The following is a 144,179-nucleotide window of genomic DNA, read 5'->3' as shown; positions in this document are numbered from 1 at the left end:
TTTCCTTTTTCAGATACAAGAGGTAGAAAAAAGAACAAATGTTTCTGAAAGTCACAGTTCAAGATTCAGGGCCAGTAACAAAATGAGCTCTAATCACAAGATTGAACAAGTGCAGATCTCTGGAATCCTTGCTTTTGTTATCTCCAGACTTTCATAAAGCCTTCTTTTAGTACCTAGAATATTCTCCACTCTCCTTTAACATGAATAACCCCCATTTCTCACTTATAACTTGGCTTAGACTGTCATTTCCTCAAAAAGGCCTTACTTGACCCTTTAGTTTGAAACAGATGCTCTTTTTTCCTGCTCCTTTAGCAGTCTCTGCATATCTGTAGCATGGCTCTTAAACTTACTTGTTTATTTATCATCTGTCTATCTCTCCAATAACACTGAAACCTTTGAGAGCAGAGATTTATTCATCTTTCTCTCCTTGAAGTCTGACACATGAAGTCTTACACATAGTAGATGAACAAGAAATGTTTTATGAATAAATGCTTAACTGAATGAATACATTTTCTTTTTCTTCAATCTAATCTCCAAATTTCTACATTCCCTTTCACTCATTTCTTCCCTTTCTTATAGGTCAGACATTTCTCTTTTATGATTTAATGTGTTTTAAAGACTTCTATTTTGAAGTTTCCACTGGCAGAAAACTTTGTGTATGTGTGTGTGTGTATACATATACATATATATTTGATTAACTTTTATGTTATTATTACTGATTTAGAATACTAAAAAAATTGGAAGTAATACACTTTTGGAGTTAATGGCGACATCCTCCAAGAGGGTTTATGCCACATGCTGCGTGACCCGGGTCTCCTGCACCCAGAGCTCCTGCCCATGCAGCAGGCCGCTGCTGATCCTTGCCTCCACAGGAGATACTCAAACACTCAAAGGCAGGTCTGGCTCAGTCTCTGTGGGATCTCTGGGTCCCGGTGCACACAAGGTTTTGTTTGAACCTTCTGAGCATCTATGGTGGGTATAGGGTTTGATTCTAAATGTGATTTTGCCCCTCCCACCATCTTGCTGGGGCTTCCCCTTTGCTGTTGGATGTGGGGTAACTTTCATTTGGTGGGATCTAACATTTTCCTGTCGATAGCTGTTCAGCCGCAAGTTGTAATTTTGGAGTTCTCTCAGGAGAAACTGAGTACACGTCCTTCTACTCCACCATCTTGTGTTTTGTTCTTTACCAACTGAGCTATCAGGGAAGCTTGAAAGCTGTGCTGATGGGCACTTAATATTCAGAAGGCCCATGGGGTTGTGAGTAAACGACACCTGCCTTCAAGGAATGTCCTAGGAGTGTTCATCAAAGCACAGGGCAAACGTTCAACAGTCAATTGCAAGATGTTTCACTCATACCCCTACAAAATCAGGGAGTTGTTGATGGATAGGGAAGCCTGACATGCCGCACGGGATTGCAAAGAGTCAGACAAAACTGATTGACTGAACTGAACTGACCCTACAAATGAAATTGTGCCCTTTGGCTCCAGAAGTTTGTTGTTTCCTTGTCTCAACTGCCAAGCTGCCAAGCGCTGGGGGCAGCCGGTTACACTTCAAGAAATCTTGAAGGAAAGAACCTCAAGACAGTAAATTTTTTGAGCTATTTCAAATCCAAAAAGATGATGCTATGAAAGCGCTGCACTCAATATGCCAGCAAATTTGGAAAACTCGGCAGTGGCCACAGGACTGAAAAAAGTCAGCTTTCATTTCAGTCCCAAAGAAGGGTAATGCTGGATGATAGGAAAGATTGAAAGCAGGAGGAGAAGGGGACAACAGAGGATGAGATGGTTGGATGGTATCACCTACTCGATGTACATGAATTTGAGCAAGCTCCAGAGTTCATGACATACAGGGAAGCCTGACATGCTGCAGTACAATTCAGTTCAGTCGCTCAGTCGTGTCTGACTCTTTGCAACCCCATGGACTGCAGCACACTAGGTTTCCCTGTCCATCACCAACTCCCGAAGCTGGTTCAAACCCATGTCCATTGAGTCACTGATGCCATCCAACCATTTCAACTTCCGTCATCCCCTTCTCCTGCTTTCAATCTTTTCTAGCATCTGGGTATTTTCCAACGGGTCAGTTCTTCACATCAGATGGCAAAAGTATTGGAGCTTCAGCTTCAGCATCAGTCCTTCCAATGAATATTCAGGACTGATTTCCTTTAGGATTGACTGGTTGGATCTCCTGGCAGTCCAAGGGACTCTCAAGAGTCTTCTCCAACACCACAATTCAAAATCATCAATTCTTCTGCACTCAGCTTTCTTTATAGTCCAACTGTACATCCATACATGACTATTGGAAAAACCATAGCTTTGGCTAGACAGAACTTTGTTGGCAAAGTAATGTTTCTGGCTTTTAATATGCTGTCCAGGTTAGCATAGCATTTCTTCCAAGAAGCAAACATCTTTTAATTTCATAGCTTCAGCCACCATCTGCAGTGATTTTGGAGCCCAAGAAAAAATCTCTCACTGTTTCCATTGTTTCTGCAACTATTTGTCATGGAGTGATGGAACCGCATGATCTTAGGTTTTTTTTTTTTATTTTTTTGAATGTTGAGTTTTCAGCCAACATTTTTACTCTCCTCTTTCACTTTCATCAGAAACTCTTCAGTTCCTCTTCACTTTCTGCCATAAGGGTGGTGTCATCTGCATATCTGAGGTTATTGATATTTCTCCCAGCAATCATGATTCCAATCTGTGCTTCATCCAGCTTGGCATTTTGCATGATGTATTCTGCATATAAGCTAAATAAACAAGGTAACAATATACAGCCTTGAGGTACTCCTTTCCCAATTTGAAACCTGTCTGTTTTTCCATGTTTGGTTCTAACTGTTGTTTCTTGACCTGCATACAGATTCCTCAGGTGGTAGGTAAAGTGGTCTAGTATTCCCATCTCTTGAAGAATTTTCCACAGTTTGTTATGGTCTACACAGTCAAAGGCTTTGGCATAATCAATTAAGCAGAAGTAGATGTTTTTCTGGGACTCTCTTGCCTTTTTGATGATCCAAAGGATGTTGACAATTTGATCTCTGGTTCCTCTGCCTTTTCTAAATCAAGCTTGAACATCTGGAAGTTTGTGGTTCATGTACTGTTGAAGCCTGACTTGGAGAATTTTGAGCATCACTTTGCTAGTGTGTGAAATGAGTGCAATAGTGCATTATTTTGAACATTCTTTTGCATTGCCCTTCTTTGGGATAGAATGAAAATTGACCTTTTCCAGTCCTGTGGCCACAGCTGAGTTTTCCAGATTTGCTGGCATATTGAGTGCAGCACTTTCACAGCATCATCTTTTAGGATTTGAAATAGCTCAAGTGGAAATTCATCACCCCCACTAGCTTTGTTCATTGTGATCCTTCCTAAAGCCTATTTGACTTTGCTTTCCAGGATGTCTGGCTCTAGGTGAGTGATCACACCATTGTGGTTATCTGGGTCATGAAGATCTTTTCTGTATAGTTCTTCTTCCCCCTTTTAATATCTTTAATATCTTTTTAATATCTTAATATCTTTTTAATATCTGTTAGGTTCATGCCATTTCTATCCTTTATTTTGGCCATCTTTTCATGAAATGTACCCTTGGTATCTCTGATTTTCTTGAAGAGATCTCTAGTCTTTCCCATTTTATTGTTTTCCTCTGTTTCTTTGCAATGATCACTAAGGAAGGCTCTATCTCTCCTTGCTTTTCTTTGGAACTCTGCATTCAAATGTGTATATCTTTCCTTTACTGCAGTCCATGGGGTTGCAAAGAGTTGGACACAACTGAGCAACTGACCTGACTGACTGACACTTTTGGAGTTTTAATTCTGAGTACAGAAGAAATATTTGGTCCTGATACAAACATTTTATTTACTTTAAGACTTCCCTAAAATATGTATTTCTTTCAGTTTATTTTTGAGTAATGCAAAGAGTAATTTACTGTTTTCCATATAAGGTAATACACATAGAACACTTGCTTTATTATCATTTATAATTATAGAAAACAGGAATAATGAAATAATGTATTCATGCAAAAGAGCTATGTTATTGCTAAATGGCAATACAAAGCAATGATATAAGGTAACTTACATTATGGCATTGGAGAAGGAAAAGGCAACCCACTCCAGTACTCTTGTCTAGAAAATCCCATGGACGGAAGAGCCTGGTGTCCATGGGGTCTCAAAGAGTCGGACACGACTGAGCGACTTCACTTTCACTTTCACATTATAGCATGGGCTGAAAAAATTCAGTGACAATTCAGTTTTTTTTTAAGTATCAGTTTTTCTGATATTTGCCAACAGAATATGGAGGAAATTAAGATAATTAGATCACACAACGTTAAAGCTATAAGATGCTTTGTTTACAAATGGTGAAAATGAGTTTTCAGATAAGTTAATGCCTTCACTCAAATCACATAGTTTAGATTGGGGTTATTGCTTCTCGGCCTTTTGGCTAAGATCAAGTGTAGATTGGGGTTAATGAGAAATAATATTTCTTTGTTTTCATACCTGATAGTATGAATAATAATAATAAATACATTTGCATAGTGCTGCAAAGTTTAAAAAATACTTTCAGATGCACTTCTTTGATCCTCAAAACCATCTTTAAGGTAAGGCAAATATTATCCTCAATTTATAGATGAAAAAGCAGGTGGTGGTGGAGGGAGGGCTCAAAGAGATTATCTAACCTCTAAATTTACATAATCAGTAAAGATGTAGAACTGAGACTAGTCTTTTGGCTCTAAATCACACAATAAATCAATAAAATGTATAGGAATCTGAATCAGCAAGTTAGTAACAAAAATTCACTCACTTTTAGATTTATTATTTTCCTCTCAAATATCTCACTAAAGAATTATAAATGGTAGACTTTGAGGAAGTTCAGTTGATAAAATACTCTGAGGTAGTTCAGTTTATAAAATACTCTGAGTCAGTTTTCCAATGTTTCAAAGTAATTTTGAACTTTAACTACAATGAATAAGTTTCATATAATGGTATATATCAGCTTAACAAAAACAGCAGAGTGAAATCTGTAATAAGCTGGATAAAGGGTCATTGGATATTTATCCATCATTAGATATTTCAACTTCTGAAGGTTTGCTCAAGTCTTGGGCAACTTATGAGGTACCTAGCCCTGTATTAGGCGTTCTAAGGGCTACAGAACTCAAATGGTTGCTGATCCTTGAGAATTCAATATCCTGATTGAGCTGTCCAAATCAGTAAGTATAAGACAATTATATGAAAAGCAAGTACAAGAGTGGTGCAGTTTATAAATGCTAAAGGAATTCACAGAAAAGATCAGAAGACCAGAGTAGCAGAAAGATGTCTCATTATGCTGAGAGTAGTAATATTGAATAGAGGTTATAAGCATACATTTTGGGAATAAGTTACCTAAATTTAAATCCCAGTTTTACCATTACTAACTGGGTGTCCTTGGGCAAGTTACTTAACCTCTCCGGTGCTTCAGAGTCTTCACTTGTAAAACAGGGATAAAGATATTACCTATGTCATAGGATTATTGGGAATATCAAATGACTTATTTTTTGTAACGTTCAGAACAATTCCAGATACCAAATATATGTGAATAAGACATAAAATAATGAGTGACCTGAATACATGGTAGGGTATACTAGAGGGTAAAGCTTGAAGCTAAGGAAACGAGATGAGAAGCTCCTTCATTAATCCAGGCTGAAATGATGTGGGATGGGAAGGATGTGACAGAAAATTCAGAGGGATGATGGGCACATTTGGTGATGGATTGGAGATAATGAAGGGGAAGGAGAGCCTGAAATATAAAATGGTCATGAATTGATCCTTATGTTAATGCTTGGGAAGCCAGGTTAATACTGGGACCTTTGAAATCATTTATAGCTTTCTGGATCTCTCTCTCTCTCTCTCTCTCTCTCTCTCTCTCTCTCTCTCTGTGTGTGTGTGTGTGTGTGTGTGTGTGTATGCGTTCGCTCATGCTAAGTCATTTTAGTTGTGTGTTTTGTGAACCCATGAACTGTAGCCCGCCAGGCTCCTCTATCCGTGGGATTCTCCAGGCAAGAATATTGAAGTGGATTGTCCTGCCCTCCTCCAGGGGATCATCCCATCCTAGGGGTCAAACCCAGGTCTCTTACATCTCCTGCATTGGCAGGAGGGCTCTTTACCACTAGCACCACCTGGGAAGCCATATATATATATATATATATATATATATATATATATATATATGCCCTGAAGAGATTTTTTTAGACCAGGAGCGACATGGGATTACAATGAGTGAAGTATACTTAAACCTCCTGAACTACATCATGGGTCAAGCAATTCTTTCTCTTCAGAGTTCACTAAGAACCTTGAATAGGCAGTTCACAATTTTTGAAAAATTCACACATTTAGATTTAAGGCATTGCTTAGCAATGGCGAGGTCTTCAATGAAATGATTCAAGAATGAATTGACTGGACTGTGGAAGGACAGTTTTATTATTGTAAGCTTCATGACATGGACATTGAAAAGAAAACTTACAGTTGGCCATTAGAAAGATTTTAAAAGTACTTGAACATACAAACAAGGTTTTTTTTTTTTTTTTTCCTACAAGATATATTCACACACTTACGATTTTTCATCTGAAATCTGTACATGGCATGTTCAGTTCAGTTCAGTTCAGTTACTCAGCCATGTCCGACTCTTTGCGACCCCATGAATTGCAGCATGCCAGGCCTCACTGTCCATCACCAACTCCCGGAGTTCACTCAAACTCACGTCCATTGAGTCAGTGATGCCATCCAGCCATCTCATCCTCTGTTGTCCCCTTTTCCTCCTGCCCCCAATCCGTCCCAGCATCAGAGTCTTTTCCAATGAGTCAACTCTTCGCATGAGGTGGCCAAAGTACTGGAGTTTCAGCTTTAGCATCATTCCTTCCAAAAAACACCCAGGACTGATCTCCTTTAGAATGGAGTGGTTAGATCTCCTTGCAGTCCATGGGACTCAAGAGTCTTCTCCAACACCACAGTTCAAAAGCATCAATTCTTTGGCGCTCAACTTTCTTCAGAGTCCAACTCTCACATCCATACATGACTACTGGAAAAACCATAGCCTTGCATGTTACATTCCTATAAATGTTTGGTTAAGCAAATTCATCTGGCTCATTACAAATTGACTTTGAGATAAGTTCTCAGATGTGCAGAGTTCAGAAGTGTTCATTTACCATTTATATAAATCAGTGAGCACTTCTCCATTCTTTTTTTTTTTTTTTCCTCTCCCCTACATGCACACACACAAACTTTTCTGTTTTTCTACCTTCAAACGGAAGGGAGAAAATTCATGCTTCAGATTAAAGCAATGCAGGGTTCTTTTGGCTTTTGCCTTTGCATTTTTGTCTGAACACTTACTCAGTTTCTTTCCAAGGAAGACACCTACTTTTCTACATTAAAGGAAAACCCAACAAATTATTTGGTTACCCTGTTCTGCTCTCTCATAGTACCCTTTGCTTCTTCTTCACAGCATGTATCACACTTTTCCCTCTAGACAGATAGATATAATTTAATGTTTGTCTCCCCCAATGACAATGTTGTCTTTGCGCACCAGTGTATTCCCAGTACATAAAGTGATGTCTGGCAGACAGGTGCTCAGTACCTATTGGTTTAATGAACAAAGTGGAGAAGAAAGCTGGCATTTATTTAACACTTAGCCTCATGCTAGACACATTCACATAAATTCACATTTATACTTTATAAAAGTTTTGTGAGGAAGGAATTATTAGCACATTTTTAAGAGGATGAAAGTCGGAGAGATTGTATAACTCTCCTAATATCACAGCATTATTAGCTAGCAGTGCCAGGATTCAAACTGAGGAGGCTTTGAATTCAAAGCTAGTGCTCTCACTCTACCACGTTGCTTCTTCTTTTATTGTAAATTGAGATATAATTGATATACAACATTGTGTTATACACACACACACACACACACACACACACATATATATATATATATATATATATATATATATATATATATATATATATGATTACTACAGGAGCATTAGCTGACACCTCTCTCATGTCACATAATTATTTCTTCTTTGTGTTGAGAACAGTTAAGATCTAGTCTCAGTGGGAGAGGGCAAGGGTGGGATGGTTTGGTTTGGGAGAATGGCATTGAAACATGTATATTATCATATGTGAAATGGATTGCCAGTCCAGGTTTGATGCATGATACAGGGTGCTCAGAGCTGGTGCACTGGGATGACCCAGAGGGATGGGATGGGGAGGAAGGTGGGAGGGGGGTTCAGGATGGGGAACACATGTACACCCGTGGTGGATTCATGTCAATGTACGGCAAAACCATTGCAATATTGTAAAGTAATTAGCCTCTGAAAAATAAATAAATTAATTAATTTTTTAAAAAAGATCTAGTTTCTTAGCAACTTTAAATTGTATAACACAGTTTTGTTGTCTATAATCACTATGTTGTGCCTTAGATTTCCAGAATTTATTTACTTACTAGTTGCAAATTTTTACCCTTAAACAACATCTCCCCAGGTCCTCCATTCCCCAGCCCTTTACTACATTACTTCAATCTATGTTTACTGTGACTTCTCTATTGACTCAATGATGTAAAGGATGTACCAAGGAGCGATATTTAAAAGAAACAGAAGGAAGGAATAAGACAAATATTAGAAGCTAAATATTTTCACTTCAATTCCAAATATCTAAATATCACAGAGAAAGTTGGATTACAAACAACTATACAAATTCATTTTTGTAAAGTAATATATTGATAAATTGGGATATCAACAGCACACCCCTGAAGTTTTTAAAACATATTTTATTTGGGGTATTTTAAAATTTAATAGGTAATATGTATACAAATAATAAATGCTGAACATGGTATAGAAAAAAAATGGAACCTTCCTACAACATTGGTGGGAATGCAAACTGTTGCAGCCACTATGGAGAACAGTATGGAGGTTCCTTAAAAAAAAATGAGAAAAAAAGAACTACCATATGACTCAGCAATGCCACTCCTGGGCTTATATTCAGAGAAAACCATAATTCAAAAAGATACATGCACCCCAATGTTCATAGCAGTGCTATTCATAATAGCCAAGATATGGAAGCAACTTAAGGTTCTATCAAGAGATGAATGGGTAAAGAAGATGTGGTACATATATACAATGGAATATTACTTAGCCATAAAAAGAATGAAATAATTCCATTTGCAACATCATGGATGGACCTAAAGATCATACTAAGTGAAGTATACCAGACAAAGAAATACAAGTACATGATATTGCTAAATATGTGGAATCTATAAATACAAATGAACTTATTTAAAAAACAGAAACAGACTCACATAGACATAGAAACAAACTTATAGTTACCAAAGGGAAGGAGAGATGAATTAGGAGTAGGGATTAATAGATATGTACTACTATATATAAACCAGATAAACAACAAGGATTTACTGTATAGTAAATCTATACAGTGAACTCTATTCAGTATATTTTAATAACCTTTAATGGAAAAGAATGTGAGAAAGAATATGTATATATATTTATAACTGAATCACTTTGCTGTATACCTGAAACTAACACAATATTGTAAGTCAACAATGTGCTATGCTCAGATCACTCAGTCGTGTCTGATTCTTTGTGACCTTTTGGACTGTAGCCCGCCAGGCTCCTCTATCCATGGGATTTTTCAGGTAAGAATACTGGAGTAGGTTGTTATTTCCTCCTCCATGGGATCTTCCTGATCCAGGGATCAAACCCATGTCTCCTGTGTCTCCTGCATTGCAGGCAGATTCTTTATCACTGAGCCATCAATAAAAAGGTAATATGTACTCCTATTTGAAAAAATAAAACAATACAGAAGTATATAAAGTAAAGCCCCAAATCACCTTAACCTCCCTCCCAATCCCACTTTCCGGCTGTAACCAGATTTAATAATTTGATGTGTTGTGAACATGCCTTTTGGTTTCTGAAAAATTATCTACAATTTCCATTAAAAGGCTGTTATGAAACTCACAATTGGCAGTTATTATGACAGTGAACCAGGTGTTGGTAAATGTTTTGCGTTTAGTGTGTTTTTTCTCAGAGCATGTCTTTGTAATAATTTACATGCAGGGTTCAAAGGGCCATGCAGATTTCATATGGTTCTTCCTACTTAAGGAAGCCTTTTCTTTTCCTTTTTCTTCCCTTCATATAGTCACTCACATATTTATTTGTTCCAATATGTATTGAGTGTCTACAATATGTCTGGCACTAGGAATATAATCATGAACAAGACAGACACAGTCCCTGGTCTCCTTACAGGTTAAAGGGAAGAACCCCAAATGGAAGAGACAAATACACAATTTTAACTCAAGGTGATGAGTAGTGTGACAGAATGTGCCTCTTAAACTTTAGCGCATGGCAAAGTCATTCGGGATTCTGGCCAAATTGCAGTCTGGTCCTACACCAGACCCACTAAATCTGGAGAGTGAATACTAGGAATTTGTATTTTAATAAGCTCCCAGGTGGCTCCAACTGGAGTATTTTATTTTGGCGACATATAGAGGCAGAAGGAGAGCAATGGGGAGTATGCATATGGGAGTAAGTTTATTTAAAGGGAGTTAAGACTTCTGCAAACAGTATGTCTAAACTGAGACCTGAACAATGAGTCAGGACTAACTAGGCAATTGCAATTGGGGGGTGGGGAGGTGGAGAGAGACTTGCCTGAATGTGAGAGGGAGAGGGCCTACACTCAGGAAATGAAAGAAGCTCAATATGGCTAAAGAGTACAGTTTGAGGTGGGTAGGTAAATGGCAGGTGCATAAGAAAGCCTTTGGAAAGAGTAGTTTGAGGTGGCAACCAAGGCTAGTATCGCAGGAATTGTTAACATTTAGGGGAAGTGAGGAGGAGGTGAAGAAGACTAACAGGCCATTCAATTAGTTTCTGTCATGTCTTTGTCATATACTTTTCCCCACTTATACATATATCATTTTCTCTCTAAACATAAAAATAATCCATTACATTTTTACTCTCATACATTTTTTCTTTCAAATGGACTGTCACAACAAATCTATGAGATACGTTGGGCAGATATTATTATTTCCATTTTACTCATGAGAAAACTATGGCTCATAGAAGTTAAATTTCTTAAGGCCTCAAAGTTACTAAGAAGCACAAAACTGATCCATGATTTAGATTTTTTAATGTTTGTTGTGATCTGTTTTGGGGTATGTTGTTTGATGTTCTTACACTCTCTATTCCCCTATTTGAGGGTTTTTTGAATTCTGACTTTATCCTCCAAAATTCTATATGTTCCAGCCAACTCAAAGCCATTACACTGCTAGTGATGATGGCACAGGTTCCAACAACTTAAGTAAGATCTACTCTTTTTCACCCCTCTCTATATGGATAACTTTTATTTATTTATTTATTTATTTTTGTAACAAGCTTGTAGAAGAAAAGGAATATGTTGACATTATAGTACATGTTGCAAAATCAGCAGCACCTTGTGAGTACTTATTAAGTAAGTACAATATTCATAGTAATAGCCTTTTCTATAACAGTTCAAGATACTATAGAAGAGTTTATTGCTATGATTTTCAGTTTCAAAGTTCAAATAAAGCAGAATGCTTTCATAAAACACCATTGACATAAACTCAGTTTCTGGAAATGTGCTTCCTTTAACTTTCAAAGTGTTGGTTGCTTAGTCATGTCCGACTCTTTGAGACCCCATGGACTGTAGTCTGCCAGGCTCCTCTGTCCATGGAATTCTCCAGGCAAGAATACTGTAGCAGGTAGCCATTTCCTTCTCCAGGGGATCTTTCTGACCCAGGGATCAAACCCAGGTCTCCCGCATTGCAGGTGGATTCTTTACCACTTGAGCCACCAAAGTAGTCCTATAACTTTGCTTCCTTCTATTTGCATATTTCTTACTAACTCCAAAGAAAACTGAATTCTCAGGTTCATCAATTTTGTTATTTTCTTTGGTCTACTTTCATTTCAAAGTTATGTTCTTAAGACCTTCCAACTTTACTTTTCACTTTCTCCAAGAATACTACTTCTTCATTAGAGCTGGAGAAAGATTGTTGTTATTTCTCTTTTGGAGTTGGGATTCCTCTTAAACTGGGGACATTTCAGAAAGACAATAACTAAGTGGCTAAAGGTTAATAAGATTAGTGTTCCCTATAATTAATGGGGAAATAATTTAAAATTTCTCTGGGGCCACATCTGTAGTATCAGTCACTTGCCTCTACCACACTCTGGAGGGAGAAACTTTCCCAGAGAGCTAGTGCAGGAATAGGAATAAGACTAGAAAAGACTAGAAAAGTAAGATTATAATAATATTTAGTTGGGTTATAAAGTAGTGTAAAAGGAGGACTCTCTGAAGTGAAAAAAGCAAGATTTAAATTACATTAAATTTCTTAATTTTAATTAGTTACATTAAATTAATGTGGGGAAGGGGGGCGGTCCTAAGATGGTGGAGGAATAGGAGAGACCATTTTATCTCCCACAAATTCATCGAAAGATCATTTGAATGCTGAGAAAATTCCACAAAACAACTTCTGAATGCTGGCAGAGGACACCAGGCACCCAGAAAGGCAGCCCATTGTCTTTGAAAGGAGGTAGGACAAAATATAAAAGATAAAAATAAAGACAAAAGAGTTAGGGATGGAGACCCATCCAGGGGAGGGAGTCATAAAAAAGGTTTCCAAACACGAGGAAACAGGCAGGTTTGTGGGGAGTTTTGGAATCTCAGAGGGCAACATAACTGGGAGGAAAAATAAATAAATAAAACCCAGAGATTGCATGGCTAATAGCAACTCCCAGAGGAGAAGTAGCCCAGACTCTTGCATTCACCACCAGCAAGTGGGAGCTGAACATAGAGGCCCGGGCTGCATTGCTTAGGGGAGGGACCTGGCCTGAGTACCCTGAGGACAATCTGAGGGAGCTAACATGAGACAGCAACCCAAACTGGGATAGCCAGAGAGAGAGAGAGAGAGGAGAGAGAGAGAAAACTTTTCCATGAAAAGCTCTAACCTAAGGCACTGCCAGGCCCACTCACAGAACAAAGGATTGAGCAAATATCAAAGGAGAGCTAGCTGGCTGAGGACCGGCCCATTCCCTGCCAGAAGCAAGGAGGCAGGCAGGCGACAGCCAGAGCTGGAAAGGGGCATCATCTACCACACTGCAAGCAGGCTTCTGGTTTCTAAACAAGTCTTTCTTGGATTCTGGATGGTTGACATCCACCAGGAGGGTCACAGCCAGTGATCAGCTCCCCAGAGGAGACACACCGGACACCCAATGCGCACCCAGGAAACCAAGCGGCTAGGACAGGGGAGGTGATAAGATGCACTGCCCCACTTGAGATTGTGCTCGCCAAGCACCTGGTCACTTGAGCAGCTAGGACCTGGGAAGGACACAAAATGCAGGCCCAACCAAGTCTGCACATTCATGGAATACCCGAGAACCTGAACCTGAGCAGCTTAGACCTGGAAAGTGCAACCCAGGGCCTGCTTTAGACAGTTCCCCTGCAGAGCAACCTGGAGCCTGAGCAATGTAGACTGGGAAAGCATATACGCCTTCAGCAGGGGCAAACCCAGTGTGGCCGAGACACTGCAAGCACTCCCCACACATGCCAGTGATATTGGTTTTCAGTGTTCCTCCCTCCCCACAGCACAACTAAACAAGTGAGGCAAATAAGTGACCACATTTGTCCCTTTGTGTCAGGGCAGAAATTAGACACTGATGAGACTTGCAAACAGAAGAAGCCAAAATAAATAGAGAGAACTGCTTTGGAAGTGACAGGTGCAACAGATTAAAACCTGGTAGTCAGCACCAACTACATTGGAAGGGGCCAATAGACCTTGAGAAATATAAGCTGGATCAAGGAACTATCTGAAACTGTACTGACTCCACACTGCCCTCAAGAGCTCCGAGAAATTCCTAGATATATCTTTACTATTATCATTTTTTTAATTAAAAATTTTTTTTGAAAATTTTAAGTCCTTTATCATTCCTTTAATTTTCATTTTTATAACCTACGATTACCTTGCAAAAAAAAGACCCTGTTTTTAAAGAAAATTCCATAAATATTTTTTTTAGTTTTTTAAAAATATTGTTTTTTTTTTTTTTTCTTTTTGAGAGTCTAACCTCTAGATTTTTAATCTTTCCTTTTGGGTATTTGTTATCAATTCTGTACCTTTGAGAATCTAACCTTCAGTACCCATTTTTACTTGGGAGTGTGATTATTGGCTTGATTGCCCTGTCCCCATTTTGATACTCCTTTTTATCCCCTAGGTCACCTCTATTGCCTCCATCCCCCTTCTCATCTCTACCCAACTCTGTGAATCTCTTTGTGCATTCCGGGCTGTGGAGAAAACTTACGGAACTAATTACTGGCTAGACCTGTCTCTCTCCTTTTGACCCCACCTCTTCTCCTCCTGGTCACCTCTATCTCCTTCCTCCCTTTTCTCTTCTCTGTGTAACTCCATAAAACTCTCTGGGGGTTCCAGGCTGTGGAGAGAACATAGGGATTTGATTACTGGCTAGATTGCTCTCTCCCCTTTTGACTCTCCCTCTTCTCCACCTGGTAATCTCTATCTCCCTCATCCCTCTTCTCTTCTCCATGTAACTCAGCGAATCTTTCTGGGTGTCCCTCACTGTGGAGAAACTTTTCTCCATTAACCTAGATATTTTATCAGAGGTGCTGTATGGATGGAGAAATCTTATACTATAAGAATAAGACTGAAAACTAGAGGCAAGAGGCTTAAATCCAAAACCTGAGAACACCAGAGAACTCCTGACTAGAGGGAACATTAATTGATAAGAGCTCATTCAAAAGCCTCCATGCCTACACTGAAACCAAGCACACCCAACAGCCAACAGTTCTGGAGGAAGATATACCATGCAAATTCTCCAGCAACACAGGAACATAGCCCTGAGCTTTAATATACAGGCTGCCCAAAGTCACTCCAAACCCACTGACATCTCAAAACACACTACTGGACACTTCATTGCACCCCAGAGAGAAGAAATCCAGCTCCACTTACCAGAACACGACGCAAACTTCCCTAACCAGGAAACCTTGACAAGCCACTTGTCCAACCCCACCCACAGGGAGGAACCTCCACAATAAAGAAGAACCACAAACTGCCAGAATACAGAAAGACCATCCCAAACACAGCAATATAAACAAGGTGAAAAGGCAAAGAAATATTCAGCAGGTAAAGGAACATGATAAATGCCCACCAAACCAAACAAAAGAGGAGGAGATAGGGAGTTTACCTGAAAAATAATTCAGAATAATGATAGTAAAAATGATCCGAAATCTTGAAAATAATATGGAGTTACAGATAAATAGCCTGGAGACAAGGATTGAGAAGATGCACGAAATGTTTAACAAGGACCTAGAAGAAATAAAAAAGAGTCAATATATAATGAATAATGCAGCAAATGAGATAAAAAAACACTCCGGAGGGAACTAACAGTAGAATAATGGAGGCAGAAGATAAGATAAGTGAGGTAGAAGATAGAATGGTGGAAATAAATGAAGCAAAGAGGAAAAAAGAAAGAATTAAAAGAAATGAGGACAACCTCAGAGGCCTCTGGGACAATGTCAAATGCCCCAACATTTCAATAATAGGAGTCCCAGAAGAAGAAGACAAAAAGGAAGGCCATGAGAAAATACTTGAGGAGATAATAGTTGAAAACTTCCCTAAATAGCCTCCCAAGTCCAAGAAACCCAGAGAGTCCCAAACAGGATAAACCCAAGGGAAAACACCCCAAGACACATATTAATTACATTAATAAAAATCAAACACAAAGAACAAATATTAAAAGCAGCAAAGGAAAAACAACAAATAACAAACAAGGGGGTTCCCATAAGGATAACAGCTGATCTTTCAATAGAAACTCTTCAGGCCAGAGGGAATGGCAGGATATACTTAAAGTGATGAAAGAAAATAACCTACAGCCCAGATTACTGTACCAAGCAAAGATCTCATTCAAATATGAAGGAGAAATCAAAAGCTTTACAGACAAGCAAAAGGTGAGAGAATTCAGCACCCCTATACCAGCTCTCCAACAAATGCTCAAGGATCTTCTCTAGACAGGAAACACAGAAAAGGTTCATAAACTCGAACCCAAAACAACAAAGTAAATGGTAATTGGATCATAGTTATCAATAATTACCTTAAATGTAAACAGGTTGAGTGCCCCAACCAAAAGACAAAGACTGGCTGAATGGATAGCAAGACACCTATATATGCTGTCTACAAGAGACCCACCTCAAACCTAGGGACACATACAGACTGAAAGTGAAGGTCTGGAAAAGGAAATTTCATGCAAATGAAGACCAAAAGAAAGCAGGAGCAGCAATACTCATATCAGATAAAAAATACTTTGAAATAAAGGCTGTGAAAAGAGACAAAGAAGGACACTACATTATGATCAAAGGATCAATCCAAGAAGAAGATATAGCAATTATAAACATATATGCACCCAACATAGGAGCACTGCAATATGTAAGGCAAATGGTAACAAGTATGAAAAGGGAAATTAATAGTAACACAATAAGAATGGGAGACTTCTTAGTGTAACCCCACTCACACCTATGGATAGATCAACTAAACAGAAAATTAACAAGGAAAAGCAAACGTTAAGTGATACAATGGACCAGTTAAACTAATTGATATCTATAGGACGTTTCACCCCAAAACAAGGAATTTCACCTTTTTCTCAAGTGCACAAGGAACCTTCTCCAGGCTAGATCACATCCTGGGCCATAAATCTAGCCTTGGTAAATTTAAAAAATTGATATCATTCCAAGCATCTTTTCTGACCACAATGCAGTAAGATTAGATGTCAACTACAGGAAAAAAAAGCTATTAAAAATTCCAACATATGGAGGCTAAACAATACGCTTCTGAATAACCAACAAATCATGGAAGAAATCAACCCTGTATGCAAGACAGCAAAAGAGATGCAGATGTACAGAACAGACTTTTTGACTCTGTGGGAGAGGGAGAGGGTGGGATGATTTGGGAGAATGGCATTGAAACATGTATAATATCATATAAGAAATTAATTGCCAGTCTAGGTTCGATGCAGGACACAGGATGCTTGGGGTTGGTGCACTGGGATAACCCAGAGGGATGGTATGGGGAGGGAGGTGGGAGGGGGGTTCAGGAGTGGGAACTTATGTACACCTGTGGTGGATTCATGTTGATATATGGCAAAACCAATACAGTATTGTAAAGTAAAAAAAAGAAAAAAGAAAAAAAGAAAGAAAGAAAGAAATCAAAATATGCACAGAAATGAATGAAAATGAAAACAAAACAACCCAAAACCTATGGGACTCAGTAAAAGCAGTGCTAAGGAGAAGGTTCATAGCAATACAAGCTTATCTCAAGAAACAAACAGAAAATTCAAATAAATAACAACTCTACACATAAAGCAACTAGAAAAGGAAGAAATGAAGAACCCAAGGGTTAGTAGAAGGAAAGAAATAAAAAAAATTAGAGCAGAAATAAATGCAAAAGATACAAAAGAGACCATAGCAAAAATCAACAAAGCTAAAAGCTGCTTTTTTAGAAGATTAACAAAGCATTAGCCAGACTCATCAAGAAACAAAGGAAGAAGAAACAAATCAACAAAATTAGAAATGAAAACTGAGAAATCACAACAGACAACAGAGAAATACAAAGATCATAAGAGACTACTATCAGCATCTATATGCCAATAAAATGGACAACTTGGAAGAAATGGACAAATTCTTAGAAAAGTATAACTAACATCAATTGGAGGAACTGCAGCAAATGTCAAAAGCTAGGAAAAATTCAAGAATATGTACATATTTCTGCATCTGTTTGTGTCATCTTTGATTTCTTTCATCAGTGTTTTACAGTTTTCTATATATAGGTCTTTTTTTTTTGGTACATTTATTCCTAAGTATTTTATTCTTTTGTTGATGTTATTATATACAGGTTACACAGTACCGAATTCTGAAAGATGTGATTGATATAAGCTTAACAAATCTGAGCTACTTATCTGAGTTACAGAATGGAGACTTGAAGTGCTAATGAGACCATTCAAAGATTCTAGCCAAAGAATTCAACTATAAGAAAATTGTATTTATTTACAGTTTACTGTTTTTGAAGACTAGTGAGATTTCTTTAATAATTTTTAACTCTTTAAAAAGTGAAAGCTCATTGTGTAGATATTTCCTTTTTTATAATAGAGCAAATATCAAGAGAAAAATGTATTTCTTTTGTGGGCAGTTGGTAGTTTCTTTCTTTTTTTTTTTTTTTTTGCTTTAGATTCTATAGTGTTTAGTAATTTGTAAGCTTAAAGTACAGTAAACTAAATTACAGCTCTTTGGCCTCAGAATTTTCAGTAGCAGAATTGCTTTGATTAGCTATGATGAAACTTTTATTAGAAACTTTAAATTGGTGATATTAGAGTATATGGTGGTGGTTTAGTCTCTAAGTCATGTCTGACTCTTATGGCCCCATGGACTATAACCTGCAAGGTTCTTCTGTCCATGGGATTCTCAAGGCAAAAGTACTGGAGTGGGTTGCCATTGCTTTCTCCAGGGGATCTTCCCAACAGAGGAATCAAACCCTGGTCTCCTGCATTGCAGGCAGATACTTTACCACTGAGCTATGATCACAATAAACTGTGGAAAATTCTGAAAGAGATGGGAATACCAGACCACTTGACCTGCCTCTTGAGAAATCTGTATGCAGGTCAGGAAGCAACAGTTAGAACTGGGCATGGAACAACAGACTGGTTCCAAGTAGGAAAAGGAATACGTCAAGGCTGTATATTGTCACCCTGCTTATTTAACTTATATGCAGAGTACATCATGAGAAATGCTGGACTGGAAGCAACACAAGGTGGAATCAAGATTGCTGGGAGAAATATCAATCATCTCAGATATGCAGATGACACCACCCTTATGGCAGAAAGTGAAGAGGAACTAAAAAGCCTCTTGATGAAAGTGAAAGAGGAGAGTGAAAAAGTTGGCTTAAAGCTCAACATTCAGAAAATGAAGATCATGGAATCTGGTCCCATCACTTCACGGGAAATAGATGAGGAAACAGTGGGAACAGTGTCAGACTTTCTTTTTTTGGGCTCCAAAATCACTGCAGCTGGTGACTGCAGCCATGAAATTAAAAGATGCTTACCCCTTGGAAGAAAAGTTATGACCAACCTAGATAGCATATTGAAAAGCAGAGACATTACTTTGCCGACTAAGGTCTGTCTAGTCAAGGCTATGGTTTTTTCAGTAGTCATGTATGGATGTGAGAATTGGGCTGTGAGGAAGGCTGAGCACCAAAGAACTGATGCTTTTGAACTGTGGTGTTGGAGAAGACTCTTGAGAGTCCCTTGGACTGCAAGGAGATCCAACCAGTCCATTCTGAAGGAGATCAGTCCTGGGATTTCTTTGGAAGGAATGATGCTAAAGCTGAAACTCCAGTACTTTGGCCACCTCATGCGAAGAGTTGACTCATTGGAAAAGACTGTGATGCTGGGAGGGATTGGAGGCAGGAGGAGAAGGGGACGACCAAGGATGAGATGGCTGGATGGCATCACTGACTCGATGGACGTGAATCTGAGTGAACTCCGGGAGTTGGTGATGGACAGGGAGGCCTGGCGTGCTGCCATTCATGGGGTAGCAAAGAGTCGGACACGACTGAGCGACTGAACTGAACTGATAAAAAGGCTTATGTCATCAGAAAATAAGGGCTTCCCAGGTGGTGTTAGTGATAAAGAACTTGCCTGTCAATGCAGGAAACATGAGATGATCCTTTGGAAAAAGACATGGCAAACCACTCCAGTATTCTTGTGTGGATAGAGATCATTTTACCTCTTCATTTCTAATTAGGATGGTTTTTATTTCTTTTTCTTGTATAATATCTCTAGCTATAACTTCCAGTACAATGTTGAACAGCAATGTTGAGAGTGGGCATCCTGTCTGTTGCCTTTTCTGTAACAATTGAAATGGTCCTATGCTCTTTTCCCCCCTTTGTTCTGTTAACATGATTGATTTCCTTATATTGAACCATCCTTTCATTCCTAAGATGAATCACACTTGGTCATAGTGAATGATTCTATTAATATGCTGTTGGGTTCAATTTGCTGTTAATATTTTGTTGAGTAGTTTTGCATCTGTATTAACAAGGGATATTGGTCTTTACTTTTCTTGTGATGTCTTTCTCTGTATTTGGTATCAGAATTATGGTGACTTCATAAAATGAGTTAGAAAAAGTTCCCTCCTCTTCAATTTTTGGGGAAGTTTGAGAAGGTTTGGTGTTAATTCTTTAAATGTTTGGTAGAATTCCCCAGTGAAACCATCTGGTGGTCCCTGACTCTTCTTTGTTGGGAGATTTTTTATTATCATTATTGATTCAAATTCTTGTTATAGGGCTGTTTAGATTTTATTTCTTCTTGAATTCATAAGTTTCATGGAATCTGTTCATTTCTTTTTGGCTATCTAATTTGTTGGTATACAATTCACAGTACTTATAATCCTTTTTATCTCTGTAATGTCAGTGGATTTTAATTACTTGCCATCTTTTTTTTTTTTTTCTCTTTGTCAGTCTACCTATAAATTTGTTCACCTTTTCAAATAACCAATTTTTGGTTCCATTGATTTTCTTATTGTATTTCTATCTTCTATTTTGCTTAATCTCCTTTCTAATCTTTATTGCCTTCTTTCTGCTAGTTCTGGTTCCTAAGGTGTTAGATTAAGTTATTGCTTGAGGTCTTTCTTTTCTTTTCTTTTCTTTTTTTAATGTTGGCATTTCTAACTATAAGTTCCCCTCTATCACTTCTTTCACTGAATCTCATAAGTTTTATATTTTGTGTTTTCCTTCTCATTCATCTCTTTTTTCTAATTTTTCTTTTTGCTTGTACTTTGAGCCATTAGTTGTTTGAGTGCATTATTTAATTTCCACATAGTTGTGAATTTCCTAGTTTCCCTCTGTTGATTTCTAGTTTCAATCTATTGTGATTGAAAAAGATACTCTGTATGGTTTTGATCTTCCAAAATGTATTAACACTTGCTTTTTGGCCTAACATGTGGTCTATCCTAGAGAAAGTTCAAGAAAAATGTGTGTATGTTTTTGGGTGGGGTGTACTACTTCTGTTAGGGGTCCAGTTGTTCTATAGTTTTGTTCATGTAATCTATAAATATTAATGCATTTATCATTGTTCAGGTTGTTCAGTACATTATTGAAATTGATGTCATGAAGTTCCCTACTATTATTTTAGAGCAGTCTCTATCTTCAATTCTGTCAATATTTGCTTCATATATTTGGGAGCTCTGATGTTTGGTGCATAAATGTTTATAAATGTTATATCTTCTTGCTGAATTGAACTTTCTATCACTATTTAATATTCTTCTCTCCTGTAACGTTTTTCTACTTAAAGTCTATTTTGTGTTATATTAGTACAGCCATTCCAACTTTGTTTTGGTTACTATTTGCATGAAATGTCTTTTTCCATCATTTCACTATCAACCTTCTTGTGTTTATTAAAATTGTTTTTCTTTAAAAAATATTTTAATTGGTGGATAATTACTTTACAATATTGTGATGGCTTATGCCATATATCAACATGAATCAGCCATAGGCATATATACGACCCCTCCCTCTTGAATCTCTCTCCCTCCTCCCTCCCCACCCCATCCCTCCAGGGTATCACAAAGCACCAGCTTTGGGTTCCCTGCATAGAGCTTATTATACAGAGTGAAGTTAGTCAGAAAGGCAAATGTTGCATATTAATGCATATATATGGAATCTAGAAATTTATTTTTAATTGGACGATAATTGTTTTACAATGTTGTGTTGATTTCTGCCATAAAAAAACAGCAATCAATACTATATATTCTTGTTTTTTTAAATCTAGAGTCTCTTATAAGGGTTTCCCTGGCGGCCCAGTTGGTAAAGAGTCTGCCTGCATTATGGGAGAGTTGGGTTCGATCACTGAGTCGGGAACATCCCCTGGAGAAGGAAATGGCAACCCACTCCAGTATTCTTGTCTGGAGAATTCCATGGACAGAGGAGCCTGGTGGGCTACAGTCCATGGGGTCACAAAGAGTTGGACTTCACCTTTTTAATAGTTAGTCTCTTTTAGCTAGCATTTAGTTGGATCATGCTTTTTTTAAACCCGTTTGCTAATCTGTCTTTTGATTAAGGCATTTAATCCACTTATATTTAAAGTAATTACTGACAAGGAGGGGCTTCTGACATTTTCCCAATTGTTTTCTATATAGTTTTTGGTCCTTCATATCCACATTTCTACCTTCTTTTTATTTTTTCAGTAAAACGTTTTGATTCTTTTCTCATTTCCTTAGGTGTATATTCTATAGATATTTTCTTTGATGTTATCACAGGGATTATATTTATTAGGTTGACCAAAAATATTTGTTCAGGTTTTATGGAAAAACCCAAATGATCTTTTGGCCAACTCAATAACATCTAAAAGTTGTAATAGTAAAACTGGTATTTATATTAGCTTAATGTCAATAGTATGCAAAAACTCTTCCCTTATATATATCCATTCTCCCTTTTTAAGTTATTGATGTCACAGATTACATCTTCATACATTGTGTGCCCAAGAACAAACATTAATGACCAATTTTATGCACTTGTCTTTTAAATAATGTAGAAAATAAAAACTAGAACTATAAATAAATTTGAGGTAACACTAGTTTTTTATAATTGCCCATATATTTACCTTTAACTAGGCACCATTATCTTTATTTCTTAATAGGGCTTTGAGTTATTACCTATTTTCCTTCCATTTCAACCTGAAGGACTCCTGAAAGACTCTATTTCATGCAGGGTAAGCCTACTGATAATGAATTTCCTCAGCTTCTTCTTCGTCTTTTTTTTTTTTTTTTTGAGTTTGGGGGGCAACTGGGGATATCTTAATTTCTCCCTCATTTTTGAAGGACTTTTTGGTGGATATAGAATTCTTGGTTAAGTTTCTGCACTCTTCCTCTCCTCCCCTGTCCTCTGTACTGGTTGCCAAGGTTTCTGATGAGAAATCAGATGATAATCCTATTGAGGATCCATTGTATGTGACAAGTTATTTCTGCCTTGCTGCTTTCAAGATTTTCTCTTTAATTATGTGTTTTGGTATTGATCTTTTGGGGCTTATACTACTTGGAGTTTGTTGAACTTGGATTTGTGAAATGATGTATTGCATCCAATTTGGGACGTTTTCAGTCATTATTCAAATATTCTTTTTTCCTTACCTTCTCTCTTCTTCTGAGAGTCCCATAATACATATGTTGGTCTGCTTGATGGTGTTCCACAGATACCTTAGGCTTTTTACTTTTCTTCATCTATTTTTGTTCCTCAGACTTGATAATTTTAATTATCCTATTTTTAAGTTCACTGATTCTTTCTTCATCTTGCTTAGAAATTTGGATTTTGAACCCCTGCAGGGCACTTTTATTATACTTTTCAGCTTCAGAATTTTTTGGTGGGGATTATTTTTCATAATTTATATTTCTTTATTTCTACTTTGTTTTTACATCTTTTTCCTTTGTGCATGTCTCCTTTTAGCTCTTTGAGTACATTTAAGACAGTTGTTTAAAAGTGTTTGTTGATGATCGAGTGGGTGGGGGTAGTTGGAAGACACTAATAGTCTGATGGCTGAATTTCACCAAAATTTACTGCAATTTATCAGTCAAGCTGTCCTTTGTAAGCTGCAAGTACAGGTATTAAAATAAACTCTAGTTCCAAAATATTCACTTCAGGCAGTTTATGCCTGTACAATTGTTGTACAGGTGAAGAAAGGAATTCTGGCATTGCCAACTCCACTATCTTCCTTCTCTTTACTCTAAACTTTCTAATATATTTTATGTGAATTGATATTTCAGATTTACTCAGGGACGGCTTTGGGGACAAGCCCCTTTTCTACTGTCTGATTGCAGAAGTACACAATCATCAAAAACCATCAGGTAAAATAAACCTCCATTTTTCAGTTTAATCAAGAGTATATTTTCTCTACCCTGAAAACAAAGTACAGTTTGATAGCATACAGTTACTCTTAAGCCAAGGAGATAAGTTTAAGTACATAAACTAAGTCTTGCTTTCTGAAAGAGAAAACGTGTGGTATGCATTTATGTTGGACTTCCCAGGTGGCACTAGTGGTAAAGAACCAGGCTGCCAATGCATGAGACATGAGAAATGGGTTCAATTCCTGGGTTAGGAAGATCCCCTGGAGAAGGATATGGCAACCCACTCCAGTATTCTTGCCTGGAGAATCCCATGGACAGAGGAGCCTGGTGGGCTACAGTCCACGGGGTCACAAAGAGTCGGACAAAACTGAAGTGACTTAGCAGACAGCACACATGCATTTATATTTGTATATGCATAGAAAAAAATTAGGAAGAATATACTTCACACTGTTAAAAGATGGGTTAGCTCTTAAATGTTGTATTATAAGCACTTAAACCTTTCTTATTATACATTTCTGTATTATTTAAAATTTTGTCCAGCAAGCTTTTATTACTTATTAGATAAAAATAAACACAAAGATATTCCATTTTGGAGGAAAGAACATTGTAAGATTCAATGTATTAACTTCTTTATACCCTCTCTTTCCTCTTCCTAGGTAAAGTGACTGTTGGATTTGCCATGTACTACTTTACATACGACCCCTGGATTGGCAAGTTACTTTACCTAGAGGACTTCTATGTCATACAAGCTTACCAAAGTCAGGTAACACATAGTATTACTTATATTTTAAAAATTAAAATGGTATATTTTAAGGAGTTTTAGTATAAATATTGTATTTAAATTAGTTTATGTAACTAATTTCTATTTCATGAGACTGATCACTATCCTAGTTACCCTTGCATATGATGTGGTGAAGACTCAATTACAGATTAGAAAAGATTTATTAGTTCCCATCAAGGCTGGAATAAGCCAAGTTATCAAAGCTATACTTTTATCTTTTTTTTGTTTGTTTGTTTTCTTTTTTTAAAGCTATTTTGTTTAATCTCTAAAACATGAATTTACATTTTGTGTTGATTTGTCTAAAATGAATAAGAAATATATTCCGTGATAAGACGATAGTGACAAGGACTCATTTCCTCTTCACTGATCTTTAAAATAAATCCAAAGTCTTTTCCATTACCTTTGGAACCACATTCCAATTCGGAAAAAGAAATATGAAAAGCATTCATGAGCTGAATTTCAACAAAAGCTATTATAAATATGTAACAACCAGATAACAGTGTTTAAATTAAAGCAAACACATTATTAAGTGGAATTTTTCAACTTATGTTTTTTTCATTTTGTATTATCTACTTAAAAGGTCTAGGTATTGGAGCTGAAATGCTGAAGAGGCTAAGTCAGGCATACATTACAGTTAGTATTGTTATTCTATATGTTATCCTTTTCTTCATCAAATGTTATTATTTAACATTGCATAAATTAGATACTTTAACATTGGAACATAATCTCAAAATATACTTAATTTTTTATTCCAATTAAACTGGTTTTCGAATTAGATATTCATATAGGTCTTATTTGACTTATGTTTAAAAGCTGATATAATCCACAACCACGTTATATATCTTTTTGCTACAAAGCAGAAGCAAGCAAAAGGGAGATTAGAAGGCAATTTACCCATAAAACGTGTCCACAGTATGAATATGCTGCTGCTCCTGCTAAGTCGCTTCAGTTGTGTCCGACTCTGTGTGACCCCATAGAGGGCAGCCCAGCAGGCTCCCCTGTCCCTGGGATTCTCCAGGCAAGAACACTGGAGTGGGCTGCCATTTCCTTCTCCAATGCATGAAAGTGAAAAGTGAAAGTGAAGTCACTCAGTCATGTCCGACTCTTAGCGATTCAATGGACTGCAGCTTACCAGGCTCCTCGATCCATGGAATTTTCCAGGCAAGAGTACTGGAGTGGGTTGCCATATCCTTGCCACAGTATAAAAAGATTCTTTTTCATTTTGGAAATACATATAGGTAAACTTTTGCTGTGGAATAAAGAAAAAAGCTGAATTTGTTTTGAACTTCTAAAGAAAGGGTTTTAAAACTCAACAGTACTTTTTTTTCTTTTTAAAGTTTTAGAGAACTCCAAGTGATAACTATTGCATTATTATTTGGCAGTATTTTACACACACACAGTGCCTTGCATATAGTAGATCTTCCATAAAATAAATGTGATAATGAAGATTATGTTTTCAAATAAAAGTAATGGCTGTTTTTAAACAGATAGCCATCAGAAGCCAGTGTAACTGCATGCACTTTCTTGCCGTCATTTGGAACCAGGCTTCTATCGACTACTACACTCGTCGAGGGGCTTTAGACCTTTATTCTGAGGAGGGCTGGCATCTGTTCAGGTTTAACAGAGAAGAACTCATGGACATGGCAGGGGAAGAGTGAAGGGTGACTTATCACTTGTCCCAATATAGGCTCCAACATCTGAATGTCGTCTGAATCCAACAGCAGTTTGACTGTCGTATAATACAGCAAGAGAACAAACTCTGGCTTCAGCAGATCTTTGAAACAGATTTTGTAGATATAACATGCCATTATCTGAATTAACATACTAATGTTTAGTAGCAGAGCTGATAACCCAAAAGATAAGCTAATTCAAAAATAACTTATACTAGGCTTTAGGATATTTATTTTTTTACTTACTATATCCTATGAAATTTCAAATATTTATATTTTCATATTGTAACACATCTGAAATTTGGATAAGTATTATGATCAACTGGCAGCACTTTTCCCTTAGAGGTCTTGGATTTGATGAAATATTGTACATTTGGTCACAAACAGATCTGAGGCAAAGAAAAAAAAGTATAAAATACTAAAGCTAAATTATGAAAAGCTTACCTATGAATAACTAGTAAATGAACTGCTTTATCACCTTGAGCAGATCAAGGACCACTGCCCTGACTTCATCTCAGAAATACATTCCATCTCTGTCTTTATCTTGGAACTAAATTCCATCTCTGAGAAACCAACTTTTGTTGTAACTATCTTAAGGAAGATATTACATAGTACACTGTATCTGTGTGTGTTTCTATCCTTTCTAGTAGGATATAAGCTTTTTGATAGAATTATAATTATTTTTTTCACCCTATAATTACAACCAGCATGTGAGTTCCTACTACGTACCAGGTATTATGGGTATAAAAGCTATGAAGTGAAAGTGAAAGTCGCTCAGTTGTGTCCACCTCTTTGTGACCTTATGGACTATAGCCTGTCAGGCTCGTCTGTCTGTGGAATTCTCCAGGCAAGAATACCAGAGTGGGCAAGTTGCCATGCCGTTCTCCAGGGGATCTTCCCTACCCAGGGATCGAACCCAGGTCTCCTGCACTGCAGGCCAATCTTTTACCATTTAAGCTACCTGGGAAGCCCATTAAAAAAGGTATACAAAAATGATTCAGTTATACCAAAAGGAGCCTTGTAAATAAAAAAAAAATACTAATCTAGTTTTAGTTTTATAATAAATTATGTGGGCTATCACAGCCATGAATACCAAATGTAAAGGAATGTACAGGAGAATATCTAAATCCTACCTTGGGGAACTGAGAAAGAATGGGTTTGAAGAATAAGTAGGAAGTTGGAATGAAGCGTGACGAGACAAAAACTACTCTGACACACTAGCATAGGCAGAGAAAGAGGTAATAAAAGAGCAAGCATGTTTATGAAGCAAGTAGTGTTACAGATAACATACTGGGAGGGCCAAAAAGTTTGTTCAAGTTTTTCTGTACAGTGTTATGGAAAAACCCAAATGAACTTTTTGCCCAACCCAATATAATATACTTGATAGTAGGGTGGGTGGGGAGAGGGAAGGAAGGATTAAAGTTTATCTGGGATCATATATGAAGGCCTTGTATGTCACACTAATGGGTCTTGATTTGATTCTGTAGATAATGTTGAGTCATTGAAGATCTCAGGAAGACAACTATGTCACAATAATCTGATAGACGGGTTATAAGAATAGTGTAGCAGACACTATATATTAACTTAAACTCAACACCATTCCAAATCCCTTACCACTTGCCTTTCTCTTCATAGACAAAAATGTAATTTGCCAATCTTAAATTTGACTTACAAGGCAAATTCTGGTTAAGATATAGACAGAAGTCTTTTGAGAGGGATCCTAAGGAATCATTTAATTCCCTGATAAGAGGGAGTCAGAAGCATCTGGTACAGTTTTTTGTAACCCCTTTTCCTACTTTGAATGTGTGTGTGTTCCCCAGAGGTATAGGAACCATTCTGTGACCATGAGGTGACAAATCAAAGTGCTAAAGAGTCGACTAGAAAGATAAATATGTCTAGATCCTTGATGACACCAATGAGTCACTATACCAACTCTGTACTGACCAATTCCAGACTTTAAACAGACTCATTTATTTAAGCAGCTACAGTTAACTGGTTTACTGTTACTTATAAGCAGAATGTAATGTTAAGTGACAGAAAGCAAGACTGATGGCAAGCAGATTGACCAGAAGCATATATAATAATCCAGGAAGTGATGATGAAGATCTGAATGAGAGTAAGGATTAGAGAAAGTAGAACTGATTTGAGAAACATAGAAGTGAGAGAGATGTAGAGACAATTTAGTTTTAGGTCTTTTGATATTGGGGCTTTCCAGGTGGCTCAGTGGTAAAGAATTTGCCTGCCAATGTAGAAGATGCAGGTAGACCTGGGTTTGATCCACTGGAGGAGGAAATGGCAACTCACTCCAGTATTCATGCCTGAAGAATCCCATGGACAGAAGAGCCTGACCACCTGCAGGTGAAGAAGCAACAGTTAGAACCAGACATGGAACAACAGACTGGTTCCAAATTGGGAAAAGAGTACGTCAAGGCTGTATATTGTCACCCTGCTTATTTAACTTATATGCAGAGTACATCATGCAAAATGCCGGGCTAGATGAAGCATAAACTAGAATCAAGATTGCAGGGAGAAATATCAATAACCTCAGATATTCAGATGACACCACCCTAATGGCAAAAAGCCAAGAGGAACTAAACAGCATCTTGATGAAGGTGAAAGAGGAGAGTAAAAGAGCTGGCTTAAAACCCAACATTCAGGAAACTAAGATCATGACATCTGGTCCCATCAGTTCATGGCAAATAGATGGGGGAACAATGGAAACAGTGACAGACTTTGTTTTCTTGGGCTCCAAAATCACTGCAGCCATGAAATTAACATAGCTCTCTGGAAGAAAAGCTGTGACAAACCTATGCTGTTCTGTAATTAGTTGCTCAGTCATGTCTAACTATTTGTCACCTCAGGGACTGTAGCCTTCCAGCCTCCTCTGTCCATCTGGATTCTCCAGGCAAGAATACTGAGTGGGTTGCCATGCCCTCCTCCATGGGATCTTCCCAACCTAGGGATCAAACCCAGGTTTGATCTTTGCTGACAAAGGTCCACCTAGTCAAAACTATGGTTTTTCCAGTAGTCATGTATGGATGTGAGAGTTGGACTAGATCTTCCCAACCTAGGGATCAAACCCAGGTTTCTCATATTAGAGATGGATCTTGTCTATTAAAAAGCAGAAACACCACTTTGCTGACAAAGGTCCACCTAGTCAAAACTATGGTTTTTCCAGTAGTCATGTATGGATGTGAGAGTTGGACTATAAAGAAGATTGAGTGCCAAAGAATTGATGCTTTTGAACTGTGGTGTTGGAGAAGACTTTTGAGAGTCCCTTGGACTGCAAGAAGATCCAACCAGTCAATTCTAAAGGAAATCGATCCTGAATGTTCATTGGAGGGATTAATTCTGAAGCTCCAATACTTTGGCCACCTGATGCGAATAGCCAACTCATTAGAAAAGATGCTGATGCTGGAAAAGATTGAAGGCAGGAAGAGAAAGGGATGACAGAGTATAAGATGGCTGGATGGCATCACTGACTCTATGGACACGAGTTTGAACAGGCTCTGGGAGATAGTGAAGGACAAGAAGGCCTGGAGTGTTTCAGTCCATGGGGTCACAAAGAGTCAGACACGACTAAGTGACTGAACAACTATTGATATTGAGAATCTCTATGGGATATACAGGGCTTTCCAGTTGGTGGTAGTGGTAAGAGAACCTGCCTGCAATGCAGGAGAAGTAAGAGACGTGGGTTCGATCCCTGGCTTGGGAAGAACCCCTGGAGGAGAGCCTGGCAACTCGCTCCAGTGTTCTTGCCAGGAGAACCCCAGGGTTTCTGGAGAATCCCTGTGGGCTACAGTCCATAGGGTCGCAAAGAGTTGGATATGACTGAAGCAACTTAGCACACATGCACATATTGGATATAAGATAGACATGACTAATAAGTAGAAAGATAGCTACACACTTGGGGAGAAATATGGAAGATGGAAATATAAATAATACGGACATATAAATGATGCTTGAAGTCAGTGAAGTAGGTTGAATGGAAATGAGAGAGCATAGAATGAGAAAAGACAAGAAATGCAGACTGAGGAGCCTTAGCATGTAAGGGGTTCAAAGCAAGAGAAGAATGAGTAACAAGAGGAGCAGGGATAACACTAAAAGGAGGACTGAATTTTAGGAGGGAGTGGTTACGAGTCAATCATTACATAAAATTCAAGTAGGTACAGAGGATGAGATTATTAGATAACATCACTAACTCAATGAACATGAATGTGAGCAAACTCCGGGACATAGTGAAGGACAGGGAGACCTGTCTATGGGGTCACAAAGAATCAGACATCATAGAGGCCAAGGTGTAGCAAGTTATAGAGGAATTGAAATTGAGGACTTAAGAAAGTGGTATTAATTACAGTTTTATGAAGTCTGAAAATCATAGGAAGGAGAAAGAAAAGATAGCTCAAGAGGAAGAGGGAGTTAGGGAAAGGTTTTTGCTACTATTGTTTTTGGATAAAGAGGATTTGAAGCTGTTAGAGACTGAGGAAAAGAAAACAGTTAAAAGAGAAACAAAAGACTGAAAATTAAACAGGATGGAATATGGTCCTAGAAAAGACGGGAAGGAGATCAGGAACACAAATAGAAGTATCAGCTTTAGAAAAGGGGGATGCATGGCTGAAAAGAAGAAAGTCTTGAAGATATATGGGAAGAAGTTGGGAAAGACTATGTCTAATAACTTATTTTTTCCTCTCTGTAATAGGAGACATAGTCATCTTTGGCAGGTATAGGAGACTTCAGAATAAGAAAAAAAGCAAGATAGTTCCAGAAAAAACATCTATTTCTGCTTTATTGACTATGCCAAAGCCTTTGACTGTGTGGATCACAATAAACTGTGGAAAATTCTGAAAGAGATGGGAATACCAGACCACCTGACCTGCCTCCTGAGAAACCTATATGCAGGTCAAGAAGCAACAGTTAGAATTGGACATGGACCAACAGACTGGTTCCAAATAGGAAAAGGAATATGTCAAGGCTGTATATTGTCACCCTGCTCATTTAACTTCTATGCAGAGTACATCATGAGAAACCCTGGGCTGGAAGAAACACAAGCTGGAATCAAGATTGCTGGGAGAAATATCAATAACCTCAGATATGCAGATGACACCACCCTTATGGCAGAAAGTGAAGAGGAACTAAAAAGCCTCTGACAAAAGTGAAAGAGGAGAGTGAAAAAGTTGGCTTAAAGCTCAACATTCAGAAAATGAAGATCATGGCATCTGGTCCCATTACTTCATGGGAAATAGATGGGGAAACAGTCTCAGACTATATTTTGGGGGGCTCCAAAATCACTGAAGATGATGACTGCAGCCATGAAATTAAAAGACGCTTACTCCTTGGAAGGAAAGTTATGACAAACCTAGATAGCATATTCAAAAGCAGAGACATTACTTTGTCAACAAAGGTCCGTCTAGTCAAGGCTATGGTTTTTCCAGTAGTCATGTATGTATGTGAGAGGTGAACTGTGAAGAAAGCTGAGTGCTGAAGAAATGATGTTTTTGAACTGTGGTGTTGGAGAAGACTGTTTAGAGTCCCTTGGACTGCAAGGAGATCCAACCAGTCCATTCTAAAGGAGATCAGTCCTGGGCGTTCATTGGAAGGACTGATGGTAAAGCTGAATCTCCAATACTTTGGCTACCTCATGCGAAAAGTTGACTCACTGGAAAAGACCCTGATACTGGGAGGGATTGCGGGCAGGAGGAGAAGGGGACGACAGAGGATGAGATGGCTGGATGGCATCACTGACGCGATGGACATGAGTTTGAGTAAACTCTGGAAGCTGGTGATGGACAAGGAGGCCTGGTGTACTGCGATTCATGGGGTTGCAAAGAGTCGGACACAACTGAGCGACTGAACTGAACTGAAAACCTCTCCTGGAGACCAGAATAAGAAACTACACAGGAATCAGTAGAAGGAATGCTAAGCAGCACTAAGGGGTCCCATGTAGCACATGGTCCTCTCAAACAGATTTATTTTTGGACATCTAAGAGAAGTTAGCATTAATTAAACAAAGAGACAAAGCCAAGCCCATGTCATAAAATATGTATATTTTATTACATCTCTGGGAAATGCAAAACAAGGAGAGGGGAGGGAACACATCCTTCCACACACCATTCTAATTTAGCTGATATTAATTAAGAAAAGCTACAGCAAATATATATGTGTATATATATTTATATACACACACATTTTTTTTATAAACACCCTTAAAGTCACAAAATCCATCCTAATACTTCTATCTCTGCCTCCTCTTTGAATATTTAATGTTGTTTGGATTGTATTCAGTTTGTGTTTTAGTCACTTATGTGATTTGTCAAACTGTACATTAGAAGATGTAAGGGGAAAACTTGGTTTAATTTATACCCTATTCATCAGTTACCCATTACATGATTTTTTTCACCATTATTTGAACTTCACACATCTTGTAGTTCTCTATGCAGACTACTTCAGCTTCTAGTGCTGTACATATCTATATCTTCTGGATGAGACTGCCCGTGATCCATGAACTTGGGGTCAGGCATAAACTGTGTAGCACCTGATAAAGTGTTAAAATGAAGAAAAAAATTAGTCATCCATTTAACAAACTTCGTGTTGATATGGGGGACACATCAATTAGCAAAACAGATAAAAATCTCCACCAACATGGACCTAACATTCAAGTTGGGTGAAAGAGACAATAAGTTAAGTAAACGGTATGTCAGATGGTGGTATGCAGAAAAATAAAACAGGGTGGAGAGGCATAAGGAAAGATTGGGTGATCTGCAATTTTAAACAGGGTGGCCAGGGAAAGAAAGCCTTATATATTTGAGCAAAGAACTGAAGGAGGTGCAGGTATGAGCCCTGTAGCTATTTGAGGGAAATGCCTTACTGGAGGAGCAGGTGGCAAGTGTAACAGACCTTAGGCATGTCTGAGGAGCCATAAAATAGCCAATACGGCTGGAACAGAGTTAGCAAGATATGCTGATGGTGGATGCAATGAGAGTGATAGAAGTCATGATCAGGAAATAGTGGAATACTAGGCCACACAGGTCATGGGAAAGTTTTTCTCTTGTATTCTAAGAGATGGGAAGTCACTGGACAGTTTTGAGCAGAAGTATAACATGATATTATGTCTTTAAAAAGATTACTCTTGGCTATGGGTAGAAGAGAGTGTAGGGAAACAAGCACAGAAGTAGGGAGACCAGTTAGGAAACTATTATAGCATAGAAGACTGCAGTACCCCAGGATGGAAATGCTAATGGCTGTAATTAGGGCAGTGGAGGTGATGAAAAGATATTGAATTCTGGATAACTTAAGGACAGGATTTCCAAAATGGATTCAGTATGTTGTGTGAGTGCTACTCTTCAATTTGAGAAACTAAAAGAATGGAGTTGATATTTACTGAGATGGGGGAAATGTAGAAACATGTTTTGTTGTCATTCAGTCGCTCAGTCGTGTCTGACTCTGCAATTTCTTGGACTGTAGCCCACCAGGTCCCTCTGTCCATGGAATTTCTCAGGCAAGAATAATGGAGTAGGTTACCATTTCTTTCTCCAGGGCATCTCTCAAAATCAGGAATTGAACTTGCATCGTTTGCATTGGCAGGCAGATTCCTGACCACTGAGCCGCCAGGGAAGACCCAGGAACATGTTTGGGAGAAGGTAAATGAAGTGTTAAGTTTTGGGTGCGCTATATTTGAATTATTAACTAGATGTCACTTCATGGCAAATAGATGGGGAAACAATGGAAACAAAGACAGACTTTGTTTTCTTGGGCTCCAAAATCACTGCAGCCATGAAATTAAAAGACGCTTGCTCCTTGGAAGAAAAGCAATGACTAACCCAGAAAGCATATTAAAAGCAGATACATTACTTAACCAACAAAGTTCCATCTAGTCAAAGCTATGGTTTTTGAAGTAGTCATGTATGGATGTGAGTTCAGTTCAGTTCAGTTCAGTTCAGTTGCTCAGTCCTGTCCGACTCTTTCTGACCCCATGAACTGCAGCACTCCAGACCTCCCTGTCCATCACCAACTCTCAGAATCCACCCAAACCCTTGTCCATTGAGTCGGTGACCCCATTCAAATATCTCATCCTCTATCATCCCCTTCTCCTCCTGCCCTCAATCTTTCCCTGCATCAGGGTCTCTTTTAATAAGTCAGCTCTTTGTATCAGGTGGCCAAAGTATGGGATTTCAGCTTCAACATCAGTCCTTCCAACGTACACCCAAGACTGATCTCCTTTAGGATGGACTGGCTGGATCTCCTTGCAGTACAAGGGACTCTCAAGAGTCTTCTCCAACACCACAGTTCAAAAACATCAGTTCTTTGGTGCTCAGCTTTCTTCACAGTCCAACTCTCACATCCATACATGACCACTGGAAAAAACATAGCTTTGTCTAGATGGGCCTTTGTTGGCAAAGTAATGTCTCTGCTTTTGAACATGCTATCTAGGTTGGTCATAACTTTTCTTCCAAGGAGCAAGCATCTTTTAATTTCATGGCTGCAATGACCATCAGCAGTGATTTCGGAGCCCAGAAAAATAAAGTCAACCACTGTTTCCACTGTTTCCCCATCTATTTGCCATGAAGTGATGGGAACAGATACCATGATCTTACTTTTCTGAATGTTGAGCTTTAAGCCAACTTTTTCACTCTCCTCTTTCACTTTGGTCACGAGGCTCTTTAGCTCTTCTTCACTTTCTGCCATAAGGGTGGTGTCATCTGCATATGTGAGGTTACTGATATTTCTCCCGGCAATCTTGATTCCACCTTGTGATTGCTCCAGCCCAGCGTTTCTCATGATGTACTCTGCATATAAGTTAAATAAGCAGGGTGACAATATACAGCCTTGATGTACTCCTTTTCCTACTTGGAACCAGTCTGTTGTTCCATGTCCAATTCTAACTGTTGCTTCCTGACCTGCATACAGATTTCTCAGGAGGCAGGTCAGGTGGTCTGGTATTCCCATCTCTTTCAGAATTTTCCAGTTTATTGTGATCCACACAGTCAAAGGCTTTGGCATAGTCAAGAAAGCAGAAATAGATGTTTTTCTGGAACTCTCTTGCTTTTTCCATGACCCAGCGGATGTTGGCAATTTGATTTCTGATTCCTCTGTTTTTTCTAAAACCAGCTTGAACATCTGAAAGTTCACGGTTCACATATTGCTGAAGTCTGGCTTGGAGAATTTTAATTGTTACTTTACTAGTGTGCGAAACAGCTCAACTGGAATTCCATCACCTCCACTAGCTTTGTTCCTAGTGATGCTTTCTAAGGCCCACTTGACTTCACATTCCAAGATGTCTGGCTCTAGATTAGTGATCACATTATCATGATTTATCTGGGTCGTGAAGATCTTTTTTGTACAGTTCTTCCATGTATTCTTGCCACCTTTTCTTAATATCTTCTGCTTCTGTTAGGTACATACCATCTCCATCCTTTATCGAGCCCATCTTTACATGAAATGTTCCCTTGGTATCTCTAATTTTCTTGAAGAGATCTCTAGTCTTTCCCATTCTGTTGTTTTCCTATATTTCTTTGCATTGATCGCTGAAGAAGGCTTTCTTATCTCTTCTTGCTATTCTTTGGAAGTCTGCATTCAGATGCTTATCTTTCCTTTTCTCCTTTGCTTTTCACCTCTCTCCTTTTCACAGCTATTTGTAAGGCCTCCCCAGACAGCCATTTTGCTTTTTTGCATTTCTTTTCCAGGGGAATGGTCTTGATTCCTGTCTCCCGTACAATGTCACGAACCTCATTCCATAGTTCATCAGGCACTCTATCTATCAGATCTAGACCCTTAAATCTATTTCTCACCTCCACTGTATAATCATAAGGGATTTGATTTAGGTCATACCTGAACAGTCTAGCAGTTTTCCCTACTTTATTCAATATGACTCGGAATTTGGCAATAAGGAGTTCATGATCTGAGTCACAGTCAGGTCCTGGTCTTGTTTTTGTTGACTGTATAGAACTTCTCCATCTTTGGCTGCAAAGAATATAATCAGTCTGATTTTGGTGTTGACCATCTGGTGATGTCCATGTGTAGAGTCTTCTCTTGTGTTGTTGGAAGAAGGTGTTTGCTATGACCAGTGCATTTTCTTGGCAAAACTCTATTAGTCTTTGCCCTGCTTCATTCTGCATTCCAAGGCCAAATTTGCCTGTTACTCCAGGTGTTTCTTGACTTCCTACTTTTGCCAGCCAGCAAGTTTGGAAAACTCAGCAGTGGCCACAGGACTGGAAAAGGTCAGTTTTCATTCCAATTCCAAAGAAAGGCAATGCCAAAGAATGCTCAAACTACCGCACAATTACACTCATCTCACATGCTAGTAAAGTAATGCTGAAAATTCTCCAAGCCAGACTTTAGCAATACTTGAACTGTGAACTCCCTGATGTTCAAGCTGGTTTTAGAAAAGGCAGAGGAAGCAGAGATCAAATTGCCAACATCCGCTGGATCATGGAGAAAGCAAGAGAGTTCCAGAAAAACATCTATTTCTGCTTTCTTGACTATGCCAAAGCCTTTGACTGTGTGGATTACAATAATCTGTGGAAAATTCTCAAAGAGATGGGAATACCAGACCACCTGACCTGCCTCTTGAGAAATCTGTATGCAAGTCAGGAAGCAACAGTTAGAACTGGACATGGAACAACAGACTGGTTCCAAATAGGAAAAGGAGTACGTCAAGGCTGTATATTGTCACCCTGCTCATTTAACTTCTATGCAGAGTACATCATGTGAAACGCTGGACTGGAAGCGACACAAGGTGGAATCAAGATTGCTGGGAGAAATATCAATAGCCTCAGACATGCAGATGACACCACCCTTATGGCAGAAAGTGAAGAGGAGCCAAAAAGCCTCTTGATGAAAGTGAAAGACGAGAGTGAAAAAGTTGCCTTAAAGCTCAACATTCAGAAAACGAAGATCATGGCATCTGGCCCATCACTTCATGGGAAATAGATGGGGAAACAGTAGAAACAGTAGAAACAGTGTCAGACTTTATTTTTGGGGGCTCCAAAATCACGCAGATGGTCACTGTAGCCATGAAATTAAAAGAGGCTTACTCCTTGGAAGAAAAGTTATGACCAACCTAGACATCATATTCAAAAGCAGAGACATTACTTTGCCAACTAAGGTCTGTCTAGTCAAGGCTATGGTTTTTCCTGTGGTCATGTATGGATGTGAGAGTTGGACTGTAAAGAAGGCTGAGCACTGAAGAATTGATGCGTTTGAACTGTGGTGTTGGAGGAGACTCTTGAGGGTCCCTTGGACTGCAAGGAGATCCAACCAGTCCATTCTGAAGGAGATCAACCGTGGGATTTCTTTGGAAGGAATGATGCTAAAGCTGAAGCTCCAGTGCTTTGGCCACCTCATGCGAAGAGTTGACTCATTGGAAAAGACTCTGATGCTGGGAGAGATTGGGGGCAGGAGGAGAAAGGGACGACCCAGGATGAGATGGCTGGATGGCATCACAGACTCAATGGATGTGAGTTTGAGTGAATTCCGGGAGACGGTGATGGACAGGGAGGCCTGGCGTGCTGCGATTCATGGGGTCACAAAGAGTTGGACACGACTGAGCGACTCAACTGAACTGAACTGAACTGAACTGAACTTACTAGTGTGTGAGATGAATGCAATTGTGTGGTAGTTTGAGCATTGTTTGGCATTGCCTTTCTTTGCAATTGGAATGAAAACTGAACTTTTCCAGTCCTGTGGCCACTGCTGAGTTTTCCAAATTTGCTGGCTTATTGAGTGCAGCACTTTCACAGCATCATCTTTCAGGATTTGAAATAGCTCAACTGGAATTCCATCACCTCCACTAGCTTTGTTCTTAGTGATGCTTCCTAAGGCCCACTTGACTTCACATTCCAGGACATCCGGCTCTAGGTGAGTGATCACACCATCGTGATTATCTGTGTCATGAAAATCTTTTTTGTACAGTTCTTCTGTGTATTCTTGCCACCTCTTCTTAATATCTTCTGCTTCTGTTAGGTCCAGACCATTTCTGCCCTTTATCGAGTCTATCTTTGCATAAAATATTCTCTTGGTATGAGAGTTGGACTATAAAGAATGCTGAGGACCCAAGAATTGATGCTTTTGAACTGTGGTGTTGGAGAAGACTCTTGAGAGTCCCTTGGACTGCAAGGAGATCAAATCAGTCCATCCTACAGCAAATGAGTCCTGAACATTCATTGGAAGGACTGATGCTGAAGCTGAAACTCCAATACTTTGGCCAACTGATGTGAAGAACTGACTCACTGGAAAAGACTCTCATGCTGGGAAAGATTGAAGGTGAGAGGAGAAGGGGAGGACAGAGGATGAGATATTTGGATGGCATCACTGATGTGATGGACACGAATTTGAGTAGGCTCTGGGAGTTGGTGATGGACAGGGAGGTCTGGCGTGCTACAGTTCATGGGGTTGCAATGAGTCGGACACAACTGAGTTACTGAACTGATCTTACTGAAGATCTGAATACAAATACTGAGTAAGCAGTTAGAAAAGTGAATCTAAAGTTCAGGAGTCTGCTGGGCTGGTTTATAAATTTTATGTTCCTAGACTATAAATAGCATCTAAAACTATGGGACCATATGAGGTCATCCTAACATCATAAAAGAAGTCCAAGGAATGAGCCCTTTGGATACTCCAACTTTTTGAGGTTAAGAATATTAGGAGAATAGGGCAGAGAAGACTGTGAAGAAACAGCCAGTCAGTGAAGTAAGAGAACCAAGAGTAAGTGATATCCCACAGGCCAAGTAAAGCCACTGTTTCAAGGAGGAAGGAGTAATCATTTCTGTTAGAAGTTACTGATGGATTACATAAGATAGAGATTGGGAATGGAACCTGGATTTGGCAGTGTTGATCAATGGTGATCTTGATAAGCTGACTATATACCAGGCAAGATGCCACATTATTTTCATGCATTATCTCTGAATAACACCGTGAGACAGATGACATTTTTATATTATCCATGTTTTACAGATAAGGACATTTTATTGTAGAGAGGTTAAGAAACTTGACTAGTGTCATCCAGGTGATAAGTAGTGGAACCAGGACTGAATCCAGTTTTGTCTGACTCCCAATACAACAACCCTGGATCTTCTGTAAAATGGGGGTTAGAGTAGGCAGAAATGTCACAAAATGTCACAAACCCCTGGCTCTTTTATAAAATAGGGGTTAGAGTAGTCACAAAATTATTGTTAGTATTCAACATAATAATATATACAAAGTAGTACATATAATACCCTGTGCACATTAAGTAGGTAAGAAGAATTTTTATTTTTGTGACATACACTAAAAATATTTTTTACAATTTTTAAATTTTAAATATTTTTCAAATTCTGATTCATTTTGAAATAATTTTTTTTTTTTTTACATTTGAGAGACAAACCTTTTTGCCAGAGAGGAATTTAATTTCTAGTTAAAAGTGAGAAATAGATTTACATACAATTATTTATTTTATGTCTACCTTTTCAGAAAGTTTCTGTTTTACAAACTAGGATAGATCTATATGTAACTGCACCACTAAGTATATTTTAAAAATAGCCAGATCTTAAATAATCACTACCCATGACAAGAATACAGTTCTCCACAGACTTTTAACCTGGAATCCCTATTTTACAGAAGAGCCATGGGTTTGTGACATTTTGTGACATTTCTGCCTTTAACCTGGAATCCCTTATTCATAGCTTCTGTCAGTCATTATTAACTAGAGGAATGTGCATACAGAATTTCCTGTGGAGCTTTTGCTATAATCCACCTGCTTGGAAGCCTCAAGACTTTTAACCTGAAATCCCTTTGGAGGAGGGGAGTCTGTTTATAGAATTCACATGATCTATGAACTTGGATAGGGAAAATTTGTCTTTGTTTTCATTAACCTCTGAATGAAAATGAATGTGTTCTTCAATAATGAATGCAGGCAACAAACCATAATACTATACTCTTAACAATACCTTAGACTCTGTCACTGATAGAAACCATAGATATTTTCATATCACACTGCAGTTGCTGATATCTTTAAATATTTATACTTACTACTACTTCAAAATTATACCTTTTATCATATATGTTGTTAAATATTGTTGATTAATATAACTAGGGAAGCTCATACATTACTGTGTATTTTGTTTATGCATTTAAAAATATTCTGAGATGGGGTCTATAGTACAAGTAGGTTAAGAAACAGTGTTTCTGACTGTTCCTTTTCCAAATGTATCTTCCTGGTGGAAGCTTTTGGTCAGCACAAGTGAACAATGTACTAAGAAATAGTTTTATCAAATAGACATACTATAGTTCAGTTCAGTTGCTCAGTCATATCCAGCTCTTCGCAACCCCATGAACCGCAGCACACCAGGCCTCCCTGTCCATCACCAACTCCCAGAGTCCACCCAAACCCATGTCCATCGAGTCGGTGATGCCATCCAACCATCTCATCCTCTGTCATCCCCTCCTCCTCCTGCCCTCAATCTTTCCCAGCATCAGGGTCTTTTCAAATGAGTCAGCTCTTTGCATCAGATGGCCAAAGTATGGGAGTTTCAGCTTCAACATAAGTCCTTCCAATGAACATCCAGGACTGATCTCCTTCAGGATGGACTGGTTGGATCTCCCTGCAGTCCAAGGGGCTCTCAAGAGTCTTCTCCAACAACGCAGTTCAAAAGCATCAATTCTTCGGTGCTCAGCTTTCTTTATAGTCCAACTCTTACTATAGACATACTATAGTAAGCATTGAGAAATACTTATTTTATGTAAGTCTGAATGTGTCTGATTTGCTTAACAATGTCCATCAACTGACTAAGGTTTCTAACACTTCTACTAACTTTCTTAATTTATATTCTTGTCCAAAATCTGGTCAAATAGTCAGCTCACCTAAATTTGAAAGGCTCTGTTGCCTTTAGATCCCCATCTCTCAAAATTTGTTGAAAGGCTTCAGATTTTTTGTTTATTCATAGCTTCTGTCAGTCATTATTAACTAGAGAAATGTGCATACAGAATTTCCTTTGGAGCTTTTCCTATAATCCACTTGCTTGGAAGTCTCACCTCTGGAAATTCTAATTTATAATTTTTATGTAGAGTGAATTAAAAAAAAAAAAAAGAAACTCAAGAAATTGTGATGTGGATACCTCTGGCTTAGAACCACTTAGCCTAGGTCATTTGATTGCTGCCTTTTTAAAAAGGGTTTGTCTCATGCTTTTCTGAGTAATTAAAGATTATATCTTTCCTCAGAAATTTCTTCATCCCTTTCGATAAAAGGCTCTCTGTCCTCCCAAAGAATTAGCAGTCATAAAACTCTTCTTGAATCTCATTCCCTTAATCATCATAATGCTTTTCTTTGTACTTTATCATATTTTAAATCTCTAATGAAAAACTATTTATGCTTAGCTTTTTTAGTCGACTTTAAAAGTAGCTGCTGTTATAGCAAACAGGTAAAGAATAAAGATGTTTATTAAATGGCAATGAATTATTGTCTCAAATAGCCATCTGTTCACTGATAATTTAGTTCACGCCTTATCTCATTTATATTTTAAGCAAGTTAGGTATCAAAAATAGGACAGATCACTAATAAATCACTGAGTAAAGTTATGAATATTAGAGATTCCATTTTTGTTTCTTCTGTATAAAATCGGGATGATATTCAGTATTCAGCTGTCTCAGTAACTGAAACACTTAAACATATTAATCATTGCAAAGTGCGCTCTCACACTGATCTATTCTTTCCATTCTTTTTTCTCTCTCGCTTCAGTTTGTCTTTTTTATCCTATATTGGAGTTCATTATTTCTGTCCTCTTTTTATATACAATCTGCTATCAAACCCATCCAATAAATTGATAATTTCAGGTACTGTATTTTTCACATCTAGAATATCCACTTGATTTTTTCACAGATTCCAACTGGTTGTGAAATTTTCCATCCTTTCATCTATTTTGTTCATCATATTTTCAACTTGATATATTAGTCATAGTCATTTTAAACTGTTTTTCTTCTAACTTTAATATTTAGATCACCTGTGGGTCTGCTGTAATTTTTTTCTCTTTTCTTAGTCACATCTTCCTGTCTTTTTGCATGACTAATATTTTATTTGTAGGACTTCCCTGTAGCTCAAATGTTAAAGAATCTGCCTGCAATTCAGGAGACCAGGGTTCAATCCCTGGGTGTGGAAGACCCTCTGGAGAAGGGAACAGCAATCCACTCCAGTATTCTTGCCTGGAGAATCCCATGGACAGAAAAGCCTGGCAGGGTACAGTCCATGGGGTCGCAAAGAGTCGGACACGACTAAGCGACTTCACTTCATTTCACTTCTAGAAGGTGGACATGACTGAGTGACTAAAACACAATTTTATTTGTATGGTGGGCACCGTGTAATGAAGAACTGTAGAAGCTCCAGATGATATCATCTGCCAGGGTGGGGACTCCTTTCCTTTTTGGGGGAGGGGTAAAGTATTGATACTTACCATCTCACTACAATCAGGCATCGAGCTGTGTTGCAGTTATGTACCTCAGGTATGGTACTCTCTAGCTTCCGATTGACAGCTTGAGTTTCTGTCTCCCTAACACTAAAAGACTGTATGAAATTTTGTTTTGCCTTACAGGATTTTGATTTTGGATATTTAGTGTCATGACCCATATAATAATCTGGGAAATATCATGAGGGGACATGAGTCATGTATGTATGATACACCCCATCCCTCTAAAATAAGAATCAGCAAATTTATTTGCAAAGGACCAAAGTAAACATTTAAACTTTGTAAATCATAAGGTCTCCATCACAACCACCCATTTTAGGGTGAAGGCAGCCACAGACAATACATAAATGAGTGTGGCTGTGTTCCAATAAAACTATTTATTTATGGATACTAAAATTTGAATTTCATACAATTTTCACTTGTCATGAAACATTTTCTTCGGATTTTTTAAAAACTATTTAAATTACATAGGAACTACTCTTGGCTTGTGGAATGTGCAAAAATAGTTAGTGAGCCAGATTTATTTAGCACAAGGTCCATAGTTTGCCAACCTCTATTTGAGAGGGACATTAATCTTGTGAGACTGTGAAAGATTTCATTCTACTTTCATCAGATTTTGAAGAGGTCCATGTCACCAAATTTCCAAATTTGTGATTCCCAAAATAAAAGTTGGCTAGGGATGGTCTGGTCCCATTGATATGCTGTAACATCTCCACAAAGATCTCTGGAGCTGACAGACATTTAGAGAAATGACCAGTTATATTACATACTTGAGGGAATATGATCAACTGTGGATTATTCAGAGAGCCTAAAACCTGTATAACTTATCTTGATTAGAAAAGAGAAGTGACAGGAAGATATTAAAACTCAAATCAGGTTTGTTAATCAGTGAGAGCTTTTATAAAGATTAAGTGATAGGGGAGAAGACTAAAATCTCCTCAGAGGAAATTAGAGACTAAAATCTTGTTTTAAATTAGATAATCTATATGCAACGGAGGAACTTGGACTTCGGTGTTAAGAATATCTAGACTATAAACATATCTCTATTTGTAAACTATAACTTTGGGCAAGTTATTAAGCTCCTTGAATCTCAGTCTATTCATCATAAAACAATTATAATTACATACACACCAGAGGTTTTTTTTTTAATTTTGCTTTTTGGGAGAGGATTGAATTACACATTTATAGCTCTTTGCCCCACAGCAGTTGCTCAGTAAAGGGCAGATATTTTCATTATTCTCTAATTCTCTACCTCTGAGTTGGTCCTATTTCCTTTGTAATAAGATGACTTGATGCATAGTATCATTTACTTAGTACAGATAAACCTACATAAGCCAATGACTGGTGAGTTTATGTGAATATACTATTGAAATGATATCTGTTTCTTTTTGTCACAGTAAAACCATGGTAGTATTTGTTTAGAAAGTATAACTGTCACATTTTGATCTCTCATAGTTGCCTGTAGCAACTAGCAAAGATATTAGTATTATAATTTGTGCTATTTTTACTATTTTATGCTGAAAGTTTTCCTAGTATCTAAACTAAATAAAACTGACTGTGGAAGCAAAGATGAATGGGGATAGAACAAAAAATGGAAACCTGGTATTTCTTCTATGTAGATGTGACATAGTGTTATAGCCTATAAACTAGAAGAATCTAGAAAGACACATTTTCCTTTATCTGATAGAGAACCTCATAACCTAAAAAGATACACAGACTACCGATATGAGAAGGACAAAACATTTATGAAAACACATGAATAAATTCAAACTACTAATTATAATACTATAAAGTTATTTAAGAAAATAATTTTAAAAATGAATTATTCCAAACAAACCTGATGTAGATTTGGTCTTTGTTTCAGAGCTGAGTTCTGTTGGCAAAGGCACTGAATGTTTCAGGTTGTGAGTTGTTTTTGCAGGTGTTTCTATTTCATCAGCACTTCCTAGCTGTTTACCAAAAAAATTTTTCTTTCATAAGTAAATCATTTTAATAAAATAATAAAATATTCTAAAAAATTATAGCATGCAAGGTAGTATATTCCTTCATCTCTTTCCATTCCATTCTTGACCTCTGTCTAGGACATCCACCTAAACAAAACAGTCTACATTTTTAGTACATTTAAACTCTACCTTAGTTTTTTCTTTATGTTCAGGAAGTTTTTTGTTGTTTTTTGTCCACAGTGATTTAACTGCTTCATACATTTGCTGGCTTGTAGCATATGCCTTTTTCCCAGCTACCTAATTAAAACAAAAAGTGAGTCAAATAATATAAATTTTTAAAAGCTAAAATAACAAATATTAAAAAAAAATTATGTCTTGTATTTTATACGAAAAACCAGGTCAGAATCAACAGTAAAGCTATAAGTCTCTAGATCATGATAACACAAAACCTCATTTTCTATATCTTATACAAAAAATTATTTGCCTCATGATATATATTATTTTCAGGTGTGATTTTTTAAAAAGCTTAACAACATGTCACAGAGATATTTCCATATCAGTTGATATACCAGAAGATCTGCTTCTAATAGCTGCGCAGTCTGTACTCTGTAATGAACACATAATTCATTTAACAAATCCCCTATTGATGGGCATATGAGCATTATGATTTGTTGAACAAATCCCTTGATGATAGGCATCCTTTTTTTTCTTTGGGCAATTATAACCATGCTGTAATTAGCACCCTTCCACAAATAACTGGGACCATATACCCTTGTGGTAATTCCTTGGGTATATCATTAAAGATGATATACGTTTGGGAATGCATGTAAGAATTAAAGATTTTAAAATTTAAAAAATAAAAAACTAAAAAAAAAAGATGATATACATTTTAATTTTTGATACTATTGCCACATTGCCTTCAGAAATTCAGCACTGTACTGTAGCAATTTACACTCCCATCAAGAGTATATAACTATTTTCCAACCCAGTTTCTCAGCAGCAATGTTATGAATCTTTTAAATCTTTGTCAAATGGAAAGGCTAAAAACCATTATCTAAATGATCTTTTAAATTTGCATTTATTTGGTTGCTAATGCATCTTTAATATATTAGGCCATTTACGTTTCTTATTTTGTGGATTGTTTGTTCATATACTTTCTTCATTTTCTTAGAGGGCATTCATTGTTTTCCTATTGATTTATAGAAGCTTTTAATATATTGAAGGATATTATTTAGTCCTGTGTTATATATGTGAAATAACTTTCCCAGTTTTTCATTTATCTTTTAACTTTGTATATGGTATACTGTGATCAACAGAAATTATGACTTTGATGTAGCAAAATAATTAATTTTTTTGATGGCTTCTGGCTGTGTTTTAAGAAGGCCTTTCCTATCTCAAGATTATACAAAAACACCTTTCTGCTCTTCTAATATTTTATAGCATTATATTTTCTCATTATATCTTCATCCCACCTGCAATATTTTTGCATGATATTTGGTAAAGGTCGAAGTATTTTTCTGAAATGTCAATTATTCCAACACATTTCTTGAATAGCCCACCTTTTCTTTACACACTGATCTGAAATGCCACTTGTACATTAATCCTCAAACCAGCATTTATATTATTTTTTTAATATAAATTTATTTTAATTGGAGGTTAATTACTTTACAATATTGTATTGGTTTTGCCATACATCAACATGAATCCGTCACAGGTATACACGTGTTCCCCATCCTGAACCCCCTCTCTCCTCCCTCCCCATACCATTCCTCTGGGTCGTCTCAGTGCACCAGCCCCAAGCATCCAGTATCATGCATTGAACCTGGGCTGGCGATTCGTTTCATATATGATATTATACATGTTTCAATGCCATTCTCCCAAATCATCCCACCCTCTCCCTCTCCCACAGAGTCCAAAAGACTGTTCTATACATCTGTGTCTCTTTTGCTGTCTCACATACAGGGTTATCATTACCATCTTTCTAAATTACATATATATGTGTTAGTATACTGTATTGGTGTTTTTCTTTCTGGCTTACTTCACTCTGTATAATAGGCTCCAGTTTCATCCACCTTATTTGAATTGTATTTTAACAAATTAATCCTATTTATTTGTGATAATCATGTAATTAACAATGGCATTAACAAGCTGAGATGCTAATGTGATTTTGCCACCAGAGTTGCCACCAGAGTTAATACCAACTATATTTCCCTGAAAATTAAATGTTACAGGTACTGTGTGACATTTAAATATTGTCACACTGAGAATTTAAACAAATACTGAAATGAAGCTATCACTTAAAAAGAGCTTACCTTTGCAATTATTACTGATTGAACGGGGTAGCAAACAGTTGCTCCCAAAGTGGCCAATCCCAATGGATAAGCAATTCTCTTAAACCGAGAACCTGTAACATTAAAACACACTATTAAACTCCAAACAGATGCTGCCAGACACTCGATGCTTTTATAATTTTAATGTTTTCTTTGTTCCCCTTTAAGCCATCATCTATGCTAAGTTATTTTTTTAGGTAAAAATACCAATCAAGATGAGAGGTAAAATGTCCGTAAGTATCACAGTTCAATTAATATCTCTTAGTTGTCACATTCAATTTAAGAAAAGTAGTCTCAAAAAAAAAAAAGTGAAAGTATTCTCAATCTAACATTAATAATTACCTACACAATGGGGGTTGATGATTTTATTCTTTTTAAAAGCTAGGTATTTTTTCATGTCCTAAGAAACCCAGAGTTGTAGCCACAGTTTTTTCAAGTTTGTAACACCATGTTAAACTGAAATGGACTCTTTTTAGATATCTTTTTTTTTTTTTTTACTAAGTCTCTGGAAAGCTGAAATGATCCAACTAACTAATAAAGTTAAAGATTTTAAAAGGTACATAGCTCCTTCATGTCATTGCTTTAGAATACTGAAGTAATAATTTAATAATTGCAAGTAACTTATAATCATTCATTCATTTTACTAGTGCATTAATTAAGCATCTAGGAGTCATTTTGAAACTGTTTAAAGTAGCAAAATTCTTCAAAAAAAATCTTCCAAATAGAACCTCACTAGGAACTTCATATATAAAATCTATAGACTTGAAGTTATTCCAGTTAGCCTGAAGAAGTGCAGCTCATTATCAAGCCCTACCTACATGGCTTTTCCACTATTCCCATACCATCACTGAACACGTTCATGGAACCCTAGATTCTACAGAATAGTTTGAAACCCACTGCTCTAAGCTGTAGCTTAGTTCAAACATACTGTTAATTCAAAACAGTATGTATCTTAAATGCTTGTGTGGGTACCCTTGACTCTAAATATGATCTGGGAAATTATTATATGTGATTTCTAATTATGGTAAGTACTTTTATTCTCTAGAACAGAATTTACAACTCAATTTAAAAATTAGACAGTTTATCTGGTATATCAGTAAAATATACCAGCTTATCTGGTATATCAGAAAAATATACCAGGCAACTTCACAGTTTAGGGAAGGTAAAACAAGATATATTTCTCTATCTGGTTTTGACTATCAGTAATGAGGCCTTCTACAGTCATGTCTACAATAGACTGAACATTGAGGGAGGTGGGTAGGTAGGCTGCTTCAACCCTTAGTTTTACTTTCCTTTAGATATAGACTGGTTTTGATGATATTGGGAAAGAAGGTCTAATTATATTAAAATATGTCTTGCTCACTATTTTCCTAGTATCTTTAGTTTGGTTCTTGATTTTATTGACCTAATATTTCTTAATGTAGGTTTCTTTGACTCAGCCAAATTCGAATTCTGCTGCTCCTAAACTTGGAAGGTGACAGTTTTTCCTTTATGTGTCATCTTATTTTATTCTTTATTTACTTTTTTTGTAGTTCCTATACTTTTAAAAATCATTTTAAAATTGAAGTATAACCATTCCTTTATTGATTGACATTGAATAGTATACCATTCTCTAATCAGCTATCCAAATATCTAGTATATGATGCATACATATGCTTGGATTTATTCTGTTTTTTCATATGAATATATATCTATGGGAAAAATGGAAGTGTGGTTAATTTACAATGTTGTGTTAGTTTCAGGTATATAGCAAAGTGATCTAGTTATATATATTCTTTCAGATTCTTTTCCATTATTGGTTATTACAAGATATTGAATATAGTTCCCTGTGTTATATCATTGTTGTTTATCTAGTTTACATATAGTAGTGTATATATGTGAATCCCAAACTCCTAATTTCCCTCCCTCTCTCATCCCCACTATCCCTTTTGATAACTATAAGTTTGTTTTCTATGTCTATGATTCTATTTCTGTTTTTTAAATAAGTTCATTTATATAGTTTAGATTCCATATATAAGTGATATCCTATGATACCTGTCTTTCTCTTACTTCACTTACTATGATAATTTCTAGGTCCATCCATGTTGCTGTAAATGGCATTATTTCATTCTTTTTTTATGGCTGAGTAATAATATTCCATTCTCTGTGTGTGTATATATACACTCATCATGTATTCTTTATTATTTTAAATATTAAACAGATTTGCATTCATCCTCTCTTTACTTGATATAAAAGGCCAGGTTACAAGAAAATAAATTGCATTTGTGTTCAACTGCCCTACTCCTAAAAGTAGGAAATGACTCTAGACATAGTCACTAACTAGCTATATAATATGTACTATGCAATCATTGAATGATTTTCTTTCTCTAGAGCTCTATCTGTAGCATTAGAGGATAACACTAAACCAACATCTTTCATACTTTTTTGACCATGACTCACACTGAAGAACAAATTTTGACCTATCTCTCTTTGTCTGTTTCTATTTCTCTTTCACACACACAAACACATACACACACACTACTGAAACAAAAGTTTCACAATATTTATCCATACTGAGTACAAAACACTCTTATATTTGCTATCCTCCTCTATTTTATTTTTGAATAAAATGCTTCCTGAGAATCACCATATTTATTTCACTACTTACTTATAAACTGAGCTCTGTAATTTAAAAAATATTGGGTTACATTATTCTCTACTTCTGACACTTTAGAGTCATTGTGGATGACCTAAGGAATAGTTTCTCTTACAAGTGGATTATGAGAACTGAGTAATACACTTTGGCCAGTTTCCTTTAAAATTGAATTCTCTGTCTTACTGTTACATATGGTGATCTTGGTTTTCAATGTCTTTCCTAACAAATAATTTATAATATGTATGCAATTAGAGGTTGCATATAGTGTTAGAACAAAAACTATGATACAAGGAGCCATTAATACTATCTATAAGGAAAGTGTTAGATCTATTGTGATAGATACATGGGCTATAGTAGAATGCTGGAATGTTCTTATAACTTACAGAGGTTTTATATGTGATTAGGTATACTTGGGTTGAGGCTACTTTAAATACTAAAGCTGGGTAAACCAACCATAATGTATCTGATGTCAAACTCCAGGCTGGTTCAGAACTGTGGTTCAGTTGGTTCTAACCACATGTAATTTAGTTTGGAGATAATGACTGGCATTGGGAGACAGAAGATAAATGGAAGGTGCTCAAAATGGCTACTGACCAGAAGTAAGGGCTTAAGTGAGGAGGGGAGGCAGCAATTCTTACTGAGAGAAAATTCCATACCAGAGATGGAAGATGGGCAAATACAAAATTAACCATGTGCTTATGAGAGTTATTTAATGATGTGCAGAAAAGAGTTAACATATGCCCAAGACTGCTACCGTTACTAAGGTATGCTTGCAAGACTGGCAATTAGCTGGCACCTGGAAACCTGACTGGTAAGTAGTTCACTACAGTAACAGAAACTGTTTCCTGAATCACAAGAATGGTTCAGTTCAGTTGAGTTGCTCAGTTGTGTCTGACTCTTCACGACACCATGGACCACAGTACACCAGGCTTCCCTGTCCATCACCAACTCCTGGAGTTTACTCAAACTCATGCCCGAGTCGGTGATGCCACCCAACCATCTCATCCTCTGTTGTCCCCTTCTCCTCCCTCCTTCAATCTTTCCCAGCATCAGGGTCTTTTCAAATGAGTCAGTTCATCAAATCAGGTGGCCAAAGTACTGGAGTTTCAGCTTTAGCATCAGTCCTTCCAATGAATATTCGGGACTGACTTCCTTTAGGATTGACTGGTTGGGTCTCCTTGCAGCAGTCCAAGGGACTCTCAAGAGTCTTCACCAACACCACGGTTCAAAAGCACCAATTCTTCAGCGCTCAGCTTTCTTTATAGTCCAACTCTCACAAATAACATGGTTTATGCTGAACCACTATTGATACTTTCCTTCTGGGAGTCTGGAATATTGGTACACGCCAGTGTACCAGACAGTGTTTATATGACTAGTCTCCAATAATAGCTTCGGTCACTCAGTCTCTAATGAACTTCTCTGACTGACAACATCTCATAAGTATTGTCACAATTCATTAGAGGAGGAATTAGTTGCATCTTATATGTGAACCGTGAACTTCCAGATGTTCAAGCTGGTTTTAGAAAAGGCAGAGGAACCAGAGATCAAATTGCCAACATCTGCTGGATCATGGAAAAAGCAAGAGAGTTCCAGAAAAACATCTATTTCTGCTTTATTGACTATGCCAAAGCCTTTGACTGTGTGGATCACAATAAACTGTGGAAAATTCTGACCTGACCTGCCTCTTAAGAAACCTATATGCAGGTCAGGAAGCAACAGTTAGAACTGGACATGGAACAACAGACTGGTTCCAAATAGGAAAAGGAATACGTCAAGGCTGTATATTGTCACCCTGCTTATTTAACTTATATGCAGAATACATTATGAGAAACGCTGGGCTGGAAGAAGCACAAGCTGCAATCAAGATTGCTGGGAGAAATATCAATAACCTCAGATATGCAGATGACACCATCTTTATTGCAGAAAGTGAAGAGGAACTAAAAAGCCTCTTGATGAAAGTGAAAGAGGAGAGTGACATTCAGAAAACTAAGATCATGGTATCTGGTCCCATCACTTCATGGCACGTAGATGGGGAAATAGTGGAAACAGTGGGTGACTTTATTTTTCTGGGCTCCAAAATCACTGCAGATGGAGATTGCAGCCATGAAATTAAAAGATGCTTACTCCTTGGAAGGAAAGTTATGACCAACCTAGATAGCATATTCAAAAGCAGAGACATTACTTTGCCAACAAAGGTCCATCTAGTCAAGGCTATGGTTTTTCCTGTGGTCATGTATGGATGTGAGAGTTGGACTGTGAAGAAAGCTGAGTGCTGAAGAATTGATGCTTTTGAACTGTCGTGTTGGAGAAGACTCTTGAGAGTCCCTTGGGCTGCAAGGAGATCCAACCAGTCCATTCTGAAGGAAATCAGCCCTGGGATTTCTTTGGAAGGAATGATGCTAAAGCTGAAACTCCAGTACTTTGGCCGCCTCATGCGAAGAGTTGACTCTGGAAAAGACTGATGCTGGGAGGGATTGGCAGCAGGAAAAGGGGACGACAGAGGATGAGATGGCTGGATAGCATCACCGATTCGATGGATGTGAGTTTGAGTGAACTCCGGCAGTTGGTGATGGACAGGGAGGCCTGGCGTGTTGCAATTCATGAGGTCGCAAAGAGTCGGACATGACTGAGCGACTGAATTGAACTGAACTGAACTGAACTATGACTTATACAAGGAGCCTGGTGGGCTACAGTCGTTAGAGTCACAAAGAGTTGAACATGACTGAAGTGACTGAGCATGCATACATGACTTATACAACTCTACTGGGAGTAAACTCCTGTAAGCTTGTAATTTGTTTCCTCTAAGCTTTGCCTGATGCATCTTTTCCCTTTGTTGAGTTTACTTTGCATCCTTTCAATGGAATAAATCTTAGCCATAAATATGACTATAGGTTGAATCTTCTAAGTCTTCTGAGCTAACCATCTAACCTGGGAATGGCTGTGGGGACTCTCTCTGTACAAGTGGTATAGTGACAAGGAAGGACAAAGTTGGTAGAGATACAGAGTGCAAAGATGAAAAGAAATGAAACATATTAACCCTCATGTGCTGAATAAGAGTAGTGACTGAGTTGTCTACCTCAGAATCTCCATTCCCAGCTAGCTGATGTCAGTTCCAATAACCTTGATCAGGATGAAACCAAGAGGGAATAAATCTTTTTCTGAGATGTATCAGTATCTCTGTCTCAATTTCTTAATATAGTCCCCCAAATATGGGTGTTCACAACTAAGCAGAGAAAAGCAGTTTGAGTGGTAAGTATACATTATTATATAAATGTAAATTTTTCAAGATCCTTTTTTTAATAGTGAGATATTATTAAGATCTTATCAAAAATAATGCTATCTAAAAGATGAAAAACAAAATGATAAATTACAATTTTAATAGGAACAGCTATATATTTTTCAAATTTTATTTTTAAATGACCATTCAGGAAATTCAACTTTTGGGGGGTTCAGTTCTATCCATTTTAATATATGTAGAGAGTCATGAAACCACCACTAAAATCAGGATATGTTCTATCACTCCCAAAAGTTACCTCATGCTATCCCTTTGTAGTCACACCTTTTCCCCACTTCTGTGAACCACGGACATTCTTTGTCACTAAAGTTTTGCCTTTTTGAGAATAATATGAATGGAATCATACATTGTGTAACTTTTTAAGACTGGCTTCTTTAACTCAGATTCATCAAGATTGTTGTATGTGTCAATAGTTCATTCCTTTTGTTCCTAAATAGTATTCCTTTGTATGAATGTGCCACAGATTAGTTCACTGTTGAAAGACATTTAGGTTGTTCACAGCTTTCAGTGGCTATGAACGGAGTTACTATAAATACACCAGGGAAGCCTGGCATGCTGCAGCTCATGGGGTAGCAAAGAGTCAGACATGACTGGGTGAAAGAACAACAACGACAACTATAAACATTAGTGTACAGGTTATCCAGGGTAAATACCCAAGAGTAGGAATACTGGATCTCATAGTAATTACATGTTTAAGTTTATGAGAAACTGTCGGGTTATTTTCCAGAATGGCTATCTCATTTTGTATTCCTACCAAAAGTGTACAAGAGTGTCAGTTGCTCTACAATCTCAACTACATTTTGTATGAGTATTCTTCTTAATTTGAGATATTCTAATAGGTATGTATTGTTATCTCACTGTATCTTTTTTGAGAAATTGTTTTTTAATTGAAGGATAATTTCTTTACAGAATTTTGTTGTTTTCTGTCAGACATCAACAGGAATCAGCCATAGGTGCACCCATATCCCCTCCCTCCTGAGCCTCCCTCCAATCTCCCTCCCCATTGAACCCTTCTAGATTGCTATATAGTTCCCTGAATCATACAGCAAATTCTCATTGGCTATCTATTTTACATATGGTATTGTAAGTTTCCAGGTTACTCTCATCATACATCTCACTCACAGTAGTTTTAATGTGCATTTCCCTAATAACTAATGATATTGGACTTCTTTTGGAATCACTGTATTTCTAAAAACACAAAAAAGTCTTTACGAAAGTAAAGTAAACACATGGTACTATGGAATCTAAAAATTTTTTACATTAGCCTATCCTACTAACATTCAATAAGGGACATGTGGTTTTCCTGTAGCAGTAAAATTCAGAAATTAGTATAATAGCATTGAAAGAGGGAATATATATATTTTAACCTTACCTTTTCTTGCTGAAATGAAGCCTGCCAATCCTGAAACTGTAATCACTCCAACTTTTGGAAGAAAATCTCGAGGTGGATTCTTCAGATATACATATGCATCTCAAGAAACCAGTTAAAAATTAATATGAATAACTCACAATTGGGCATTCATATCAGTATGATGAAAAGTTAAGAGATTTGCTAAGATAATAGCAGATGATTTAAACATTCGTGAGTGCCAACTCATTGGAAAAGACCCTGATGCTGGAAAAGATCAAAGACAAAAGGAAAAGGGGATGAGATGGTTGAATGGCATAACTGGCTCAATGGACATGAGTTTGAGCAAACTCCAGGAGACAGTGGAGGACAGAGGAGGCTGGCAGGCTACAGTCCATGGAGTTGCAAACAGCTGGACAAGGCTTAGCAACTGAACAACAACAAAAAGAACTACACAAAATAATGATTTAAGCAGCAACTTAAAAGGCCAGTTATAATAGTTACCTGCTACAGAATAAAAATCTTCCTTCCACAGCTTATTTAATAGCATTTATTTTCTTAATAGAGGTGATTATTACACTTTAATGAAATATAATGCTAAAGTGCAGACCTTAAGATGGATTACTATAAAGTAAATTCCTGATTGTGTATGCACAATAATGGAAATGCCTTATCTATTTAAACAATGGTAAGACACAGAATGGAGAAAGCAATGGCAACCCACTCCAGTACTCTTGCCTGGAAAATCTCATGGACGGAGGAGCCTGGTAGGCTGCAGTTCATGGGGTCACTAAGAGTCAGGCATGACTGAATGACTTAACGTTCACTTTTCACTTTCATGCACTGGAGAAGGAAATGGCAACCCACTCTAGTATTCTTGCCTGGAGAATCCCAGGGACAGAGGAGCCTAGTGGGCTGCTGTCTATGGGGTCGCACAGAGTCAGACACAACTGAAGCGACTTAGCAGCAGCAGCAGCAGCAGCAGCAGGATACAAAAAATAATTGAAATAGATACTTTATTAAGGAACTTTGAATAAGGGTCTAATAAAACATGTAGCTACTACACTCTGCTTGTCACACTGTTCCCCAGTAACCTCAGAGTAGTTGTTGCTCTCAGTTAAAACCAATGGTCAGAGTACAGATAAAAAGTAGACAGAGAGTGGGTAGAGGTCCAGATTTCTTGACTTTTTTACATGTTTATATGGTTTCTGGTTTCATGCAACCCCAAAAAACACTCTTCTATCATAATTATTTAATGAATTTCATTTATTTAATATTCCTCAAGGCTGATGAGGCATATAACTTGGAATTAATGGGAATTAACCTCTACACACATTATATGATGATACATATACAGGTTATCAATATCAGCAACATTTAAAAATTTTAGCTAATCTTTCTGTCCCTACCCCCACACACATTTATTTTGACAACTGACTCAGTTTAAGAAGGGAGCTATATCTGCTGCCAAACTCCATTATCAAATTAACAAGTCAAATACAACTGTTTTCCAACATTAGCTCAAATATTCTAGGGTGACTAATTGAAGTACTGTTTCTGAGCAATTGGTAGCAAACTACTATGCATTTTAACAGCAAACAGTACTTATTTAAACTAACTAATAATAATGGAGATATATTTCTAGTTTATGGTTTATGAATATGTAATATGGGTTTTGTAGCCAAAACAGTTTTAGTCCAGGTGTTGCCACTTACTAGCTATGTGACCTTGGTAATCCACTTAACCCTTCTAAACCATAAGTTCCTCATCTATAAAATGGGAGTAAGTATAATACCAACATCCACAGGTTTGCTACAAAATTAAATTAGATAAATTATGTAAAATGCTTATTATAGTGCCTCAACATATAATAATTGCTAAATAAATAATGGATACCATTTCTTTATTATTGTCATAAACTGCTATATGGAGTAAAACATGATAATGGATAACATTCCAGGTATGTTTTCTCACATGTAAACTCTGCAAGTTAAAAAGACAATAGAACATTTCCAAATATAGATGGTTCACTCACCTACCTTTTCCAAATTGCACTGTATCCATTATACCATTTTTCACAAAGACATAAACACCCTAGTAAAAAGGAGGGGAAAAAGGACATCTGTATTTTTGAAGATGTTAATAATTAGGTCAAATAGCCCACATCTCTGAGAGTTTATGAAATTTCACCAAAATATATCTAGCTTCTCTATTATCTATCAGGACACTTCTTGAACTTAGCTTCTCTTCTTGCTTTTCATCTATTTAACATGGATAATACATGTTATTATTTTCCTCATATAAATGGGTAAATTAATGCCTAGAAAATAATCATTGCAGCTCACAGAAAAGTTATTACAGAAATACAAAGATTTATCATCTTAGTTTATGACAGTGTAGAAAAATGAATGGAATTTTTAAAAAGTATGAAGAGAGGTACCTTTCAGCTTAGAAGCAACATCTGCTTAATAAAGATGTAAGAGCAACAACATTAATGATTTGTGGAGAAAACAACAAAAAGCCTAAACAAAGTGCTTCATCTCCCTTTTTCTTAGTGTGCATTCAGTTCAGTTCAGTCGCTCAGCTGTGTCCAACTTTAGCCATATCATGGACTGGAGCATGCCAGGCTTCCCTGTCCATCACCAACTCCCAGAACTTGCTCAAACTCATGTCTCAGTTCAGTTCAGTCGCTCAGTTGTGTCCGACTCTGTGACCCCATGAATTGCAGCACGCCAGGCCTCCCTGACCATCACCATCTCCCGGAGTTCACTCAGACTCACATCCATCGAGTCCGTGATGCCATCCAGCCATCTCACCCTCGGTAGTCCCCTTCTTCTCCTGCCCCCAATGCCTCCCAGCATCACAGTCTTTTCCAATGAGTCAGCTCTTCGCAAGAGGTGGCCAAAGTACTGGAGTTTCAGCTTTAGCATCATTTCTTCCAAAGAAATCCCAGGGTTGATCTCTTTCAGAATGGACTGGTTGGATCTCCTTGCAGTCCATGGGACTCTCAAGCGTCTTCTCCAACACCACAGTTCAAACGCATCAATTCTTTGGTGCTCAGCCTTCTTCACAGTCCAACTCTCACATCCATACATGACCACAGGAAAAATCATAGCCTTGACTAGACGGACCTTAGTCGGCAAAGTAATGTCTCTGCTTTTGAGTATACTATCTAGGTTGGTCATAACTTTTCTTCCAAGGAGTAAACCTCTTTTAATTTCATGGCTGCAGTCACAGTCAGCAGTGATTTTGGAGCCCCCAAAAATAAAGTGGCAAGAATACACGGAAGAACTGTACAAAAAAAGATCTTCACGACCCAGATAATCATGATCAGGTGATCACTCATCTAGAGCCAGACATCTTGGAATGTGAAGTCAAGTGGGCCTTAGCAAGCATCACTATGAACAAAGTTAGTGGAGGTGATGGAATTCCAGTTGAGCTGTTTCAAATCCTGAAAGATGATGCTGTGAAAGTGCTGCACTCAATATGCCAGCAAATTTGGAAAACTCAGCAATGGCCACAGGACTGGAAAAGGTCAGTTTTCATTCCAATTCCAAAGAAAGGCAATGCAAAAGAATGCTCAAACTACCACACAATTGCACTCATCTCACACGCTAGTAAAGTAATGCTCAAAATTCTCCAAGCCAGGCTTCAGCAATACTTGAACCGTCAAATCCCTGATGTTCAAGCTGGTTTTAGAAAAGACAGAGGAACCAGAGATCAAATTGCCAACATCCTCTGGATCATCAAAAAAGCAAGAGAGTTCCAGAAAAACATCTATTTCTGCTTTATTGACTATGCCAAAGCCTTTGACTGTGTGGATCACAATAAACTGTGGACAATTCTGAAAGAGATGGGAATACCAGACCATCTGACCTGCCTCTTGAGAAATCTGTATGCAGGTCAGGAAGCAACAGTTAGAACTGGACATGGAACAATAGACTGGTTCCAAATAGGAAAAGGATTATGTCAAGGCTGTATATTGTCACCCTGCTTATTTAACTTCTATGCAGAGTATATCATGAGAAACACTGGACTGGAAGAAACACAAGCTGGAATCAAGATTGCCAGTAGAAATATCAGTCACCTCAGATATGCAGATGACACCACCCTTATGGCAGAAAGTGAAGAGGAGCTAAAAAGCCTCTTGATAAAAGTGAAAGAGGAGAGTGAAAAAGTTGACTTAAAGCTCAACATTCAAAAAATGAAGATCATGGCATCTGGTCCCACCACTTCCTGGGAAATAAATGGGGTAACAGTAGAAACTCATGTCTATAGAGTCAGAAATGCCATCCAACTATCTCATCCTCTGTTGTCCCCTTCTCCTCCCGCCTTCAATCTTTTCCAGCATCAGGGTCTTTTCAAATGTGTCAGTTCTTCACATCAGGTAGCCAAAGTACTGGAGTTTCAGCTTTAGCATCAGTCCTTCCAATGAATATTCAGGACTGACTTCCTTTAGGATTGACTGGTTGGATCTCCTTGTAGTCCAAGGGACTCTTAAGAGTCTTCTCCAACACCACAGTTTAAAAGCATCAATTCTTCAGCACTCAGCTTTCTTTATAGTCCAACTCTCACATCCATACATGACTACTGGAAAAATCGTATCTTTGACTATATGGACCTTGTCAGCAAAGTAATGTCTCTGCTTTTAGTATGCTGTCTGAGTTTGTCATAGCTTTTCTTCCAAGGAGCAAGTGTCTTAATTTCATGGCTGCAGTCACCATCTGCAGTGATTTTGGAGCCCAAGAAAATAAAGTTTGTCACTGTTTCCACTCTTTCCCCACCTACTTCCCATGAAGTGATGGAACTGAATGTCGTGATCTTAGTTTTTTGAATGTTGAGTTTTATAGTGTGCATTAGAAAAATAAATAAGACATTCATCTTAGGATAGAAATCATCCTACACAGTTTTTCAATAGGAACATATATTCTCTGCAAATCAACATCATATTAACCCATTGGAGGGATTAAAGCTTTAAATCAAATTACTCCTTTTACCTGTTTCTATTTTAATACAGGAAATATTGTTACACACATTTTTTTTCAATAGGTATTATCTCAATTACATCAGAAGAAAAATGAAGGTATGGAATAATTTACCAGTACCAATTGCCCATTGTCATGCTGTACTCTATCAATGCAACTACAAAACACAGTGTAAATATATAGTCTCCTTCTATGAACTATATGCTATGAAATCATGGAATAAAAACAACAAAAGAAAATGACAACAATAAAATATTTTCAAAAAAAAGAAAATAGAAATAATTGCATTAAATAAGAAAGAAATAAGTTATTGCTATTGACAAAGTATTAGTAACTTTGTCTCAGATATTTTCATGATGATCAGATGCAGAACCTGTTCATTGTGTTTTAAAGCTGTACAAACCAACAGGTATCCTAATTGCCACTGAGCTATTTCTCCTTAGGGATTGTCTCTTGAGAAAATGTTACCTTCGAAGTTATAATACTTACAGACCAGTTGATTGGGAATCATGTAACTGTTGAGGAAGAAAACTAGTCACTTCTTTTGGGAAATTTTCCTTATCTGTGTTTAGGAATTCACTTTTACCACTGGAGGTCACTGCTACCTAAATTTCAGAACACTAAGGAATAGGAATAGAAAATGAATTTGCCCTCCATGATTATAAGTTTAATGCGGAATGTAATTTGAGTCAGAGGTAATTTTTAGAGAATAGATTATCTTTAAGAAAAAATTAGAGAGGAAATGTTTACATTGAAGATGGAATGCATTTAAAGCACCCTCCTTCAACTTATTCAGTTCAACATATTAACAGAATAAAAAGTTCTTTTGGTCTTAAATTGGGTGATGGAAACAATAGCAATTTAAAGATCTCTCAGGAACAATTTCCCTCACTATGGAAAATGAGCTCTTAAGAGACTTCAGTCTGAATCATCCAGATGTTGACATATAGACTCAGGGGCATGATTCAGACCCTATTAGTTAAGCTATTTCTTGCTAAGACTAAACTATAGTACAACTAGTAAAACTATTAAGAGAGTATTAAAAGTCTATCAGAATTGTTTGACAGGCATACAATAAAACACCATATATTCATCAGATGTTTGAAATGCCAGCTGAAATGACCATAGTTCAAAGATTTGCTATTTAAGGACATTAGAATTTTCTTTCTAAAAAGAATGGATTAGAAACAAAAAAGGCACAAGGGTTCACAATTGGATAGGTTAGATTTGAGGAAAAGTTGTGTGGTTATTAGGTCACAATGATTAAAATAATAGTACCAACATTATCACTATGACATTGATATGGGAAATGTTGATGTTAGCATACATCTATGTGGATGTGATAATGAAACAGCAGTAATGTACTAGCTTATTCCACCATTCTACTGCTGGATAGTGTCGATTCAAAGCTAAGTATTAAAATAAGGTGAATTCTATTTTGCCCAATAGATGACTATAGTCAGAAACGGCTTATGAACCAAACCCAATATGTGAACATTTTACTTAGTCAAATAAGGAACAATGCAGAAGTAACCTCAGAACTTCATGTAAAAGCTCAAACAATGTTTTGTACATGCCGTGTGACATAAATGCTTGTTGAACTTCTTTAATCTATGCAGTAGTGGTAGAGTACATTATATATGGCCACAAATTTTTTGCTACTATTCATACTGAGAGATGGCATCTAATTCCTCTCCCATAAAAACTTAGTGACTTTATTTAACAACAAAATGTTGTACAAGTAACCTTCCTGGATATCTTAAGATAGGTAGGAAGCTTGGTGAATTGTGACTAGGGCTTCTTGTAACATTTTCTCTAGAAGCCCTGAACTGTCCATGTTAAGTTATCTGACTACCTGAGGCTGAGTGTAGATGCTTCAGTCAACATTCCCAGCTGAGCCCAGCCTTATAACCATCTGTGACAAGGTACCAGCGATGAGAATGAAGCTGTCTTGGACCCTCTAGATAGTGACCTTTGTCAATAACATATGTGAAGAATCAGCTATCTGAAGTATGATTAAATTTCTGACTCACAAAATCATGAGTTAGAATAGTTACCATTTTAAGCCATTAAGTTTTGGGGCAGTTTGTTACATATCAGTGGATAACTGGAACAACTGTTATGTAAGACAAATGAGAACCCTCTGATATTAAACCACTATCAGAATTCACTTACCTTGCACCAGCCAATATAATGACCAGTTGTAGTGCGAATGGATGCAAAGCCCATTTGTAAATGACCAGGCTGCTCTTCAACATATTTAGACTGGAGAGGTGGTGCAGTATATATGGGGAGCTAAAAGGGGAAAAGTTCATGTCAAAAATACAAAATAGCTGGACTTCTTTTTTCTAGCATATGGGAGGATAAGAATCCTTACCAACCTTGCTACTGAAAACAACTGAAAAATGCTGATAAAATATATTTTGCATGTGTGCTAGGTCACTTCAGTCACATCTGACTCTTTGAAACCCTATGGACTATGTAGCCCGCCAGGCTTCTCCAGGGAAGAATACTGGAGTTGGTTGCCATGCCCTCCTCCAGGGGATCTTCCTGACCCAGGGATCGAATCTGCATCTCTTATGTCTCCTGCATTGGCAGGAAAGTTCTTTACCACTAATGCCACCTGGGAAGACCAAATTATATTGTAAACCATTTTAAATGTAGGAATAACCTGGTAACCTGTTTATAAAGACTATTCAAAAGAGACATTAAGTGAAGGCAAAAATGCAGAGATGAACAACAAAACCAGCTTTTATCTTGATGTCATTTGCTGTGAAACAGATGGTTAATGGAGTATGGATTCAGAAAACAAAACCCAGAATGAGCTTGAAATGGGCAATTTTACTGGAAACCATTTAAAAACTGGCATCTCAAGGTGCTGCATCCCAAATTAAGGTTGAGCTAGAAATAAATATTTCACTGTAAGGGACTGTTAAGATAACTGATTGTCTCAAAGATTGGTCACTGAGTAGAGAAGAAAGAACATTCCCTAAGAATTTTCAGTCATAAGTGAGCACAAAACTATCTCAATAATCTAAGAAATCTCAAATCAAGTGTACATGTAGTGTGGTCCCAAGCTGGTATCCCCCACAGATATGTAGCAGATGCAAATGAACAGATTCTTTCTGGAGGAAGCCACCCAGGCTTCAAAGAATTACAACAGATAAAGTTCTATGAAATATGAAACACAATTTTTAAAAATTTAAAAAATTCAAAGAAGCAAAATTAGAAGAAAAATAGAAAGGATCTTGACAAGAGCTAGCAGAAACAACAAAGAGCAGAATCAGAGCTGCAAAATGTCTACACTAGAACAAATGATATGAAACACATTTTTTTTTTCTGTTGACAATGAGGGTTACTCCACTTCTTCTAAGGGGATTCTTGCCCACAGTAGTAGATATAACGGTCATCTGAATTAAATTCGCCCATTCCTGTTCATTTTAGTTCACTGATTCCTAAAATGTTGATGTTCACTCTTGCCATCTCCTGCTTGACCATGTCCAGTTTACCTTGATTCATGAACCTAACATTCCAAGTTCCTATGTACCATTTTTGTCTACAGGATCGGAATTTACTTTCAACACCATGCCCATTCACACCTGATCATTGTTTCTGCTTTAGCTCAGACAAATCATTCTTTCTAGAGCTATTTCTCTGCTCTTCCCTAGTAGCATATTGTACACCTACCGACTTGGGGTACACATTGTCCAGAGTCATATATTTTTCCCTTTTCATACTGTTCATGGGTTCTCAAGGCAACAATACTGAAGTGGTTTGCCATTCTCTTCTCCAGTGGACAACATTTTTCCAAAACTCTCAACCATGACCCATCCATATTTGGTGACAAGAGTCCAAAATGCAGTACATGGGGACAATCTCAAAAATGACAGAATAATCTCAGTTTGTTCACAAGGCAAACCATTCAATATCATAGTAATTCAAATCTATGCCTCAACCACTAATGCTGAAGAAGCTGAAGTTGTATGGTTATATGAAGACCTAACCTAGAACTAACATTAAAAAAAAAAAAAAAAAAGATGTCCTTTTCACCATAGGGGATTGGAATGCAAAAGTAGGAAGTCAAGAGTTACCTGGAGTAATAGGCAAGTTTGGCCATGGGAGTATAAAATGAACTAGAGCAAAGGCTAATAGAGTTTTGCTACAAGAACACAATGGTCATAGCAAACACTTCTTCAAACAACACAGAGATGACTCTACATATGGACATCACCAGATGGTCAATACCAAAATCAGATTATATTCTTTGAAGCCAAAGATAGAGAAGCAAAAACAAGACCAGGAGCTGACCGTGGCTCAGATCATGAGCTCCTTATTGAAAAATTCAGGCTTAAATCAGAGAAAGTAGAGAAAATCACTAGATTATTCAGGTATGACCTAAATCAAATTCTTTACAAGTATACAGTGGAGATGATAAATAGATTCAAAGGATTAGATCTGATAGAGTGCTTGAAGAACCATGGAGGGGGGTTCATAACATTGTACAAGAGGTGGTGACAAAATCATTCCACAGAAAAAGAAATGCAAGAAGGCAAAATGGTTGTCTGAGGAGGTCTTACAAACAGCTGAGAAAAGAAGAAAAGCAGAAGGCAAATTAGAAAGGGAAAAACACACCCAACTGAATGCAGAGTTGCAGAGAGTAGAAAGGAGAGGTAAGAAAGCCTTCCTAAGCTAACAATGAAAAGAAATAGAGGAAAACAATAGAATGGGAAAAACTAGATATCTCTTCAAGAAAATTGGAGATATCAAGGGAATATTTCATGCAAAGATGGGCACTACAAAGGATAAAAATGGTAAGGACTTAACAGAAGCAGAAGAGATTAAGAAGTAGCAAAAATACACAGAAGAACTATATAAAAGCCTTAAGACCTCCATAACCATGATGTTGTGATCACTCACCTAGAGCCAGATATCCTGGAGCATGAAGTCAAGTGGGCCTTAGGAAGCATTACTACAAACAAAGCTAGTGAGGGTGATGAAATTCCAGCAGAGCTATTTAAAATCCTAAAAGATGATGCTGTTAAAGTGCTGCACTCAATATGCCAACAAATTTCGAAAACTCCTCAATGGCCATAGGACTGGGAAAGGTCTGTTTTCATTCCAATCTCGAAGACAGATAATGCCAAAGAATGGTCAAACTATCGTACAACTCCATCAATTTCGCATGCTAGCTAGGTAATGATCAAAATCCTTCAACCTAGACTTCAGCAGAACATGAACTGAAAAATTCCAGATGTACAAACTGGATTTAGAAAAGGCAGAAGAATCAGAACCCAAATTGCTGACATCTGTTGGATCATAGAAAAAGCAAGAGAATTCCAGAAAAATATTTAATTCTGCTTTATTGACTATGCCAAAGCCTTTAATTGTGTGGATCACAACTGCAGAAAATTCTTAAAGAGATGGGAATACCAGACCACCTTACTGTCTCCTCAGAAACCTGTATGCAGGTCAAGAAGCAATAGTTAGTACTGGACATAGAACATGGACTGGTTCAAAATTGGGAAAGGAGTATGTCATGGCTGTATATTGTTATACTGCTTATTTAACTTATATGCAGATTACATCATAGGAAATCCCAGGCTGGATGAATCACAAGCTGGAATCAAGTTTGTCAGGAGAAATAGCAACAATCTCAGATATGCAGATGATACCACTATAATGGCAGAAAGCAAAGAGGAACTAAAAAACCTCTTGATGAGGTTCAGAGAAGAGAGTTAAAAAGCTAGCTTACATAATGGAGTATTACTCAGCCATTAAAAAGACTACATTTGAATCAGTTCTAATGAGGTGGATGAAACTGGAGCTTATTATACAGAGTAAAGTAAGCCAGAAAGAAAAACACCAATACAGTATACTAATGCACATATATGGAATTTAGAAAGATGGTAACAATAACCCTGTATGCGAGACAGCGAAAGAGACACAGATGTAATGAACAATCTTTTGGACTCTGTGGTAGAGGGAGAGGGTGGGATGATCTGGGAGAATGGCATTGAAACATGTATAATATCATATATGAAATGAATCGCTAGTCCAGGTTCAATGCATGATACAGGGTGCTTGGGGCTGGTGCACTGGGATGAGCCAGAGGGATGGTACGGGGAGGTAGGAGGGAAGGGGTTTCAGGATGGGGAACACGTGTATACCTATGGTGGATTCATGTTGATGTATGGCAAAACCAATACAATATTGTAAAGTAATTAACCTCCAATTAAAATCAATAAATTTCTATTAAGAAATTTCAACATTTAAAAAACTAAAATCACAGTATGGCATCTGGTCCCGTTCAGTTTAGTTCAGTCGCTCAGTCACGTCCAACTTTTTGCGACCCCATGAACTGCAGCACGCAAGGCCTCCCTGTCCATCACCAACTCCCAGACTCCACCCATACCCATGTCCATCAGTCAATGATGCCATCCAACCATCTCATCCTCTGTCGTCCCCTTTTACACCTGCCCTCAATCTTTCCCAGAGTCAGGGTCTTTTCAAATGAGTCAGCTCTTCACATCAGGCGGCCAAAGTACTGGAGTTTCAGCTTCAACATCAGTCCTTCCAATGAACACCCAGGACTGATTCCCTTTCCCATCACTTCATGGGAAATAGATGGGAAACAGTGGAAACAGTGGCTGACTTTATTTTGGGGGGCTCCAAAATCACTGCAGATGGTGATTGCAGCCATGAAATTAAAAGACGCTTACTCCTTGGAAGAAAAATTATGACCAACCTAGATAGCATATTGAAAAGCAGAGACATTACTTTGCCAACAAAGGTCCATCTAGTCAAGGCTATGGTTTTTCCTGTGGTCGTGTAAGGATGTGAGAGTTGGACTGTGAAGAAAGCTGAGCACTGAAGAACTGATGCTTTTGAACTGTGGTTTCTGAGAAGACTCTTGAGAGTCCCATGGACTGCAAGGAGATCCAACAAGTTCATTCTGAAGATCAGCCCTGGGTGTTCTTTGGAAGGAATGATGCTAAAGCTGAAACTCCAGTACTTTGCCCACCTGATGTGAAGAGTTGACTCATTGGAAAAGACTCTGATGCTGGGAGGAATTGACGGCAGGAGGAAAAGGGGACGACAGAGGATGAGATGGCTGGATGGCATCACCGACTCAATGGACGTGAGTTTGAGTGAACTCCAGGAGATGGTGATGGACAGGGAGGCCTGGCGTGCTGTGATTCTTGGGGTCCCAAAGAGTTGGGCACGACTGAGCGACTGAACTGAACTGAACTGAAGAGGGTAGACCATAAATATTCTCACCACACACACACACAAGGAAAATGGTAACTATATAAGATGTCAGATGTTAATTAGCTTGACTGTGCTCATTTTACAATGTATACATAAGTCGAAAAATCAAGCTGTACACTAAATTTAAGAAGGCTTTCTTACTTATCCTTGCTAGTCTCTGGGACTCTGTATTCAGTTAGGTATAGCTTTTCCTTTCTCCTTTGCCTTTCAATTCTCTTCTTTCCTCAGCTACTTGCAAAGCCTTCTCAGACAACCTCTTTTCCTTCTTGCATTTCTTGGTCACTGCCTTTTGTACAATGTTCTAAACCTCTGTCCCTAGTTCCTCAGGCACTCTATCAAATCTAATAAAGACAGAAATGGTATGGATCTAACAGAAAAAAAAAAGTGAAGTCGCTTAGTTGTGTCTGACTCTTTGTAACCCTATAGACTAGAGCCTGCCTGGCTCCTCCTTCCATGGGATTTTCCAAGCAAGAATACTGGTGTAGGTTGCCATTTCCTTCTCCAGGGGATCTTCCTGATCCAGGGATTGAACCCAGGTCTCCCACACTGCAGGCAGATTTTTTACCATCTGATCCACCAGGGAAGCCCATGAGAAGATATTAAGAAGAGGTGGCAAGAATACACAAAGGAACTATGAAAACAAAGGTCTAATGACCAAGATAACCACGATGATGTGTTCACTCACCTAGAGCCAGACATCCAGCAATGTGAAGTAAAGTGGGCCTTGGTAAGCATTACTATGAGCGAAGCTAGTGGTGGTGAGGGAATTCCAGCTGAGCTATTTAACGTCTTAAAAGATGATGCTGTTGTAGTGCTGCACTCAATATGTCAACAAGTTTGGAATATCAGCAGTGGCCACAGAACTGGAAAAGGTCAGTTTTCATTACAATCCCAAAGAAGAGTGCCGGAAGCCAGTGTGAGGAATCCCGCCTGTGACAAGGTCATGAGGTAGGAAGCTGACATATGCAAGGCATGCTCAGACTTCAGGGACCCCTCTGGAAATTCCTAAGCATGTATCCCAACAAAAATCTGCCGGTTTTTGTGCTCTGCTTTTCCACTCTTCTGACATTCTCTGGAAAAAGTCAATTCAGGGCTTTAGTCTTCTTCATTTGAAAGAGTGTTTCAATCCAAAAACCCCTCTGATGGCTTTCTAGCCTGCCTGCAGGACTCGTACAGCTGCGTGAGTGATTGTTTGAGGCCTCCTGACCGCAGGAGGCACAGGAAGCTTAAAACATCCTAGGAATGTAGGGGCTTCCGAGGAGTAAAAATCTTTAGAATAGGACTGATTAAAGGTTTCATTTGTTGACCCAATACTTGCTGCCAAATTTTCATATCATTTATTTTTAGATATAGTTGGTATATAGAAAAACAAGTAGTAGACCTTGTATTAGCAACATTAGATCTTTGAGTTAAGTACCTTCTTTATTATAACCCACTGCACCTTTGTTCTATAGAGATGCAACTTTAGCGCTTTAAGGAGATGTAGATTAAAGAAAAACACTTTGTTAATGAAACAAAATTAACATTCATTAAGGAAGAAAGCCAAAAAGTGTTAACAAGCCTCTTGGCCAGAAGATAATGGAAATCACCTGAGACCTTTTGTATACAAAATGATATACGGAAAGAGTCTGGGTTGCGAACGCTACATAATTTTGTGTTACCCATTGATCTCCATGTTTTATAAAAAGTATAAGAGGCCTTCTGAACAATAAAGGATGGGACCAGCTTCTCGGACCAGCTTCTCGGACCAGCTTCTCGGACCAGCTTCTCGGACCAGTTTCTCGAACTAGTCTCTCAGCCTGGTCTCTTGGGAATCTGGCTCCCCCCGTGTCTCTCTCTCTCTCTCTCTTCTTCTCTCCCTTTCCCTCCCTCTGCTCTTTACTTTAATTTCAGGCTGAATTTCCATCTGGGGCGCGGAGGCTCGCCAGGTCTACTTACTTGCCCTGGCTCTTAAGGCCCACGTGAAAGGGAGCTTAAGGAGAGGCACCCTTAGATATTCAAGCGGGCGCCGGTGGCCCAACATAGATGGTGCAAATTCCTTGTCTGGAATTTTATTGGTCTTCCGCGTAAACCAAGCTATTCAGCCCTCATCCTCCACTTAATCTTCTTACTACACTATAGTTTCTTAATCTAATCTTATATCAATCAATAAACAAGTCTTTCCACGCCAACGTCATCCACCCTTCGATTTCCTTGGACCCACCGGGGCTGGACCCCGGCAGAAGAGCAATGCCAAAGCATGTTCAAACTACAGTGAATCTTCAGTCATTTCAGATACTAGTAGGGTTATTTTCAAAATCCTTCAAGCTAGGCTTGAAGGTATGTGAACCAAGAAATTCCAGATGTACACACTGGGCTTCAAAGAGGCAGAGGAACCAGAGATCAAATTTCCAGCATTTATTTTTTTTTTTTTTTGCCTAAATTTATTTATTTTAATTGGAGGCTAATTACTTTATAATATTGTACTGGTTTTGCCATATATTGACATGAATCTGCCACAGGTATACACGTGTTCCCCATCCTGAACCCCCCTCCCACTTCCCTCCCCATACCATTCCTCTGGGTCATCCAGTGCACCAGCCTCGAGCATCCTATATCATGCATCAAACCTGGACTGGCGATTTGTTTAACATATGATAATATACATGCTTCAATGCTATTCTCCCAAATCATCCCACCCTTGCCTTCTCCCACAGAGTCCAAAAGACTGTTCTATACATCTGTGTCTCTTTTGCTGTCTTGCATAAAGGGTTATCGTTTGTCAGGGAGTGTTTAACAGGAGGATTCCTACGTACTGTTTCTCACAAGTCTTTTGTTTCTTTCTAAGCACAACAGCAGGCTGCTCTGAGAAACTGAGATAATTGTGTGAGACAGGCTTGAATCTCCTTTAGTAAACATTATCTTTATGACAAAACTGCTTAGTCTCAATCCCCTTTCTTGAGATATGGATTGTCTTCTGACCTTGTGACCATTATTAATCCCTTGTTCCCTTGGTAATGGTTGCTGTACGTTTGGTTTTCTGATCTTTATCATTGTCAAAAGAAATTTCTTGTACCACAGCCTATATATACTCACAGAAAAATCATTAAAGCACCTTTGCTCTATCAGAGCTTAGATCCCTGTGCCTTTCTTTCTTTCTTCCTTCCTTCCTCCCTCCCTCCCTCCTTCCCTCCCTTTCTTCGTTACTTTTTCTCTTTCATTCTCTCTTTTGCTCTTTCTTTCTCTCTTTCTCTCTCTCTCTCTACCTCCGGATCTCTCTTTCACTTTCTTATCATCGCCTCCAGGCCACCAGGTCCTGGTCCACTAAAAGACCTCAACAATCTTTACTGTCTTTCTAAATTCCATATATATGTGTTATTATACTGTATTGGTGTTTTTCTTTCTGGCTTACTTCACTCTGTATAATAGGCTCTAGGTTCATCCACCTCATTAGAACTGATTGAAATGCATTGTTTTTAATGGCTAAGTAATACTCCATTGGGTATATGTACCACAGCTTTCTTATCCATTTGTCTCCAGATGGGCATCTAGGTTGCTTCCATGCCCTGGCTATTATAAACAGTGCTGCCATGAACATTAGGGTACATGTGTCTCTTTCATTTCTGGTTTCCTCAGTGCATATGCCCAGCAGTGGGATCACTGGTTCATATGGCAGTTCTATTTCCAGTTTTTTTAAGGAATCTCCACACTGTTCTCCATAGTGGCTGTACTAGTTTGCATTCCCACCAACAGTGTAAGAGGGTTCCCTTTTCTCCACACCCTCTCCAACATTTATTGTTTGTAGACTTTTGGATAGCAGCCATAAGACTGTTGTGAAATGGTACCTCATTGTGGTTTTGATTTGCATTTCTCTGATAATGAGTGATGTTGAGCATCTTTTCATGTGTTTGTTAGCCATCTGTATGTCTTCTTTGGAGAAATGTCTCTAGTTCTTTGGCTCATTTTTTGATTGGGTCATTTATTTTTCTGGAATGGAGCTGCAGGAGTTGTTTGTATATTTTTGAGATTCATTCTTTGTCAGTTGCTTCATTTGCTGTTATTTTCTCTCATTCTGAAGGCTGTCTTTTCACCTTGCTTATAGTTTCCTTTGTTGTACAGAAGCTTTTAATTTTAATTAGGTCCCATTTGTTTATTTTTGCTTTTATTTCCAATATTCTGGGAGGTGGGTCATAGAGGATCCTGTTATGATTTCTGTCAGAGAGTGTTTTGTCTATGTTCTCCTCTAGGAGTTTTATAGGTTCTGGTCTTACATTTAGATCTTTAATCCATTTTGAGTTTATTGTTGTGTATGATGTTATAAAGTGTTCTAGTTTCTTTCTGTTACAAGTGGTTGACCAGTTTTCCCAGCACCTCTTATTAAAGAGACTGTCTTTTCTCCATTGTATATTCTTGCCTCCATTGTCAATGATAAGATGTCCATAGGTGTGTGGATTTATCTCTGGAGCTTTCTATTTTGTTCCATTGATTGATATTTCTGTCTTTGTGCCAGTACCATACTGTCTTGATGACTGTGGCTTTGTAGTAGAACCTGAAGTCAGGCAGGTTGATTCCTCCAGTTCCATTCTTCTTTCTCAAGATTCTTTTGCTATTCGAGGTTTTTTGTATTTCCATACAAATTGTGAAATTATTTGTTCTAGCTCTGTGAAAAATGCCATTGGTAGCTTGATAGGGATTGCATTGAATCTATAGATTGCTTTGGGTGGTGTACTCATTTTCACTATATTGATTACTCCAATCCATGAACACAGTATATTTCTCCATCTGTTAGTGTCCTCTTTGATTCCTTTCACCAGTGTTTTATAGTTTTCTATATAGAAGTCTTTTGTTTCTTTAGGTAGATATATTCCTAAGTATTTTATTCTTCTCGTTACAATGGTGAATGGAATTGTTTCCTTAATTTCTCTATTTTCTTGTTATTAGTGTATAGGAATGCAAGGGATTTCTGTGTGTTGATTTTATATCCTGCAACTTTAAAATATTCATTGATTAGCTCTAGTAATTTTCTGCTAGAGTCTAGGGTTTTCGATGTAGAGGATCATGTCATCTGCAAACAGTGAGAGTTTTACTTCTTCTTTTCCAACTTGGATTCCTTTTATTTCTTTTTCTGCTCTGATTGCTGTGGCCAAAACTTCCAGAACTATGTTGAATAGTAGCAGTGAAAGTGGGCACCCTTGTCTTGTTCCTGACTTTAGGGGAAATGCTTTCAATTTTTCACCATTGAGGATAATGTTTGCTGTGGGTTTGTCATATCTAGCCTTTATTATTTTGAGGTATGTTCCTTCTATTCCTGCTTTCTGGAGAGTTTATCATAAATGGATGCTGAATTTTGTCAAAGGCCTTCTCTGCATCTATTGAGATAATCATGTGATTTTTATTTTTCAATTTTTTAATGTGGTGTATTATTTTGATTGATTTGCAGATATTGAAGAATCCTTGCATCCCTGGGATAAAGCCCACTTGTTCATGATGTAGGATCTTTTTAACGTGATGTTGGATTCCGTTTGCTAGAATTTTGTTAAGAATTTTTGCATCTACGTTTATCAGTGATATTGGACAGAAGTTTTCTTTTTTTGTGGCATCTTTCTCAGGTTCAGGTATTAGGGTGATGGTGGCCTCATAGAATAAGTCTGGAAGTTTACCTTCTTCTGCGATTTTCTGCAAGAGTTTGAGTAGGACAGCTGTTAGCTCTTCTCTAAAATTTTGGTAGAATTCAGCTGTGAAGCTGTCTGGTCCTGGGTATTTGTTTGCTGGAAGATTTCTAATTACAGTTTCAATTCCTGTGCTTGTGATGGGTCTATTAAAATTTTCTATTTCCTCCTGGTTCAGTTTTGGAAAGTTGTACTTTTCTAAGAATTTGTCCATTTCTTCCAAGTTGTCCATATTATTTCCATACAGTTGCTGATAGTAGTCTCTTATTATCCTTTGTATTTCTGTGTTGTCTGTTGTCATCTATCCATTTTCATTTCTAATTTTATTGATTTGATTTCTCTCCCTTTGTTTCTTGATGAGTCTGGCTAATGGTTTGTCAATTTTATTTATCTTCTCAAAGAACCAGCTTTTGGCTTTGTTGATTTTTGCTATGGTCTCTTTTGTTTCTTTTGCATTTATTTTTGCCCTAATTTTTAAGATTTCTTTCCTTCTACTAACCCTGGAGTTCTTCGTTTCTTCCTTTTCTAGTTGCTTTAGGTGTAGGGTTGGGTTATTTAACTTTTTTCTTGTTTCTTGTGGTATGCCTATATTGCTATGAACTTTCCCCTTAGCACTGATTTTACAGTGCCCCATGGCTTTTGGCTTGTTGTGTTTTCATTTTCATTCATTTCTATGCATATTTTGATTTCTTTTTTTGATTTCTTCTGTGATTTGTTGGTTATTCAGCAGCATGTTGTTCAGCCTCCATATGTTGGAATTTTTAATAGTTTTCCTCCTGTAATTGGGATATAATCTTACTGCATTGTGGACAGGAAAGATGCTTTGAATTATTTCAATTTTTTTGAATTTACCAAGGTGCTTGATTTATGGCCCAGGATGTGATCTATCCTGGAGAAGGTTCCATGAACTCTTGAAAAAAAGGTGAAATTCATTGTTTTGGGGTAAATTGTCCTATAGATATCAATTAGGTCTAACTGGTCTATTGTATCATTTAAAGTTTGTGTTTCCTTGTTAATTTTCTGTTTAGTTGATCTATCCATAGGTGTGAGTTGGGTATTGAAGTCTCCCATTATTATTGTGTTATTGTTAATTTTCCCTTTCATATTATTAGCATTTTATGTTACATATAGTGGTGCTCCTATGTTGGGTGCATATGTATTTATAATTGTTATATCTTCTTCTGGACTGATCCTTTGATCATTATGTAGTGTCCTTCTTTGTCTCTTTTCACAGCCTTTGTTTTAAAGTCTATTTTATCTGATATGAGTATTGCTGCTCCTGCTTTCTTTTGGTCTCTATTTGTGTGGAATATCTTTTTCCCTCCCTTCACTTTCAGTCTGTATGTGTCCCTTGTTTTGAGGTGGGTCTTGTAGACAACATATATAGGGGTCTTGCTTTTGTATTCATTTAGCCAGGTTTTGTCTTTTGGTTGGGGCATTCAACCCATTTACATTTAAGGTAATAATTGATAAGTATGATCCCATTGCCATTTACTTTATTGTTTTGGGTTTGAGTTTATACAGCCTTTGTTTCCTGTCTAGAGAAGATCCTTTAGCATTTGTTGGAGAGCTGGTTTGGTGGTGTTGAATTCTCTCAGCTTTTGCTTGTCTGTAAAGCATTTAATTTCTCCTTCATATCTGAATGAAGTATATTGCTGGGTATATTTTAATGAGATCTGGGCTCTAGGTTATTTTCTTTCATCCCTTCAGTATGTCCTGCCATGTCCTGAAGAGTTTCTATTGAAAGATCAGCTGTTATCTTTATGGGAATCCCCTTGTGTGTTATTTGTTGTTTTTCCCTTGTTGCTTTTAATGTTTGTTCTTTGTGTTTGATCTTTGTTAATTTGATTAATATGTGTCTTGGGGTGTTTCACCTTGGGTTTATCCTGTTTGGGACTCTCTGGTTTTCTTGAAATTGGGTGATTATTTCCTTCCCCATTTTAGGGAGATTTTCAACTATTATCTCCTCAACTATTTTCTCATGGTCTTTCTTTTTGTCTTCTTCTTCTGGCACTCCTATAATTTGAATGTAGGGGTGTTTCACATTGTCCCAGAGGTCTCTGAGATTATCCTCATTTCTTTTAATTCATTTTTATTTTTTCCTCTCTGTTTCATGTATTTCTACCATTCTATCCTCTACCTCACTTTTCCTATCTTCGGCCTCCATTATTCTACTGTTGGTTCACTCCAGAGTGTTTTTGATCTCATTTATTGAATTATTCATTATATATTGACTCTTTTATTTCTTCTAGTTTCTTGTTAAACCTTTCTTGCATCTTCTCCATCCTTGTCTCCAGGATATTTATCTGTAACTCCATTTTGTTTTCAAGATTTTGGATCATTTTCACTAGCATTATTTGGAATTCTTTATCAGGTAGATTCCTTATCTCTTCCTCTTTTATTTGGTTTGGTGGGCATTTATCCTGTTCCTTTACCCACTGGGTATTTCTCTGCCTTTTCATGTTGTTTATCAGCATTTCTTTTTTTTTTAATTTTTATTTTTACTTTATTTTACTTTACAATACTGTATTGGTTTTGCCATACATTGACATGCATGCACCACGGGTGTACATGCGATCCCAAACATGAACCCCCCTCCCACCTCCCTCTATCAGCATTTCTTTTATTTCTTTTTGTTCTCTGATTGCCATGGCTAGGATTATCAAAACTCTCTTGAATAGTAGTGGTGAGAGTGGGCACCCTTTCTTGTTCCTGATTTTAGAGGATATTCTTTCAATTTTTCACCATTGAGGGTAATGTTTACTGTGTGTTTGACATATATGGTTTTTATTATTCTGAGGAGTGTTCTTTTTATGCCTGCTTTCTGGAGAGTTTTTTAAGTCAGAAATGACTGTTGAATTTTGTCAAAGTCTTTCTCTGCATCTGTTGAGATAATCATATGGCATTTAATCATTCAATATTATTTATCACATTGATTGATTTGCAAATATTGAAGAATCTTTGCATCCCTGGAATAAAGCCTACGTGGCCATGGTGTATGATCTTTTAATATGCTGCTGGATTCTGTTCCCTAGAATTTTGTCAAAGATTTTTGCATCTATGTTCATCAGTGATATTGGCCTGTAGTTTTGTTTTTTTGTGGCATCTTTGTCTGGTTTTGGTATTAGGGTGCTGGTGACCTCATAGAATGAACTTGAGAGTTTGCCTTCCTCTGCAATTTTCTGGCAGAGTTTAACATTGGTGTTCGCTCTTCTTTAAAATTTGGGTAGAATTCTCCTGTGAAACCATCTGGTCCTGGGCTTTTGGTTGTTGGAAGATTTTTTTTTATTACAGTTTCAATGTCCATGCTTGTGATGGGTCTGTCAAGATTTTCTATTTCTTCCTGGTTCAGTTTTGGAAGGTTATGCTCTTCTACTAATTTGTCCATTTATTCCAAGTTGTTCATTTTATTGGCATATAATTGTTCATACTAGTCTCTTATGATCCTCTGTATTTCTGTGTTGTCTGTCTGTTGTGATTTCTCCATTTTCATTTCTAATTTTATTGATTTGATTCTTTTCCCTATTTTTCTTGTTGACTGTGCCTAATGGTTTTTCTACTTTATGTATCTTCTCAAAGAATCAGTTGTTTGTTTTGTTGATTTTTTCTATAGCCTCCTTCATTTCTTTTTCAGTTATTTCTGCTCTGATTTTCATGATTTCTTTCCTTCTATTAACTTTGGAGATTTTCTGTTCTTCTTTTTCTAGCTGAGAAATCTGTATGCAGGTCAGGAAGCAACAGTTAGAACTGGGCATGGAACAACAGACTGGTTCCAAATAGGAAAAGGAGTACGTCAAGGCTGTATATTGTCACCCTGCTTATTTAACTTATATGCAGAGTACATCATGAGAAACGCTGGACTGGAAGAAACACAAGCTGGAATCAAGATTGCCGGGAGAAATATCAATAACCTCAGATATGCAGATGACACCACCCTTATTGCAGAAGTGAAGAGGAGCTAAAAAGCCTCTTGATGAAAGTAAAAGAGGAGAGTGAAAAAGTTGGCTTAAAGCTCAACATTCAGAAAATGAAGATCATGGCACCTGGTCCCATCACTCCATGGGAAGTAGATGGAGAAACAGTGGAAACAGTGTCAGACTTTATTTTTTTGGGCTCCAAAATCACTGCAGATGGTCACTGCAGCCATGAAATTAAGACGCTTACTCCTTGGAAGAAAAGTTATGACCAACCTAGATAACATATTCAAAAACAGAGACATTACTTTGCCGACTAAGGTCCGTCTAGTCAAGGCTATGGATTTTCCAGTAGTCATATATGGATGTGAGAGGTGGACTATGAAGAAGGCTGAGCACCGAAGAATTGATGCTTTTGAGCTGTGATGTTGGAGAAGACTCTTGAGAGTCCCTTGAACTGCAAGGAGATCCAACCAGTCCATTATGAAAGAGATCAGCCCTGGGATTTCTTTGGAAGGAATGATAGTAAAGCTGAAAGTCCAGTACTTTGGCCACCTCATGTGAAGAGTTAACTCATTGGAAAAGACTTTGATGCTGGGAGGGATTAGGGGCAGGAGAAGAAGGGGACGACCAAGGATGAGATGGCTGGATGGCATCATGGACTCGATGGACATGAGTCTGAGTGAACTCTGGGAGTTGGTGATGGACAGGGAGGCCCGGCGTGCTGCGATTCATGAGGTCACAAAGAGTCGGACATGACTGAGTGACTGAACTGAACTGAACTGAACTTAGGTGTAAAAGTTTGGTTGTTTATTTGATGTTTATGTTGTTTCTTGAGGTAGGCCTGTATTGCTAAGAATCTCCCTCTTAGCACTGCTTTTACTGAATCACATAGGTTTTGGGTTGTCGTGTTTTATTATTATTTGTGTCTATGCATATTTTGATTTCCTCCATGATTTGTTAGTTATTAAGAACATGTTTAGCCTCAATATGTTTGTGCATTTTTATAGTTTTCCTATAGTTGATATGATCTTACCATTCTGTGATCAGAAAAGATGTCGAAATGATTTCATTTTTTTTACAATTTACCAAGAGTAAATTCGTGGCCCAGGACATAATGTATCCTGGAGAATGTTCCATGTGCACTTGAGAAAAAGGAAAAATCCATTGCTTTTGGGTGAAATGCCCTGTGTATATCAATTAGATCTAACTGGTCCATTGTATCATTTAAAGGTCTATTTCCATGCTAATTTTCTGTTTTGTTGATCTATCCACAGGTGTGAGTGGGGTATTAAAGTCCCCCACTATTGGTGTGTTACTGCTAATATCACCTCTCATACATGTTAGCATTTCCCTTACATATTGTGGTGATCCTATGTTGGCTGCATATATACTTGCAATCGTTATACCTTCTGGGATTGATCCCTTGATCATTATGTAGTGTCCTTCTTTGTCACTTCTACATAGAAAACACTAACAATAATATCAGAAAATTACTATAGCTAATCAAAGAATGTAGTAAAGTTGCCAGATATAAAATTAATACACAAAAAACCCTTGCATTCCTATACACTAACAATGAAAAAACAGAAAGAGAAATTAAGGAAACAATCCCACTCACCATGGCAATGAAAAGAATAAAATACTTAGGAATAAATTTAAAGAAACAAAACACCTATATATAGAAAACTATTAAACACTGATGAAAGAAATCAAAGATGACACAAACAGATGAAGAAATACACCATGTTCATGGAGTGGAGGAGTCAACATAGTGAAAATGAGTATACTACTCAAAGCAATCTAATGCAATCCCTATCAAGCTACCAGTGGTATTTTTCACAGAAATGGAACAAATAATTTCACAATTTGTATGGAAATACAAAAAACCTCAAATAGCCAAAGAAATCTTGAGAAAGAAGAATGGAACTGGAAGAATCAACCTGTCTGACTTCAGACTACACTACAAAGCTACAGTTATCAAGACAGTATGGTACTTGAACAAAGAAAGAAATATACATCAATGGAACAAAATAGAAAGCCCAGAGATAATTCCATGCACCTACGGACACCTTATCTTTGACAAAGGAGGCAAGAATATACAATGGATTAAAGACAATCTCTTTAACAAGTGGTGTGGGAAAAACTTGTCAACCACTTGTAAAAGAATGCAACTAGAACACTTTCTAACACCATACACAAAGATAAACTCAAAGTGGATTAAAGATCTAAATGTAAGGCCAGAAACTATAAAATTCATAGAAGAAAACACAGGCAGAACACTCTCTGACATAAATCACAGCAAGATCCTTCATGACCCACCTCCCAGAGTAATAGAAACAAAAAATAAATAAATAAACAAATAGGACCTAACTAAACTTAAAAGCTTTTGGGCAACGAAGGAAACTGTAAGCAAGGTGAAAAAGAAGCCTTCAGAATGGGAGAAAATAATAGAAAATGTAAAAACTGACAAAGAATTAATCTCCAAAATATACATGCAGTCCATGCAGCTCAATACCAGAAAAATGCACAATACAATCCAAAAGTGGAGAAAAGAACTAAACAGACATTTCTCCAAAGAAGACATACAGATGCCAATGTAGGAGACCTGGGTTTGATTACTGGGTTGGGAAGATCCCCAGAGAAGGGAAAGGCTAGGCACTCCAATATTCTGACCTGGAAAATTCCATGGATTGCATAGTTCATGGGGTTACAGAGATGGACATGACTGAGCAACTTCCATATACATACCTATGTGAATAGTCCATAGCACTTAGCTGGCCACTTTGTTTAATAAGTATCTCAACTGAATTCTGCTTAAAATGTACTGAGGAACACAATAAATACCAAGATATCTTGTTAATTCCATAACATAGTAAAGAGCACAGATTTATTTTAAAATTCAGAAATATGTAAATTAAGCATTAAACCAAATGCCCGTTTCCTATTATCCAAGCTAGATTTTAAGCTTTCCAAAGATAGAAGTGCCAAGGTAGGCTTAAAAACATCATCTCACTAAGATTAATAAAAAGGAGAAAAAAATACTGAGAGTTTGCAAGTATATAGGAGAGTAAATCTATTCTAGACTGCTAATGAAAATTAATAAAACTTTACCTAGTGCTTTGTACATGCCTCACATATATAAGAGGAACTCAGGAAATTTTTTTTTGTTTAATGAATAAGTAAATACCACCTTTATGCATGTTGGTTTGGCAACTTACTGATATTTTTCATGCTTTCTCACCTACAATTCCATTTCTAGAGATTTATTCTAAGGAAACAGTTACATATGTACATAAAGATTCAGGTACAAAGTGTTTTGACAAAGCACTGATTATATTAGCAAAATAATTGGAAATACACTAAATTTCCAGAATATATGAAAAATATACATTTGATATGATGTATTCATACAACAGAATATTTATGCCACTATTAATAATTCTGTCCAATGCCAGCCAACAGCCAGTGACAGGGTCAAGACTCAGATTTAGGCCTGTTTGCCTCCAATATATATTTATAAGCATGCAGATATATCTTAAGGGTAACTTGAGGCTAGAAAAGATGAAACGTACCATGGTGAAAAGAATAAGTTACTACAATGAGACATTAAAAAGCTTGTATGATAGACTAGATTAATGAGATGTAAGTTAAAAAGACATAAATGTACCTGTAACTAAGTCTAAAATGTACATATGCATAAGTACAAACTTGGAAATTACTAGTAAGCTATGTACTAGTAGCTTACTAGTAGCCCATATAAAAATGTTTAATGAATTTTAGAGAACTGCACGTTCACCATGTCATGGTCAAAAGCTGATTTTAAGTAAAGTTGATTGTGAGGACCCAAAACAAAAATAAATATAAAAACAAATGTGATCTTAGACTGAAACACCAGGGAAGCCTGCTGCTGCTGCTGCTAAGTTGCTTCAGTCGTGTCTGACTCTGTGCGACCCCATAGACGGCAGCCCACCAGGCTTCCCCATCCCTGGGATTCTCCAGGCAAGAACACTGGAGTGGGTTGCCATTTCCTTCTCCAATGCATGAAAGTGAAAGGTGAAAGTGAAGTCGCTCAGTTGTGTCCAACTCTTAGCGACCCCATGGACTGTAGCCTACCAGGCTCCTCTGTTCATGGGCTTTTCCAGGCAAGAGTACTGGAGTGGGGTGCCATTGCCTTCTCCATCAGGGAAGCCTAGTCAGCATTAAAACAGAAATAAATTATCTTGAACAAGAGAAGTCAGAGTCTGACTCTATCTTGCAGTATTCAAAATACACCAGAAGAAAACACTAGCTATCCTGAACATGTTTGACAAAGAAAGATCATGAAAGTGAAGGAATTCAAAGCTTTGACCCAGGAGTAATTGTTAAATTACCAATATGCTTACCCAGGAAGCAAAACTAAATAAAATGAATGGACATCTGAAGAGTTGTTTTGTGGAAGAGAGCTGAGAATTTTCTGGATAGCATCAATGCAAGAGATACAGGGCCAATAGGTAGAAGTTATGATTATGAGACAAGTTTGTGTTTGATTAAAGAAAGGACCTTAAATTGAATGAGAGCTGCCAAAAAAATGGAATGAACTGCCTTTACCCAGTTTTATTCATGTTGAAGAAAACAGCCAGTTAGTGTGCCTATTGTAGAGGGGATTACAATACTATAGAGAAGGCGAATTAGAAAATATCTAAGATTGCTTTCAAAACTGAGATCTTAATGAATTTCTTAAACTAAAGCTTCCAAATATCGTGTGCACCTGTATAAATTTTTTCCAGAAACAAAAATTAGACTGCTTGCAAGAACTAAAACCCTATACTACTCATCGATTATTCATTAAGAAAAATTAAAAAAAAATGTTTTTCATTGGAGTTAGTATTTTAGATGTTTGGGCTAGAAATAATACAATATTTACTTTGAGACATATTGTTACTATTTCTCTCAACTTGAAAAATATGCCTAACAAATACTTCAAAGACATTTTTGATGAATAGAGTTAACAAAAAAACAAACCTCACAGTTTTTACATCATATTTATGTCATACAAAATTCACAAACTTTTGTAGGCAAGTTACCTGCTCTGGTTTCACTAGCTGCTTTTTGGACTCCTCTTCTTTGGCCATATGCACACTTATAGATGCATATATTAGACCTGCTGGCATGGTTGTCAGCTTTCCCATCTGAGAAAATATATCAAAACGTATTTTTAATGAAAAGCTTCCCACCCTATATTTCCTGATAAATTTGGGGGAGGCACATTTGAGGAACACTATAGGTTTCATTTAAATGTATTAAAAACTCAAGCATTTCAAACAATTCATACCTTTTTAGGATATAATTCCTAAAATTCTCCTCTCATGCTAGATGGTAGAGTATTATTTTTACCAATTTGTTAACTACTTACTTTATATGGAATATAGCAATATAATAATTACCAGGAAGAAGTGAATATAAACTTTTACGAGTGAAGTGAGATAGATTATGATATTCACTCAGTTCACAAATATTAACTGAGTAATTACTATATGCCAGACCCATTGGAAACAAAACAATTCTTGCTTTCATGGAGCTGATGTTCTAGTGGAGTAGAGACAGAAGATATACACAATACATAAATTATATGGAATATTACAATCGATAATGCTAAGGAGAAAGTAAAAAATAAGGGTGATCTGGAGTACTAGGTGATTCAGGTTGTATCTTGAAACAAAATTTATAATCACATTATTTATAAAAATAACTTCCTACCATGACAAATCTTATGCCCCTAACTAATACATTCCTTTTTAGCTATTATATTTAATGCTTGATCTAAAGCCAAAAGTGACCTTTGTTTTTGATATAACTTGATTTAAATTAAGAATGCAGGAAAATTACTGGCTCTAAGAACAAAGTGCTCCAGTGTTTATCCAGTATCAAAATAATTCCTAAAGATTATACATTCAACAAGGCCAAATGAAAAACTTTCCAGGGAACAACTATTTTAAGAGCTTTATTCTTTAGACTCAAAAGGAGGGCCTGATGAAATTGACAAAAGACATCCACAGCGAAGAGGTTTCTCTGGCTTACACATAAGTGGAATTTTTCAAGAACTGGAAGAAACACCAGCCAAAGAATTCCAAATGTTCTCGGATAACAGTGATAGTAACTGCATTTCATTTCTGACATATTTTTTTTCCATAATTTCTAGGCAGAATAAGGGAAAGTACTGGTAGTAGTAAAGCAATTTCCTGTTTAGGCATGACTCTGATTTAGATTGAAACTTCAAAAATATACAGTAAAATTAAGACTCAACACTAATAAAAAAAATTGTGTTCACTGTTTTTCTACCCTCAACCTTCCCTCTAGTACATATGTCAGCATCATAGAACAATTTATCTAGTCCTGGCTTCCCGAAATACATCACTTTTGATTTCTTATACATAGTTGGTATTTACTAATGAAATAACAAGATTCCCACTCAATGTACAATGTCAGGTATCAAAAAATATATATTAAAATTGATGCTGGCAAGAATGTTCTCCTATGTACCTGAAGAAAAACATTCTAATAAAGCTCTGAAATGATTATTTAAAGTATGTCAATTCTTACAATATTTTAAAGCTACTATTAAAATACCTGATTAGACGTTACTTCCTAGATAAAAGACAAATATTTTTGAAGATTGCTAATATCGGAAAAAATTTCAACAATCTATGTTTTCATAGTCACTTTACTTCACATAAGGGAAAAATAACATGTAGACTATAAAATAATTTCATAGGTATTACTTAATAATTATAATCCTGTGCTACAGAGTGTGGAATGATTAAACTAGTGGCCTAAACTTCTCCATATTTCAGCCCGGGAACTTGGGGCACAGTTTCCAGCCTGATATATGAACTTTTCCATATTTCAGTCTGGGAACCTGGGGAGTAAGCCACTAATTAGTCCGCAGAAGAGAACATTCTTGCCAGCATCAGTTTTAATATATATATATAAAGTTAGGGCTTCCCTTACAGCACAGTTAGTGAAGAATCTGCCTGCAATGCAGGAGACCCTGGTTCAATTCCTGGGTTGCAAAGATCTGCTAGAGAAGGGATAGGCTACCCACTTCAGTATTCTTGGGCTTCCCTTGTGGCTCAGCTGGTGAAGAATCTGCCTGCAATGCGGGAGACCTGGGTTTGATCCCTAGGTTGGAAAGATCTCCCGGAGAAGAGAAAGGCTACCCACTCCAGTATTCTGGCCTGGAGAATTCCATGGACTGTATAGTACATGGAGTTGCAAAGTGTTGCACACGACTGAGCGACTTTCACTTTCACTAAAAAGTTAAAACAGTAGTATAACCTTGAAAAATGCCAAAGTATTGATATCTTTGCTACATTTTCTACTCTGTCCATCCACCTTGACTTTCAGTGATAAAGCTGTATGGCATAATGGCAAAAATATAAGCTCACAAGTTGCACAGACTTGATTTTGAACTCAAGTTGTGGAGCTTACTGTCTACGTTTGGGCAAGTTACTTAAGCTCCTAAGAGTTATGCTGCCCAATATGGCAATTACTAGCTACACTGTTGTTCAGTTACTAAGTCATGTCCAACTCTTTGCAACTGCAACACTCCAGGCTTCCCCATCCTTTATCATCTCCCTGAGTTTGCTCAGACTCATGTCCATTGAGTCAATGATGCCATCCAACCATCTCATCTTCTTGGCTCCCTTCTCTTGCCCTTAATTTTTCCCAACATCAGGGTCTTTTCCAATGAGTTGGCTCTTTGCATCAGGTGGCCAAAGTATTGGGGCTTCAGCTTCAGCATCAGTCTTTCCCATGAATATTTTAGGTTGATTTCCTTTAAGACTGACAGGTTTAATCTCCTTGCAGGCCAAAATCAAGAGTTTAGTCCCAGCTCTGTTTTTAAACAACTATGTAATCTCTAGTTAAGTCGCAGGCCTATGTTTCTTTATTTGTAAAAATATCGTGTGCAGATAGTCTCTGAGGGCCTTAGAACTGCACTCTCCAATAAGGTAGCCAATATCCACATGTTATTTAAAATTATATCTCAATTAATGAAAATTTAAAAATTAAAATAAAAAATTAGTTCCTTCATCCCCCAGCCACATTTCAACGTCTCAATAGATACATATGACTCTAGTGGCCACCAACTGGACAGCACAGAAACAGAACATTCCTACCATAGGGGAAAGTTTTATTGGGTAGCACTAGCACTGCCTTACAGCTCCAACCTTTAGGATTTTCTTATAATTCTATCAAAAAAGAGATTAAGATTCTAATGAGATATATACACTTCTATGTTTATTACAGCATTATTCACAATGGCCAAGATATGGAAACAACCCAAAAGTCCATTGACAGATGAATGGATAAAAAAGATGTGGTATACATATATGTGCATGAGTGCCTGTGCACTAAATTGCTTTGATCATGTAACCATAGGGTTATTCTTTGTAACCCTATGGACTGTAGCCCCCAGGCCCCTCTGTCCATGGGATTCTCCAGGCAGGGATATTGGATTGGGTTGCCATGTCCTTCTCCAGGGAATCTTCCCAACCTAGACCCAAACCTGGGTCTCTTAAGTCTCCTTCATTGGCAGGTAGGTTCTTTACTACTACCACCACTTGAGAAGCCCATACACAATGGAATATTATTCAGCCATGATAAAGGAGGATATCATACTATTTTCAAAGATATAGATGGACTTTGAACATATTATACTAAGCCATATAAGTCAGAGAAAGACAAGTACTGGAGAATGTCATATACATGTGAAATCTAAAAAGTCAAACCTGTAAAAACCAGATAGCAAAATGATGGTTACTAAGGGATGTGGGGGAGGGGAATAAGATTGATGGGGTTTAAGGGTACAAACTTGTACATAGTAAATAAGCCATAGAGATCTAATGCACAATATAGACAATATTGTACTATAATTATATAATTTGATAAATATTATATAACAGCAGTCACATTACAACCTATACATGTATAAAAGCAACATACAATACACCTTAAACTTACACATTACATATCAAATTTATTCAATAAGAAACGACGATTTCTGACTTCAAATATACTAGTTTTAACTCTAAATCCATCTATTCAGGGCATATATGTTAACCTGAAAACAGCAGAAAAAAGAACTGGATACTATTTATACCACTGCAGAAGAATATAATGGCATTACATTTTAAAGAAAGTAAAATATGAAAATGAGAAATTTTATCCTGTTATAGGAATGATAGTTTAAATCCATAAATCAGAAAACAATCTCATAAAATCATGAAAACAAACCTATGAAACAGTTGACCCTGGAACACTGGAGGGCTTAGGGGTGCTGACCCACCTTGCAGTCAAAAATTCATGTATAACTTTACAGTTGGCTTTCTGTATCTGTGGCTCCACACCCACAGATTCGACCAAACTGGGATCATGTAGTACTGCAGTAAAAATTTAGTGAAAAGAATCTGCGTATAAGTGGACCTGTGCAGTTCAAACTCACGTTGTTCACTGTATTCACTACACTTACATCTTTCCATTTTTTACACAATTAGTAGTCAAACAACTGTGCTAGATACTAGAAAAATAAACATTAAAAAAAACATGCCCCCACTTTCCAAGCCCCATTTCCAAGGGAATTTACCATCACTTTTCTATCCTTGTCTCTGTTCACTACTCTCCCTCAGGAATTCTTTGATGTAGTTAAGCTCAACTGGTTGCTTATTTCCATGTCATAACCCCCAGGAATACCCTCTTTACTATACTGGCATTCTTAAGAACTACTTAGATATAGTACTCTTCATGTGGTCTTTCCTTTATATATATAATTATATATATAATTATTTCTAATTAGAAATAGTCAACCAAATCCAGGAAGCACAGAGAGTCCCAGGCAGGAGAAACCCAAAGACGAACACATTGAGACACATAGTAATCAAACTGGCAAAAATGAAAGACAAACATAAAATATTAAAATCAACAAAGGAAAAACAACAAATAACATACAAGGGAATTGCCATCAGGCTATCAGCTGATTTCTCAACAGAAACTCTACAAGCCACAAGGGAATGGCATGATATATTTAAAGTGATGAAAGGGAAGAACCTACAACCAAGAATACTCTACCCAGCAAGACTCTCCTTCAGATTTGATGAAGAAAAATAAAAAACTTTCCAGACAAGCAAAAGTTAAGAGAATTCAGCACCACCAAACCAACTTTACAACAAATGCTAAAGGAACTTCTCTAGGTAGGAAATAAGAGAAAGAAAAGACCTACCTCTACAAAATAAACCCAAAACAATTAAGAAAACAGTAATAGGATCATGTGCTGTGCTGTGCTTAGTCACTCAGTCATGTCCGACTCTGCGACCCCATGGACTGCATCCCACCAGGCTCCTCTGCTCATGGGACTCTCCAGGCAAGAATACTGGAGTGGATTGCCATGCCCTCCTCCAGGGGATCTTCCCAACACAGGGATCAAACCCAGGTCTCCCACATTGCAGGCAGATTCTTTACCATCTGAGCCAGGGAAGCCCAATAGGATTATATGTATTGATAATTACCTTAAACGTAAATAAATTAAATGTACCAACCAAAAGACAGACTGGCTGAGCAGGTGAAAACATGTACATGTATGAAAATATGTGCACTCCACGTACCACCTCACTCTGCTTGACCCCCCAAGTTGCATGTAATTATTTGTTAGGTTAATCACGTTCCTATTATAGCTTCCATTTGTAATTATCTTTTTTTTGGGGGGGTGGGGGGTCTGGCTATTGATCGTGAAGGGCTTCCCTGGTGGCTCAGAAGTTAAAGTATCTGCCTGCAATGTGGAAGACCTGGGTTTGATCCCTGTGTTGAGAAGGTCCCCTGGAGGAGGGCATGGCAACCCACTCTAGTATTCTTGCCTGGAGAATCCCATGGGTGGAGGAGCCTGGTGGGCTATAGTCCATGGGGTCGCAAAGAGTCAGACATGACTGAGTGACTTCACTTTCACTTTCATTGATATCAAAACTGATAAACATCTTTCACTATTATGATTATGTAACTATTCCTTACTTAAAACAAGCGTACCATGATTGGTCAACAGAAAAATAACAGAATTCTGTATCACAAGAACTACCATTTAATAGAAAAACCTGTAATCACTTTTTTAAAATCCAGATGCATATCAGAATTATCTTGGAATTTTTTGAAAAATTCAAATGCCCAGTTATTACTTTCTTTTTTCCACCAGAGCTCCAGATATGATTCTAGTTAGCATCCATGTTTAAAAACAATTGAACTATATGAGGACCTTTTATTTTTATCTAGTTAAATGGAAACCCACTCCAGTATTCTTCTGGAGAATCCCAGGGACAGAGGAGCCTGGTGGGCTGCCATCTGTGGGGTCACACAGAGTTGGAAATGACTGAAGCGACTTAGCAGCAGCAGCACAAGTTTGCTTCACTTTTCTATTTCATATCTGTGTTCCCATTTCATTTAGTTTGTTTAAATTTTTCCAACTTTTTATTGATGTTTTTTCTCAAGCCTTCATCAAGTGTAGTACAAAAGCTCTTGTATACACATAGATGAATAATATGTGTAATATATATATTAGAATACTTATGAGTTTTTGCTTAACTAAAAAATGTATAACATTTGATTCCACTTGTTTTAGTATGAATAGAATGTAAGACTTCTAACTTTAAGAAATAGATGTGCAACAAGAAACAAAGGTTTACTGTATAGCATAGGGAACTATAGTAAATAGCTTGCAATTCAAAACTAGTATAAATGCATATATAACTGAATCACAAAACAAAAGAATTCTACTTTTGAAATTTAGTAATGTTTATCTTTTTGCCAGTTTTTCTAAATGTTCTATGGAAATCTTTTTTTTTTTTTCAAAAATCAGTAAAACTTTATTCGCTTCCATTCTTTCGCCATTAACAGAAAACTGGAGAAAGCAAAATGTTACGTGTTTACAAAGATAAATGGCCTCTTTACCCAGAGAAGATCAAAACCTCAAACGACAACGGGGAAGATAAAAGCACCCTCCCCCACATCCCCTGAGCTGACCCATGTCATCTTAGACAAAGCCTTCAGTCCACTGGCCAGGGACCTTGTATATGGCCAATTCAAGATGAGGGCCAAGAAATCAGACCAATCCGTTCCCGTGATAAAAAGTCGAACAGAAGCTACACCAAGGGTCAAGTGCCTGTATTTTTACAGGACACAGGAACCAGGCGGCTACTTATAAAAAAAAAAAAAAAACAAGATTCATTTCAGGCACTTTTTTATTATTTTTTTCTTTTGTTTTGTTTTGAAATCAGTAAAAGAAACTGGGTCCTATAAGCTGCAGTGATCTAAGCAGCAGCAAGTTTGTGCATTCGTCTTTTTTTGTTTAAATACGTTTAAATTATCACACTGCTGGCACACCTCATTTGCATGAAATTCTGCACCATACATACTAATTGTAGTAAAGTTACCCACGCCCCATGCCAGAAAAAAAAAAAAAAAACCTACTCTGGAAGATAATTTTCACTGAAATCTAACCAAACTTCGTTAAGTGGACTGTGACAAGATTATAAATGATATGAAAAATAACATTTTAACATTTGGCCATCAACTTAAGGAAATGGTTTGCCTATACAAATTTTGGTAATTTTTAATATATTCTACCCTCATATGGTCGTCAGAATTAAAGCGTAATAAACAGAAAAGGAAGAAGAATGCAACTGAGTGCTAAGGCAGAAATCTTGCCAGAAGTAATGAAGGTAGAGTATATACTAACTATCAAGTGCAGAATTTCATAGGGCCAACAAGTTAACAGTCTATATTTTTCTCTTACACAGGCAAAGTGGATTTTGCAATTACCAGTTGCGTTAAATGCACCAAATAAAGCTCCTAAAATTGATACTATAAGGCGCCACCTTAAGTTTTCCAGGCTGCAACTGTGCATAATTTTAAAATGGTTTTCTTAAATTTATTTATTTTTTTAAACATAACACGAGGAAGGTGTTAAAACTGGTGTAATAGCTCAATAGAATAAGTATTCCAGATTTTGGGAGGGATGAAGAGAGAGATATTCAGAACCCTTCACCAGAATCCCCCCGACTTGATCATAGTGGATTAATGATGTGCTTTGTGGATGTGGTTAGTCAATGACACCAGCTTGACGGATCTTTCTTTCTGCACCAAATCCCATTGAGTTATCTGGTCCCCTTGGCTGACGAAGAACCATTAGGCGAGGAGCACTGGCATCATCCAGGGTGATATTCTTCAAGCGATTGACCAACCTATCAGGTCGTGGAGCTGCAACAGCCTTGGGGCCCTCGCAGACTCGCCAAACATTACAAGCACTGCACTTGCCAGTGCACTGATTAAGAATCACTGAGAATTCCACCTCATCTCCTGCCTGTAGCTCAATGCCATCCTGAACTTCTTTCACGTGGAAAAAGAGCTTCTTGCTATCTCCTACTTCATAGTTAATGAAGCCAAACTGATCTTTCACACACTCCACTGTAGCCCTACACAGGGGTGTGATGTTGTAGGCCATAGTCTGTGCATTTTGGCCCAGGACACACAACTGGAACTTGACACTCTCCCCTTTCTGTAGGCAATCCCCTTTGTTGGCCACCCCAACTATGCCAAATGGATAGACCTCACCTTTCATATCCCCTTTGTCCACGATCTCAATCATTCCTTGGTACTCATTCTGTGTTGGATCAACACTCCTCAAGGGGCGAATGACTTTACCAGGGTAGATGGTGGGATCAGCTTCCTCAGTAATGCCATTCACTGAGTGTGTTTTGCTCACTTTTTCTGCACTGACTTTGTTGCCTTTTCCTTTGGACAAGCTGTACTCAACCATGTCCCCCAGTTCCAGGCTATCAACATCACCAGAGAACTCACTGTAATGGAAAAAGATTTCCTTATCATGATTGGCTGTTTCAATAAATCCAAAATTATCCTTCAAAGTTGCCACATAACCCAAGAGCCTCTTGGAGTTTGAATTACGACCTAAGAGCCGCACACAAGTTGCAATCTGCTGTCCAGGCCTCTGTTTGTCACTAATACTAAATTCAACCTTGTCTCCTATTTGAGGAGAAGTAGATCCTTCCACATCCTTGGCTTGAAAAGCAATAGTCAGTTTCACCCCACAATCATCATAAGCAATAATGCCATCCTCAGCCTCCTTTTCTTTGCCTTTATTTGGGCTAGTGGTTTTAGGATTCGAAAAAGTGGCCTCTTTTTCTACAGTGCCCAGAAAACGATGATCTGAATGGGAGTGGAACGAAACCGTGCCCTTGGGAAGTTTTTTAATCCTAATAGCATGATTTCTTTGGGCAGAGAGCATATCAGGAACCACAGTAAACTCTACTTCATCTGCAATATGAAGCTGGTTCCCATCCAGAATTTCACTGAAGTGGAAGAACATACGAGCATCACGATCCACACACTTGATGAAACCAAAACCATCTCTCATGGCAGCAATTACATCCATCTCTCTGGCTTCATTAGTGAACTGAAATGTATTTGATAGAACTTCTATGTTGGTTGCTCGTTCTAATTTGTCACGACGGTCTGTTGAAATATTAAACCTAACGTGGTCACCTTCCAACAGCGTCACCTTGGATTTTGTATCTTTGTCTCCAAAGGGAAGTTCTTTAGGAATCACAAAATCAACTTTGATGCGTCCTGGCAATGGGTCATTCTGGTTTTTACTGGGTACTTTGGGGATAACTTTGGTTACAGTTCCTTCAAAATGTTCAATGCTGATATCTTCAAAAATGACTGTTCCTTGAGGCAATAGTCTGACATCTGTTGCAACTTCTTTACCATTTCGGTCCTTGACTGTGAATTCCACATCATCTCCAGGCTGTAAGGATTCTAAGTCACCCTTAAATTCACTATAGTGAAAGAATATCTCCTTTACAATATCGCCTCTTTCAATAAAGCCAAATGCCTCTTTCATGGCACAAACTACTCCCTGATAGCGAGCTTGTTTCTTTTTCAACAGCATAATATTACGAGCACTTACAGCACCAGTATGTTTATTGTTATCAATTACAAAGTTTATTTTATCTCCAGTTTCCAGCTGAACATTCCCTTCAACATCTTCAGGGGTGTAAGACAGATAAAACACTTCTTGTCCATTAATTCGTTCTTCAGGGAGGATTTCTTGTTTTCTCTTCACCAGTTTAACAGCAATGGGCTTCCCAGTCCGCCGGTCAGATGATACTTCAAATTCAACATCATCTCCTACTTTTAAGTCCTGCAGGTTGCCATAATACTGTGAACAGTGGAAGAAAAGTCTAGCTTGACGTTCTGAACACTGAATAAATCCATAAGAGGTTAGCAGTTTTTCAACAATCCCAGTTTCACGCAGTGCTGCTGAAGTACCACTGGGGTACCCATTATGTCCATTGTTGTGGAGAAGGTTTGGATCAAAGCTCATCTCGCAGTGATAATCAAATATTGCACTTTCAGTAGTATTTGCTGATTCTTCTTTTTCAGCAGACGTTTCAAAGAATGAAAGTTGCTAGTATTAAAAAAAAAAAAAAAGAGCGAGAGAAAACGATCTATCAAGCTAATAAAGAATACAACTGCTGCTGCACCGGGCAATGTCACAGCACAGCATTGAAGAAAACAAAGACTACTAGCAGCGTTGGGAAGTGCTCTTTCAAAGCTGTTGAGTAGGCACAAACTTCTTGTTTCAGATCAAGTGTTGTGTCTTCAACTTAAGTGTACTCTTCTTTGGTCTTGTTGGTTGTTTCGAGGTTTGTTGCCTGATCTGAACTTGAAGCAGCAGTTTCAGGTGGTAAAGTCTGTTCTGTTACACTTCATACCCAACAGCTCAGCGCCCCGTCTCCAGCGCCGCCATAAGCAGCACGGCTGGAAATCTTATAACAATGTATGAGACACAAAATATAAATATATTTGTTTAGGATGTAAGATTAATATAAATTAACATAAACATAAATTAATTATATTTAAATTATTAATGATATCATTCAAGGTGCTCCTATTCTTATTTTTTCTGTACTTGATAAAATATCCTCAGAGAAATGTTAATATGTCTCACTATGATTATACATATTTTTCTTTGCTCTTTTATTTTTCTGATTTTGCTTTATGTATCTTTGTTTCATTATTGTTAGATGTCTAATGGTTTATAATGTCTATCTTCTTTGTGAACTGCACCTTTTATCATGAAAAATGTTCATCTTTTTTCATTTAAAAGTAAATAAATTAATTTAAAAAAAAACAGTTAGAGCATATTAAAACTAGCAAAGTTAAATAACGAAGATACTGAATGATCAAGAACAGGTTAAACTCTCTCTGGTTTAAGATGAATGAGAAGTACATGTTACACTTCAGTTCTAATCTTCATCAAAATTAAAGTTCCAGTAGTTAAAATGTCCAATCTAAATTAGCCAGAACAAATAACTGAAACCTCAGTGTGACTTGGACAGATTTTTTTTTCCAACAGTAGCATTAATTGTAGAACATTATGTTAAAGCATTTCAAGCGCCAAGTGCTTTAATTATGATCTAATAAATAACTAAATTATTTTGAAGTTTATTTCACCTTGGAGTACGGAATGAAGCAGGGCAAAGGCTAATAGAGTTTTGCCAAGAGAACGCACTAGTCATAGCAAACACTCTCTTCCAACAACACAAGACAAGACTCTCCACATGGACATCACCAGATGGTCAACACCAAAATCAGATTCATCATATTCTTTGCAGCCAAAGATGGAAAAGCTGTATACAGTCAGCAAAAAACCAGACTGGGAGCTGACTGTGGCTCAGATCAGGATTTCCTTATTGCCAAATTCAGACTTAAATTGAACGAAGTGGGGAAAACCACTAGACCATTCAGGTATGACCTAAATCAAATCCCTTATGATTAGACAGTGGAAGGGAGTAATAGATTTAAGGGACTAAATCTGACAGAGTGCCTGATGAACTATGGACAGAGGTTCATGACATTGTACAGGAGACAGGGATCAAGACCATCCCCATGGAAAAGAAATGCAAAAAAGCAAAATGGCTGTCTGGGGAGACATTACAAATAGCTGTGAAAAGAAGAGAAGTGAAAAGCCAAGGAGAAAAGGAAAGATATAAGCATCTGAATGCAGAGTTCCAAAGAATAGCAAGAGGAGATAAGAAAGCCTTGCTCAGCAATCAATGCAAAGAAATAGAGGAAAACAACAGAATGGGAAAGACTAGAGATCTCTTCAAGAAAATTACAGATACCAAGGGAATATTACATACCAAGGTGTGCTCAATAAAGGACAGAAATGGTATGGACCTAACAGAAGCAGAAGATACTAAGGAGAGGTGGCAAGAATACACAGAAGAATTCTAAAAAGAAGATCTTCACGACCCAGATAATCACGATGGTGTGGTCACTCACCAAGAGCCAGACATCCTGGAATGTGAAGTCAAGTGGGCCTTCGAAAGCATCACTATGAACAAAGCTAGTGGAGGTGATGAAGTCCCAGCTGAGCTATTTCAAATCCTGAAAGATGATGCTGTGAAAGTGCTGCACTCAATATGCCAGCAAATTCGGAAAATTCAATAGTGGCCACAGGATTGGAAAAAGGTCAGTTTTCATTCCAATCCCAAAGAAAGGCAATGCTATACAATGCTCAAACTAATATACAATTGCACTCATCTCACATGCCAGTAAAGTAATGCTCACAATTCTCCAAGCCAGGCTTCAGCAATACATGAACTGTGAACTTCCTGATGTCCAAGCTGGTTTTAGAAAAGGCAGAGGAACCAGAGATCAAATTGCCAACATCCACTAGATCATGGAAAAAGCAAGAGAGTTCCAGAAAAACATCTATTTCTGCTTTATTGACTATGCCAAAGCCTTTGACTGTGTGGATCACAATAAACTGTGGACAATTCTGAAAGAGATGGCAATACCAGACCACCTGACCTGCCTCTTGAGAAACCTATATGCAGGTCAGGAAGCAACAGTTAGAACTGGACATGGAACAACAGACTGGTTCCAAATAGGAAAAGGAGTAAGTCAAGGCTGTATATTGTCACCCTGCTTATTTAGCTTATATGCAGAGTATATCATGAGAAACGCTGGGCTGGAAGAAGCACAAGCTGGAATCAAGATTGCCGGGAGAAATATCAATAACCTCAGATATGCAGATGACACCACCCTTATGGCAGTAAGTGAAGAGGAACTCAAAAGCCTCTTGATGAAAGTGAAAGAGGAGAGTGAAAAAGTAGGCTTAAAGCCAAACATTCAGAAAATGAAGATCATGGCATCTGGTCCCATCACTTCATGGGAAATAGATGGGGAAACAGTGGAAACAGTGTCAGACTTTATTTCTTTGGGCTCCAAAATCACTGCAGATGGTGACTGCAGCCATGAAATTAAAAGACACTTACTCCTTGAAAGGAAAGTTATGACCAACCTAGACAGCATATTCAAAAGCAGAAATTTTACTTTGCCAACAAAGGTCCATCTAGTCAAGGCTATGGTTTTCCCAGTGGTCATGTATGGATGTGAGAGTTGGACTGTGAAGAAAGCTAAGCACCGAAGAATTGATATTTTGAACTGTGGTGTTGGAGAAGACTCTTGAGAGTCCCTTGGACTGCAAGGAGATCCTCAGTCCATCCTAAAGGAGATCAGTCTTGGGTGTTCATTGGAAAGACTGATGCTAAAGCTGAAACCCCAATACTTTGGCCACCTCATGTGAAGAGTTGACTCATTGGAAAAGACCCTAATGTTGGGAGGGATTGGGGGCAGGAGGAAAAGGGGACGACAGAGAGTGAGACGGCTGGATTGCATCACCGACTTGATGGACGTTAGTTTGAACTCTTGAGAGATGGTGATGGATAGGGAGGCCTGGCATGCTGCAATTCATGGGGTCGCAAAGAGTCGGACACGACTGAGTGACTGAGCTGAACTGAACTGAGTTATTACTAAATCCTAAAGAAATCAATCCTAAAGGAAATCAGTCCTTAATATTAATTGAAAGGACTGATGCTGAAGCTCCAATACTTTGGCCACCTGATGTGAAGAACTGACTCATCAGAGAAAACCCTGATGCTGGGAACGTTTGAAGGCAGGAGGAGAAGGGGACGACAGAGGACAATATGGTTTGATGGCATCACCAACTCGATGGACATGAATTTGAACAAGCTCCGGGAATTGGTGATGGACAAAGAAGCGTGTCGTGCTGCAGTCCATGGGATCATAAAATGACACACGACTGAGTGACTGAACTGAATTATTACTAACACCTGAAAGTGTCAAAAGTTGATCTTAGTTAAATAAAAATTAAAGTAGAAAATTAAAAATAAGAACAGGGAATGTAGCAGTTACATAAACATTTTAAACATCCTCCAGAAATAGTAATGTAGATGGGCGTAATTAAATTTTATTCAGTTTGTCATAATCAGAGTCAGAAAAATACTAACTTACTGTCAAAACCAGTAAATGAATTTTCAAAAACATCTAACAGCTCCCTTTCACAATACATATTTACAAGCATGTGTATATCAAAGGATCTAGGCTATATCTACCTTATAGTGTTGTAGGAGAGGAATATTGAGAGCATTCTATTTACTTGAGAATATGATGATACTCCAGAGATCATTTTCAAGGTGTTGTCAATTTAGAGTTCAGTTGCTACTAAATTTCAAAATAGCATTTAATAAACTATACAGAAAATGAAGTGAATCTTTCTAAAATACTGCTTTGTTTTATTGGATCAACAAACAAGCCATCTTAGTTTCTCCCTCTGTATATATCCTCTGGGGTTAGCAGACATTTGATCTTGTTCAAAATGTCTGTAAGACGTTTGGCCCACATCAAAAGGTCTTTATTTGGTCCTATCCAAAAGCACCTGACACAGATCAAATATGCTCATGGATGTTTTAGACGGGACCAAGTTTCCAGGATCTTTTGGTGTTGTCCAAATGTCTCATTAACCAACTGTCTTATGGATCAAATGTGTTTGTTAGACCCTCTGGCTCTAACTAAATCCATCTTCCTAGGCCAAAACATGTCAAGTATATTCCTTCCTCAATGCCTCCACTTCATTTTCTCTGCTAGAGTATCTATCCCTCTCCTAAATCTAACAGTGACTGACACATAGTAGGCACTCAAAAAATATCTGTAGAATGAATACACTTGTCCAAACCCTGCCCTTCCTTGAAGGTCTAGCTCAAGTCCTACTACCTCACTCAGAGCCATCTTTCTAACTTCATAAAGCTCTTATTTGTGTGAAACACTAATCTGGAATTAAACAAATATAATGTTATGTTACTATTTACCCTTAAATATATATATATAGCCTATTTTTCTAATAAAATGTAGGTTCCTAGTGAGTAGTCTTATGCCTCTTTGCATTCACAGGGCTCTGTAGGGCTAAGGATTTGAAAAAAGTTATAAAATAATTCATTTGTTTATACAGGGCAGTATGCATAGGTAATCTAGCAAGTTCTGCTATGTAACATTTATTGACTACCTATGTGCCAACCATTTGTGAACGGAAATGATAACTAAAGGTCCTTAAAGCTAATCTGAAATTGTAAGACTGATTCAAAGGTCTGAGTTTTTTGAGAATTCAATGAAAATTATGTATTATGGTCTCTCCAAATGTAGTTATTCTCAAAATTTTGCATACGCTTGCAGGCTCTGCCATACTCTCTGACACATTTGGGGACCCAATTAATTCAGCCCCACCATAACTAAAATTTTTCACAAATACATCTTATCCTAATTCAAGTATAAATGCCTCAAAGAAATTTTCTTATTAACAATTCCTACAAAAATGTTTAAAGAATCAAATACTATAATAGATGAAAAATTTATGAACTGCTTAGTGTTAGATAAATGAAAGGAAGTATTCTTATACCACTTTTTTTGACTAAATCTCAACCTTCTGAAGACTATATCTAATGAACAAGCCTGATTCCTTCTTACTAGAAACAACATTCTACTTTGCATATGCCATGCCAAAACTTCATGAAATTAATGTAATTATTATATCAAATATCTTCAAATATAATACTCTCTAAGTTGATCCATTTTTAGCTGCTGCTGCTGCTAAGTCACTTCAGTCGTGTCCGACTCTGTGCAACCCCATAGACGGCAGCCCACCAGGCTCCCCCATCCCTGGGATTATCCAGGCAAGAACACTGGAGTGGGTTGCCATTTCCTTCTCGAATGTATAAAAGTGAAAAGTTGAAGTGAAGTCGCTCAGCCGTGTCCGACTCTTAGCGATCCCATGGACTGCAGCCTACCAGGCTCCTCCGTCCACGAGATTTTCCAGGCAAGAGTACTGGAGTGGGGGTGCCATTGCCTTCTCCGCATTTTTAGCTACAATGGTCAATAATACCTTGCTTAAGTAATACCTTAAGAAAAAATATACCTTTATACGATAATTGCTTAACTTTTTAAAGGCTTCATTTTTTGAGGTCAAGATTCAGAAATGGAGGGAGCTGGAATGGTATAAAAAGAAGTATTCCTCTTAGTGTAAGGCTGGTGCCCGAGGAGCTGTTCACAAGGAAAATCTCATCAGCACAAGGATGTTTATGATTTGTCCTTAGCGACTAAACCACCACCACCACCACCATACTTTGGTAGGGAAAAGAGGAAAGTTAGTCTGCCATCCCTGGTAAAGGAAAAAAGTAGCTTACCCATCTCCAGTTGCTCCTACTTTTTGCTCTTTCTTCTCATCACCTCTTCCCCCCACCCGTTTTTCCCCCAGCAACTATCTATCTATTCTACTTATTTTCCTTTTCTAATAGACTTTAAAATATATATTTATTTATTTAGGTTGCTCTGGGTCTTCATTGTTATGCACAGGCTTTCTATAGTTGCAGTGAGCAGGGGCTACGATTCTTTGTGGTGTGTGGGCTTCTCATCGCAGTGGTATCTCTTGGGAACACAGGCTCTAAGTGTGTGGGCTTCAGTAGTAGCATGTGGGCTCAGTAGTTTGGTAAATGGCATATGGGATCTTCCTAGACCAGAGACTGAACCTGTGTCCCCTGTATTAGCAGGTGCATTTTTAACCATGGGACCAGCAGGGAAGTCCTTGTTTCACTTATTTTTCAATCCTTATTTTACCTCCATTTCCTACTTTTCCATCTTTCTCCCTTTCCTTTGTAGATCTGAATGGCTAATAGCTTGCCTTATCAGCAGGGGAGAGAAGACTATGACTTTCTGGGTGATTTCTGGGTAATTTCCTTCATCCATAGAGCTAAAGTACAAACACACAGGCATAAATATACAACTGATGAAGTTTAGCCTCTTTTGAAATATTAGGTAGGAGACAGGAAGAACATAAATTGGCCTGAAAAATCAAGCACTGCTTCAAGATAAACTAAACATTATTGAAACCAATATAAAATGGTAAGAGAGACTGGTTTCAAAATATCGTGCTGTGTTTCAGCACCTTCTTTGTACTAGACTTTCAGTCTCAGAATGCAAAGGGACCTTACTGGTCTTCTGATTCAGTCATTCCTCTGACAATAGAATCCCTCCTATAACACACTACCAAGTGACCCCAAGTGAGTGTATGTATGGACCACCCTCAGTAATGGGAATCTCCACTAATAGATCATTCCATCCTTTTATAGCTCTATGAGAAAATTCTACTAAAGACAGAACTGAAACATGCAATTTTCACTGGTCCTGATTACACTCTTTTGGTTCATGAAGCAGAGGTCCAGACACTCTTGCCAATGAAAGCATACTATAATTCTCCATTACTAACTTGTGTGTCCCCTGTATTACTTTTTCAAGATTAATAAATTTTATGACAATGGCAAGTGCATTAACTCACCTTGTGCTTTAACAGAGACATTACCATATCTTTTGTTCTGACTAAAATTGAAACAAGAAAAGGTGCTAATGCTTCATTATGTAGCTATTGTATAAGAACTTTTCTTGAGAGCAAGATAAGTCTTACACAGGACTTTGTTCGGTTTTAAAGTAATCACCAGTGAGTCACTAATATGTCTATATATATCATGGTGCTTATTTTCTTAAAAAAATCAGTGGGTGAATCATCTCTAAGAGAATAAGCTATTATTAAATCTACTGAGAACAGAGTCTATCAGCTACAGCATTACTTGTTATACTGGTACATGGAAAGCAGATACTTTGCTGAAATAGGAACTTTTAAAATTCTGCCTGTATTTTTCAAAACACTTGTAATAAAGAGCAAATAAACTATGAAAACATATCTGTACAATTTGGGCCTTCCATGTCAGCATTTCAAACAGTCTATTTAAAAGGGTTGAAATGCTGAGATCACAAATAAAGAACCTGTGAAAAAGCTATAGGGGTAAAACAGCCACAAACTATAAGGCTTTAGCATCTCAATCCTCAAAGATTTGAGACTCTAGTATACCTTAATTTACACTCTTATCAGTTAGGTTTTTAATAGATGATCAATGAAAAATGTTAATCTTATTTCCACTCTACTAGAATTCTACCAAGAGAATCCTTAAGTTTGGGTTATTCTTAAAGAAATCTTTTTTAATGCATGTTTCACATTACAGTTTTTGAGTAAACAACCTCAGAAATAATCTCTGCAATTAAATTACACAAAAATGGAATGGTAACCAAATAAACACATTGTATTTTACAATTTTAAAGATGATTTCTCTCATTAAAATATAATGAATAACCATCAAGGGTCTGAAAAAAATCAAAATAATTCTAAGAAGAAACAAGGATCCCCAGGTTCGATCCCTGGGTCAAGAGGATCCCCTGGACAAGGAAATGGCAATCCACTCCAATATTCTTGCTTGGAAAATTCCATGGATGGAGGGACCTGACAGGCTAAAGTCCATGGGGTTGCAAAGAGTCAAACACGACTGAGGGACTTCATTTCAAGAAGAAACAAGGCTATAAATATGTAATCATTTTAATAAAAGCTGAATATATAACACAACAAATTCCTATTGTACTTGTTTGAAACTGTTGCTCACTGTTATGAAAAGCAAGTTACCAGCCTACTGGCAAATAACAATAATGAATACTTGAGAATGTTTTCCATAGTAAGAATTTCTGTTTCCTTGGTCTCAGGATCACTTGATAAATAATTATTCTATTGATGGAAGTGATCAAGTGGTACAAAAAAAATTCTTCATGACCCAGATAATCATGATGGTGTGATCACTCACCTAGAGCCAGACATCCTGGAATGTGAAGTCAAGTGGGCCTTAGGTGATAGAATTCCAGTTGAGCTATTTCAAATCCTGAAAGATGATGCTGTTAGAGTGCTACACTCAATATGTTAGCAAATTTGGAAAACTCAGCAGTGGCCACAGGACTGGAAAAGATCAATTTTCACTCTAATCCCAAAGAAAGAAAGAAAGAAAGTGAAGTCACTAAGTCATGTCCGACTCTTTGTGACCCCGTGGACTGTAGCCTAACAGGCTGCTCCGTCCATGGGATTCTCCAGGCAAGAATAATGGAGTGGGTTGCCATTTCCTTCTCGAGGGGATCTTCCCCACCCAGGGATCAAACCCGGGTCTCTTGCATTGCAGACAATGCCAAAGAATGCTCAAACTACTGCACAATTGCACTCATCTTACATGCTAGTAAAGTGATGCTTAAAATTCTCCAAGCCAGGCTTCAGTAATACATGAACCGTGAACTTCCACATGTGCAAGCTGGTCTTAGAAAAGGCAAAGGAACAAGAGATTAAATTGCCAACATCTGCTGGATCACTGAAGAAGCAAGAGAGTTACAGAAAAACATCTATTTCGGTTTTATTGACTATGCTAAAGCCTTTGACTGGATCACAATAAACTGTGGAAAATTCTTAGAGATGGGAATACCAGACCACCTGACATGCCTCTTGAGAAACCTGTATGCAGGTCAGGAAGCAACAGTTAGAAATGGACATGGAACAACAGACTAGTTCCAAACAGGAAAAGGAGTACGTCAAGGCTGTATATTGTCACCCTGCTTATTTAACTGATATGCAGAGTACATCATGAGAAACGCTGGGCTGGAGGAAGCATAAGCTGGAATCAAGATTGCTGGGCGAAATATCAATAACCTCAGATATGCAGATGACACCACCCTTATGGCAGAAAGTGAAGAAGAACTAAAGAGCCTCTTGATGAAACTGAAAGAGGAGAGTGAAAAAGCTCAACATTCAGAAAACTAAAATCATGGCATCTGGTTCCATTCAGTTCAGTTTAGTCGCTCAGTTGTGTCTGACTATTTGCGACCCCATGAATCACAGCACGCCAGGCCTCCCTGTCCATCACCAACTCCCGGAGTTCACTGAGACTCACGTCCATCGAGTCAGTGATGCCATCCAGCCATCTCATCCTCTGTCGTCCCCTTCTGGTCCCATTACTTCATGGCCAATAGATGGGGAAACAGTGGAAACAATGGCTGACTTTATTTTTCTGAGCTCCCAAATCACTGCTGATGGTGACTGCAGCCATGAAATTAAAAGACGCTTACTCCTTGGAAGGAAAGTTATGACCAACCTATACAGTATATTAAAAAGCAGAGACATTGCTTTGCCAACAAAGGTCCGTCTAGTCAAGGCTATAGTTTTTCCAGTGGTCATGTATGGATGTGAGAGTTGGACTATAAAGAAAGCTGAGTGCAGAAGAATTGATGCTTTTGAACTGCAGTATTGGAGAAGACTCTTGAGAGTCCTTTGGACTGCAAGGAGATCCAACCAGTCCATCCTAAAGGAGATCAGTCCTGGGTGTTCATTGGAAGGACTAATGTTGAAGCTGAAACTCCAATACTTTGGCCACCTGATGCGAAAAGCTGACTCATTTGAGAAGACCCTGATCCTGGGAAAGATTAAGGACAGGAGGAAAAGGGGATGACAGAGGATGAGGTGGTTGGATGGAATCACCGTCTCAATGGACATGCTGCTAAGTCACTTCAGTCATGTCTGACTCTGTGCGACCCCATAGACGGCAGCCCACCAGGCTCCTCCATCCCTGGGATTCTCCAGGCAAGAACACTGGAGTGGGTTGCCATTTCCTTCTCCAATGCAAGAAAGTGAAAAGTGAAAGTGAAGTCGCTCAGTCGTGTCCAACTCTTTGTGACCCCATAGACTGCAGCCTACCAGGCTCCTCCGCCCATGGGATTTCCCAGGCAAGAGTACTGGAGTGGGGTGCCATTGCCTTGGGTAAATTCCAGGAGATGGTGATGGACAGAGAGGCCTGGTGTGTTATGGTTAATGGGGTTGCAAAGAGTCAGACATAAGTGAGTGACTGAACTGAACTGAACTGAACTGAACTGAACATATCTGAGAGAGCTAGTTCTTGGGCGGGTTGATAAGGAGTCCAGTTGAGGAACAGGAGGAAGTGACAAACATTTTCCATCCTTTGTCTTGGTCACATAAGAGTTTCTGTTTGTTTGTTTGTTTTTTTTCCCTTAAGCTCCGAGTTGTTATGGCAACAATCTAACTTTCTTTAAACCCAGAGCTAACAACAAAACAACTCATCTTGCTCAAGGGTATGTTTTTCCTTAAACTCTGTACTAATGATTATATAACAACAATGTGTCTTGCTGGATGATATGTTTCTCCTTAACAGGAACCTGTTCCTTCTGGCTAATCTTATTATTTGTTATTTTAAGATGCACGTTGTGGGAGTGGGTCTGCTAAGACCTTCACCGCCTTGAGGCATTCTTCTGACCTATTGTTAGTAACCAAGGAAAAAGGTCTATAAATCCCTTGCTAAGACTGGGAGGTGGGGGGTGGGGCACTCTTTTTGCCCACTGTTGATGTCTGTGTCAGAATCTTTCTCTATCGCTTTCCACTTTAATAAAACTTTTGCCACACAAAGCTTTGAGTGAGTGAAGCTGTGTCTTTGTCCCAAAGCGAAATTTTCTCCTTCAGAGATAATGAATCTGACACTGTTTACTGTAAACTATCATCTCTGTCTCAAACTCTTTATCCCTTCTCCATATCCTTCCCCCCCCAGTCATGAATGAGTCTGTTCTCTTAGTGTGAGTCTCTTTCTATTTTGTAATTAAGTTCGTTTGAATTATTTCCTTTTAGATTCCACATATAAGAAATGTCATATGATATTTTTCCTTCTCTGTCTGACTTCTCTGTCTGGCTCAGTAGGAAGCAATTAATATATTTTTAAATCTAGTGAAAGTGAAAGTCGTTCAGTCATGTCTGACTCTTTGTGACCCCATGGACTGTACAGTCCAAGGAATTCTCCAGGCCAGAATACTGGAGTGGGTAGCCTTTCCCTTCTCCAGGGGATCTTCCCAACCCAGGGATTGAACCCAGGTCTCTCACACTGCAGGTGGATTCTTTACCAGCTGAGCCACAAGGGAAGCCCATCTAGAGTTATGATTAATTTCCCTCTAAATATATTTAAGTATAAATGTCTAAAAATTAAAATTTGAATCATATATTTGCATATATGGGTGTAACAGAATGCACTGATTCATTCATTCAACAGCCATTCATTCAAGTGTCTTCTGTATACTATATCTCAAGAGCCTGAGAAACTTGAGCTACAAATATGAATAAAATGTGATCCCTGCTTTTAAGGAAACTTTTAGCTTAATGAGGAAAAAATACAAAAATAAAGCAATACATGGTTTTAAGCAGTATAAAAGAAGTGTGTACAATGGGGATACAGAGAAGGAATTAATCTTTTCTATTTAGGGAGCAGAGATATGTTCATTTTAAACATATGATATGTTAAACATATGATATGATATGATATGATATGATATGATATGATATGATATGATATGTTCATTTTAAAGTATTTCAAGGAGATGGAAAATTTTACCTATACAGGACATAAATTGCCCAGCCTATGAAAGCCTGGGATAATTCAGAATTTAATCATGTTACTCTTATGAACTATTAATTAATATTTCTTTAACCAGGATGCTTTGTTCTTTAAGGGCAAGAAGTCTAAAAGTTATTCAAAGTTTTAACTCAGTCAACAAACAGTTCCTAAAGAAACACTATGCTCCAGGCAGGTGTCATCTTAGGCCATGGGGGTATAAATATGCAAAATCATTATTCTTGCCCTTAAGTACTGTATAATCTTTAGTGTGCAAGTTGGACAAATATATCACCAGTAAAGGATGATAAAAGAATATGGTGAAGGACTTCCACTTATGGAAAAATGAAGAAGATATATTTTTCCCAATTCCTTTCACTAAGTAAATATAACAAGATATTATATAGAAAATAAGTACAGGAAGACTCAATGGTGGAGAGAAGATGGAAACCAGATAGGCATGTCAGGACCTGAGGAATGACATGGCAGTGAGGTCCCTGGATTTTCTTTTTGCCTCATATGTCTTAGACTGTCTGCTAAAGACGCTAGCAACACAGAAATGGCAACCAGTGAGGACAGACACCCAAGAAAAGCAGCTCTCTTTAGCCAAAAGACCAGGAAAGGGGGGTCTAGCAAGACACAAAACAGTCACTCTACTACAGTCAAAAACCACAGACAAGATTGCATGAGCCAAGGCTGAGGGGAGAGAGAACCTAGGCTTTCATTCTGGCTAGGCTGAAATACGGTATTCTAACACTCCCCATCCCACCAAGGTAGCATTACAGAAGGTAGAACTTTCATCCCTGCCAGATGGTAATAAGCCCTGGCCCCCAAGATATTAGTGGAAACCATGTAGGGAATCTGAATATCCATTACCATCTGATATTAATGAGGCCACCCCTCCCCTTCCCTGATAAAGCAGTACATGAGAAGGCCTAGTGGAGAGTCATGATTTTCCCTATCATCAAATGGTAACAAGGTCACTCCCCCTCCCCACTCCACTAACAGTGTTCACTATTGGGAAGCACTAATGAGGTACTTCTACTCCTTCCGGCTGGGGTGTTAATAGCAGAAATCTATGGGAGACCTGAACTCACTCTTGCTCAGGAATATTAAGGGGGCTCTCCTCTCCTTGGGTGTCAAAAGATACTGAGCAGGGAAGCTTGACTTCTACCCTCAACACAACTTAATTTAAAAGGACAATAAGATAAATACCAACAAGTGATAGAGATGCAGAATTACTTGACGAACATTTTAAAGCAACAATCAGAAAATGTTTCAACAAGCAATTATAAACATTTGAAGAAAATTAAAAAATAGAAAGTCTCAGCAAAGAAATACAAAGATTTGGCAGATAAATATAAGATACAAAGAAAAATCAAATGGAAAATTTAGGCTTGAACAATACAATGACTGAAATAAAAAACTCAATGGGTGAGCTCAAAGAACCCAAAGAAGTTCATAGCAAGATACATCACAGTTGAACTTCTAAAAACCAAAGAAAAGAAAAAAATTGAAAAAAAATGAAAGAGAAACAACATCTAAACTACACAGAGAAAATGATTCAAATAGCAGATATCTCATCAGAAACCACACAGTCCAAAAGAAAGTGTCACAACATTTCTCAAGTGGTGAAAGAAATGAACTGTTAGCATGTATTTCTATATATAGGAAAGATTTCCACTAAGAATAAGGAGGAAAGAAAACTAAAAGAATTTTTCACCAGCACACTAATCCTAAAGAAGAAAGAAATGAAGTGTTACCAAAAACTAAGCTTCTCTATGCACTACTGTCAAACTGAATCTCGGATACAGAGTTTTGGGCAAAATAGAAAAGGATTGGTACCGAGCAGGACCCTGTGGAGCTCCTGGACACTAAGGCCTTGTTGTCTTCCATTTCTTGTAGGCAAGACTCCAGCCTCCATGACCTTCTGTGAGTTAAAAAAGGAGAAGCAGCAACAAAACCACCTGAGGCAAGATTAAAGGAACTGGAACAGATCATCAGGATTAGGAGACCTGGCCACCTGAGGCCCTGCACAAATCCTAATCATGTCAGTGTGTGTGCTAAGTCACGTCAGTCCTGTCTGACTCTTTGAGGCTCTGTAGATTATAGCCTGTCAGACTCCTCTGTCCAAGGGATTCTCCAGACAAGAATACTGGAATGGATTGCCAGGCCTTCCTCCAGGGGAGCTCCTCAAACCACGGATTGAATCTGGATCTCTTACATCTTCAGCATTGGAAGGGAGATATTTTATCATGAGCACCACCTGGGAAGCACAAGCGGGAATCAAGATTCAGTTCAGATCAGTCCAGTTCAGTTCAGTTCAGTTGCTTAGTCGTGTCTGACTCTTTGCGACCCCATGAATCGCAGCATGCCAGGCCTCCCTGTCCATCACCATCTCCTGGAGTTCACTCAGACTCACGTCCATCGAGTCTGTGATGCCATCCAGCCATCTCATCCTCAGTCGTCCCCTTCTCCTCCTGCCCTCAATCCCTCCCAGCATCACAGTCTTATCCAATGGGTTAATTCCTCGCATGAGGTGGCCAAAGTACTGGAGTTTCAGCTTTAGCATCATTCCTTCCAAAAGAAATCCCAGGGCTGATCTCCTTCAGGATGACTGGTTGGATTTCCTTGCAGTCCAAGGGACTCTCAAGAGTCTTCTCCAACACCACAGTTCAAAAGCATCAATTTTTCGGCGCTCAGCCTTCTTCACAGTCCAACTCTCACATCCATACAGGATCAAAGGAAAAACCATAGCCTTGACTAGACGGACCTTAGTTGGCAAAGTAATGTCTCTGCTTTTGAATATGCTATCTAGGTTGGTCATAACTTTTCTTCCAAGGAGTAAGCATCTTTTAATTTCATGGCTGCAATCACCATCTGCAGTGATTTTGGAGCCCAAAGAAATAAAGTCTGACACTGTTTCCACTGTTTCCCCATCTATTTCCCATGAAGTGATGGGACCAGATGCCATGATCTTCATTTGCTGAATGTTGAGCTTTAAGCCAACTTTTTCACTCTCCTCTTTCACTTTCATCAAGAGGCTTTTTAGTTCCTCTTCACTTTCTGCCATAAGGGTGGTGTCATCTGCATATCTGAGGTTATTGATATTTCTCCCAGCATTCCAGCTTGTGTTTCTTCCAGTCCAGGGTTTCTCATGATGTACTCTGTATATAAGTTAAATAAGTAGGGTGACAATATACAGCCTTGATGTTCTCCTTTTCCTATTTGGAACCAGTCTGTTGTTCCATGTCCAGTTCTAACTGTTGCTTCCTGACCTGCATTCAGATTTCTCAAGAGGCAAGTCAGGTGGTCTGGTACTCCCATCTCTTTCAGAATTGTCCACAGTTTATTGTAATCCACACAGTCAAAGGCTTTGGCATAGTCAATAGAGCAGAAATAGATGTTTTTTCTGGAACTCTCTTCCTTTTTCAATGATCCAGCAGATGTTGGCAATTTCATCTCTGGTTCCTCTGCCTTTTCTAAAACCAGCTTGAACATCTGGAAGTTCAGTTCATGTATTGCTGAAGCCTGGCTTGGAGAATTTTGAGCATTACTGTACTAGCGTGTGAGACGAGTGCAATTGTTTGAGCATTCTTTTGCATTGCCTTTCTTTGGGATTGGAATGAAAACTGACCTTTTCCAGTCCTGTGGCCACTGCTGAGTTTTCCAAACTTGCTAGCATATTGAGTGCAGCACTTTCACAGCATCATCTTTCAGGATTTGAAACAGCTCAACTGGAATTCCATCACCTCCACTAGCTTTGTTCATAGTCATGCTTTCTAAGGCCCACTTGACTTCACATTCCAAGATGTCTGGCTCTAGATTAGTGATCACATCATCATGATTATCTGGGTGGTGAAGATCTTTTCTGTACAGTTCTTCTGTGTATTCTTGCCATCTCTTCTTAATATCTTCTGCTTCTGTTAGGTCCATACCATTTCTGTCCTTTCTCGAGCCCATCTTTGCATGAAATGTTCCCTTGGTATCTCTAATTTTCTTGAAGAGATCTCTAGTCTTTCCCATTCTGTTCTTTTCCTCTATTTCTTTGCACTGATCACTGAAGAAGGCTTTCTTATCTCTTCTTGCTATTCTTTGGAACTCTGCATTCAGATGCCTATATCTTTCCTTTTCTCCTTTGCTTTTCACTTCTCTTCTTTTCACAGCTATTTGTAAGGCCTCCTCAGACAGCCATTTTGCTTTTTTGCATTTCTTTTCCATGGGGATGGTCTTGATCCCTGTCTCCTGTACAATGTCACAAACCTCATTCCATAGTTTATCAGGCACTCTATCAGATCTAGGCCCTTAAATCTATTTCTCGCTTCCACTGTATAATCATAAGGGATTTGATTTAGGTCATACCTGAATGATCTAGCTGTTTTCCCTACTTTCTTCAATTTGAGTCTGAATTTGGTAATAAGGAGTTCATGATCTGAGCTACAGTCAGCACCCAGTCTTGTTTTTTTTGACTGTATAGAGCTTCTCCATCTTTGGCTGCAAAGAATATAATCAGTCTGATTTCAGTGTTGACCATCTGGTGATGTCCATGTGTAGAGTCTTCTCTTGTGTTGTTGGAAGAGGGTGTTTGCTATGACCAGTGCATTTTCTTGGCAAAACTCTAGTAGTCTTTGCCCTGCTTCATTCTGCATTCCAAGGCCAAATTTGCCTGTTACTCCAGGTGTTTCTTGACTTCCTACTTTTGCATTCCAGTCCCCTATAATAAAAAGGACATCTTTTGGGGGTGTTATTTCTAAAAGGTCTTGTAGGTCTTCATAAAACTGTTCAACTTCAGCTTCTTCAGCGTTACTGGTTGGGGCCTAGACTTGGATAATTGTGATATTGAACGGTTTGCTTTGCAGACGAACAGAGATCATTCTGTCATTTTTGAGATTGCACCCAAGTACTGCATTTTGGACTCTTTTGCTGACCATAATGGCTACTCCATTTCTTCTGAGGGATTCCTGCCTGCAGTAGTAGATATAATGGTCATCTGAGTTAAATTCACCCATTCCAGTCCATTTTAGTTCGTTGATTCCTAGAATGTTGATGTTCACCCTTGCCATCTCCTGTTTGACCACTTCCAATTTGCCTTGATTCATGGACCTGACATTCCAGGTTCCTATGCAATATTGCTCTTTACAGCATCGGCTCTTGCTTCTATCACCAGTCACATCCACAACTGGGTATTATTTTTGCTTTGGCTCCATCCCTTCATTCTTTCTGGAGTTATTTCTCCACTGATCTCCAGTAGCATATTGGGCACCTAATGACCTGGGGAGTTAAGTCTTTTGCATTCTGTTGTTTTCCTCTATTTCTTTGCATTGATCGCTGAAGAAGCCTTTCTTATCTCTTCTTGCCATTCTTTGGAATCAAGATTGCCAGGAGAAATATCAGTAACCTCAGATATGCAGATGACACTACCCTTATGGCAGAAAACAAAGAAGAACTAAAGAGCCTCTTGATTTAAATGAAAGAGGAGAGTGAAAATGTTGGCTTAAAGCTCAACATTCAAAAATCTAAGAATGTAGCACCTGGTCCCATCACTTCATGGCAAATAGATGGGGAAATAGTGGAAACAGGGGCACACTTTATTTTGGGGGGCTCCAAAATCACTGCAGATGGTGACTGCAGCCATGAAATTAAAAGACGCTTACTCTGGGACGAAAAGTTATGACCAACCTAGATAGCGTGTTAAAAAGCAAAGGCATTACTTTGCTGACTAAGGTCCATGTAGTCAATGCTATGGTTTTTCCAGTGGTCATGTATGGATGTGAGAGTTGGACTATAAGGAAAGCTGAGAGTTGAAGACTTGATGTTTTTGAACTGTGGTGTTGGAGAAGACTCTTGAGAGTCCCTTGGACTGCAAGGAGATCCAGCCAGTCCATCCTAAAGGAAAGCAGTCCTGAATATTCATTGGAAGGACTGATGTTGAAACAGAAATTCCAATATTTTGGCCATCTGATGCAAAGAACTGACTCATTGGAAAAGACCCTGATGCTGGAAAAGATTGAAGGTGGGAGGAGAAGGGGATGACAGAGGATGAGATGGTTGGATAGCATCACCGACTCAAAGGACATGAGTTTGAGTAAACTCCAGGAGTTGGTGATAGACAGGGAGGCCTGGCATGCTGCAGTCCATGGGGTCACAAAGAGTCAGACAGGACTGAGCTAACTGACTGAACTGAACTGAGCTGAACCACCTAGGAAGCCCATAATCTTGTCAGCAATGCCACCCTTTTGAAACTCTAAAGAAGAAATACTGTTACTGCCTTGATCTTTATCACATAACCCTGTCTGACTCCTCCTTATTCACCAGGGAGGAATGCATAGCTCTTGAGGCACTAGGCTACTGTGTTCCCCCTTTGCCTGGCAAGGTAATAACGCCATTCTTTCCTTCTCCTCTATAACTCTGTCTCCATATTACTGTTTGGCACACATTATTGATGAACAGAGAGCCAAGATTTTGGCAATAGGATGGCTTTATAACTTTGTCAGGCAAATGGGGACACAGTGGGCTCCTGCCTTTAAAAACTCTGTTTCCCAAGCCCAGAGTATTTGATGAAGAGTTTCATAATAATGGTTCAAGGGGCAAGGGAGGGTGGAGCCTGCACTCCTTTAATCTACTCTCAGGTGGTCTCCTAAAAAACCTGTGGACATTGACTCCAATCATGAAGTTAAAAGTTGCTTGCTCCTTGGAAGAAAAGCTATGATAAACCTAGACAGCATATTAAGAAGTGGATACATCACTTTGCTGACAAAGGTCCATATAGTCAAAGCTATTGTTTTTCCAGTAGTCATGTATGGATGTGAGAGTTGGACTATAAAGAAGACTGAGCACCAAGGAATTGATACTTTTGAACTGTAGTGCCATGGAAGACTTTTGAGAGTCTCTTGGAGAGCAAATGGATAAAATCAGTGAATCCTAAAGGGAATCAGTCCTGAATATTCATTGGAAGGGCTGATGCTGAAGCTGAAGCTCCAATACTTTGGCCACCTGATGCAAAGAACTGAATCACTGGCAAAGACTTTGATGCTGGGAAAGATTGAAGGCAAGAAGAGAAAGGGATGACAGAGGATGCGATGGTTAGATGGCATCACTGACTCAATGGACATGAGTTTGAGCATGCTCAGGGAGTTGGTGAAGGACAGGGAAGCCTGGCCTGCTGTAGTTCATGGGGTAGCAAAGAGTTGGACATGACTTAGCAACTGAGCATGCACACATGCATAGGTGGATTTGGCAGTTGGTGAAAACCGGAAGATACCATACACACTAATTTCCCATGCCTAGCTCCTTCTCTATTGAGAAGGTTGATGAAGCCATTTCGTGAAAATTCCAGTCCCATATTCCCTCATGTCTCAATGCTGCTAAAGAGTTGTTCTGATACTCACAGCACCTGCTTGGCACACCATAAAATATCTATTGAATACAAGTAAAGGCATTAAAGGAGGAAGAGAAGAACAAAAATTGACATGAGACATAGAAAATGAAAGCAAAATCACAAAAATAAATCTAATTGCCTCAATAATTACATTAAATATGCGTGAGTTAAATAATGCAATCAAAAGACAAAGTTTGTCAGATTTTATTAAAAAAAAAATCCAAGTATACCTTGTCCAAAGAAAATATATTTTAGATACAAAGATATATTTAGGTTAAAAATAAAAGCATAGGGATTTCCCTGGTGGCCCAGTAGTAAGAGACAGGGGATATATGTATACCTATGTCTGATTCATGTTGAGGTTTGACAGAAAACAACAAAATTCTGTAAAGCAATTATCCTTCAATTAAAAAATAATAAAATTTTTTAAAAAAGTTAAAAACAGAAAAAGACTCTACCCTCCAATGTAGGGTACAAGGGTTCAATCCCTGGTCAGGGAACTAAGATCCCATGTGCTATGGGGCAACTAAACCAACAAGCTGCGACTAGAGAGCTCACAAACCACAACTACTGAGCCCATGCACTCTGGGGCCTGAGCCACAAATAGAAGCCCAGAGGCTACAATGAAAGAGTCTGTGTGCCACAAGTAAGACCCAATGCAGCCAAATAAATAAATAAATAAATTTTAAAAAGTAAAAGCATAGAAAATGATACACCAGGAAAACAGCCACCGTGATTTGACTGAGGCAAAAATTGTTACTAGAGCTAAAGAGACATATTGTGATGGTAAAATAGTAAATCTACCTGAAACATATATGATCACAATTATAAACATACATGCACCTAACGACAGAGCCACAAAATATTTGAAACAAAAACTGACACAAAACGCAGAAAGGAAAAACAGAACAAACAGAAAGTAAAGAACAAAGAAAACAGAAGGGAAAAATTAGACAATGTGATAATAACAGAAATTTCAATGTATTATTTTAATAAAGTAAATTAGGCAGAAAATTAGCAATTCAGAAGATCTGAACAATATAAACTAAGTAGACCTAACAGACTTCCATAGCACACTTTTATCTCACAACAGTAGAATATACATTCTTATTAAGTGCATATGGAACATTCTCTAGGATAGACCATACAGTAGGCATAGAACAGGTCTCAAAAGATGTTAAATTATACAAAGAAAATACAGTCTAACTACAACAAAATTAAATTAGAAAAGAACAACATAAAGATCTAAAAAATGCACAAGTATGCAAAGAATAATTAAAAACAAAAACTGACTAAACACTCCTAAATACCAACAGCCCAAAGAAGAAAATTCACAAGTAAAATCAGATAACACTTTGAGTTGAATGAAAATTAAAACAAGAGACCAAAATTTACATATGCAGAAAAAGCAGTATTGAAAGGGAAACTTATATATAGCTATAAATGCTAGAAAAACAATACCTCAAATCAATAATCAAATAATTTATCTTAGGAAAGTAGAAAAGGAAACTTAACCCCAAAGCAAGTAGAAGGAAGGAAGGAATGAAGATTAGAGTGTAAATAAATGAAATAGAGGAAAGAAAATCAACCCAGAAAAATCAACACAACCAAAAGTCACTTTTTTTAAATGAGCAACAAAGTTGCCAAGCCTTTGGACAAGGTCAGAAAACTCTCAAATTACTAAAATTAGTAATGAAAGTTGTTGTTGTTTAGTTGCTCAGTCGTGTCCAACTCCTTTGCAACACCATGGATTGTAGCCCACCAGGCTTCTCTGTCCATGGGATTCCCCAGGAAAGAATACTGGAGTGGGTTATCACTTCCTTCTCCAGGGGATCTTCCTGACCCAGGGATCAAACTTATGTCCCCTGCATTGGCAGGCAGACTCTTCCCTGCTGAGCCACCAGGGAAGCCCATTAATGAAAGAGAAGACATCACATATTGACTTTACAGGAAAAACATTTTAAGATAATATTATGAATAACTGTACAACAACAAACTAGATAACTTAGAAGAAATGAACAAATTCCTAGAAAGACACAAATTACCAAAAAAAGGAAAGAGAAAATGGAAAATCTGAATATGTAACAGTATGAGGGGAAGTGTTGCCTCCTGTGCTATTTTTTGGACAAGTTTTTGAAAGATTGATGTTAATTCTTTTTTAAAGATTAGGCAGAATTATTAATTAACACTAAAAACTCTTCCTATAAGGAAAGCCCAGGTGTAGACTGCTTCATGGGTCAGTTGAATTCAGTTCAGTCGCTCAGTCATGTCCAACTCTTTGCTGACAAGATTATGGGCTTTCTAGGTGGTTCAGCTCAGTTCAGTTCAGTCAGTTAGCTCAGTCCTGTCTAACTCTTTGTGACCCCATGGACTGCAGCACACCAGGCTTCCCTGTCCATCACCAACTCCTAGATCTTGCCCAAACTCATGTCCATCAAGTTAGTGATGCCATCCAACCATCTCATCCTCTATTGTCTCTTTCTCCTCCTGCCTTCAATTTTTCCCAGCATCAGGGTCTTTTCCAATGACTCAGTTCTTTGCATCAGGTGGCCAAAGTATTGGAGCTTCAGCTTCAGCATCAGTCCTTCCAATGAATATTCAGGACTGATTTACTTTAGGATTGACTGGCTGGATCTCCTTGAAGTCCAAGGGACTCTCAAGAGTCTTGAACACCACAGTTCAAAAGCATCAATTCTTTGGTGCTCAGCTTTCTTTATAATCCAACTCTCACATTCATACATGACTACTGGAAAAACCATAGCTTTGACTAGACAGATCTTTGTTAGCAAAGTAATGTCTCTGCTTTTTAATATGCTGTCTAGGTTTGTCATAGCTTCATGGGTAAATTCTACCTAATGTTTAAAGAAGAAAAAAGAGCAGAGGAGGCAACACTTTCCCTCTCATTTGGTGTCCTGGCACCAAAACCAAAGACATCACAAGAAAAATACAGACCAACATTGCTTATAAATATAGATTAAAAATCTTCAAGTAAATAATAAAATTGAATATAGACATGTATAAAGAGACCTATGCATCTGACCAAGTGGGATATGTATCAAGAATGCAAGTTTATCTAGAGGGGTTGGATGGCGTGGGAGGGAGGGCATGGAGGGAGGGAACATAGGTATATCTGTCTATGGTGGAGTCACGTTGATGCATGGCAGAAACCAACACAACACTGTATAGCAATTACCCTCCAATTAAAAATAAACTTAAAAAAAAGAATGCAAGGTTAGTCTAACAAATGAAAATTAATCAATGTATCATGTTAGTAAAATAATAGACAATAAAACAAATGACCATATCAACAGACACAAAAAAAGCGTTTGACAAATACTAGTACTTTTCCATGTTTTTAAAAAGCCACTCAACAAATTAGGAATAGAAAAGAACTCCCTTAACCCAGTGAAGGGTGCCTATAAAATCCCACAGCTAACAATTTCATGACAAGTAGCTGAAAGCTATGATCAGGAACAAGAACAGAATGTCTACTGTCACTACTTCTATTCAACACTTCACTGGAAGTTCCAGCCAGGGCAATAAGACAATAAAAAGAAATAAAAGGCATGTAGTTTAGACAATAAGTAAAACTATCTCTATACATGACATGATCTTGTACGCAGAAAATCCTAAGAAATACACTCATACACACACACGTACATGCATGCACTCAACTATTCAAGATAATAAACGAATTCAGCAAGGCTGCAAGGTACACAGGATATAAATCTATATCCCAAGGTACACTTTATTTCTATTTGCATGTAATGAATAAGATGAAAATGAAATTATGAAAACAATTTCATTAACAAGAACATTAAAAGAATAAAATAGGAATAAATTTAATACAGTGCTAAATTTTCAACTCTTGCAAGAGTTGCAAAATAAGTACAAGACTCTCTAGGCTGAAAACTACAAAATATTGTTGAAAAAAATTAAAGACCTAAATCAACTGAAAGACATCCCAAATTCATGTATTGTCAGACTCAGCACTGTCAAGATAGCAATATACTCCAAAGTGATCTACTGATTCAATGTAATCACTATCAAAATTTCAAATGTCCCTTTTTTCAAATTGATATGCTGATTATAATATTCATATGGAAATGCAAGGAACCTAGAAAAGTCAACATCTTGAGAAAAAATATAAAAATTGGAATTCTCATCACAAGGAAATTTTTTCTATTTCCTTGATTTTGTAACTAAACGAGATGATACATGTTCACTAAAGTTACTATGATAATCATTTCAGGTTGTAAGTCAAATCATTCTGTACAACTTAAACTTATGAAGTTCTGCATGTCAATTACATCTCAATAAAACTGGAAGAAAAACAAACTTTTAAGGTCACTCATGAAAGACAGGAAGACTGAGAAACTATTTCAGATTAAAGCAGATCAAAAAGGAATGATAAAGAAATGTCATGCATGATTCTAGATTTAGATCCTGGCCTCTGGGCTTCCATGGTGGCTCATATGGTAAAGAATCTGCCTGTAATGTGGGAAATGTGGGTTCGATCCCTGGGTCAGGAAGATCCCTTGGAGAAGGGAATGGCTAACCACTCCAGTATTCTTGCCTGGAGAATCCCATGGACAGAGGAGTCTGGTGGGCTACAGTCCATAGGGTTGCAAAGAGTCAGACATGATGAATGACTAACACACTAGAAAAGGAGACATTGTGCAGTGGGTGAAATTTGAATGGCATCTACGGATTGGATGGTAGCATTCTATCAGTGTTACTATCTCAGATTAGGAGGCTTGCACAAAGGTTAAAGAACACTATATGCTTCTGAGGAAATACACAGTGAAATATTCATGGGTGAAATAGCAACATGTCCGCAACTTGCTCTCAGACTGATCAGAAAAGGAAACATTAAAAAGAAAAAAAAAAGGAAAAATTCTAATAGAGGTGAAAGGGGGAAAATGGCAAAAGTTAACAACTGTAGGATCTGATTTAAGATGAGTTCTTTGTACTTTTCTTTCAGCTTTTCTGTACATTTGAAATTATTTCACAATAAATAATACTAAAAAAAAGGCCCAATTTAGAAAACTCACATTTTCTGATTTCAAACTTAATAAAAAGCTATAGCAAAGAAGAAAATATAATACTTGCACAAAGAGAATACAGATCAATGGAATAGAATTGGGAGTTCAAAAATAAACCCTTATGTTTAGGGTCAATTAAGTTTTGATAAATTTGCCAAAACAATTTAATGGAAGGATGAATTGTCCTTGCCAGTGCATGGCTCTGTGAGTTTTTGTCACAGGAGCTCTATTGTGAATTTTGTCACAGGGACCAAAATTGCGATTTTTGCAATAGGCAGAAAAAAAATATAAAAATACATTCCAAAGTTAAATGCAAATATTGGTTTTCAATTATTTATGCTGTTCCTTTCGTTCCATTAGCACTGATGAGTGAATAGATATAATGGTACTTTCTCTGCATAAAAATTAAGTTCTGTTTAGCTCTACTGGTTCTTTCATGATAAACACAAGGATTTGTGTTTCAATTAAGCTAAGGTGGAGTAAATATTTCATTTTACCATATTTTGATCAGTACCAAGATATGCCAAAAAAAATTATGAAATTATTTACCTAGTAAAGTAATACAAGTCATTCTTGTGGTAGAGGAAAAGAATAAGAAATCTCGGCAGGGGTGTATAATACTCTTACAGTAAGAGACTGCAAATATTTAAAATAAAAAATACAATCTACCACCACTTGGCAACAAGAAGTTCTTAACACCTGGCAGGTGTTTAATCCATACTTGAATTAACTAAAATGAACAATTATGAAGCAGCCTTATATTCTGTAGGCATTTAAACTATTTCCTCCTCTTTTCTCACATAGTCACTATTAGATTATGCACAGGTCAGGAAGCAACAGTTAGAACTGGACATGGAACAACACACTGGTTCTAAATAGGAAAAGGAGTACATCAAGGCTGTATATTGTCACCCTGCTTATTTAACTTATATGCAGAGTACATCATGAGAAACACCAGGCTGAAAGAAGCACAAGCTGGAATCAAGATTGCTGGGAGAAACATTAATAACCTTAGATATGCAGATGACACCACCCTTATGGCAGAAAGTGAAGAGGAACTAAAAAGCCTCTTGATGAAAGTGAAAGAGGAGAGTGAAAGAGTTGGCTTAAAGCTCAACATTCAGAAAACAAAGATCATGGCATCCGGTCCCATCACTTCATGGCAAACAGATGGGGAAACAGTGGAAACAGTGGCTGACTTTATTTTAGGGGGCTCCAAAATCGATGCAGATGGAGACTGCAGCCATGAAATTAAAAGATGCTTACTCCTTGGAAGGAAAGTTATGACCAACCTAGATAGCATATTCAAAAGCAGAGACATTACTTTGCCAACAAAGGTCCGTCTAGTCAAGGCTATGATTTTTCCAGTGGTCATGTATGAATGTGAGAGTTGGACTGTGAAGAAAGCTGAGTGCTGAAGAATTGATGCTTTTGCACTGTGGTGTTGGAGAAGACTCTTGAGAGTCCCTTGGACTGCAAGGAGATCCAACCAGTCCATCCTAAAGGAGATCAGTCTTGGGTGTTCATTGGAAGGACTGATGTTGAAGCTGAAACTCCAGTACTTTGGCCACCTCATGCAAAGAGTTGACTCATTGGAAAAGACCCTGATGCTGGGAGGGATTGGGGGCAGGAGGAGAAGGGGGTGACAGAGGATGAGATGTTTGGATGGCATCACTGACTCGATGCACTTGAGTTTGGGTGAACCCCGGGAGTTGATGATGGACAGGGAGGCCTGGTGTGCTGTGATTCAAGGGGTCCGAAAGAGTCAGACACGACTGAGTGACTGAAGTGAACTGAACATTTAGATATCTTTTATTTTGAATAGAATTTGTGTTTATCAGTTTCGTTTAGTAGAGTCCATTCCTTGAGGACAATACTTTGGTCTTGCTCTTCTTTGTCCTCCTGCTTTTAAAATTGATTGATTAATTAATTTCCTTTAATCATCAAATTTCACTCTAATTTACTCATCATAGGTAGGTGGGTATTTTGATGTATTTAATGATTAGATTATGTTTGCATTTTTAAAAATGCATATTGTAGTAACATGTACATATATTTTTAATTGTTGGCTTCCCAGGTGGTGCAGTGGTAGAGAATCTGTCTGCCAGTGCAGGAAATGCAAGAGACAGAGGTTTGATCCCTGAGCCAGGAAGATCCCCTGGAGTAGGAAATAGCAACTCACTCCAGTATTCCTGCATGGGAAATCCCATGGACAAAGAAGCCTGGCAGGCTCCATAGGGTTGCAAAAAGTCAGACACAGTTGAGCACAGACACACATTTTTTGTTATTACAAATCTCATTTTTTCTTATTTTTAAAAATAACATAAATGGCGTATTACAGTTATTTTGTTTCTTACCCTTTTTCATAAAACATAGCCATCTGTGTTCATACAACCAATTTCTTCCAGCTGATGTATGGTGTATATCCACCACATTTCACCTATCCACTGTCAGTGATAGACAACTACATTGCTTTAAACTCCCTGTCACCATAAAAAAACACTGTGAGGAATATTACTCTGTAAGTGTCCTCATGAACTTGTATATCTTTGCGATATACACTCAAGAAAAGAACTGCCATGCCATAGGATATGTATATATATTTAATATCACTGAATAAATCCCTACCAACATTAACTAGAATTCTATTTTTCTCTAGCTTAATAAAGTGTTACCTCATTGTTCTAATATGCAGTTATCTGCTAATTGTTTTAAGCATTTCTTCATGTATTTATTAGTTTTAGTTTTTTCTCTTCTATATACCTTGTTTATATTTTGCTGATCTTTGTATCCCCAATGTTTATCACCATCTTCTACACATTATAGGCATTAAGATATCTTTAAATCAATGAATGTATAAAAGAACAAGAATGGATGAAAGTATAAAGTACCCAGAAGACTCGTTAACAGTATGGGTGTAGAGGATAATTTAAGACGAGCCCAAGCTTAGAAGCTCATGTTCTTAAATGAAATAAGGAATACAGAAGAAAAGTCAAATTTGGCAAACAGAAAGGAATTTTGCCCTTGTTGAATTTGATGCACCTAAAGATATCAAGTATGAATTTGGAAATGTGAATGAAAGAGGTGAACTACAGAGCCAGACTAAGCAGGGGATATGGCAGTAGCAGATAGCCTAGTGATATGTGAAGTCCCTGATAAGTCTCAAAATGACTGAGAGAAAATATTCAAAAACAGCCAGGCCAAATCTACATTAAGTATGCAACTCATGACTTAGCTTAGAGTACTAATACCGATCAAGTAAGTATAACAGATGGTCTCACTCAGGGAGATCATAGAACTGGGTTACTTTTTCCCCCTAACATGCTCAAATTGTACTAAGCGAAATTTATTATCCACTATAGATTGCTACTACACTGGTTGTCTCAATGGTCTTTTTTTTCGGTCCATCAGTTCAGTTCAGTCGCTCAGTCGTGTCAAACTCTTTGCAACCCCATGAATCGCAGCATGCCAGGCCCCCCTATCAATCACCAACTCCCGGAGTTCACTCAGACTCACGCCCATCGAGCCATCTCATCCTCTGTTGTCCCCTTCTCCTCCTGCCCCCAATCCCTCCCAGCATCAGAGTCTTTTCCAATGAGTCAGCTCTTCACATGAGGTGGCCAAAGTACTGGAGTTTCAGCTTCAGCATCATTCCTTCCAAAAGAAATCCCAGGGCTGATCTCCTTCAGAATGGATTGGTTGGATCTCCTTGCAGTTCAAGAGACTCTCAAGATTATTCTCCAACACCACAGTTCAAAAGCATCAATTCTTCCATGCTCAGCCTTCTTCACAGTCCAACTCTCACATTCATACATGACCACTGGAAAAACCATAGCCTTGACTAGACGGACCTTAGTCAGCAAAGTAATGTCTCTGCTTTTGAATATGCTATCTAAGTTGGTCATAACTTTTCTTCCAAGGAGTAAGCGTCTTTTAATTTCATGGCTGCAATCACCATCTACAGTGATTTTGGAGCCCCCCCCCCCCCAAAATAAAGTCTGACACTGTTTTTACTGTTTCCCCATCTATTTGCCATGAAGTGATGGGACCAGATGCCATGATCTTCGTTTTCTGAATGTTGAGCTTTAAGCCAACTTTTTCACTCTCCTTTCACTTTCATCAAGAGGCTTTTTAGCTCCTCTTCACTTTCTGCCATAAGGATGGTGTCATCTGCATATCTGAAGTTATTGATATTTCTCCTGGCAATCTTGATCCAGCTTGTGTTTCTTCCAGTCCAGCATTTCTCATGATGTACTCTGCATAAAAGTTAAATAAGCAGGGTGACAATATACAGCCTTGATGTACTCCTTTTCCTATTTGAAACCAATCTATTGTTCCATGTCCATTTCTAACTGTTGCTTCCTGACCTGCATGCAGATTTCTCAAGAGGCAGATTATGTGTTCTGGTATTGCCATCTCTTTCAGAATTGTCCACAGTTTATTGTGATCCACACAGTCAAAGGCTTTGGCATAGTCAATAAAGCAGAAATAGACGGGCAACCAATTTTCCAATTTAAATTATAAGACCTTAATAAGTTAGCTTTTAAAAACAACTCTAAATATATTCCACCATATTTTCAACCACCTTATTACTTACTTCTAGAAAGTATTAAAAAGTGCATTGTACCAGAAAAACCATGAACACCAAAGTACCCATCCATTGCCTTGCCCCTTCTAAGAAGTCCTGGAACACAGGTCACCATGCTATGAACAACAGGACTCATACACTGGCCAAAACTGACTGGACCATGATTGGTACCTGAGCCAAAGAGAGCCAACAAGAAACTGCCTTGCCAAAGGGCCTGATGTGCAATTTCTGCCTAAGAAGGCTACTTTGCAGTAGTTTGTGCCTAGCCAACCTGATTAGATCCTGTCTCTAGGAAAGTCTGAATATGAAACACAGAGTTAACAGAAGCAGAATAATCATGAGAATGACTACCAGCATTAATACAGTATCCCGAATGGTTCTACTTGCAATCTGTTTAGCTGGTGAGACAGTTTCCTAGGCATTCTTCCTAACCTAAATATTCTTTTCATTAAACTACTATTTAAGATAACTTGAGGGTGGTGGGAGGGGGGTTCAGGGTTGGGAACTCATGTACACCTGTGGTAGATTCATGTCAATGTATGGCAAAACCAATACAGTATTGTAAAGCAAAAAAATAAAGTTAAAATGATATGTAACATTAAAAATCATAAAAAAATCATAAAAATGAATACCGTCTCATAGTAAAAAGAAAAAAAAAAAAGATAACTTGATCTTGCATCTGTTGTTTATAACCTGAAAAGGCCTAATACTTTCTTTCTCTAACCTGTATGAAAGCCACAAATTCCCTCCTAAACCAGTGGGTCTTAAACCTAGCAACACAGCAGAATCATTGGTGGAGTTTTAAAATATTAAAATGTCCCATCAGGGATGGGGGTCAGGCATAAGTACTTTTTTCCAGGATATCACATAGCACATAAGAATGAATGAACATACATGTGTAATGGCTGAATCTCAAAAATATAATATTGGGTGAAAGAAGCCAGATATAACAAAGTAAATACTGCATAATTATATTTACATAAAGTTAAAAAATAGGCAAGATTAATCTATGGTGGAGGAGGAAAAAAGGGGAAAGTTTCTGGGCTGCTGGTAATGTTCTTTTTTTCTTTTAATTTGGATGCCGGTTGAACAAGTATGTTCATCTTTTGACAATTTACTAATCTGCTTGTGATTTGTGTACTTAATTGTATGTATGCTACATTTAAACTGAAAACAAATTCCCATTAAGGAAAGAAAAGTAGTTCTCCTTTGAGGTTCATACCACTGACCTATTCATCCTTAGCACCTGCCTCCCAGACATTTCATCACATCGACTTCTTCTATACTCTGTCTGCTGTGCTAAATCACTTCAGTTGTGTCCAACTCTTTGCAACCTATGAACTGTAGCCCACCAGGTGCCTCTGTCCATAGGGTTCTCCAAGCAAGAATACTGGAGTGGGTTGCCATTTCATCCTCCAGAGGATCTTCCTGACCCAGGGATCGGACACTCATTTCTTACTTCTTCTGCATTGGCAGGAAGGTTCTTTACCACTAGTGACACCTGGGAAGCCCTCTTCTATACTCTAAATCCTGCCATAACTCTGAGTGACTTTAATGTCCATGTGATTGAGCCACTCAAAAGCCTCACCTTGCTGTTCTTTGACTTCACCTTCTTAGAGCTTTCACTCTACCACAGTTACACTCTCCATGAGTACACCCTGAATTTACCATTTTCTGGAACTTGTTAACAGTTTAAATTATAAACTCAATAAGCTTTTCTCTGACTACAACCTCCTATTTCAGCTTTGATTTCCTTACTGTCCTACTCCTGTTCTTTGAGCCAATTATATTATCTACCATGGAAAACTTTTTGTGAGAATTAAGTGAAATGATGTCATCAACAGCATAATACAATGTCTGACACACAGGAACTGCTCAGTACATGGTAGCTATATTTCAATATTATGTATTTTATTATAAACAAACATTTTCCAGGACCCAAATTTTCCCCAAATTCACTCAACTTTTGGCATTAATGACATGTGGCTTTTGACGCTATATTTCTCCTGATCCTTTTAAATGAAAGCCAGTCCTCCAGCTATTCTCTCTGAGTCAAGAAGTCAGGAGGTAAGATCAGTACAGAACTTGTTCTCAAGGCTAATTCCACATCAGTGTTCTATCATCATATTTGCTCAAAAAGCTCTTATCTTTCAAAATGAATCTAAACTATTTTCAGAGTTATCTAACCAACATTCAGGACTCCTTCCTACATTATCCCCTATTATTAAACTCTGGGACTTCAAAATTAACACAGATCATCCGTTTTATACCTTGGCCTTACAGATGCTTCATCAAGGTTAAGCCCCATGATCTGGACTCAGATCAGAGATGTCAGATTCAGATTGACCCCTTACAACTGCGTGACTGTGGCAGAGTTATTTAATCTTTCTAAATTTCAGCTTCTTTACCTCTAAAATGCTCTTAACAACAACTACTCATTGGGCCATTGTGAAGCATAAATTCACATAATGCACTTAGCAAAATGCCTAGTGCAGTAAATGTTCAATAGTTTAATAGCTGTGATCACTATCATTAATTTTTAGTAGTTCTTGCACATTTCTCCCTGTCTCCAAACCTGCTCAGGTCTTCTGACATGTTTTTCCTCCAGTTTCATTGAGATTTAATTGGCATATAGTCTCCTTCTTTTTTTAAATGAAAAGACATCTTTTCTGGAACTTCCTACCACCATCTTAAGATCTCTTCCCTACTTTGACCATAACATTTTTCTAAAGAGTGATGTACACCTCCCTTCCAGAGAATGTAATGAGTAGTGGAAAGATCAGGGACTTTGAAGCCAAATATACCTGTGTTTGAATCTGGTTCTTTCACCTAGTAGCTGTATGACCTGGAGCCAGCACTCTTCCTAAGCCTCAGTTTTCTCATATGTAAAATGGGGATATTACCCCATTTCTTAGGGTCATCAAAAAGATTAAAAGTAAATAATACATGTAAAGCAGCTGGTCAAAGTAGGTGCTAAATGAATGCCAGTTTTCCATCCCTTATCCTTTCCCTCAGTTCAGTTCAGTCATTCAGTCATGTCCAACTCTTTGAAATCCCATGGACTGCAGCATGCCAGGCTTCCCTGTCCATCACCAACTCCCGGAGCTTGCTCTAATTCATGTTCATCGAGTCATTGATGCCATCCAACCATCTCATCCTCTGTTGTCCCCTTCTCCTCCTGCCTTCAATCTCTCCCAGCATCAGGATCTTTTCCAATGAGTCAGTTCTTCACATCAGATGGCAAAAGTATTGGAGCTTCAGCATCAGTCTTTCCAATGAATATTCAGGACTGAGTTCCTTTAGGAAATCCTTTCCCTAACCCCTTATAATCTGGGGATTCCCCAGTGGCTCAGCAGTAGAGACCCATCTGCCAATGCAGGAGATGTAAGAGACACAGGTTCCATCCCTGGGTTGGGAATATCCCCTGGAGGAGGGTATGACAACTGACTGGGGATACCCATTTGCAGGGAAGCCTGGCGGTCTACAGTCCATAGGGTTGCAAAGAGTCGGACATGACTGAAGCAACTGAGCACAACACAACACAACCCCTTACAACCTAGGTTCTCACTCTACCACTTCACTTCAGCTCTTATTAGCATTATGACTTTGGGGAACTTAACTGAATTTTCTTAACCTTAGTTTTTCATTTGTAAAATGGTGATCATAGTATCTTCAACATAAAGTTGTCTTGATAATTAAGTGAAATAACATACACAAAGTATTTTAGTAAGGTGCCTAGCCTTGTAGTAAGCACTTAATAAATGGCAGCTACCAATGACTTATTATTGGCCAAATCAAAAATCTGTTCAACTGTCTCCTCCTCTAGGCTTCAATGACAACGTACTTTTCAGGTTTGCTTTTTAACCATTGACCACTCATTCTCTCTCTGTACTCCCTCCATGAAGTCTTTCTTTATTCTCTTCAACCAGGTGTGAGCTTTCTTCTGAACCCTCAGATCACTTTTTACTTCTTCTGAGGCAAGGCACTTCCCCTACTCTGAATCATTATCATTCATTATACAATGCTTAACTTAATTTATTTTATCTCCATTGCCTGGCACTTATTTATTAATGCAGAATTTATTGAGTACCTAATATAAGTCATACTTGTGTTTAGTACTAAGGATACAAAAATTAACATGTAATTATTGCTCTCAAGTAGCTTATCATTTAGGAGGGTAGAATAGACAGTAAATAGTCTATTACTTGCAGTGTGATAAGTCCAAAGGTAAAAGTATGCCCAGGGTCCTCTGGGAGCACAAAGGCGAATTACTTAAATCAGACTGGGGAGATCTGGGACACTATCTTGGAAAAGGCAATTTGCATTTAGCATATGGGGAGGCAGTACACAAATCACTGTTAAATGAATCAGTGAAATATGAATAGGAACTAACTACATGAGGATGGTAAAGGGCACTTCAGACCCAGAGAAAGAGCAGGGGAAAAACACAGATGTTAGGAGAGTTCCGGAAAGATAGGAAAAGAAGCTGGAAAGGCAAGGCAGTCTGGGCTGTTCTAGACACATAAGAGTCTGATCTGAGCCCAGAGGACAGATGATGGAGTGCCAATAAAGATTTTTAAGTAGTGGAGGGACATAATCAGATTGGCATTTTAGTACTCTGGGAGTGCAGGGGAAAATGAATTCCATTAGAGCCAGGCAGCAAGTCCAGTTAGACGGGTGTTGTGGTAATTCAAATAAATTACGAATGCAGAAGAGAAGAGCAATGGCAACCCACTCCAGTATTCTTGCCTAGAGAATCCCTTGGACAGAGGAGCCTGGTGGGCTGCTGTCCATGGGGTCGCACAGAGTCGGACACGACTGAAGCGACTCAGCATGCATGCATGCATGAATGCAGAAATGAAGTGAGAATGGCTTATCAAGCCCGATACAGAGCTTGAATTATTCATATTTGTATCTCCTGCAAGAGTGCATTTTACACTTACAACCTGCTACAAATATCTACCCATAGATATTTGTCGACTACTGTTAATGAAACTTACTTAGGGAACTGCTGTTGGCAGCCAGTTGTGTCACTTCCTGTACAGATTCCTAAGTAAAAGGATCATTTCGCACTGCAGAACTCAAAAGAAACAGGTTTGTTATTCAAACCCGTAGAGTAACAGCAGTGAATACAAACCCGCGCACTGCAGAGAGACCTGGTCTATTTTACCAGAAACAATTTTCGAACGAAGTCCTTCAAAGGGTTGTGAGGCTCCGCCCTATGCACCCAGACAAATGCCCAGGCTTCTTTTCTCTTTGTTTCAGCTCAAGACACAAGTCTGTTTGCTGCTCGTCGCCCAGGCGGCCATTTTCACCCAGCAGTTTCCCAGTTTTCACCCCACCGCAGTATAAAGTCAACAGCAGGGAACTGAGGAGAGTACAGTTTCAGGCTGCGGCTGCTGCTGCTGCTGCTGCTGCTAAATCGCTTCAGTCGTGTCCGACTCTGTGCGACCCCAGAGACGGCAGCCCACCAGGTTCCCCCGTCCCTGGGATTCTCCAGGCAAAAACACTGGAGTGGGTTGCCATTTCCTTTTCGAATGCATGAAAGTGAAAAGTGAAAGTGAAGCCGTTCAGTCCTGTCCGACTCTTAGCGACCCCATGGAGTGCAGCCTAGGCAGGTGTATTGAGGCTTCAAACCGGTTAAAGATTCCCTGACCTTGCTAGTTCTCTCGCAACCTCATCTCCATCTCGCCTCTTGCTGTGGGACTCCTTTTTGAAGTTAGGAGGACCCCTTCTATGGTTATTAGAGTGCTATTAGCACTCCAGAAACTAAGCAAGGTATATATGTATGTATATATATGTGTATATATATATATATATATATATATATTTTTTTTTTTTTTTTTTTACTTACCCTAAGGGCTGCCATAGCGTTGACCGCCTCCGCCCAAGTCGTCGCACGGAGAGCGGAAAGGGACAAAACAGTTCAACTAGATTCCACTTACACTAGCCTCAGCCAGTCCCGCCGCTCGCCGGCTGGCTCCGCCCTTTCTCCGCCCTTCTAGTGCTGCTCTGGGAAGCTGCAGCAGTTTGTCCTCTCTAGGGAGAAAAGATTTAACTTTGTGATTGACTGTCGCTGCCCCTGATAACACCTTTCAGAATATATTCTTCATAGTCCATTTGAAAGATGCTTTTCTGGGTGCAGAACTTTTCATTGTGTTAGTTGTTTCTGGTGTATGAGATTTTTCTAGCTGAGGACTTAAAATCCAAGTTCAGCTGCCTTAATAAATACTGACAGTGAAAGTCTCTCAGTTGTGTCCGCCTTTTTGCGACCTCATGGACTATACGGTCCACGGAATTCTCCAGGCCAGAATACTGGAGTAGGTAGTCATTCCTTTCTCCAGAGGATCTTCTCAACCCAGGGACTGAACCCTCATTGCAGGCGGATTTTTTACCCTGAGTCACTAGGGAAGCCCGTCTTAATAAATAACTAATCACAAAAAGAACAGGTTACTTCTACAATACGTGGGCAAGTTCATACAGTCTAAGACTATGTAACTAAGCGCCTACTATGTGCCAGAAATTTGTTCAAAGTAGAGAATAATGTAATGCCTTCCCTCACGGAGCTTACAATTCCAGAAATAAAAGAGAAACAGAAAAATGTTATAAAAAGCCAAGCGCTATGAAGGAAAATAAAAACAGTATGGGGATGGGGTGTGAATTAACTGATTTCAGTCCATTCAGTTCAGTTCAGTTCAGTTGATTCGCTCAGTCGTGTCTGACTCTTTGCTACCCCAAGAATCACAGCAAGCCAGGCCTCCCTGTCCATCACCAACTCCCGGAGTTCACCCAAATTCAAGTGCATCGAGTTGGTGATGCTATCCAGCCATCTCATCCTCTGTCGTCCCCTTCTCCTCCTGCCCCCAAATCCCTCTCAGCATCAGGGTCTTTTCCAATGAGTCAACTCTTCACATGAGGTGGTCAAAGTATTGGAGTTTCAGCTTCAGCATCAGTCCTTCCAATGAACACCCAGGACTTATCTCTGTTAGGATGGACTTGTTGGATCTCCTTGCAGTCCAAGGGACTCTCAAGAGTCTTCTCCAACACCACAGTTCAAAAGCATCAATTCTTTGGTGCTCAGCTTTCTTTACAGTCCAATTCTCACATCCATACATGACCACTGGAAAAACCATAACCTTGACTAGATGGAAAAGCAATGTTGGAAAAGTAATGTTTCTGATTTTGAATATGCTATCTAGGTTGGTCGTAACTTTCCTCCCAAGGAGTAAGTGTCTTTTAATTTTATGGCTGCAGTCACCATCTGCAGTGATTTTGGAGCCCCCCCAAATACAGTCAGCCACTGTTTCCCCATCTATGTGCCATGAAGTGATGGGGCCAGATGTTTTCTGAATGTTGAGCTTTAAGCTAACTTTTCGCTCTCCTCTTTCATTTTCATCAAGAGGCTTTTAGTTCCTCTTCACTTTCTGCCATAAGAGTGGTGTCATCTGTATATCTGAGGTTGTTGATATTTCTCCTGGCATTCTTGATTCCAGGTTGTGCTTCTTCCAGCCCAGCGTTTCTCATGATGTACTCTGCATGTAAGTTAAATAAATAGGGTGACAATATACAGCTTTGACGTACTCAAGGGACTAGATCTGATAGACAGAACTATGGACAGAGTTTCAACACATTAGGGAAAGGCATTCTGATAAGGTGACATTTGAGAAAAGTCCTGAAGGAATTTAGGGACGAACCTTCCATGCAGAAGCAACAGCAATTAAAGCAAAGCCAATGTGTCAGAAATGGATACATCTGATGGCATTGACTTAATTTAAGGTGAGAAGAAAATTATGTGCAACTTTAAAAATTTTCCCCAAGGCATATGGTAAACCTTAGTGACTTTTGATAGCCATACTAAAGAAAGCAAAGCCCCTTTACTTCACATGGTCAAAAAAGCTGAGATTTTTAAAAGCTAAACTCAAAGACTGATTCTTTAGGTTTCTAAAATTACTTCAGTTGAATTTATACCTAACCTTGATAGGTCATTTATGTAAAACTTCACAGCTTTGAGCAAGAGAGACATTCTCTCCTGATACTTTTAAGGGGGCTCTCTGGGAGGATCTAGAAGGCTAAGAGTAGTCAAAATTCCTGTACCTTTCTCTCTGAGCTACTCTTAATCCCTGATACCAATTTCTGTATTGGTTAGCATTCTTTGTTGACAAGCGACAAAGCCCAGCTCTGGATGATATAAGCAAAAAAGGAACTTATTTTAGACGAATAATTGAATCAAAAGTAAAGCTAAATAACTAGAACTTTAAAATTTCAGAAACCAAGATAGCAATGAGAACCTACATAGGAAGAAATAATCAACAATCAATTCCAGGCTTTATTGTCTAAAAACATGTATTCCAACAATTTTTAATTATTACAAAGTCTGCTTATTGGGCTCCAATCCATCCATGTCCATCCACTTACATCTTCTATAAATCTTAGTTGTAAGCTACAGTTGTTAGCAATTTTAGCTAACAATAAATATAAAATGATTTTGAAAGATATTAGCCAATAAGCCAAATTAAGAGAAATTTTGGAGACATAAGATCAGAAACATGAGCAGAGATCAGTGAAGGCTAGGATGCAGGCAACACAGTTAGGGATGTTTCACAGAATAAGCATGCATGTCCTTTTCATCACAGAGGATTGGAATGCAAAAGTAGTAAGTCAAGAGATAGCTGGAGTAACAGGCAAGTTTGGCCTTGGAGTACAAAATGAAGCAGGGCAAAGAGTAACAGAGTTTTGCCAAAAGAATGCACTGGTCATAGCAAATACAGTTTACCAAAAATGTAAGCAATGACTCTGCACATAGACATCAACAAATGGTCAAACCAAAATCAGATTATAGACATCAACAAATGGTCAAACCAAAATCAGATTGATTATACTCTCTGCAGGCAAAGATGGAGAAGCTTTATACTGTCAGTGGAAACAAGATATGGCAGTGACTATGGCTAAGATGATGAGGTCCTTATTGCAAAATTTAGGCTGAAATTGATGAAAGTAGGGAAAACTAATAGACCATTCAGGTATGACCTAAATCAAACCCCTTATGATAATACATTGGAGGTGACAATAGATACAAGGGATTAGATCTTGTAGACAGAGTGCTTGAAGAACTATGGATGTAGGCTTATTACATTTTACATGAGGTGGTGACTAAAACTATGTCAAAGAAAAAGAAATGCAAGTAGGCGAAGTGGTAGTTTGAGGACGTCTTACAAATAGCTGAAAAAAGAAGAGAAACAAAAGGCAAAGGAGAAAAGGGAAGATAAACATAACTGGACGCAGAGTTCCAGAGAATAGCAAGGAGAGATAAGAAAGCATTCTTAAGCGACCAATGCAAAGAAATAGAGGAAAACCACAGGAGAAAGATTATAGATCTCTTTAAGAAAATTGGAGATGCCAACGGAACATTTCATGCAAAGATGGGCACAATAAAGAAAAGAGATGGCAAGGACATAACACAAGCAGAAGAGATTAGGAAGAGGTGGCAGGAATACACAGAGGAACTATACAAAAAAGATCTTCATGACACAGATAACCCTAGAGCTAGAGATCCTGGAGTGTGAAGTCAAGTGGGCCCTAGGAAGCCTCACTATGAACAAAGCTAGTGGAGGTAATGGAATTTCAGCAGAGCTCTCTCAAATCCTAAAAGATGATGCTGTTAATGTGCTACACTCAATATGCCAGTAAATTGGGAAAATTCAGCAGTGGCCACATAACTGGAAAAGGTCAATTTTCATTCCAATTTCAAAGAGAGGCAATGTGAAAGAATGTTGAAACTACCATGCAATTGGGCTCATTTCACATGCTAGCAAGGTAATGTTCAAAATTCTTCAAGCTAAGCTTCAGCAGTATATGAACTGAGAACTTCCAGATGTACAAGCTGGATTTAGAAAAGGCAGAGGAACCAGATCAAATTGCCAACTGCCATTGTATCATCAAAAAAGCAAGAGAGTTTCAGAAATGCATCTACTTCTGCTTTATTGACTACACCAAAGCCTTTGACTGTGTGGATCACAACAAACTGTGGAAAATTCTTAAAGAGATGGAAATAACAGACTACCTTATCTGTCTTCTATGAAACCTGTATGCAGGTCAAGAAGCAGAAGTTAGAACAATAGACTGGTTCAAAATTGGGAAAGGAGAACATCAAGGCTGTAATCCTGTCACCATGCTTGTGTAACTTATATGCAGAGTACACCATGTGAAATGCTGGGCTGGATGAAGCACAAGCTGGAATCAAGATTGTCAGGAGAAATATCAACATGCTTACATATGCAGATGATACCACTCTAATGGCAGAAAGCGAAAAGGACCTAAAGAGCCTCTTGATGAAAGTGAAAGAGGGGAGTGAAAAAGCTAGCTTAAAGCAATATTCAAAAAACAAAGATCATGGCATCCAGTCCTATCGTTTCAAGGCAAATATATGCACAAAAAGTGAAAACAATGACAGATTTTATTTTCTCGGGCTCCAAAATCACTGCAGATGGTGACTGCAGTCATGAAATTAAGAGGGTTGCTCCTTGGAAGAAAACCTATGAGATACCTAGACAGCATATTTAAAAAAGCAGAGACATCTCTTTGCCGACAAAGGTCCGTCTAGTCAAAGCTATGGTTTTTCCAGTAGTCATGTATGGATGTGAGAGCTGGACTATAAAAAAGGCTGAGTGACTTCCCTCCTTCCCTCTCTCTCTGTCTTTGTAATGACCATTGTAACAGATGTGAAAAGATTACCTCATTGTGATTTTGCATTTGTCTGATGATTTTTGATGTTGAGCACTTTTCATATACTTGTTAGCCATTAATATGTTCTCTTTGGATCCTTTGCCCATTTTAAATCTGCACGTTTTTGGAGGGGTTAGTGAATTATAGAATTCTTCATGCTTTTTAGAAATTAACCCTTTTCAGATATGTGGTTTGCAAATATTTTCTCCCATTCCACGGATTGTCTGACAACAAAAGCACAGACTACAAAAGTAAAAATGAACAAGTGAGATTACAATCATTTAAGCTTTTAAAGTTGAAATATAACCTGTTTGTAGAAAAGTGTATAAACTGAAATTATTATAGAGTATACCCATCCAAGCAACTGCACACAAATCAAGAAATAGAACATTTTCAGCACTCCAGATTCCTTTCTTGTGCTCACTCTCAGTCAGTACCTACCATCAACTCCATAGATAAACACTAGAGTGTCTTTTAGCAATATATATATTAGTTTTATCATGTTTGAACCTTATGTAAGTGGAATCATACTGTTTGTAGGTCTTCTTTGTGCTTGACTTCTTTTCTCACATGTTAAAATCTATTGATGTTATACTTTTATAGGCATTTGAGTTGTTTCCAGTTACTTAATATTGTGAATAATGCTGCTGTAAACATTTTTGCACATGTCTCTTGATGCATGTATAGGATTCATGTACAAGATGTATGTGATTCAGTTGGGTATTTCCTTAGCTTGTGTTCCTCAGAACATTGAGCCTGAGACAAAGTTTATGTGTTGCTACTTTATTACGGAGTACATTCCCAAGGCGATTAAGTCTCAGAAGAAATGAGTCAACAAAAGTGTGTGTTCCCTGGGCCCATTACAATTTGGAATGAAAACAACTGACTGCCCAATATCACAATCTCTTCTTTGAGAGGCTGTATCGATTGTCATAAGACAGTCTGACAGTGGGAAGAAAGGGAAGATTATTTATTCAGTGGATATCCCCATGCTCTTGCTCAGTTGCTCAATAACAGATAGTCCCAGAGTGAATTCAATGGGAGTCCATATCAGTTCAGTTCACTTCAGTCACTCAGTCGTGTCCAACTCTTTGTGACCCCATGGACCTCAGTATGCCAGGCTTTCCTGTCCATCACTGACTCCTGGATCTTGCTCAAACTCATATTTATAGAGTCGGTGATGCCATCCAACCATCTCATCCTCTGTTGTCCCCTTCTCCTCCTGCCTTCAATCTTTCCCAGCATCAGGGTCTTTTCTAGTGAGTCAGTTCTTCACATCAGGTGGCCAAAGTATTGGAGTTTCACCTTCAACCTCAGTCCTTCCAATGAATATTCAGAGCTGATTTCCTTTAGAATTGACTGGTTGAATCTCCTTGCAGTCCAAGGGACTCTTAAGAGTCTTCTCCAATACCACAGTTCAATAGCATCAATTCTTCAGTGCTCAGCTTTCTTTATGGTCAAACTCTCACATCCATACATGACTACTGGAAAAACCATAGCTCTGACTAGACAAATCTTTGTTGGCAAAGTAATGTCTCTCCTTTTTAATATGCTGTCTAGGTTGGTCATAGCTTTTCTTCCAAGGATTAAGTGTCTTTTAATTTCATTGCTGCAGTCACCATTTGTAGTGATTTTGTGCCCCCCCCACCCCGAAAAAAAAGTCTTTCACTGTTTCCATTGTTTCCCCATCTATGTGCCATGAAGTGATGGGAAAAGATGTCATGATATTAGTTTTTTGAATGTTGAGTTTTAAGTCGGCTTTTTTTCGCTCCACTCTTTCACTTTAATCAAGAAACTCTGTAGTTATTCTTTGCTTTCTGTCATAAGGGTAGTGTCATCTGCATATCTGAGGTTACTGATACTTTTTCCAGCAATCTTGAGTCCAGCTTGCACTTTGTCTAGCCCTGCATTTTGCATGAGGTACTCTGCATAAAAGTTAAATAAGAAGAATGATAAATACACAGCCTTGATAGACTCCTTTCCCGATTTGGAACCAATCTGTTGTTCCATATACCGTTCTAACTGTTGCTTCTTGACCTGAATACAGATTTCTCAGGTCAGGTGGTATGGTATTCCCATCTCTTGAAGAATTTTCTACAGTTTGCTGTGATCCACACAGTCAAAGGCTTTCGCATAATCAATAAAGAAGAAGTAGATTATTTTCTGGAACTCTTTTGGTTTTTCTATGATCCAACAGATGTTGGTAATTTGATCTTTGCTCCCTCTGCCTTTTCTAAATCCAGCTTGAACATCTGAAAGTTCATGGTCCACATACTGTTGAAGCCTGGCTTGGAGAATTTTGAGCATTACTTTGCTAGCATATGAGATGAGTGCAATTGTGCAGTAGTTTGAACATACATTGGCATTGCCCTCCTTTGGAATGGGAATGAAAACTGACCTTTTCCATTCTCGTGATCATTGCTGAGTTTTCCAAGTTTGCTGGCACATTGAGTGCAGCACTTTAACAGCACCATATTTTAAGATATTAAATAGCTCTGCTGGAATTCCATCACCTCCATTAGCTTTGTTCATAGTGATGCTTCCTAAGGCCTGCTTGACTTCACATTCCAGGATGTCTGGCTCTAGGTGAGTGATCACACCATCATGATTATCTGGGTCATGAAGATTTTTTTTTTGTATACTTCTTCTGTGTTCTTGCTACCTCTTCTTAATATCTTCTGCTTCTGTTATAGCCATACTGTTTTTGTCCTTTATTGTGCCCATCTTTGCATTAAATGTTCCCTTGGTATCACTAATTTTCTTGAACTGATCTCTAGTCTTTGCCATTCTTTTGTTTTATTTCTTTTTAAAAAATTTTATTTATCTTTTAATGGAAGAATAATTGCTTTACAGAATTTTGTTGTTTTCTGTCAAACCTCAACATGAATCAGACATATATCCCCTCCGTTTTGAACCTCCCTCTCATCTCTCTCCCTCTAGATTGATACAGAGCCCTTGTTTGAATTTCCCGAGTAATAAAGCAAATTCCCCGTTGGCTATCTCTTTTACAATATGGTAATGTAGGTTTCCACGTTACTCTTTCTATACATCTCACCCTCTCCTCCCCCTATTTCCTTGCATTGATCACTGAGGAAGGCTTTCTTATCTCTCCTTGCTATTCTGTGGAACTCTGAATTCAAGTGGGTACATCTTTTCTTTTTTCCTTTGCCTTTAGCTTCTCTTCTTTACTCAGCTATTTGCAAGGCCTCCTCAGACAATTATTTTGCCTTTTTGCATTTCTTTTTCTTGGGGATGATCTTGATCCCTGCCTCCTGTACAATGTCACAAACCTCAGTCCGTCATTCTTCAGGCACGCTGTCTCTCAGATCTAATCCCTTCAATATATTTGTCATTTTCACTGTATAATTGTAAGGAATTTGATTCAGGTCATACCTGAATGGTTTTTCCTATTTTCTTCAATGTAAGTCTGAATTTTGCAGTAAGAAGGTCATCATCTGAGCCACAGTCAGCTCCCAGTCTTGTTTTTGCTGACTGTATAGACCTTCTCCATCTTTGGCTGCAAAGAATATAATCAATCTGATTTCAGTCTTGAGCATCTGGTGATTTCCATGTATAGAGTCTTCTCTTGTGCTGTTGGAAGAGGATGTTTGCTATGACCAGTGCATCCCCTTGGCAAAACTCTGTTAGACTTTGCCCTGATTCATTTTGTACTCCAAGGTCAAATTTGCCTGTTACTCCACATATCTCTTGACTTCTACTTTTGCATTTCAGTCCCCTATAATGAAAAGGACATATTTTTTGGGTGTTAGTTCTAACAGGTCTTGTAGGTGTTCGTAGAACCATTCAACTTCAGCTTCTTCAGTGTTGGGAGCCGCGTTAGGCATTACTGAAAAAATGAAGGCATGGCTGCCGGGGTCCAGCCCCAGTGGATCCAGGGTGATTCGAAGGTGGGGACGGAGTCGGTGTCCTGGAAAAAACTTATTTAATTACAGATATAGAGGGAGATTAGAAACAGATAGTGTAGTAGGAGAATTAGTGGAGAAAGGAGGCTGAATAACTGGTTTACATGGAATCCCAATCACCACCTATGTAGGCCACAGGCGTCTTTCCATTTTCCCAAAGGAGAGGACCGGCCCTCCCAGTCCGATCTCAGAAGCCCAGGCAGAATTAGCAGGCTTGGTGAGTACCCACATTTCAGATGGGAATTCAGCCAGGAAAACGGGGAGCGAGAAAGAAACAACACGGGGGAATCAGTCTTTCCAGAAACTGATCCGATTTCTTTATTTTTCAGCTTTGTTTATATACCTTTTTTTTATACATAGGGATGAATACAGAGTCACGCGGGGGTCAGCAGACCTGACCCTTGTCACAATCAGGTGTTTCATATAAAATTATACAAAGGTCTTTCATCATCTTTTAGCCATGAGGTCTGCTGACATTTTATGGCTCTTTCTGATACTGGTCAGTTAACCAGAAAACTTATTTTTCCAGGGGTGATTTTTTCTTAAATCAGGCGCCACCCTCCAAATAAAGTTGCATTCCTATAGGGTGAGGGTGTAGTGAGTTACAGTCAAGAAAGGAATTTACTTAAGGTTTAACATGATTAATCTTAAAGGTTAATACTTATTTTTCCTATATGCTAGTTATATTCATTATAAGGGCAGGAATATGGAGATTTGGCAGCAAATATTGGCTCAACAAATGTAAACTCTTCACCAATGGTCCCCTTAAGATCTATTTTGTTTTAAGATAGTGATAAAGTTACATAGCATAGTGATTTATAGTGATTTATAACAAAGTACAGTGATCTATAACAAAAGAGAAGATTCATTAACTCAAAAAGTCTAGTATTGCTAACATCAAAAAACTACTATATTTCCTTTTCTATATTCCAAATACATTGATTAATATATTCCCAGGTGCCTAAGGATATGGAGGCCTGATGGCAATCATTGACTCATCAATGAAAAAAGCCCTATGCTAATACTCCAAACTCTCTGTGCTGTTTATGGCTGAGAGGCTGTCACACAAGCTAGTCTTTCAGCAGAGAGGTTTGACCTGAGACATCCTTGTCACACCCAGGGCAGGGAATTAGAAGTAATTATTGGCAGGACAAATGAAAAAACCCTTCACCATTATAATTCCTAATCAACCTACTAATGCTATACTAATGATCTTCTAACTTCTCAAAAGAGTCTGTATTTAGAAAGTTTTAAAACATTCGGTGCCTCTCACAGTTGGGAGGCTGTAAACAATCACATGCGGCTGGACAAGCCTGACCAGGCAGGCCAGAGAACCTCCAGAGTTTGTAAGTTGAAACACTCTTATCACGCCCAGGAATTTTTATTAACTGGAGCTTCAAGTTAACTCCTTCTTTGAGAGAAATGGTTATGGGGAGAGCTCCCCATAAAGTACTCTGGTTTTGGGGGTAGACGCTCGGGAACAGGGGGTTTCCTGAGGCTTGATCACGCCTTTGCGTATGCCAAGCTTCCTTCCTCATGACGTTTGCCATGGGCGGAGTTCCTCACGCTGGCTCCCAACACATGGCCCCAACTCCCTCTCCTCATCCTGCAGGCACGGTCCCAGGATGAAGGAGTTAGGTTTTGTGATTCTGACTCATTCTTTCCTTTCTTCAGTTGAGTTGGCTGGAAAGAATGTTAAGGTGCTTATTGTTCTTGAGAGAAGCATGAGAAAGCACAAAGCCTTCTGCAGTTGCGCCCAGAAAATAATCTATAAAGTAACCATTGACATTTGTTCAAGGATCTTTACAAAGAATATTCCAGGATGAGCAGCTTGAGGCCATGGGAAGGATTGTTATCTGAGACCTGCTTGTGAGAGGAATGTTTATGGCAAAAGAAGTTTGCTGAGCTTAGGGTTTAGGAATCATTAAGAATAGGTAGAAGCCTTTTTAGGAGATAGTGATCTTAAGATGCTAGGGGCAAACAGGATTTAGAAAGATAAGAAATAAACTGACGAATGTAGCATGAGTTACAATGTAATCAAAAGTTAAGTATAGGACTCATAAGAGGAAGTAGATAATAGATAGTAAAGCCGATTCTGAGAGAATTGCTGAAGCAGGAACTCTGTTTGTAGGACAACAATGATTTCTGGAGACAATAAATCTGGGTGGGGGAAACTAAAAATGTCAAACCTCTGACCTAATGCTTTTGTCAAAGTATAAAAGAAAACCTGAAGCTTGAAATAAACATATATCCCTGCACCTTGAGTCAGAGGCTACATCATTGTCCACCGACACTGCTCACCCCTTCAGGCTGATTCCCTGGCTGCTGGAGCTGGACTCCAGCACTTCAGCATTACTGGTTGGGGAATAGAGTTGGATTATTGTGATATTGAATGGTTTGCCTAGGAAACAAACAGAGATCATTCTGTCATTTTTAAGATTGCACCCAAGGACTGCTTTTCAGACTTTTGTGACTATGAGGGCTTCTCCATTTCTTCTAAAGGATTCTTGCTCAAGGTAGTATATATAATGGTCATCTGAATTAAATTCTCCCATTTCAGTTCATTTTAGGTCACTGATTCCTAAAATGTTGATGTTCACTTGTGCCATCTCCTGTTTGACCACTCTAATTTACCTTGATTCATAGACCTAACATACCAGGTTCCTATGCAATACTGCTCTTTACAGCATTGGACTTTACTTTCATCACCAGTCACATCCACACCTGGGCATTGTTTCACTTTGGCTCCATCTCTTCATTTGTTCTGGATTAATTTCTCCACTCTTTTCCAATAACATATTGGGCACCTACTGACCAGGGGAGCTCATCTTTCAGTGTCATGTCTTTTTGCCTTTTCATACAGTTCATTCAGTTCTTAAGGCAAGAATACTGAAGTGGTTTGCCATTCCCTTCTACAGTGGACCAAATTTTGTCAGAAATCTTCAGCATGACCCATTCATCTTGGGTGGCCCTACACGGCATGGCTCATAATTTCATTGAGTTAGACAAGGCTGTGGTCCATGTGATCAGTTTGATTAGTTTTATGTGATTGTGGTTTTCATTCTGCCTGCCCTCTGATGGATAAGGATAAAAGGATTATGGAGGCTTCCTGATGGGAGAGACTGACTGTGGGGGAAACTGGGTCTTCTTCTGATGGGCAGGGCCATGCTCAGTAAATCTTTAATCCAGTTTTCTGTTGATGGGCAGGGATGTGCTCCCTCCTTGTTTGACTTGAAACCAAACTATGGTGAAGGTAATGAAGATAATGGCGATCACATTCAAAAGGTCCTGTGCATGTGCTGCCACACCCAGTGCCTCTGACCCTGCAGCAGGCCACCGCCATCCACACTTCTGCCGGAGACTCCTGGACACTCATAGGCAAGTCTGGGTCAGTCTCTTGTGGGGTCACTGCTCCTTTCTCCTGGGTTCTAATGCACACAAAGTTTTCTTTGTGCCTTACAAAAGTCTGTTTCCCCCACTTGTGTAATTTCTGTAATCAAATCCCACTGGCCTCCAAAGTCAAATTCCCCAGGAGTTCTCAGTTCCTTTGCCAGATCCCCAGGTTGGGAAATCTGTTGTGGGTTCTAGAACTTTCTTAACAGTGCGAGGATTTCTTTGGTATAATTGTTCTGCAGTTTGTGGGTCGTCTGCTCAGTGGCTGTATGGTAGGGTTCATGATGATCTCCTCCAAAAGGGCTTATGCCACAGTCTGTGTGATCCAGGTCTGCTTCATCCAGAGCCCCAGCCCCTTTGATAGACCATTGCTGACCTGTACCTCTGTAAAAGACTCAAACACAGGTCTGGTTCAGTCTCTGTGGGGTCTCTGAGTCCTGATGTGCAAGACACAAGATGGCAGAGTTGAAGAACACATGGTCATTTTCTTCTGAAAGAAGTCCAAAATTACAACTCACTTTTGAACAACCATCAACAAGAGAATGTTGGATCTCACACACACACACACACACACACACACACACACACACACACACATACACACACAAGATACTCTATGTCCAAGGGCAAAGGAGAAGATCCAGCAAGATGGTAGGAGGGGAAAAATCGCATGTAGAATCAAATCCCATACCCACCAGAGAAGGCTCAGAGGTCTCAAACAAAATATTGTGTGCACCAGGACCCAGAGATGTCAACTTTGGTAGATGTAGTAAAAAAATTTTCCAAAGTGATTATACCAGTTTGCAGTTTCATCAGTAGTGTTTGAAGGTTCCAGTTGCTCAACAACTTCATCAACAATTAGCATTGTCTTTTTCACTATAACCATTCTGATAGGTGTTTAGTGATATCTCATTCAAGTTGCATTTCTCTGATGCCTAATAAAATTGATCACCATTTTATATTTCAATTGGCCATTTTAATGTTAGCTTTCATATAGTGCTTATTCAAGCTTTTAATCCATTTTTCTTTCTATTCTGTTGTCCATTTTTCTTACTCATTTGTAAGTGTTCTTCATAAGACTGTATACAAGCACTTTGCCAGTAATATGTCGTTTTAATATTTTCTGCCACACGGTGGCTCACTTTTTTATCCCTTCAATGGTGTCCAGAAACCAACCCTTCTGGACCTTGACCTGAGACTTCTAGCCTCCAGAATTGTTAGAAAATGTATTTCTGTTTAAGCCATTCAGGCTACAGTATTTGGTTGTGAAAACCTAAGCAGACTTAGGTTATCTTTCTTATATATTGCTTGTTTCCATTTGCTAATATTTTCTTTAGGATTTTTACATCTTTGTACATGATGGTTATTGGTTTGTAATTTTCTTTTAAGACTTTTGTATCAGTGTTTTATTAGCTTCATAGAACAAGTTGTGAATTGTTTCCTTTTTATGGAAGAATTTGTTTAAGATTGGCATTCTTGCTTCCTTATATGTCTAACAGGTTTCACCAATGAAGCCACCTAGGCCTGGAGATTTCTTTGTAATAAAGTTTTTAATTATAAATCCAATTATTTAATATGCTCTCAAATTTTCTCAAAGTGGCTGCTTTGCTGAGTTGTGCACAGACAGTTCTACAATAACACTTGTTTTAAAAAGGTGAATTTGTTCCAATATGATGGATATGTTAGAAAATAATTTGAAAATTACATAAATTTCACGTGCATTCATATACTATTTCATGTATAAGAAACATGATGTGAATGCAGAAAATGGCCACCAACTCAAAGTTTGAAGTAACCAAGCATTTTGAAAGAAGCCAGAGAATATGTAATAATTCCTAATCAGTAGGTATAAAGAAATCTTCATTTTTGGACCATCTGAGACAGAACTGTGAAAATAAACATCTACAGCTAGAAAAACTTCAGGAAATACAAAATCAGTCATGAGACCTAAAGTAATAGAAGAAATGAAAAGATTGATGATTCTGTGGACTAACTACACAAGAATAACCTCTCTCACAAGCACTGAGAAGTCACTGCCTGCGTGTGAGCTAAGCCGCTTCAGTCTTGTCTGACTCTTTGTGACCCTATGGACTGTATCTGCCAGGCTCCTCTGTCCAAAGATTCTCCAGGCATTCCATGAGAATCCATGAGAATCTCCGGGATTCTCCTCCAGGGGATATTCCCGACCCAGGGATCGAACCTGGGTTTCTTATGTCTCCTGCATTGGCAAGTGGGTTCTTTACCACTAGCACCACCTGGGAAGTGCTAAGAAGTCACTATCTATGCACAAAAGCCTTAAATGAGAATTATTAAATCCTTTGAAAGTGGCTTGGCTCCTTTAAAGATGGTTTGATGGGAGGAGGAAGAAGATGGCAGAGGAGTAAGACAGGGAGATCACCAGCCTCCCCACAAATACATCAAAAACTCATCAAGATACGGACAACTGCTACAAAGCAACCTCTAGGTGACAGCAGAAGACCCCAGGCCTCCAGAGGGGCAGGCTAAGCTCCTTGGAATGAGGCAGAAGAAAGGATGGAGACATAAAAAGTGAAAAGACTGAGCACTTCTGGATGGGAACTTGCGTTCTGAGGGAGGGGAGGAATAATGAAACAGGAAGAAATGGGAAGCTTCCTCACAGGTGGGCCCAAGGGGGAGCTGTGGAATTTCAGAAAGCCAGGCAAAGCTGGGACTTAGGCAGAAAAACAGAGAAAGTTGCACTTCTCAGTCCACAGACAGCTCACGGATTGTGGCCCCAACCAGATGGCAGGCACGGAGAACCAGAGGAGCCCACAGAAGCCCCGTCTCACAGAGGGCAGGCCAGGGGAGCCAAAAGAAGAATACCCAAGCCCCTTGACAAGGAGGGCCCAGGGGGCTGAGGGACAAAGAGCCCAGGGGGCTGAGGGAAGCCCATACAAATGTCCACAACACAGAGGGCAGGGCCAGGGAGCCAAGAAAAGATCCACACAAGCCCCTACCTAGCAAGCTTTGGCCTTCAGTGCAGAGCAGGATCTGGGAACAGAAGCACCAGCAAAGTTTCTATGGGCAAGTAGGGGACTGGTGGCAGTGAAGATATGCTGAGAAGGCCACTTTGACGTGGCTACAGAAATAGATGTGACTAACACTGCCAAAGCCAGAAGGACTGCCCAAAGACATACTTAAAACACAGCAGGACTGTGTGGCCCTTGCCCTCCCCCCACCATATCTTCTGCCTGCCTTTTGCCGGTGGAAAACTTTAATCAAAGAATAAGTTTAATCAGAAAAGTGAGAGATGCTGAAACAAAGGAAAAAACAGTCTAAGGAGACTAAATAATAGTAACATAGTCATTAAGCATAGTCAAGGACTTTTAGTTCTTTCTCCAGAGCTATAGTTAATATCCCGAGCTATATCCTGTGAGCTGTCTTATAGATACTAAAACCCTAGGTGGAAAAGTTAACTACATGATGATCAGACTGTACCCAGGACTTGAGCTGCCACAGCTATGAGAATTGACCTCAAAGAAATGGGGACAAGTGCACCCTGGAACTGAACATTAATGGTACCTAAAATAACCAAGATGATGCTAGTAATACCACTGATGACCAATTGAAGATGACTGTTAGAGATGACTATACTGTTTCTGCATGTAATCCGTCCCTCACTTTGTCTATGAAAACTCTCACCCCTTGCTTGTTGCGGGGTGTGGGGGGTGTTGGTCTTTGGACAGATATCTGCCAGCCTCCCCGCCAGTTGCTGGCATCTGAAATAAAGCAAAATTTCCTTTCCGCCAAGTTGTCCTGTTTACTGGCTTTTGAGCAACAAGCAGCAGGACCCCCCGCCCCCATACCTCTCGGTAACAGATTTTAGTGCCCAATGTGGTGCTGCTACTGCTAGCTATGGCTGGCTACTGCTAACTCCTTTGCTTTTATGGCACCTGGCTCTCCTGGGTCTTCCAGGGGAGAGTTGTGGCCATGACAGTGTATTAGCTACCTCATGGTTAGCTAGCCCTAGTAGGGGATATGGGAGACTTTCCTAGCAGCTGCCAAAACTATGTGTTTTTAGGATCCTCCCTGTTTCTCCCTTGCTCAGCACTAGCTGCCAACTTATGCTTTTCTTGGTGGAATGGAAACTTGCATTTGGGATGAGTTGATGAGCTCCAAGACTGGGTAAGCCCACTGGTGTGCACACAGGCAACCTTCCCATTTGTGAGTGCTATTTGGGCATTTGGGCATTCTTGCCAATTGGTTTTGACTACTGTTGAGGACTGTGAGCACTAGTGCTATTTGGGCATTCTTGCCTGTTGGTCCTGATGTGTGTCTGATATTGAGAACTGTTTGAGACATGAGGTGCTATTTGGGCATTTTGCCAGTTGGTTCTGACATGTTTCTGAAGTTGAGGATCATTTATGAGCACTGACTGCTATTTGGTTATTTTTTGCCAATTAGTCCTGATGTCTGGCCATTCTTGAGGACTGTTTGTGAGCACTGAGTGTCATTTGGGTATTTTGCCAATTGGTTCTGACATTTGACTAACACTGAGGGACGTTTGTGTTGGGGAAGTGTTTGGGACTCTGTACTGGTCACCCTTGGAGAAGGTTTATAACAGATCCGTTGTTTGGTGTGTAGGTGTGTACTCTATTTGTATGACTGGTACTCTTATTGCCTTATGTAAAATAGGAAATTCAGGTTCAATTCATTAAGAAAAATTTAGCTGTGGATTTATGACTAAAAAAGAAAGTTTGTTTTGTTTTTTTTTTTGACAATGTATGTTTACAGAATTTTTTAGACTCCAGAGAAAACTGGCTAAGATGTAACTCTTGAAATTCATCAAACTCTTGAAACTCAAAAGACCAATTATTTTTTCATATGCTGTTAGGGAAGGCTAACTTGATAAAACACTTTTTTCAGGCCCTGAGATAACAAAAATATACCTAGGAAAAAACTTGAAGTTAATGCTTATCATGTTGTTGAAATACAACCACAGTCCACATAGCCTGAAGCTCCACCCTTTGTTTAATTGTAAAATGTCAAGCTAAGGGAAAAAAAAAGCAGGAGGGAAGACTTTTAAAATTGAGTGTGTAATTTGGCTATTCTGATTATTGTACATAAACTGATAAGTGTAATTGCAATGCCTACTTCATGAAATGTAGAAAGATGAAACAATGAGATCTCTGTCTGAATGTTTGTTTGTCTCAATATGTGTTTTTGTCTTTGGAGAATATCAC

General features: G+C 38.3%; 2 protein-coding genes across 3 annotated transcripts; both read right to left on the bottom strand.

Moving 5' to 3' along the window:
* Positions 1-32,403: 32,403 nt before the first annotated feature.
* APOOL (apolipoprotein O like) lies at positions 32,404-126,841 on the bottom strand. 2 transcript variants are annotated; one of them, XM_004022229.5, is made up of 9 exons: positions 126,795-126,841; positions 81,235-81,339; positions 61,513-61,632; positions 56,392-56,446; positions 54,377-54,475; positions 47,057-47,148; positions 44,934-45,041; positions 44,639-44,750; positions 32,404-32,906 (listed from the first exon to the last, which is right to left on the bottom strand). In XM_004022229.5, exons 1-9 carry the CDS (start codon positions 126,807-126,809, stop codon positions 32,818-32,820), a joined length of 795 nt encoding a protein of 264 aa, XP_004022278.1. In that variant the 5' UTR covers positions 126,810-126,841; the 3' UTR covers positions 32,404-32,817. The 2 variants fall into 2 exon arrangements, with proteins under 2 accessions (XP_004022278.1, XP_060264367.1); XM_060408384.1 differs by lacking the exon at positions 126,795-126,841 and adding an exon at positions 100,312-100,477.
* Positions 89,093-92,030, bottom strand: LOC101123097 (cold shock domain-containing protein E1-like). The gene has a single exon (XM_042242248.2). The coding sequence runs from the start codon at positions 91,590-91,592 to the stop codon at positions 89,289-89,291; it is 2,304 nt and encodes a 767-aa protein (XP_042098182.1). The 5' UTR covers positions 91,593-92,030; the 3' UTR covers positions 89,093-89,288.
* Positions 126,842-144,179: the final 17,338 nt, after the last annotated feature.

Source organism: Ovis aries, chromosome X, assembly GCF_016772045.2.
Source record: "Ovis aries strain OAR_USU_Benz2616 breed Rambouillet chromosome X, ARS-UI_Ramb_v3.0, whole genome shotgun sequence".
Lineage (NCBI taxonomy): Eukaryota > Metazoa > Chordata > Mammalia > Artiodactyla > Bovidae > Ovis > Ovis aries.
Note: the sequence above shows the minus strand (reverse complement) of the source record. Positions and strands in the feature narration are given on the sequence as shown.

What these genes read in the sequence shown, in the direction of transcription:
- LOC101123097 (XM_042242248.2), bottom strand. Translation starts at nt 91,592, where the DNA reads ATGAGCTTTGATCCAAACCTTCTCCACAACAATGGACATAATGGGTAC.
- APOOL (XM_004022229.5), bottom strand. An exon ending in AATCAGTAATAATTGCAAAG is followed by an intron (nt 45,042 to 47,056) that starts GTAAGCTCTTTT and finishes TGTTTTAATTAG; the next exon opens with GTAGCTGGGAAAAAGGCATA. An exon ending in AACATAAAGAAAAAACTAAG is followed by an intron (nt 44,751 to 44,933) that starts GTAGAGTTTAAA and finishes TTTGGTAAACAG; the next exon opens with CTAGGAAGTGCTGATGAAAT.